This window comes from Rutilus rutilus (assembly GCF_951802725.1).
Source record: "Rutilus rutilus genome assembly, chromosome: 1".
NCBI classification, from domain to species: domain Eukaryota; kingdom Metazoa; phylum Chordata; class Actinopteri; order Cypriniformes; family Leuciscidae; genus Rutilus; species Rutilus rutilus.
The window spans coordinates 26,188,083-26,328,157 of NC_140209.1; the positions used below are offsets into that span (position 1 = coordinate 26,188,083).

General features: G+C 39.1%; 1 protein-coding gene across 1 annotated transcript; it reads left to right on the forward strand.

Annotated features, from left to right (window-relative positions):
* Nucleotides 1–42,326: 42,326 nt before the first annotated feature.
* LOC311277173 (interferon-induced very large GTPase 1-like) lies at nucleotides 42,327–116,718 on the forward strand. The gene is made up of 6 exons (XM_084387360.1): nucleotides 42,327–42,460; nucleotides 72,634–72,741; nucleotides 72,867–74,068; nucleotides 100,249–101,866; nucleotides 107,465–107,553; nucleotides 108,339–116,718. The coding sequence occupies exons 2-6, from the start codon at nucleotides 72,738–72,740 to the stop codon at nucleotides 113,040–113,042; spliced, it is 7,617 nt and encodes a 2,538-aa protein (XP_084243486.1). The 5' UTR covers nucleotides 42,327–42,460; nucleotides 72,634–72,737; the 3' UTR covers nucleotides 113,043–116,718.
* Nucleotides 116,719–140,075: the final 23,357 nt, after the last annotated feature.

Here is a 140,075-nt window from a genome sequence, read left to right on the forward strand (position 1 = left end):
AAACTAGATTAAAGTCGCATCTCTTCAGCCAGGCATTCATATAATATTTTTAATCTTACAGTTCAAATTACAATCCGGCCTCTAGTTAATAAACGCCAGAGGAGAACTGGCCCCCGACTGAGCCTGGGTTCTCCCAAGGTTTTTTTTTCTCCATTGGGTCACCTGATGGAGTTTTAGGACACTATTAGGTCACTTGATGGAGTTTTTCGGTTCCTTGCCACTGTTGCCTTTGGCTTGCTCAGTTGGGGATATTCTGGGGATATCTAATTTGATTTTATCAATAAATTCCGAAACAAACCTTGTTGTATTATTTTAATTTAATACTGTGAAGCTGCTTTGATACAATCTGTATTGTGAAAAGCGCTATACAAATATACTTGACTTGACTTGACACAGTAAATCATGTTATTTATTGAAGAAAATATTACGTAAAATTTGTTGTTTTATCATAAGCAAACGTAGCGGATACTGTAAATTACATAATAGACATAACACATTAAAAGGCAATTATATTTTTTCTACTTCCCCTGCACAATGAACTTCTTAGTAGAACGCCTGACAATTCCCTTCCGTCCGGCGTCGGCGTTCCCTTGGTAAATTCCACGCTCCAGGTACTCCTTCACCTCAGCATGCAACGCAAACTGTAACATAACTTTAATGCAAAGCAAAAGTAATGATATTAGGTTGATTAAACGTATTAATTGTGCAGTCAATCGATCCAAAAAATTAACTCGATTAAATACACTTTTTTTCTGATTAAGCGTGATTGATCACAATCATACACAGCAAAAACTCCAGTGTTAAATTAACACTCCTGGGAGTGTATATGAGTCCACACTCAAGAGTGTAAAGTGTTAAAATATGAGTGTTAAATTAACACTCAAGAGTGTTAAAGTTAATGAGCTAATTAAGTGATTAGTTTAGTGATGATTGATCATTATTGAAGACACCTGATGTTAACTAGCAGAATCACTGAAGGAGAAAATCACAAATTGTAAGTTACCATTATGGTGATCAGTGTTTGCTTTAGTCGGGCTCTTGACCCTTATACATTTACTTTAAATTTTGTTTGGCTGTTGTATCTTATAACTGCCAGATGAACAAAGAAAAAAAGTGATCTGATGATGTTGGTTATATTATGACAATCATCATTTGAAAATGATCACTGAACTCATTAAGATCCTTATTTCTGACTTAGATTTATGTTGTTGATTACAGCATAACTGTGAATCTGCATAAATATCCAGAATTTTAGATATAATACAAAGGATTTCTTAAAAGTTGTTTTGAAAAAAAAAAACCTTTCTTTTAGGCACACACAGATGTCAAGATTCAGTCTATGCATCTCAACAATGGTGACGAGCAGAATATTCAATTAGGAAAAGTAAATTACATAGACAATTCAGATCATAATTTATTCATACCGCAATGCATGATGGGAGCCATTAATGAGTTGTGATTGGTGGCAGACACTGCAACATGCTTTATTATTGTCACCATTGTTGAGATTCACAGGCTGATTATTGATGTCTGTGTTTCTAAATAAATTCATTTAAAAGTCTTTTGATCAGAACAATGATTATGAAATATTTTTGGACTATATGAAAAATACTGAAAATCATGTGCTGTAGAATCACAGAGCTGCTGTAACTAACAAGTTAAGCCATCTCAATAAGTTTTGTTTTACGGATCACAACATGATTATGTCAAAACATAACCAACACCATCAGATCACATTGTTTCTTTGTTCATCTGACTGTTATAAATCAATAACAGCAGACAAGTAAAACTTAAAGTAAACATATAAGGGTCAAGAGCCCAACTAAAGCAAACACCCATCACCTTAATGGTAACTTACAATTAGTGATTTCCTCCTTTAGTGATTCTGCTTGTTAACATCAGGTGTCTTCAATAATGTTCAATCATCACTAAATTAATCACTTACCTATCTCATTAACTTTAACACTCTTGAGTGTTAATTTAACACTCATATTTTAACACTTTACACTTTTGAGTGTGGACTCATATACACTCCCAGGAGTGTTAATTTAACACTGGAGTTTTTGCTGTGTAAACACTCAAGTTTCAGTAACACTGTATAATAACGTTCAGATGTAACTCATTTATAAGTGGTTAGTTAATGATGAACTAATCATTTACAGAACATTCATAAATTATTAGCAAGTGATATACTAACATTTTATGTATGTTTTGTAAATTCCGTTACAAGTCATTTACAAATGATTAGTAAATGATTAACTAATCATTTACTAAACATGAATATGCGTTTCATACATGTTTAATAAATAATGTTATTTTTTCTGTATGTATGTAGTAATTAGAGGGTTCAGAAAGTGTTGTAAATGGCTTGAATACACATACAGATCATGTGTAACAGGTAAGTATCATTTGTAACAGGTAAGTGTAACACATTTACAAGTAATGAATATTTTACACTTTAGATTAGGGGATGCAAAAAGTGTTGTAAATGATTTATTCATGCGTTTACACATCTATAACAGGTGTTGAACACTGTAGTGTGTAGTGTCGTGTGTAGTGTAGTGTGCACTGCAGTGTAAGTGCTGACTGGTGAGGGTATAGACAGCTGTCTTCTCTGAAACACATGGAGTCTTTAACCACTGTGCACCTGATGTGAGCAAAACATACAGAAAAATTTTACATAATGAACATTTATGAAACGCATAGTCATATTTTATAAATGATTAGTTAATCATTAACTAATCATTTGTAAATTACTTGTAACGAAATGTACAAAACATACATAAAATGTTAGTATATTACTTATTAATCATTTATGAACGCATAGTCATGTTTCATAAATAATTAGTTACTCATTTACTAATCACTCAAAAAAAAAAAAATTACAAAGCATACATAAAATGTTAGTATATCACATGCTAATCATTTATGCATGTTTTGTAAATGATTAGTTCATCATTAACTAAGCACTTATTAATGACCTACAACTGAACGTTATTATGAAGTGTTACCCAAGTCTCTATACGTTTTTACTATATTTTATAATTTAATCATTTCACATTTAATCTTCAGATTAATGTAGAAAAACATAAAATAACTAAATAAAGACATTATATTTTAAATACTTGTTTAATAACTTATATATATATAAATGAAGGCCAGTATCACTGATATTATACAGCTACTGATGTCTTGATAAATATGGGAAATAAAAAGAAATTGAATAAAACGTAAAACACTCTGCACTGCATAATTTATAAATTAGATATAAATGAATCCTTATTAAAGCTACAAAAGTTCTTTAGTTAGGAGCAGTGAGTAATTTTCTCTGTTCCCATTGTTATTTGATTGACCTCGTGTGAGACAACTATATTGGGTGCTGTCCCTTTAAGACCTGCAGTTGCCGACTGCCAATTACTGCTGCGCAGTGCGCACCAGTGACTGTCAGGACATGTGTGTGTCTTTTCGCGCTCGAATGTTTTTAAACCATTTGCTTTAAGTGCATGTTAAATGTAAAGCTAGCTAAAGAATGACAGAAAAAAAAAAACGAATGCTGCGTTATTTTTATCGCGTTAAACTGGACTAAAATAATCGCATGCGTTAACTTTGATAGCACGAGTTATTAATATATTCAATGTTACTGTGCCAAGGTGCTCAAACTCGCTTTGATGTATTTATGCAAGTGCCTGCACGAGCTGAGGCCTTTAATTTTTAATTGTTCATTCGGCAAAAAAGACTTTCGTCCAAATTGTATTAGGCCTATAACCAGGGTCCGAAATTAACACCCGCCAAGCGCCAAATGCGGGTAGATTTTCCGTTTGGCGAGTATATCTCAAAAGGCTATCCGCCACAGTGGCGGGTGACTGTTCATACCAAAATAATAAAATTGTCAGCGCGCACGCGCTCTTCTGCCTCCAAGAACGAGCAGAGAGAGAGAGCGAGCGAGAGCGAGTGAGTGAACCCCGGCCGCGCGCGCGCACTCACTATTCAGAGCAGACAAGCGTCAAGCTTCCCCGTACTTTTTGACAAGCGTCCTTGACAGGGCGGCCAGAGCTTCTTTGCAGTTCAAGTCGGCGGCGGTGTGTACGTACAGTTAACGCTCTATCTGTTGACGGTGCTGAGGAAAAAGGATGTGAAGCTCCCGCCACTGGAAGAAGCGGTCGCCGCCCATTTGTGTCCTGCTCATCAAAGCCGTGCAGAGCGTCTTCAGCACTCGCAGATCGTGCATACTCCGCCGCTGGCCAGGCTGCTTCTGCTTTACACACCATGCATGGCCGGTCTTTTCTCGATAAAATTAGTTTTCTCATAGCGTTTGCAACGCAATACTCGTTCCCTTATCTCTCAGGGAACCGAGGTTACGTAAGTAACTTAGCCGAGTACGTTCTGCCTTCCCTTGCACATGAGTCAGGAAACAAAACTGACAAAAAAAAAAAAAATAATAATAATGATTTCACCCCAATGATAGTAATATTTCATATATTTCTCTCATTTTGATATATATATATATATATATATATATATATATATAGCCTATATATATATAGCCTATATATATATATTTAGCCTATATATATATATATATATATATATATAATAATTATTATTTTTAATTTATTATACATTTCAAATTTTGCTCTGGACAATTTTTTATGTTTGTATTCAACATAATATGCCTACCTTATTATCTCAATTAAAAGTACTGAAATGAATGTATGTGACAAAAAAAAGGGCTGTTTATTATTTTGGCCGGTAAAAAATATGCTTGGCTGGTGGATTTTTTCATCTACCAGTCCCCGTGGCAGGTGAGCCAAAAAGTTAATTTCGGACCCTGCCTATAACATTGCAAATATTTTTTTTTTTTCGAAAGAAAAGCATGCTCATGCAATAATGTTGAACTGTGTCTTAAGTATCTATAACGGTAAAAATTATTACAGGCCGATAATTTCGTTTTTATTAAAATATAACTACAATTAAACATTATTAAAATACACCGGGTGATGGATATACTTACTGAAATGTTGGATGATGAGAAAAAAAAATAATTAATGTAAAGTTAAATTGATAATTAAATTATATTTTTGAATTAAGTAAGGTAAATGTATTGGTCGCAGAGATGAAATTGTCCAGAGATATTTGGTCACAGAGATGAAACTGTCCAGAGAGATGCACAGATGTCCAAAGATGAAATTTTCGCAGAGATACTTTGTAGAATTTCTGACGAAAGGGACCTGTGAAACATGGCAATCGTATATATAGTCCCGCATTTAAAAAAAAAAAAGTGATGAGACATTCTCATTGGTCATTTTCAAGTGTCTTTAAAAATGACAATATTTTATTGATGAATTGCGTTACATTGTTTTGTTTTTTTAAACCTGTGTAACATATATATATTATAAATTGCCCTTTCGATGTGTGCAAAAATATTGTATTGGTGAAAAACGTTATCTCTAATACGTTTTTTTTTTCTTTTTTTCTGTCATGTACAACCGGAATGGCAATATCATTACTTTTTGCATTAGAATATACAGAACAGGTGCATAAAAGAAATACAAATAAAACAAGAAAAATAATTATCATAGTATTAAACAAAAAAGATTGAAAGGTTAAAGGGGCTGGTTGTGTTTTTGTTTTGTAAATCATATTCTTCTTTAATGCAAACAATATTTATTGCATTCTTTTTTTTTCATCACTTTAAGGGCTTTTAAGACAAACTCATTAAGAAGTTTTCTCTCATTTACAACTCTTCTCATTTATAACTCATTTACAAGCAAAGTAATACATTACAAGTAACATGCATTACATAATCAGATCACTTTTTGATGTTATGAGTAAATAAATGCAATAAAATCACATACATTATGTAAGCACGTTACATTCTAATAATACAAATACATTTATTTACATGAATGTCACTGCAGATTAAGTATTTTCAAAAACACTATTCACAGTATAAGTATGAATTGTAGCTGAAATATAGCCATTGATGCATGAGGTCCACGACAGTGGACAGATAATTGATCAGATTTTTCTCCCAATCTAAAATCAAAACTTGAAAATTTTAACTGTGATATGACTCATTAGATATTGTTTGATGCTGCAAAAAATTTTTTAACTACAAGAGTCTCCTAGGAAAGAAGGAATGGTTGAATATTCCGGAGCAACTTGGCATTTCTGACTGACCATTGACCATCTTGGTTTGGAGGGGAAAAAAATCGAAACACAACGGCTTGCCACTTGGTTGCAATGTATAGGATGATGCACCCGGGTCCAATAAAGAGGCTGATGTGCAACTATGCCATCAAAACCCGTGCAAATGTAAGCAAATGTTTTTTTAATAGCTGTCCACTGTAGTGACCACTATGCATGAAAGGGTTAATCCATATAAAACAGCGCTTAATCTTGCAAAGTATGTTTTGGTGCTACTGCTATCATTACGTTAGTAATTCATTAAGTTAACTATAAAGTGTCGCTATGTTGTAGATTGTTTTCATAGTTATGTGTGAACTTGTGTGTATGTGTGGTTGCATTAGTTGCAGCCTATAATTTCAGTTTTATTGATCAATAATAGCCATTATAAAAGCAGCCTAAAAGGTATAAGAAGCTATACAAGTCAAGAAATTAATTAAGTAAAACGATTCAGTCAAACATAAGTCAGCAGGCTACAACGGTAAAGATAAATAGCCTAAATAATTTAACGTTATATAAAATTATGAAACTAAAACTTTGCCCTCAGCCAAAACGATTTGCCAGGGAACAAATTATAGATTAATGATATCAAAGATCGTACACGATCGATACACAAGACCAGCGGCAGACTTCAGCATCTCATCAGCCGAGGTATGGTTGTTCCAAGCGGGATACATGAGCGCTGAGCACCCGGTGATCCCTTCGATCTCACATCTCCGAAAACGTCAGATCAAATTTTTAAATAGGCGCTATCTGTATAAACAAACAACATATTTGAGATTGAAACAACTACATTATCGACTGAAAAACTCTTAAAACTACATTTCGTGACACATTAACAGTAGTATTTTTAAATTTCGCGGTCTTTCTCCTGCTATTGACGCAACTTGAGATTTTAAATATTAGCTATAGAATATACACAGTTTACATATACAATATACAATTTAATTTAATCTTACCTTGCATATAGCAGCGGGATTTAGCATTCTACATAAAGCTACCACATAATAACACTAAAACAGCTCACGTTAGCTACAAGTTATCGCGAGAACAGATTTAGATCAGGCATACTACTGGCATACTAATTGGGTCCTCAGGGTTACCGAATACTATACGGTTACTGGATACTATACCACACCGGAAGTCAATGTCCTTATTTGGCAGTTCCACTGCAAATACTGTGACGTATTAGTTCACAAAACGTCATAGATAACAGAAAAATCTGAACCGGTTGAAAAATATGACCAAAACAGAATATAAAGATATCAACGAAGCACCTGAAGAGAATAATTTCATCTTTTCTGTACTTCTAAACACTCCAAATATACAACAAAATGCTTTTAAGGGCTAAAAAAGTGCATTTAGCATGATATGTCCCCTTTAAGTTACACTACGCCATAAAAGTATGTACTCTTTTTGTGCAGAAAATGTATTTACTTTTGAATGTGTAGCAAAAAAGTAGGCAAGCTTTGTATTGGGACATACTACTTCATCATCTTTATAGGACGGATCTGTCGCGTGCATCCTGTCACTTAAACTGCCCCGTCAATCATCTTGTCACAGTTAAAATCCTCTATTAAATCTAATTTAATTTCCTACCGTTTCGGAGAGAAATGTAGTAGCGCGTTCATCTGCCAGTGGGTCTTTCATGGAGACTGTCCTCATGTGTTTGCAATTTGAATATAATAATGCATTTAAAAGTTGGTGTGCTTCACCAACGGACGTCGCTCAAATGCCTCTGGGCGCAATTGGATAGACCCAGTGGCGGCTGGTGCTAAAAAAATTTGTGGGGGGCGCAACAAACTGAATTATTAATTCAGGACTGAATGTAGGCTAATTGTTAAATAGCAATTTAACAGTGATAATGTAGCTACACTCTAAAAAATGCTGGGTTAAAAACAACCCAATTTGGGTTATTTGACAACCCAGCGCTGGGTAAATATTGGACAGAACACATGCTGGGTTATTTTGACCCAGCAGGTTGGGTTTTTATACATTAACCCATCCGCTGGGTTGTTTTTAATCAGTGCTGGGTCAAACAACCCCCATGCTACAGGTTATTCATTTTAGATAATAATAATAAAAAAATGATAAAAAAAAGAAAAAATTAATAACAATAATAACACTACTGTTTATTGATTCAATTAAAGTGTTTATTCCAGGAAATTAATATAATCAAATACATTCATGTTAAAAAAACAGTTAAGACATCTGCAACATAAACGGAGGCCCACAAAAATCATTTGTGCTAAAATGTTGGTATGTTAAAAGATTATAAAATGGTAAGATTCTCAAAATTCAAAACTCATAAACTGTAAAATAGCCTATAGCTAAAGATTCTCTTCACAAAGAATACAATAAAAAACACATAAGTACATACATTGCAATTCACTTAAATAAGCAATCATTTAGTCCTGTGCAGCAAAAATGGGAGGCACATAAAAACTCTGCGTATAAACAGTAAGTACAGTACATACATTACAATTCATTTTAAATAAGCAATCATTTAGTCATGTGTAGCAAAATAAAAACATGAAACTCTATACCTATAAACTGTAAAATAGCCTAGCTAAAAATTATCTTCACAAAAAGATAAAAAACTAAAAAAAACTGAGTCAACTGTTCCAGAGTTTCCCCATTCACCAAAAAACTGTCCAGCCATTCCAAGCTCCAAGACAGGGGAAGGGCTTTGCTTCTCTCTGCCTTTCCAGGTAAAAAGCACCATGTTGGTTCCAGACTAAATGAGGAAAAGACAATATCAGACACAGATAATTATTTAAAAGTGTGTCTTAGGTTTTCATAAGATCAGTCTTAAATTAGTTAAATACCGTCTTAAATTAACTTAAAGAATTAGTTCACCCCAAAATATAAATTTCCTCATCATTTACTCACCCCAATGCCATCCAAGATATCCATGTCTTTCTTTCTTCAGTGGAAAATAAATTAAGTTTTTTTGAGGAAAACATTTTATTTCAATTCTACACAGAATGGACTTAAATGGTAGAGACTCTGAAGCTGCATTGAGACGGACATTTGAACCTTCTTTGAATGTTGGGATAGTTGGTTGTCATTAAAGTCCATTCTGTGTAGAATAATCCTCAAATGTTTTCCTCAAAAACCGTAATTTCTCTTCCACTGAAGAAAGAAAGACATGGATATCTTGTAAGACATTGGGGTGAGTAAATTATTAGGAAATTTTCATTTTGGGGTGAACTAATCCTTTAAAGCAGTGGTTCTCAACTCCAGTCCTCGGGACCCGCTGCTCTGCACATTTTGTATGTCTCTCTTATCTGACACACTCAAATCAGTTCATGGAGTCTCTCCTGACGAGCTGATTCAGGTGTGTTAAATAAGGGAGACATACAAAATGTGCAGAGCAGTGGGTCACGAGGACTGGAGTTGAGGACCACTGCTTTAAAGAGTTGTGAGAAAATGAAATGCGTGTCAGATCCAAGCAGCAATAACCATAAACGATTAAAACGATTTATCGTGCAGCCCTACAAACAGGTGTAAAGAAATGAGCCTGCTCTTTTTGTCCCCTATTGTTTTACTTACCGGTTGTACATCAATGAATGAGGTTCTTGCCTCTTGAATAGTTGGCCGAAAGGTTTTGTGGCCAATCTTGTACAGGCGGGGGAATGACAGGCAGGATTGTAAGTGCTAGTATGCCTTTGGAATCTAAGAATAGAAAAATGGCAAATTAGAATTTGTTCGGTCATCAGCTTTTAAATTAAGCAAAGTGCATTTCTAACTAAGGTCAACTTAGAATGAGTGAAATTAGCTTAAATATATAACAGTTAAATACGTACTCTGGTAATCTGAAAACATTTAGTGTTATTAAAGGTATAGTTCACCTTAAAATGCAAATTTACTCACCCTCATGTCAAATTTACTCGCCTCATTTACTCACCCTCACGTTGTTCCAGACCTGTACAAGTTTCTTTCTTCTGCTGAACACAAAAAGATTTTTTAAAGAATGTCAGTAACAAGATAGTTGACGGTAGCCACTGACTTCCATAATAGGAAAAAAGTACTATAAAAGTCAATGGCTACTGTTAACTGTTTTGTTACCAACATTTTTTCAAATATCTTCTTTTGTGTTCAGGAGAAGAAAGTCATTCAGGTTTGTAATAACATGAGGGTGAGTAAATGACGACAGAATTTTCCTTTTCAGGTGAGCTATCCCTTAAAGCAGTGCTTCTCAAACCCGTCCTGGGGACCCCATACCACTGCATATTTTGTATCTCTCCCTCATTTAACACACCTGATTCAGCTCATTAGTACAGACTGCAAAATTTAAATTGGGTGTGTCTGATGAGGGAGACATCCAAAATTATGGGGGGTCCCAGGACATTTGAGAACCACTGCCTTAAACCAAGAAAGGGGCAAACAAGCAAGGCTATCTATGAAATTACACTGACAACGACTAAGCACAGAAGTGGTAGCCTATGCCAGCCCTACAATATAACTGATTTAAATTCACCCTACATGGTTTGACATTAAGTCTTGTCATGTGCTTGTACTTTGGTACTTGTACATGTAAATTGGCCATTCATGTTTTTGAGCTTATTTATTGTGAATGGTGTAGCAAACTCTGTTAAGGGTTAGGGTTGGCACTGGATGCAACTGTGAAAAAAAGATTACCTACAAAGAAAGAGAATTTGAAATGCAAAATTGTTCATCACATATTTACCAGCAATTTTTCAATGAGGCACTCAAGATTCCAGTTGAGGAGTTTTTGTTGAACAAAAATGTCCATTGCTGTAAAAGAAATGAAGGAAACATCTGATTAGTAATATCTTTACAAAGTTAGCATGTCTTATACAATGCTTTTAAAATTAATTTTTTATGCTGGCTCCAGTTAATTAAAAAAAATATATATAAATCATTTTATTGAATCATTACTTAAAAAATAATTTTTAACAGCTTAATTAACTATTGTTAATTCACAAGACTGTAAACAGAAGAAATGTTAATTTTGTGGATAATTAAAAAAATATTTTATAAAATCACCTGTAGATATTTCATAGAATATTTATTATTCATTCCAATGTATTAGTCTATCGGTATAACAATCGCCTGAGGGCATTGCGCCCATTGACTTATTTGATTGCAGTTTCAAGATAAGTAAAAATAATAAATAAATGTTGTTAATGTTTATTCTTCCTGACAGGTTTTTTTTTTTTATTCATTCACGATTCAATGATCATCATAGTTAGTTATTTTAATGATTGTGAACCAAATTGCATGACAAACCAAAATAATAAATTGTATTAGGCTATTTAATACATAAGCTTGGTTCCTCCTAAGGTTTTTTTTCCTCTCCATTCTGTCACCTGATGGAGTGTGGGTTCCTTGCCACTGTTGTCTCTGGCTTGCTTAGTTAAGGGCACTTAATTTTCAACAATATTATTGATTTAATTGCACTGACAATATCAGAAGATAACTGAACTGAACTGAATGACTTTTTTTCAGAGCCGGTTTAAGACCAAATTGTACTTCAGTAACTACTTTGATTATCTTCACATAGTTTCTGAACGTAACTGAAGCAACACTGAACTGACTTCAAATGAACAAAGACAGTTTTTGATAAGAATTGTACTGAGCTGGACGATGACATCACTGTTTTCTGCAGAAATGCTTAGCCAAATTGAACTAAGGCGCACGCACCCAAACACAGAGAACATACTGCAGCATAAGAAAATATTTTATGTAAAGCTACCTTTCGAAAATGACTAACAAAAACAGTTAAATAATAGGTAACGTTAGACTTACAGCTTCTTTAGCATATTATCCAGCCACTAGCCAGTGACGTATGGGATGATTATAGTCTCAAAAAGATTAACACGTGTAAGCACACTTATCAATGAACTTGATACATGTTGCAGAAATGTTTTATCCATGCCTTTCAACTTGCGTGTGCAAAATTCAAAATTGAATGAATGTGAAGCAATTTGTACAAATAGAGACATTTTTGTGAATACAAATGTTTTCCTTTGTATTAGTGTATCATAATTTGCACATGCAACACAGAAGATGTGCATGTGTGGATCAGGTGACACGCGTGCATTCATTGACGTCTTCTCTGAGTCGATCTCATTTGATTCATTTGGATTTTGAGACTTTCTTTTCGCGGTTTTTAAGCATTTCCCAACCCCACACACAAACAACTACAAATGAATAGGCCTGGTGCTAATTATTAATGTGTGCACAACTATCCATCTATTTGACAAATTCACAAATGTGCGTCGCTACATTTAAACTAATACAATACAACTTGTGTGTGCAAAATCCAAAACCACATGAATGTGCAGCATTTTGTTCAAATAGAGACATATTTGTTAATACAAAACCTCGATTTTGTATTAATGTGGGCCAGAATTTGTGCATGCAACAAGTAAGATGTGCATTTGTGGATCAGGTGACACGCGTGCATTCATTGACTCGTTTCTGAGTCGATCCTATTTGATTCATTTGGATTTTGAGACTTTCATTCCGCAGGTTTCGCCTTGCAAGATCCACACACAGCTGTCTGAGAAAACCTGCTACCACTAGATGGCAGTATTCTGCTAAAACAGACAACGGCAGCATAATAAAGCGTTCTTCACCATTTAAGACGCTTAATGAGAGTGATATTGAAGCACCAAATTTAGTACAGAATATAGGCCTACCTTATTAATAAAGCATACTTTATAGAGGCAAACAGATTACATCAGATTATGAACAACAACCATTGAAAACCATTATAAAACGCTTAACGTGCAATCGCGCGTTGCATGTTCAATAAGGTGTAGGCCTATAGGCTACTGAGTTTAAATATCACCGTCTCACTGCATTGACGTTAAGCTTTTTCTTTATAATATGCTCTATGGGAGGAAAACTATATAGCCTACAGAAGAGCCTATGAACGCGACGCGCGGCGTTTCATGTTAATGGCATTTTCCTTCCTGTAAAAAAAACTACAAAAAAAATGTTTCGCAGTTGCGTTCATATTATATGCTTATTTTTATCTGACTACACATAATATAGGGTAGAGTGGGGGAAAACGCCCCCCTTAAGGAAAATGTGACATTACAGTGAAACAAAACATAAATGTGACTAGAATTGCCATCCCGGTTTTGAGTGACTATGGCAGGAGTTATTCACCAAATATAAAAATTGCTTAGCCTTCATAATTAATTAGCATTTTGACTGAAAATATTTTTGTACAAAGGGGGCGTTTTGCCCCAGCGGTGGGGTAAAACGCCCCCCAAGGTGGGGTAAAATGCCCCCTTTCTTACAAACCAGTTTGCTTGATAGATCAACAGCAAAATTAACAGACAATAGTTTTTAATCTCTAAAAGTAAAAGGCAAGTAATGTATAAACATGTATATATATTAATATTTATTTCAGCAATGTCCAAAATAGCCAAATGTAACTACCTTCCATCAGTGAGCTAACTTTGCTAGCAAGCTAGCTAGTTAATGTTCACTTGAGGTAATTTTTTCATGTTTTGTTCAAATATTTTGATTTTACCACCTAGTTATACTGCATTAAGTGTAAAACAAAGGATTTGATAGACAGAAATATTTTATTATAGTAATTATGATAAAGAGAAACTATGCTCCCAGGGGGGCGTTTTACCCCTCAGCATAGGGGGCGTTTTACCCCACAAGCTATGACTTTTTTAAAAAATGTTTAATTTTTTTTATATAATTATATTCCTTATAAATAACATATGATCTCAAACTACAGACTTCACTATTCATCTATCATACATCACTGCGATATCCTGCAGAACAATATTCTCTTAAACACTTATTTACTAATATCTGAAAATTATAGCATTTACCATGTAATCCTCTTCTCTTCAAATATGTCGCTGGTGTCAGCTTCTCCATAGAGATTTGTATATCCCCGTTATCAACGTAGTGCATAGCAACAGTAAAAACCTATATTGACTACTTTTAGTGGTTATTTTGGGAAAAACAGGTGGGGGGCGTTTTACCCCAGGGGGGCGTTTTCCCCCACTCTACCCTACATATTATACAAGCTTTGGAATTTGAAAATGTCTGTTTTTAAATGTTAAAGACGATTTTCACAGTACATTTGTTTTCCCTTGACCCTTAAGCCATTGTTATAGGCTAGTCTATAGCACGATTAGTTTTAACTATATGCAACCATTGTATATCGACATGAAATATTAATTGAAAATCAACTGGCCCTACGTGTGTATAGCTGCATATTTGTACATGAGAATGCTTTGACGCGCTAACCACGGCTCATGATGCACAAGGGAACGTCTGCCAATTCCACTGAGTTAAAACATATAATTTGTTTTCATTCAAATTACTTTTAATATTTAAAAACAGACATTTTCAAATTCCAAAGCTCGTAGAAGGTTCCTGTAAGACTGATTTACAAGTAAAATTTGGACAATACTTCCCTTAATTGCTATTTTTAAATCTAAATTGAAAACTTATTTTTATTCCCTGGCATTTTAATTATCTCCTGATGCTGTTTCTGCCTGTTCTGTTTGGTTGTTTCTATGTTTTATTCTATTTGTTTTTACTTTGTTCAGCACTTTCAGCACTTTGGATAGCCCTGCTATGTTTAAATGTGCTTTATAAATAAAATGTACTTAATTACTTTCTTACTTTACTTCATGTACTGTATGTAGCCTGTATTCTGCAGAAAAATACTAAAAGAATTCACTAAAAGGGTTTTTTCATGTTCAAAATGGTTGTAGTATGTTCCTAGTGACTAGACTGGCTTACTACAGGTGAAATTGTCCAAATACCTCCCTTGCCTATTTACAGTAAACAATATTTTTTTTAAACAAAAATTACTGTAATTAACCAAACAGGTTTTTGGTGACTTACTACAGGTGAATAATGCAACATTTCACCTGACTATCACTAGGAACGTATACTACAACCTTTGGAACATGAATAGAAAAACAATTTACAGTAGGCTAATTTGAAAAATCGTACTGTTCAATCGGGATATTGGCTGGACATACACTAGGCTAAGTCAGTCTGCACACTAGGTATTTACCACAACCTTGGAAGTATTCATTTGAATGTATGACTGGACGTTTATATTTTTTGACTGTGAGTGGAATTTGCAGATGGTCCCTTTAGAAAATGCGGCGAATATCAAACCTAAAACGTACTTCACTGAGCTCTCGGACGGTTTCTCTCATACACATGCAAAGTTAAAAGCAACTGCATAATTTCATGTTAAGCTTTTTCTTTTTAACAGACTCAGGAAGGGAAATGCCATTAACATGAAACGCCGCGCGTCGCGTTCATAGGCTCTTCTGTAGGCTCTATAGTTTTCCTCCCATAGAGCATATTATAAAGAAAAAGCTTAACGTCAATGCAGTGAGACGGTGATATTTAAACTCAGTAGCCTATAGGCCTACACCTTATTGAACATGCAACGCGCGATTGCACGTTAAGCGTTTTATAATGGTTTTCTATGGGTGTTGTTCATAATCTGATGTAATCTGTTTGCCTCTATAAAGTATGCTTTATTAATAAGGTAGGACTATATTGTGTACTAAATTTGGTGCTTCAATATCACTTTACCCACACACAATATCACATTAAGCGTCTTAAATGGTGAAGAACGCTTTATTATGCTGCCGTTGTCTGTTTTAGCGGAATACTGCCATCTAGTGGTAGCAGGTTTTCTCAGACAGCTGTGTGTGGATCTTGCAAGGCGAAACCTGCGGAATGAAAGTCTCAAAATCCAAATGAATCAAATAGGATCGACTCAGAAACGAGTCAATGAATGCACGCGTGTCACCTGATCCACAAATGCACATCTTACTTGTTGCATGCACAAATTCTGGCCCACATTAATACAAAATCGAGGTTTTGTATTAACAAATATGTCTCTATTTGAACAAAATGCTGCACATTCATGTGGTTTTGGATTTTGCACACACAAGTTGTATTGTATTAGTTTAAATGTAGCGACGCACATTTGTGAATTTGTCAAATAGATGGATAGTTGTGCACACATTAATAATTAGCACCAGGCCTATTCATTTGTAGTTGTTTGTGTGTGGGGTTGGGAAATGCTTAAAAACCGCGAAAAGAAAGTCTCAAAATCCAAATGAATCAAATGAGATCGACTCAGAGAAGACGTCAATGAATGCACGCGTGTCACCTGATCCACACATGCACATCTTCTGTGTTGCATGTGCAAATTATGATACACTAATACAAAGGAAAACATTTGTATTCACAAAAATGTCTCTATTTGTACAAATTGCTTCACATTCATTCAATTTTGAATTTTGCACACGCAAGTTGAAAGGCATGGATAAAACATTTCTGCAACATGTATCAAGTTCATTGATAAGTGTGCTTACACGTGTTAATCTTTTTGAGACTATAATCATCCCATAGTGACGTTACACTGCATCCATCCAACACCGCCGAGTCAAGTAACCCGCAACATTTCTGGAGATAAAACAGACACCAACAACTGTACTCAGACATTGTGACCGTGTTATAATTGGAATAATTGATGACAGACCGTGTAAAAATAATGAATGTTATGTGTAATGTAACGTTAGCATAACGGTCGCTAGTTCGACAGACGCAAAATCTAGACTAGAGCATTTGGTCCGTCGTCAAAAATTCATAGTTCATTTCAGCATAACTTCTTGTTGACTTTCTGACTTCTTTGACTAACGTTACTTAACGTTAGGATAGTTTTAATAAAACAGGGTTGCTCACCTTCATGCTCGCTCCTGCTTGAACCTCTCGTCCTCCTGTTGACGTAGTGAATAGTGATTTGAACAGTGTGGACAAAAGCGGCGCGCGCGACTCGCGAGGAGGTAGGCGCTGGGTCAAAATTTCCAAAACAAACCCAAATGCTGGGTCATTGTCAGCTGATTCCTGAGAAAATAACCCAGCAACATAGTCAAAATGCTCAACCCAGCATTTGGGTTTAAAAAATAACCCAGCATTTTTTAGAGTGTATCATTAGCCTAAAGTTTAGCTAAAACTTCAGCCGGTAGGGTTGGGAAATAGCCAATTGCCAAATAAATCAGAATTTTTGGGCTAAATGGCGATGTATGGTATAATCTGAGTATTTAATTATTATTTTTCTATTTGAATAAAAAAAAAAAAAAAAACTGTATTTAATTTTTTTTTTTTTTATATTTAATATCCTGATCAATATTGTCCTACAAACAATGTTCATATTGAAGGTTATAAAAACAAACATAGTGAAACCTTGCTGTCTATCTGCAGTCTATCCAAAAAAGGGGTCAAATCACATTACATTCTAACATTGCAACATTACAATCTAAAAACAAAATAATGCTTTTTAAAGAAGTAGTTCAATTTACTAAACTTAAAAAAAAAAATTAAATTAAATCAAAGCTAATATCATAAAAATACACATGTAGGTTTGAAATTTTCTAGCACATTTATGTTCACCAACAACAACAAATATTCAACAACAAATATTTTAGCTAAATATAATTTAGTGCTAATGTATATTTTAGTCAGAATAATTGCGCTCCTATTCTATTGCTAGTCTGTTCGGCGCGCATGCACGCGGCGGCGCTCGTTCACGGAAGTTTAGCTCATGACAACAAGCTGGAAATATTGACTTTCTAACATTTACAGATGGAGAATATGTCCGTGAAATGTAAGTTATGCACTGAGGAAATTATTGGATGTCACTTCAGCTTATGGCTAAATATTATTAGAGGTATAATTTGTTTCAACCAATCGCTGCACAAGTGAAGTTTACGTGTGATGACGAAAGCACGTTAGTGCGAGCCCTCCCGGAACCCATAGAGAATGCATTGCAGTGCCTACAGTTCGAAAAAAAAAATCTTTGAATGTAAGTCTATGGGAACAGTCTGGGCGATTTTCGGCCATAGTGACATCGCCCAAAAAGAGGCGGTACTCCACAGAACGTGACTTGGCGCTGATTGGACTATATCCAGAGGCAGAACAACAGTGAGTGACTGCTAGCGTAACTCTGTTGTTGAATGAGATTGTGATTGTGAAGTCCCTTTCACACTTTGGTGGTGCGTCGCCCAATCGCCCTAATGAAGAAACCGCCGCTAGACCTAAAACCAATCAGAGCGATCATCATCGTGTATAAAGCCCGCCTCAACGTTTCTGATTGGTGCCGCGATTTCGACGGCATGGAAATGGGCTTGAATGAGCTCTTTGCCAGACTACTTGCAGAGCAAATCTAAATTTGCCGGAAGTTGTCTGGGTTTTCCCAGGGGGGCAGGGTTTTCTATTATTTTGAAGGTACCCCCGGGCGCCGCCATTGGCTAGCGGACCCCCACCTGCTGTTAGCATCCCATTGACTCCCATTCATTTTGGCGCATAACTTCACATCTGAGGCGTTTAAAGACGCCATTTGTCCATTATTTATTTCTAAAGAAACACGAAAATGTATAAAAGGCTCCATTACCTTGTAGCCTCCGTTATGGCCCCGTAGAAGCAATTTTTGTAAAAATAAGCTAACGATTGCGTCATAACCACGCGACTCTCTGTCGCACAGTAGAGAATTAGCGTATGGACAGGAGGAGAAGCTCGCGCGCAATCAGGGGGACGTGGAGGCAAAGTGACAAAATAATTAATCAGAATACATAGCAAACGTTTCTCTTGCTTCTAGCTCATGGACAGCTCCTACTCACACTCTCCGTCTCTGCAAGTTTCGGAAAGAAATTATTCAGATTTCCATTGACACAGCTACTAGAAGACAGACGGGTTGCTCACGTCACATCTACGTCGTCAAGCTCAGTTTGAGTCTGCGCAGTACGCTGGACCCCCAGGAAGTAAGAGTTTCTAATTGACTTCACTTTGTCTCCGCTGAATCCAATGGGGTCGCTGTGTCCATTTCTTTTACTGTCTATGGGTTTTCCCAGGCTAGCTGCCAGTGACTGTTACTGTGTTACCACACAGAGAGTAGTAGAAACCAGTTCAACCTAGGGTGACCACCATCAAACAAACCAAATGTGGGACGATTACAAGTTTGCGTGGGACAATGTGGGACATGTTACCAACACTAAAACATAACCTCAAACTGTTATAAATGTTTATCTAACTTAATAAAAACATTTGTATTATGCCTTTCAGCTGATAAAAATTATTTGTTCTTTATAGTCCCTTCCAGATAACATAACATGTCTTTATTTTACATGTCATTTAAATTCAACATCACTGAGCCAAAAGGCAGCAGGCAGATAACTATTTTTGAAACAGTCCAACTAAAATCCAACTAAATAAATAATGAACAAATAAAATATAAAACAACATGAAATTAGATCGTTGACAGTCTTATAACCTATATTAAGAATATATGAAACCAAAAACTTTCATATTTTTAGAAAGGATGTGAATTAAAACAACAACAGCAGGCAAGCAAGTTGATAAAATATGTTACATTTTAATTTACCGAATTATCCATTTGTTTTCTGACAGTGAACACATGGAACGAATCACCGCTCCACATTTTGATTGACAGCCGTCACAACCTACTAGTGACCGTGTTTACTCCTTTGCTTTCAACCATTGGATAGGATTTTTAAAAAACGGCTGTTTTATTTGTAGGCCTACTTCTGTTCTGACGAAGCTCTAGTAAAATATAGGTGCAAAACTATGCCGCAAAAAGAATAAATAAAAGGCTTTCTTAAAAAGGCAAAAGAACGCATGCACGTTTTCTTAATATGCTAATTAAAAACCAACAGACTGATGAAAATGCGGGACATTTTCTCAATATGCGACGGGCGGGACAAGGGGTGAAAATGCTGTGCGGTGAAACGCAAAGCGGGACGGGTGGTCACCCTAGTTCAACCACTGAACACTCAAGTGGCACTCCATTAGAACATGTGGAGGACAGTAGTAATGAAACAGTAAGAATTATGCACTTATATTCTCAGAAGGCGAAGCACTGCTACTTGGGCGGAGTGATTAGCGCAACACTCTAAGCGAACTCTCTGCTCCTCACCAAGGGGCTTCTCATGTGCTGCGAGCAAATCACTCCGCCCAAGTAGCAGTGCTTCGCCTTCTGAGAATATAGTTCCCAGTATGTATACGGTTAGAAGACGGCTGTGTCTCATGTGACCTTGTTATTTGTACACGCTGTGACTATAAAAATCACAACATGTAAATAGGAAAATGTTGCCGTTATTTTGTCACTTATCGGGAGCAGTATGCTAGCTGGAGCCGTTTACCAGTCTTTGTGCTAAGCTAGGCTAGCGGTGTGTGCGTCAGACAGAGTTACGGCACGCACGGAGATGAAAAGGGTGTGTATCGACTTATCTAACTCTGGGGGTTACGGTGAATAAGCTAAAGTCCCAAAAATGTGTGATTTTTTCCTTCAGTGATTCTGCTTGTTAATATCAGGTGTCTTCAATAAAATTAATCATCACTCAATTAATCACTTAATTATCTCATTAACTTTAACACAGCTTCAGTGTCACTTATAACACTCTGAGGGGGCTTTCACACTGGGCTCGTTTGCTGTGGCCCGAGCGCGATTGTTCCCGGCGCCCCCCACAGCGTTGGTCTGGTTTCACACTCAACTTGATTCTATCAAACCCTGGTGCGTTTGTGTGCATCTTACGTCATCACAAACGTGCACGGCGCATGATAGAAAACAGAATGCTGCACAGCAAAATCCCCAGTGTTAAATTAACACTGCTCAGTGTTTATATAATCCACACTCTCAGAGTATTATAAGTGACACTGAAGCTGTGTTAAAGTTAATGAGATAATTAAGTGATTCATTGAATGATGATTGAGCATTATTGAAGACACCTGATGATAACAAGCAGAATCACTGAAGGAGAAAATCACAAATTTTAAGTCACCATTATGGAGATGAGTGTTTGCTTTAGTTGAGCTCATGACCTTTAAATTAATAACATTACATCTAGGTTGGCTGTTCTAACTGGGTTATAACAGCCAGATGAACATAAAGAATAGATGATCTGCTGGTGTTTGTTGTGTACTGACAGTCATTATTTCACAATCATTTGACCTGAATCACTGAACTCATTTAGAAACAAATTTCTAAGTTAGATTAACTTTATTGATTATAGCAGTACTGTCCTTGAACAGCATAATTTAACATTTACAATGTAATCCAAATTATTTTCAGACAGAATCAGTCTGTGAATCTCAACATGGGTGACAATTATAAAGCATGTTGCAGTGCATTCTGGGTGTCACCAATCAAAACTCATTCATGGCTCCCATAATGCATTGCTGCATGAATAAAAAAATGAATGAATAATGAGCTTATGTTTAGAGTTGATCTCATCTCTTTATCTGAAAATGCATTTTGTCCCCATTGCTGAGATTAATACACTAATTCTTGATGTCTGTGACTTATAGATTTTATGCAAATCTACATGTCAGCCCATCAGAGGTGATCTGAAAACTACTGCTCTCAGTAAATCACATGACATTAAGGAAACTTCATGTTATGAAACTTCATGTTTTAGTAGAGCACTTGGACCTTGGTTTATGGTCAATTACTATTAGTTCAGCTATTGCAACAGTCTTTTATCAAACACATTTGCTTGTATGAAACTGAGATATGAAGACTTCAGCTGATGTTGGACATGATTTGCTTTTGAGATGCAGCAAATATACTTGTTTTATGCAAATTTCAGGAGTGACTGTCAAGTAATAATGAGGTCAACTGAGGATCTGTTATTTATCCTCTGGGGTCAGAGAGTGTTTTCTGGGCCCTGGGGAAGTGTTGACGCCCTGACATTTGTGCTTTTTTCAGGTGCTTATAAACATTAATGGCTAAAGTCTGACTACACTGTATGCAGCACAAACAGAGTTACAATAATATGTGAGCAACATGTATACATGTTTGTATTTTTGAGAAAATAACATTTATGCATGGTTATTGAAAACACAAGATTTTTAATTAACTGCAGTAAGGCCATATTACACATATGAATCATTTGTTCACAAGACTTTTGAGAACCGAATCTTATAGCCCTAGAGTTTATTCTTCAAAACGATGTGAAAATCATCCTGCCTACTCATTCACATAAAACAAATAATAAAAGCAGTCATGTTGATCTGCTTTATTAATGCAGCAATGTTTTCTGAAAATAACTACAATGGCTGAAAAAGAAGTAACAAAAAAAGTCAAGGGTCAAGAGCCCAACTAAAGTAAACGCTGATAACCATAATGGTGACGTCAAATGAAACAATCATTCATCAACATCTAAACCTCTATTAGTACTCAATAAGAACTTCTGTAGACGTCAGTCAGACAGAAAGTCAGTCTAGGGTGCATTTCCCGAAAGCATCGTTGGCCAACTAGGGTCGCAAGTTCCGTCGTTACCAATAGAGTTCAATGGACATTGCGATGAACTTGTGACCATAGTTGGCTAACGATAACTGGTAATGCTGTTTGTGGAGTTGTTTAATCCTCCTCTGCTGAGATCTTCACAGATTTAATGTCTTCTTTTCTCTTCAGTTGATTTCATCTGCTGTGCCTGACGAAAGTTGTTTGTGTTTTTATTTCTCTTTCTTTCAGTGCTTGTTCACAGCAGGAAATTATTCAGGAACATCATACTAACCTTTAAATAACATTCTATTAACATTCAGAAAACTGGATATTTTATGTTCCTAGAATGTTTTTAAGTTGAAAGAACGTTTGAGGAACATCATACCTTTTAAAACATGTTCCTCTATTGTCAAGAAAACTGGACATTTTTTACATTCCCAGAACTAACACTGAATATTTGGAGAACGTTCTTATAACAAAAATCTGTTAGCTGGAAAAAGCGTTAACACTGGTGACTTTGCTGTGAACTCCTGTGGCTTTGTGAAAGTCACATGACTTTGGGGAAACTGTAGAGCGATATAAGATAAGAACAGGGATGTGCAAAGGGGGTAGAGCCACTGAGTCACAAATGTCTTCAGCTGAGGTGAAGAGAACGTAATTTTATTTGCATGATTCATTATGCATACACTTTAATCAACAGCTACAAAGCCATTTTTATGTTGTTGTTGTTGTTAGTATTAATTTTACAGTTTTTCTAAATGGCTAAAACACATTTCTTGAAACCATCACTCACTTCCTCAAAACCTTACAGACAAAACCAAATTGTCAAACCACATTCAGAGAACCTCTGACTTTTTGGCAAAATCAAACAATTGCCTCAAAACCATTTTATCTGTGCTCAAAATCAAACAATGCTTTCAGATTATATGCACAGCGAGTCAATATTATAAACACTAGGCTACAGATCATTCCTTAGACACTACATAAAAAAATGGAGAACAATGAATTCAAAGCATGCAGTTAGAGAAAAAAAAGTGCTAACAAATTTTGCAATTATGTAAAAAGTATAGTAATGACAACTTACAGTAAGGTGAATAAATTGTATATGCACTGCAAGTATAGTATTGCACTGAATATAGTATTGAATGTCTGTATATTCAGCACTTACATACACTGTAAAAAATAAAATCGTAAAAAAACAGTCATTGACTGTCAGCTACGGCTGCCAAACAAAAACCGTAAAAATAAAGTAAAATATCCTAATTTAAATTAAGTGCAAAAAACTTTTACAGAAATTTACCTTAAATGTTTTACGGAAAAACAGTGTTTTTTTACAGCTATTTCCTGAATTATTACGATCAAACACCTTCATTGTAAAAAAATCCCATAAAAAACTGTCAAATGACTGTCAGCAATGGCTGCCATACAAAAACCGTAAAATTAATGTAAAATATCCTAATTTAAATAAGTGGAAAATACTTTTACAGAAATCTTCATTAATCTTTTTTAACAGAAACACACAGTTAATTCACATTTTTTCTGATTTTTTACTGAAAAACATGCAGTTAATTATATGCATGATTTGCTGTGACTATACGTCACTGCATCAGCAACTACACAGTTACTGTCTGTTAAAAAAAGCAACATGCAGCATTTCATCAGTGTTTCTCTGCTCATCCTGGACTGAAGCTCAGGCTCTACTCTTCAACACAATGGTGACACACAAAACACACCATACAGAAACACTTTAAACCCCAACAGAACATTAAACACTACCAGATCTCTCAGGATCTCAGCATCTTCACTTATTACAATCCAGACTTTATTTCTTTCATACTAACATTCTTATTGAGAATTAACAGAAGTTTAGAAGTTGAAGTCACCATGATGGAGATTAGTGTTTGTTTTAGTTGGGCTCTTGAACTTTTAGTGTTTGACTTTAAAGTTTCTCTGGCTGCTTTAACTGTGTGTCTTTGATGCATATATGTTATGATAGGAATCCAAGAAAAACTCAGATTAAATGACGTTGGTCTCTTTTTAGTGACAATAGTCATCATGTAGTGTCCTGCTTTATTAATACCACCTGAAGTGTAATATCTGATTAAGTAATCAAATATTAGTTGTTAATTTTTGCATGGTAAAACTGCTATATAAGATCCTGCAGTGATCTGATACTCGATTTTATGATGTCATTATACAGAAAATGTTTTGACAGGATTATATAGACTCACTCAGACATCAATAATCAGCGTATGAATCACAACAATGGTGACAACGAAAAAAAAATCTGAACTACTATAAAGTCACAAAAAGGCTTTGTTGGTTGTCACCATTGTTGAGATTCATATGTTGATTCTTGATGTCTATACTACAAAACCAAAAATTAACCAGCTCAAACCTTTTTCCATATAATATATATCTTTTTAAATTTCAGATTATTACAATATTGTTGCCAAGGATCATGTGAGAAATTGTGACATTATAGATTTTGTATAAAGCTAAATACAATCTACATATTATGTAATCTAAACTAATATATTCAGAGATTTGGCTGTCATATCAGTGAATCAGATCATCACGATGACTGTAACATCACTTATGAATGATCAAGATCATCTGATATTTCTCCTGCATTTATTGCTATAACAAATGTGTATTAAACACACAGTTAAAGCAGCCAGAGAAAACTAATGTTAAAATCTCACGGGTCATGACCCCAACTAAAGCAGACACTGATCTCAATCATGGTGACATCAAATTTATTTTAAAGCTGTCAGCTGCGGCTGTCAAACAAAAACCGTAAAAATAAAGTAAAATATCCTATTTTAGAAGTGCAAAAAACTTTTACAGAAATTTTCCTTAAATGTTTTACAGAAAAACACTGTTATTTTACAGCTATTTCCTGAATTATTACGATTTTAAAAAATGATATGCATGTGAGAAATTATGACATTATAGACTTTGTATAAAGCTAAATTCCATCTACATGTAATCTAAGTTAATATACATATTTTTGACTGTCCTATCAGAGAATCAAGCCATCATATGATGACATCATCACTAAAATCATCTGAAATTTTCTCCAGCATTTATTGCTATAAGAAATGTGCATGAAATACACAATTAAAGCAGCCAAAGAAAAACATAAGTTAAAAATTGAAGTCATGAGCCCAACTAAAGCAGACACTGATCTCAATCATGGTGACATCAAATTTATTTTAAAGTTTTTTTACAATTTATTTAAATTAGCATATTTTACTTTAATTTTAGGGTTTTTGTTTGGCAGCCGCAGCTGCCAGTCATTTGACCCTTTTTTTACGATTTTTTTACAATGAAGGTGTTTGATCATAATAATGCAGGAAATACCTGTGAAATAACAGTGCTTTTTCGGTTTATTTAAATTAGCATATTTGACTTTAATTTTAAGGTTTTTGTTTGGCAGCCGCAGCTGCCAGTCATTTGACCCTTTTTTTACGATTTTTTTTACAATGAAGGTGTTTGATCGTGATTATTCAGGAAATACCTGTAAAATAACAGTGTTTTTCAGTTTATTTAATTTAGGATGTTTTACAGTTTTTTGGGGAGCTGACAGTCATTTGACCATTTTATCATTTAACTGTTTTCTTTCTGTTAAATTACAGATTATATTTGTAATTTTACATACATTTTTATGTAATTTAAGAAAACAGAAAAAATACTGTATGAAAAATACAACAAATGTTCTGTATAAAAAGTGTGAATTACTGTAATTTGTCATTAATGTCACAATACCTAAAATAACAGCTGAATTTTTATTTTACAGATATTTTTTGTAATTTTACAGTGTTTTGAGTACAATTTAAAATGAAAGAAAATGATCGTCAAAAAATCACAGTTATTTTCTGTAAAATTAGGATTTTTTTTTACAGTGTACAGTGAAAATGCAGTGACCCAACGGCAGAAGCCAAAAAGGTTACAGTAAAAAACTCTAAATGAAAAGCATGTTACAATACACTCAGAAGAGTTGTGCAACTTCACAATCAAGGTCAGCGAGAAAGATTTTACATGTATTCTGCTTCTGCTTCATGTCCTCATGTTGGCCCAGAGGACATTGTCCACATCACAGACGATGTCATGTCTGCAGAGAAATCCTAAAGCCAGATCCAGCCTTGACAACATTCTCCACACCTTGCTCTTCCTTGTCCTCTTCCTCCTTGTTCACCACATCTTATACATAGCCTTCCTCTTCTCTCTCTTATATTTTTACATCCATTGTTGGTATCAACATTCAGCGCAATATTTCGAGTCAATTTTGGCACTCTGAACTGACTAGTATTTTGTACAGTTGGTTTGGTCACATCATTACTGTACGTTCACACCGCCGCCAACTTGAGCTGCAAAGAAGCTCTGGCCGCCCTGTCAAGGACGCTTGTCAAAAAGTACGGGGAAGCTTGTTGACGCTTTGGCCGCTCTGAAGTCTGTGTCACACCATGAAATGTAAACAGAAAAAAACAAGCAATACACTGACACTAGAAACCTTTTATAATGACAGCATTTTTATAACCGTTTTGGTCACATTTGGTCGGGGGAAAAAAATATTTTGATTAATATGCGCGAGGGAGAGAGAGCAAGACGTGTTGTTTGAAGACAGTGACAGCATTGAGTGCGCGCGCGCGGCCGGGGCTCTCTCTCTTTTGTAACTGGTCTCTATATGAAAATAACGTCATATCATAAATGATAGGAAACCCAGCAACAGCGATTATCAGTTTCTCCTCCATTTTCTCGGAACTAATGTTTTGGTAGGAACGAAAGTTTACATCGTATGTTTCTTCGGAATCAGAAGGACGTCTATTCTGATTGGTTGCTGGCGTTTGCCGCTGCTTGCCGCTGAACCGCGTCATAGCTCATTACCATAAAGTTGAGATACTTTCAACTTTTTGATTGACGCTCAAAACACCCAAAACGTGACACCGATGGATTTGACGCTCCTTGCAGCTGAGAGAAGCCAGCTTCCATTGAAAATGAATGACTTCCGGTAACTTTGGAAGCTTAAGTCGGCGGCGGTGTGAACGTACAGTTAGAAATAAGTGTGAAAAATTGAGTCGTTGTGTGTAAACGATGACAACTGTGTTGTAGTTGTGTTTAACTTTTGCCTGCCTGTGTTTAGCGTTTTGAAATATAAGTGCATCACAGTGCGAAATGTGTTAAGAGTCCAGGAGATTTGCAAACAGTGTTTTAACTACCTGAACTTGTTTAATGTCTTACAGAAAGAGTGATTTATTTTACCAATTGGTTTAGGCTATTGATAATTTGGTTTAGAAAATGGGGTTTAGTGTTTTAGCAATTCAGAAAAAAAATATTATTTATGTAAGCATGTGCTGGTTCCATTCCTAGATAGCAACATTGTGTCGGGCCCACATCCAGAGTTGTATAGTCCAGGGGTCAGAAAGTAGAAGTCCTGCCATAGTTTATTCCACCCATGAACTCAGTCAGCTGATTTCACTAATTAGTTCTCTCTCCTGTCTGAATTAGCAAATCCAGGTGATTGGAACAAAATACTGAGGAGGACTTTTACTTTCTGAACCTGGACTTTACACCTCTGACTACATGTCAGACAAGAGTAAAGAAATAAACCAGAACTGGACCTTATCTGAGCCACAAAATCTGTGTATATTAAATATGGACTCATCTCAGCCTTAATAAGTTAACAAGCAGAATCACTGAAGGAAAGAAGAGAACAGAAAAAGAGACGAGCAGAAAAACAAGAACTACAACTGTCTTCAGACACAGCCTCAGATGAAATCAACTGAAGAGAAAAGAAGACATTAAATCTGTGAAGATCTCAGCAGAGGAGGATTAAACAACTCCACAAACAGCATTACCAGCTTCACTTATTACTAACCAGACTGACTTTATTTCTGTCAGACGTCTACAGAAGTTTTATTGAGAATTAACAGAGGTTTAACTCTAACGTGTTTCATTTGAGGTCACCATAACAGTGATTAGTGCTTCCATTAGTTGGGTTTTTAACTCTGATTATATCTTATGTCTTTTCTGGCAGTTGTGACAGTGTGCTTGTTAAACACATTTGCAGCAGCAAAAAAACCTAAAGTGAAATTATATCAGGTAATGATGATTACCTGATGATGGTTTTATAATCATCACGAAATATCTTGCTCCGCTGACACTTTTCAAATCTAACAATTGTGTTCCATTATTTTTTTCATATTAAAAACCCTGTGTTACTGCAGAATGAGATCCAGAAATATATTATTTACACATCCATATTCTTTTCAAAACACAAACCCTGTATTACTGAAGCATGAAATACAGCAGTACTATAGATATCAGTTAGAAGAATTTTATAAACTTGTAGCAACAATGGCATCTGCTTTTCACATTAAGTGAATCGTGTGATGTCGAACACATCGTCTTTGTCCTTAAGAAGACAGCGCTGGTTAATAATTTTCCCCACGGGGCCATTTACCAACGCCCATGTGTTTGATATCCCCCCGACTTTACAGCCTCGTGACATTCCTCACACACACACACACACACACACACACACACACACACACACACACACACACACACACACACACACGCACACAAACATCCCTTTGTGTTTAAATTAGGATAGAATATACTTTAATTTATGTACAATTACATTAGGCATGTGTGATTTAGTTTGGCTTTATAATAGAGGTGTGGTTTTGAAATGTATTCTTTAATCAATAGTGTTTTAGTTAGAGAATGTTCAACAATATTCTCTGGCAATTGCCTTCCCCCCACTTTGCTGTTTTATTGCCTAATGGAATGTCAACTGGGCAGTGCCGGCCCGAGCCTTTTGGGGGCCCTAAGCAGAATTTGGTTTGGGGGCCCCCTCCCACCACGCAGAGTCACCTGTGCTTGACGATTATTGACACAATGTCACTCTGTAATGTTACATTATAAATTAATACAATGAGGTTATGTATTAATACAAAATAAATACTTAATAAAAAATAGATACTTAAAAATGTTTTAACTTTTTCTTTACTCTTTTACTAACTCTTTGAAACTTCTGAAAACAAATTGTCACAAAACATATAAAAAAAAACTTATTTGAAAAATATCCTCCAACGTTTTTGCAGTTTGAATGATGTCTTGTATGAACATGACGGAGTATGTTTTTATGTTTCCACTGTTCGATCGCGCCCGCGCCTCACACACACACACAACATATTCAAGCATTGCAATCTTGACATCGCAGCCTGTTCGTTAAAGCCGTAATAAAATATAGTAATAAAATAGTCAACCTAACATATAAAAATTGCACTGCTCTGTAGGGCTGGGCGATATATCGCACGATATTGTTATGCGCATCTCATCAGTAAAGCCGGTTCCTTGATTAGTTGTAAATCGCCTTCACCTGATTTCAGATGGAGCGGCATTTACTACACAGCAAAAACTCCAGTGTTAAATTAACACTCAAGAGTGTTAAAGTTAATGAGATAATTAAGTGATTAATTTAGTGACGCTTGAGCATTATTGAAGACACCTGATGTTAACAAGCAGAATCACTGAAGAAGAAAATCACAAATTGTAAGCCACCGTTTTGGCGATCAGTGTTTGCTTTAGTTGGGCTCTTGACCCTTATACATTTACTTTAAAATTTGTTTATCTGCTGTTATTGATTTATAACAAGCAAATGAACAAAGAAAAGTGTGATCTGACAGTGTTGGTTATGTTTTGACATAATCATGCTGTGCTCTGAAAAATGAAACTTATTGAGATAGTTTGTTTTACATTGTTAGCAGCAGCTTTGTGATTCTACAGCATATGATTTTCAGTATATTTCTTATAACCCATAATATTTAATAAACATTGCTCTGATCAAATTACTTTCAATTTTTTTTTTAGAAACACAGACATCAATAATTAGTCTGTGAATCTCAACAATGGTGACAATAATAAAGCATGTTGCAGTGGCTGCCACCAATCACAACTCATTAATGGCTCCCATCATGCATTGCGGTATGAATAAATTATGAACTGAATTGTCTATGTAATTTACTTTTCGTAATTGAATATTCTGCTCGTCACCATTGTTGAGATGCATAGACTGAATTTTAATGTCTGTGTGTGCCTAAAACAAAGATTTTTTTTTTTTTTAAACAACTTTTAAGAAATCCTTTATATTACATCTAAAATTCTGGATATTTATGCAGAATCACAGTTATTCTGTGGTCAACAACATAAATTTAAGTCAGAAATAAGGAGTTCAGTGATCAAGCTCAAAAGATGATTGTCATAATATAACCAACACCATCAGAACACTTTATTTTTAGTTCAACTGGCAGTTATAACTCAGATACAGCAGTCAAACAAAATCTAAAGTAAACATAAAAGGGTCAAGAGCCCAACTAAAGCAAATACCCAACACAATAATGGTAACTTACAATTTGTGATTTTCTCCTTCAGTGATTCTGCTTGTTAACATCAGGTGTCTTCAATAATGTTCAATCATCACTAAATTAATCACTTAATTATCTCATTACATTAAACACTCTTGAGTGTGGACTCATACACTCCCAGGAGTGTTAATTTAACACTGGAGTTTTTGCTGTGTACAAAGAGCCGTAGTTAAGAGCCTGGCGATACGTCCGCGATATTGATGCGATATGGCTCAGCTTGTCAGTTAACTACGGCTCTTTGTAGTAAATGCCGCTCCATCTGAAAGCAGGTGAAGGCGATTTACTACTAATCAAGGAACCGGCTTTACTGATGAGATGCGCATAACAATATCGTGCGATATATCGCCCAGCCCTACTGCTCTGTTTAAATAAGCCAACAATTCGTATTCAGCGCTGCGTAGCCTAAGCACCGCTCCACTGTGATATTTGCAAGCACATTTTTGCGCATGTGAAGAGAATGATTTTTTTCCCCTCGATATTGGATTTCAAGCACATTTTTGCGCATGTGAAGAGAATGATTTTTTTCCCCTCGATATTGGAACGTGGGTGAAGTACAAAGAAGCCTATAATAAAGAATAGTTTACCATCCAAATCCATCGCGAATGTTAAAACATTTTGATTCTAATGAGAGAGATACGTGAGCCCAGCACTTTCGCTTTAAATTATTTCGTTTTGGCTTGTTTTTAGTTATTTTTATTCTTGTTCTGTTCTGAATATCATTAAATTTAAAGGATAAATCATTGATCAAATCAAATTTTTGCGACATGGCTTAACATTACCGTGACTTTGCGCACGAATTGTCTATGCACGCGAGGTTATGCGCATCACTCAAACACTGGCAGACACCGCAGCAGTTGTAGGCAGGTATATTGATCATGAAATCAGAATTTTCTTGTCTTGAATTATTAATCCATTCATTCATTTATGTCACTTGTTTAATTTAATTAATATGTAAAAAAAAAAATAATAATAATAATCGCTTGGGGGCCCCCTGGTGGCGACGGGGCCCCAAGCAGCCGCTTAGTTCGCTTATGCCTCGGGCCGGCCCTGCAACTGGGTTTTTAGGAGTGGAGCAGAATTAAAGTGGTAATCTTTACTCCTACTTAAATCCTACATTTTCTACTTAAATCCTAAATTTTCTATATGCATAACCACTAAAGAAATGTAAACATGGATGTAATTTCCCATCTCATAATTTTTCTTTTACGTGGTGTAGTTTGTGTATTCTGGTAAACTTTGGTAATAAGGTTAGACAAATCAGGTGTGTACCGTGTTTAGTTCCTCAAGCTTCATATCCATTTGTACCCTATAGGGCAGTGGTTCTCAAACCTGTCCTGGCGTACCCCCAACACTGCACGTTTTCTTTCTCTCCCTAATCAAACACACCTGATTCAACTCATCAGCTCATTAACGCATGTAATAATGAGCTGATGAGTTGAATCAGGTGTGTTTGATTAGGGAGAGAAAGAAAACGTGCAGTGTTGGGGGTACGCCAGGACAGGTTTGAGAACCACTGCTATAGGGTACAACACATTTTGGGTAAATCTTATTTCTAGACATGTAACGAACTTTAAAATGCTTGTAAATATGCATATCTTATGTAACTTGATTTTCTTAATCTTCATATGACGTGTGTGATATCGTTGAAATTCTCTCAATCTAACAGAGTCGAATTTCGATAGCAGAATGAAGTAATATGCATTATTTTACACTTTTTCATATTTCGGGAGCCGAACAGCTCAAAGCTCATCTCCTCATGACTCATCCGAGTGGGCGTGGCCCCAGAGACAAAGACATTTTTCCCGCTTCAGACCTTTGGACGTTCATTGGTTGTTCGCGCGAACAGAGGCGTCAACCCGTATTGTCCATAAAAGACCGACTCAGAAAATCCTCTCTCTCTCTCTCTCTCTCTCGCTTTTACGAACCCTCTTCTTAAGAAGACCCATGGCTCCCTTTTAGGGAGCATTCTTTCGTATTCGGACTCAGCGAAGCAAACGCAGCAAGCAACTTCAACTCAAAGAAAATACTCTTTTGAAAATCCCGCGGCCGCGCTCACCTGAAGACGCATGAGAGAACAAAAGGCCCATGCGCGCGCGCCTGCCTCAGCACCACAACAGACCACATGCAAGTCTCGAAATCTAAATGCTGTTTAAGGTTGTATCTTCCCTTTTTCAAGGTGATCTGATTCCTTGTTGTCTGTCAAAAGTTTGCTGTCTGTGAGTCTACCTAAAACTGTGCTTTCTCTGATCGCACAGGTTGCTTTCACTTTCGCTCGCTCATCCTCTCCATCTCTCGCATCTTCCGATCTCTATCTATCTATCTATCTCTCTCTCTCTCTCTCATTTTCGTTATTCGTTTAGTCTTGTGTTACGTGTTCTGTACATATATTCTGTGTGAATCGATGTAGTAATTAGTCCAATTTAGGGCTGGGCGATTTAAATCGCGATATTGTTATGCGCATCTCGTCAGTAAAGCCGGTTCCTTGATTTAGTAGTAAATCACCATCACCTGCTTTCAGATGAAGCGGCATTTAGGGCTGAGAAGATAATTAAGTGATTCATTTAGTGATGATTGAGCATTATTGAAGACACCTGATGTTAACAAGCAGAATCACTGAAGAAGAAAATCACAAATTGTAAGTTACCATTAAGGTGATGGGAGTTTGCTTAAGTTGGGCTCTAGACCATTATATGTTTACTTTAATAATTACTGTTGTTTGTCTGCTGTTATTGATTTATAACAGTTAAATGAACAAAGTAAAATGTTATCTTATAGTGTTGGTTATGTTTTGACATAATCATACTGTGATCTGAAAAGTGAAACATATTAAGATAGTTTGGTTTAACTTGTTAGCAGCAGTTTTGTAATTCTTCAGCCTATAATTATCAGGACTTTATTTATAATTCAAAATACTTAATAAACATTGCTCTGATCAAAAAGACGTTCAGACATCAATAATCAGCCTGTGAATCTCAACAATGGTGACAATAATAAAGCATGTTGCAGTGGCTGCCACCAATCACAACTCATTAATGGCTCCCATCATGCATTGCGGTATGAATAAATTATGATCTGAATTGTCTATGTAATTTACTTTTCCTCATTGAATATTCTGCTCCTCACCATTGTTGAGATGCATAGACTGAATCTTGACATCTGTGTGTGCCTAAAATAAAGATTTTTTTTTTAAACAAGTTTTAAGAAATCCTTTATATTATATAAAAAATTCTGGCCATTTATTGAGATTCACAGTTATGCTGTAACCAACAACATAAATCGAAGTCAGAAAGAAGGATCTTAATGAGCTCAGTGATCAAGTTCAAATGATTATTGTCATAATATAACCAACAAAGATCACTTTTTTTCTTTGTTCAACTGGCAGTTTTACCTCAGATACAACCGCCAAACAAAATCTAAAGTACACGTGAAAGGGTCAGAGACCAACTAAAGCAACTACCCATCACAATAATGGTAACTTACAATTTGCGATTTTCTCCTTCAGCGATTCTACTTGTTAACATCAGGTGTCTTCAATAATGCTCAATCATCACTAAATTAATCACTTAGTTATCTCATTAACTTAAACACTCTTGAGTGTGGACTCATACACTCCCAGGGGTGTTAATTTAACACTGGAGGTTTTGCTGTGTACAAAGAGCCGTAGTTAACTGACAAGCGGAGCCATATCGCATTAAATATCGCTGGCGATCCGTCCGCGATATTGATGTGATTTGGCTCAGCTTGTCAGTTAACTACGGCTCTTTGTAGTAAATGCCGCTTCATCTGAAAGCAGGTGATGGCGATTTACTACTAATCAAGGAACCGGCATTACTGATGAGATGTGCATAACAATATCGCGATTTAAATCGCCCAGCCCTAGTCCAATTATTAAAACCATTATATTCTGGATTGTCTCTAAGTGTTCATGTTACAAGTCAATGAAACTCCGATCAAGTTACGCTTTACAATGCGTTACTGTTAAGTAACCTACATTTTATAAGAACAAGAAAGTAATTTTCATGGCCAGAAAATATAGCTTTCTTCGAATTATAAGAAAGATAATTTGTCGAGAAGTTAATGGCATTAATTTTACGACCAGTTTGCGGGACAAACAACTGTTTAATTAATACATTAATTTCCCTTAAAAAATTATTTTGATTAATTGATCTGAAAGAGGGACCTTTTGGGTATATTAATGATTCAATTATAACTCATTGTAATTGATTATTGATGTATACAAATGGGTCCAAATTTCAGCTTCAATAATTGATTAATATTGTAAGAATATAGATGAATCAACCCGATTCATAATTTTGATTCCCTATAATCATTTGAGCTAAGTCATATTCCTTATAAACTTAAGCATCAAACGTTAATCTACTATGACAAACATCAACAATCAGCGTATTAATCTCAACAATGGTGACAATCAAAAGTACCCTGCTGCAATGCATGCTGGGTACCAGCATAGTACAAAACTCCCAGCATGCATTGCAACATGAATAAATTATGCAGCTGAATTGTCCTATAATTTTGTTTAATTCTAAATATTTGCTTTTATTTTTTGCTGTTGTTTTTTTAGTGACATTAAGTAGCTTTTTTGTAATGTTCAGAATTGATCAGTTTATCTGAATATTTTTGATAGTCACCATTGTTGAGACACATACGCTGATTGTTGATAAGTGTGTGTGTCACATGATAGGTAAAAAAAATGTTTCTCATGTTTGTTATAATATTTCAACTGATAGGTATAATTCTGCTTGATCTCATGTTGCAGTAGCACAGGGTTTATGATATTAATTGAACAAAACAATTTTATTATATAAATTACATCAGTGATTCAGGCATTATGATTACAAAGCCATCAACAGGTTACCAACATCACCTGCCCAGATTAAATTTTGCTTTCTTTGCTGCTGCAAATGTGTTTAACAAACACACTGTCACAACAGCCAAAAAAGACAAAAAAACATAATTGTTAACATAAGAGTTAAGAGCCCAACTAATGGAAACGCTTGTAACAACAATGGCATCTGCTTTTCAGATTAAGTGAATCATGTGATGGCAAAACACATCGTCTTTGTCCTTGCTGGTTAATAATTGCCCCACAAGGACCAATTTACCAGCATCCATGTGACTCGTATCCCCCAACTTTACAGCCTCATGACATTCCGCACACACACACAAACAAACACCCTTTTGTGTATAACTGAGAATAAGAGAAATATCGTTTATTTTATTTCCCAATGTATGTACATTCCTATATGCATGTGTGTGATTAGTTTTACCTTATAATAGAGGTTTGGTTTTCTAAATGTGTAATTTGAATTCTAAGTGTTTATCGAAAGGATGTTTCTCCCAATTTAAGGTCTCAAATAGAACCATGGTTTCGTAACCCTACCCCAGACCATAAAACTTTACGACCCAGGAAAAGGCAAACATTCCAAGCAAGTCACATCCCAAACGCACCACACACACACAGATTTTTCATTGACTTTCCCACATAAGACATTACCCAAAATGTTGATATATTTCTGAGGTGCCTTTTGTTATGACCATGTCATATTGGGGTGTCTATGATTTTGTCATGTGGTAATCACAACTTTAAATGTGTGTAATTCTGCATATCTCCTGTAACGTTGCATTTCTACAACCTTCATGTGATGCGTTTGATATCTCTGAAATTCTCTCAATCTAACAGAGTCGAATTCCAATAGCAGAATGCAGTAATATATATTGTTTACACACTTCATATTTCTGGAACCGAAAGGTTTAAGTCAATCGACACTGTAACCCGAGCCAGGACACTGTTTCAGACAAACAAAGGGATCTTCCCGCTAGGAAAAACCTCGACATCTGATTTGTCTTCCACGAAGAAGGGGGCGGTACCTGGGACACTGATAAAAGTCCAAACCTTCAGTTTCCTCTCTCTCTTCTCTCTGATCCCTGCTCTTCTCTCATCGATCTCCTCTTCTCCCCGGCTTTAAGAAACATCTGAAAGGCTCAGGCCTTCTCCTCGGACCTAGAGTCGTAGCTGCCGTTCTTTGCAACTAAGTTCCTATTGCCTTTCCCCTCGACAAGGGAAACGACTGAACTTTCTCGGTAACGTTAAATTCAAGTGAGCCTTTACATCGTTTTGCGAAACGACCCAAAAGACGAAGCTAGACGCAAACCAGCCGGACACGCGCACGCGCACGTCCCCTTTTCAGCATCACACTGAAAGAGTACCACATCTCGCAAGTATCTTTCTCTCTAACAGCTGATTCCTGGTGTTTAGCTTGTAGGTCTGTGAATTAAGTTACCCTCTATCTCTTAACTCTATATTTCTTTCTTGCTTTCTTTCTTTCATTTCATTTTATTCTGATCACATATTTTCTTGTTTGTTTAAATGTTTGTTTGTTCTATTGTTTGCATTTTACGTACGTTTATATTTGTAGCTTATATAATCTCTTAGTGTGTGCCATTTTATTAATAAACCCATTTATACTTTCAACTGTCCCTGTGTTTGAAAAACCACTTTTTATGAAGTCAATGAAATCAAAGATCTTATTTAAGCTACACGCTCTATATTATAGGCTAGCCTACTTTGAGTAGGCCTAGTTTTAATTTATAAACCCAAAAAGGCTTTATCTTCGTGGCCAGAAGATAAACTTTCTTGGAGTTTTGTAAACAGGAATACTTCTTCTTAACTGTGATAGTCTTACATTTATTCGCTGGACGAATAACGGATGACAAGACCAGTTACAGAACGAGGCATTTCCTATAATTGATAAAGTAAATGCATATGCGATTTATGAATTATGACCATGAGTTATGATTATTAATATTTCTAAAATTCCCTATATCCTTGAGCTAATTCGCATTAACCCAGAGGCATTTACCCTACACGCTAATCACTGTTATGGTAACTTCAAATTAAACATCTCAATAAGGAGTTCTAACAGAAATAAAGTCAGTCTGGTTAGTAATAAGTGAAGCTGGTAATGCTGTTTGTGGAGTTGTTTAATCCTCCTCTGCTGAGATCTTCACAGATATAATGTCTTCTTTTCTCTTCAGTTGATTTCATCTAAGGCTGTGCCTGAAGTCAGTTGTAGTTCTTGTGTTTCTGCTCATCTCTTTTTCTGTTCTCTTCAGAGGTGTAAAGTCCAGGTTCAGAAAGTAAAAGTCCTGCTCAGAATTTTGTTCCAATCACCTGGATTTGCTAATTAGCAGTTTTTCAGCCAGGAGATAGAAATCAGCTGACTGAGTTCATGGGTGGAATAAACATATGGCAGGACTTATACTTTCTGACCCCTGGACTATACAACTCTGCCCACATCAGGCACTTGTGGAATGATGATCTGGCCCACATGCAGCGTGGAATGACGGCACTTGGGTGGCCCACTCCTGTTTGCCAGATCTGGGCCACAAGCAGGCCATAGCAATGCCACATGTCAGCCAAGAGCAAAGAAATAAACCAGAACTGGACCTTATCTGAGCCACAAAGTCTGTGTATATTAAAAATGGAGTCATTTCTACTTCAGCACTGCTACTTCTGCGGAGTGATTTACTCCAACTCTGAGCGAACTCTCTGATCCTCACCACAGGGCTTCTCAGGTGCTGCGAGCAAATCCCTCCGCAGAAATAGCAGTGCTTCGCCTTCTGAGAATATAGTTCCGAGTATGTATACGGTTAGAAGACGGCTGTGTCTCATGATGTGACCATGTTATTTGTACACGCTGTGACTATACAAATCACAACATGTAAATAGGAAAAAAGGTTATTTTGTCACTTATCGGGAGTAGTCGAGTCAATTTTTATTCTTTTCTTTATACAGATCAGACTTTGGTCGGACTCGGGCTCATTTAGCTTCTCTCCTTTCATCGTGCTCATAATATACGTGCAGAGCGCAGGCTACTGTATGAAATATTGTTATATTGATAATATTATAAATATGCAACGCAATATGCGATTACGCGAGTAACGCAACGCGCGTGCAATGCATTAGGTGACAGTTTACCATGCAGAGCATCAGGGAGAAGTTGGAGCGTGGGGAATTACTAAAAGTTCCCAATACTTCAGGAAAAGCTGCATTTTGAAAGAGTTTTGATTTGATTACCACAACAAACAATGAGCCTGAAGCCTTCAACAGTGGATGCTATTCTTTTTCTTCACAACACTCGCGAGTAAACAGTGAATGAGCCTACTCAGTTCAACGGATTTTTATTTATTTATTTATTATATTTTTATTATTATTTAACATTAGCCAGTTGGCGAAGAGTTCTTTGAAAAGTTGTTCTTCAGTAAAGTTACTAAACATCAAAAAAAGGTAGGCTGTAAATCTTTATTTAGATCACATTTTGCTATTTAACATTCTCTACTGCATGCTTCTGCTTCTCTGTAATGGACAGTCTGTATTAATATTTGTGGGCATAATTGTAAAAAGTTGGCGTGTATATAAACACAGAGATGTGTTAAGAAACGACACAGGTTGTGTGTTAAATATGACACAACATGTGCTGTCCCTGAGCACACACACGTGTTAAAATCTACACAACATGTGTTGTCCCTGAGCACACACACACTACATGTGTTGTCCCTGAGCACACACACTACATGTGTTAAAATCTACATAACATGTGTTGTCCCTGAGCACACACTACATGTGTTAAAATCGACATGTGTTGTCCCTGAGCACACACACTACACGTGTTAAAATCTACACAACATGTGATGTCCCTGAGCACACACACTACATGTGTTAAAATCTACACAACATGTGATGTCCCTGAGCACACACACTACACGTGTTAAAGGGGTCATATAATGCCATTTTTGTACAAGCTAATATGATTCTTTAGAGTATAAATTAAAAGTTTGTAATATACTTTAATTAAAAATTCTCATTAGTATTGTAAGAAAACACTCATTTTACCTGGTCAAAAACAGCTTTGTTTTCAGCACGCCGTTTAAGTGCATGTGTCTTTAAATGATAATGAGCTTTGCTCACCCCGCCCCTCTGTTCTGTGCATACACCCTTTGTAACACAATAACCATAACGAGGTGTTCATTATAAATGTGGGATTATGAATTATATTGATAACGTCGTACATAGAAAACATGCTGTAATGTACCCTGAGTGTAAACAGCCGCATTCATCGTAAAGCGTGCAGCAAGCGATTTGCAAAGATTAATATAAATATTAATACACTCACTTCTTCTTCTGGAGGTGCAGCAGGAACATGAATAGTTGGTACAGATACTTTTTTCAGGAGCAGCTTCTTAGCAAAACCAGCTTTATACTGACACTGGTTTGTAAAGCAGTCTGGTGTGAAATTATTCAGCAAACATGAAAGCATGTTGATCGTGGGGAATCCCTGCGAGGGAATCCCCGCATCAATGCTTTGGGAATATTCCATCAAAACATCAAAATGACTGCTGTGTTCCTTATTACACCCAAGAACAGAACCATTCTTCTCTAGCATAGGGGAGACCGGGGATGGTTGTAACAGTTTTGACCTTTCTGTCTATATCTTGTAGTACTTTGAAGTCAGTGTGTTCAAAATGTGATCCAAACTAGTTACAAGTGTCTGCTATTAAATGACATAGCTATTATCTTTGCAACACAAACAGAAAATGCATGGTTTAGTTTCAAACACGAGGAGTGAAATGTTACAATTCACCCCATAGTCTGGGTTAGTTGTAACATACCCTGGGGTGAGATGTAACATTATGATATCCACCGGGGTGATATGTAACATAATGAAATAAGGATTTTGACAAAAAAATTATTTTGAAAGGTTTTTATTCAACACTGACTTTTCAATATAACTGATGTGTGTGTGTCACTCTTCGATATAACTGATGTGTGTGTGTCACTCTTAGTCTCAGTGTGTTTGTCACTCTCAGTCATAGTAATTGACCATTATAAATTGATACAATTATAATAAATAATAAATAAAATAATAATAATAAATTGAATTGAAATTTTAAATAATAATAATTAATTAAAAAAATTGAACACTTGAACAGTGTGTGTGTGTGTGTGTGCGCGCGCATGTGTGTGTGTGTGTGTGTGTGTGTGTGTGTGTGTGTGTGTGTATGTGTGTGTGTGTGTGTATGTGTGTGTGTGTGTGTGTGTGTGTGTGTGACTCTGTTGTTACTCTGTCATAGTAATTGACCATAATAAATTGAATTTGAACACTTGAACATTCTATTTGTGTAAGCATAGTTGTTACTGTCAGTCTATAGTATTGGCCATAATAAAATTTAATGTTTCATTGTTGTTACAACTAACCCAGAGTATTGTTGTTACAACTAACCCAGAGTCATGTAGCCATGAACTAGCTCACCTTACAGCTAACAGGCAAAACATTAGCACTAACAACTTGCATGGAAAATATCTACACAGACACACAATAAACATAATAAAAGTTTGATGAGTTTAACTACAAAGCAGAAATTCCCATAACAAAAACAAAAAAAGTTAAAAAAGTAACTTTCTTATCTCAAAATTGTTTTTTCCACTCTAACATGTGCTGTGTCAGCCACAGGGCTCTACTTTATCACATGTGGAATACGAACTAAACTGAGCGTGTGCGAAGTGAATCAGGTGATTTGTAACTAGTTCCTGATTGGACAGATTGGAATTGTTACAACTGACCCGTGTTACAACCATCCCCGGTCTCCCCAAAGCACTATAATGACAGACAGCTCAATCACGAGCGAGGGCGGGTCTATGTTGAAACGCTGCTGTCAATCACAATCGTGGAAGGGGCGTCCGACGTCACAAAATCGAACGGCTTGATTAGAGAGTGTAGAACATATAAGGAGATTTTAAAAAAAAAACACTGGATGGATTTTTATCATTTTATGATGGTTGTGTACAGGCACTGCCAACACACATTTCAGTACAATCAACTTGTAAAAGTGCATGTACCATTATATGACCCCTTTAAAATCTACACAACATGTGATGTCCCTGAGCACACACACTGCATGTGTTAAAATCTACACAACATGTGTCAGTCAGTACAGTGAGTCTGTCCAGAGCTTGAAACATTGTCTTGTACTTTGTGTGCACATTAATTCTGTATTCGACTATTGATTAAATGGTTAATATTTTTACATCTGCCCCTTTTGCTTTTTTTTTTTTGCTTTCAACAAAACGTGTCATTTTTAACATCTCTTTTTAGAGTTCTCGTACAAGCAAATGATAAAACACTGTTGCAATAGCTGAACTACCGGTAATAATAATTGACCATAAACCAAGGTCCAAGTTCCCTACTAAAACATTAAGTTTCATAACATGAAGTTTCTTTAATGTCATGTGATTTACTGGAAGGCAGTAGCCTACAGATCACCTCTGATTGGCTGACATGTAGATTCGCATAAATTAATTAAAGTATTTAAGACAGACTTACACAGTTTACCATAGACTGTAGCAGAGTAACACATGCAGATACAATGGCTTACATCACTCAGGTGATTTAAGGATTCAAGACATTACTGTTGTATGATATTCAGCAGAGAACCTTCGTTTGCTGTTTGGAATCCAGATTCACTTCAGGTAAGTCAAATTTGACTTAATCTCAGTTAGAGTGTTAGCCAGTTACAAATGTGATAAAGGAGTGAAATCACAAACATGATCCCCACCCCGAGGTGACTGTAGATGTCTCTTGTAAAATCTAAAAGATTTAAGATTTAATAATAATAAAAAATAAATAATCAGATCACAATTTTCACATTAAGTTGACAAATTGACTTGTTTCCTTTTTAAGGATTTAAATGTAAATAGGTCACTTGAATGCTAGGGTTTCCTTTTTAATGTAATATAACTATATGTGTATCAAGCAAACATTTTTTAAAGTGACAAACATCTTTTTTTAGGTTGTTTTATATTGTATATATGTTCAAGAGAGGGGGGAGGGGGGGAGATTTAATATTGAAAGTAGTTTTTCCAAAAAAAAAAAGAAGAAAAAAAAGAAAGAAATGAAAAACAAGAATTCAGCTTGACTTTTCATTTTCCGTTCTGGGGTAGAAAAATTAATAAACATTAGGCTATATAGGCCTAAGTCACTTAGGAATAAATCACAGCGTGCTTCATGATAAAAAAAAAAAACAACAAAAAAAAAACAACGAAAAGCCAGTCTAGTGTGACGTGTTGCCTGGGCAGTCTGCACAATGGAGATATAAACGTGGAAATAGGGGTTTCACTTCACAGAGAATAAATCAGTTCCACACCATATCTCGTTATCTCTGCTATTTATTTAAAACAGTACTCTTTCTTTTTAATCTTTTCCTTTTTTTTCTTTGATCGTATGAGTACAATTTTGCAGATTGACAATTCTAAAACAGTTTCAGTGAATTAATCACAAATCAACTCAATGAAAAAGAACAATTAAATTAAATTCAATAGAAAGGGAAACATCACCACCTAGTGGTGAACATGCACAATTCTACATGAATAAAGCAATTAATCCATAAAACACATTATAACATTATATTTTATACACATTTCCTTCACAATGGAGATATAAACGTGTAAATAGGGGTTTCACTTCACATAGAATAAATCAGTTCTACATAAAACACAAAACGATGCACAAATTCATTACGATTGTGTCTCGTAATACAAAGTCAAAATAACTCGATATAACAGAACACACTCGACGCCAAACACACATCAAAATAGGGCTGTGCGATATATATCGTGAGATTGTTATGCGCATCTCGTCAGTAAAGCCGGTTCCTTGATTAGTAGTAAATCACCATCACCTGCTTTCAGATGAAGCGGCATTTAGGGCTGAGTAGATAATTAAGTGATTAATTAAGTGACTATTGAGCATTATTGAAGACACCTGATGTTAACAAGCAGAATCACTGATGGAGAAAATCACAAATTGTAAGTTACCATTAAGGTGATGGGTGTTTGCTTTAGTTGGGCTCTAGACCATTAAATGTTTACTTTAATATTTACTGTTGTTTGTCTGTTGTTATTGATTTATAGCAGTTAAATGAACAAAGTAAAATGTTATGTTATAGTATTGGTTATGTTTTGACATAATCATGCTGTGATCTGAAAAAGGAAACTTATTGAGATAGTTTGGTTTAACTTTTTAGCAGCAGCTTAGTGATTCTTCAGACTATGATTATCAGTATTTTACTTATAATTCAAAATATTTAGTAAACATTGTTCTGATCAAAAGACATTCAAATAAATTAATTTAAAACACAGACATCAATAATCAGCCTGTGAATCTCAACAATGGTGACAATAATAAAGCATGTTACAGTGGCTGCCACCAATCACAACTCATTAATGGCTCCCATCATGCATTGCGGTATGAATAAATTATGATCTGAATTGTCTATGTAATTTACTTTTCCTATTTGAATATTCTGCTCCTCACCATTGTTGAGATGCATAGACTGAATCTTGACATCTGTGTGTGCCTAAAAGAATGTTTTTTTTTTAAACAACTTTAAAGAAATCCTTAATATATCAAAAATTCTGGGCATTTATGCAGATTCATTAACCAACAACATAAATCGAAGTCAGAAAGAAGGATTTTAATGAGTTCAGTGATCAAGTTCAAATGATAATTGTCATAATATAACCAACACCATCAGATCACTTTTTCTTTGTTCAACTGGTGATTAAAGTTCAGAAACAGCAGACAAATAAAATCTAAAGCTAATAATATAAGGGTCAAGAGTCCAACTAAAGCAACCATTGATCGTCATAACGGTAACTTACAATTTGTGATTTTCTCCTTCAGTGATTCTGCTTGTTAACATCAGGTGCCTTAAATAATGTTCAATCATCACTAAATTAATCACTTAATTATCTTATTAACTTTAACACTCTTGAGTGTGGACTCATACACTCCCAGGAGTGTTAATTTAACACTGGAGTTTTTGCTGCGTACAAAGAGCCGTAGTTAACTGACAAGCTGAGCCATATCGCATTAATTATCGCTGGCGATACGTCCGCGATATTAATGCGATATGGCTCAGCTTGTCAGTTAACTACGGCTCTTTGTAGTAAATGCCGCTCCATCTGAAAGCAGGTGATGGCGATTTACTACTAATCAAGGAACCGGCAGAGCCCGTCTACGGAGAGCCTGTCCACTCCCTATTAAGCCCTATTGTACCGAATTTTGGTTGTAGTACCACCAGAGTTCCACTGGGGGCGCTCGCCATGAGTGCAAAATGAATGGGAGTCAATGGGGCTAGATGGCTAAATTTGTCTCTTTCACCCGATTGCCGTTGAGAAATCTCAGATGTGATTGTAGATTTTGCAAGTTCAACATGGGTTTTAGGTCGAAAGTTGAATGAACGAGTACTTTTGTCGTTTTGATTTCTTACAGGTTGAGTTGTTGTTGCCCATAACACGCTAGCATTCTGCTAATGACGTCAGCATTCTGACGTCATTGACATTTTGAAAGACTTTTTTAAAGCAAATAAGTGACTCTAAAAAATCTAACACCCAGCAATGTGTAATTTCTTTGCATCTCCTTTCGAATACAACATTCAAATTACTAGACAAAAAATTATATCCTGAGAAAAGTGGATTTTGAGGGGTATACCGCCATTGACCTCCATTCATTCTGCACTCGTCCTGTGAGCGCCCTCATATGGAATCAGAGTGGAACTGCAACCAGTTCAGAAGCCGGAAGTGTAGTGAGAGTGAAACTTCTCGCCATATTAGACATTCTCTGGAACCGGCTTTACTGATGAGATGCGCATAACAATCTCACGATATATATCGCCCAGCCCTACATCAAAATATGCCTTACAAGTTCATTGCAGGATAAATCCACAATAAAGGAGTTATTTATGTGTTTTGAACAATTTTAACTGATAATTCTCTGACCGCTCAAAACGTGCACCTTACCCACAGCATATCTCGTTATCTCTGCTGTGGGCGGTCCCTATTCCGTACACTAAATGCCATCACGCATCAGACAGATGGCGCTGTCCCCATTTGTTGCATCTCTGTCTTAACCAAATAAACACACGGACACAAAGGCAAGAAACCGCATACTCAATGAGTAGGTACTTAATTTCAATAAGTACTTACTTAACGCGCGCTGAGTAGGTACTTTATAGCCAGATCTCGAACCGGACATCTGCCATGTTGACGTTATCATGTGACGATATTTATTTTTATTACGAAATCCCAAAATTGTCATCTCTTGAATATGTTGTTAATTTCTTTATTTTATATCCAAACATTTTCATCCATAAGCAAAAGTGGCTTACTGCTTTATGTTTTCCTCTTTTTCTTGTTGAATTTAACTCTCGTTTCATCCCTCAGGCCTAGGCCTATAAATAACAAAAAATTCATTTTTAAAATGTATTATAATTAATTATTTAAGAAAATATATATTAGGATATTCAACGGTTCTTTTTTCCTGTGTATAAAATCTCATATTATGTATGCAAACCCATATATATATATATATATATATATATATATATATATATATATATATATATATATATATATATATATATATACATATATATACATACATATATATACATACATATATATACATACATATATATACATACATACATACATACATATACATATATACCTCATAACATCAGTAACTCGACAGCCCTACCTAGAATGTTGTAATGTCTGCTCAAAGGGCAGCTGTGTAAAGATTCGCCTTTGGAGAAAACTGTTGATTTTATACTCGAAAAATGTAAGTATCATTATAAAAAAATAATATTACCCCAGAATGAATTGCATTGCTATCCCACCCCACAATAATAACAACGATAATAACACCAATTAATTATATTACTTTTTACTGAAAATGATATAATTCAATAAAACAAACAAAATGTAATGTATGTCATATGACATAGCTATGCATGATTGAATACACTCTAGATGTGTATATAGTGAACATATCTACATTTTCATTCAAACAATAAATAAAGCATTAATTAAATAATTGTATTTTATTTACTGACAACAATGAGAAATATGAATAAATTAGTAAAAGAATGAATCAAAGTCACCATCACACAATAAACAAATGCATATACAAGTCAACACATGAAACAAAGCTTTATTCAAACTACAATCATGCATGTAGGCTACAGGCGCTGAACCCCACATCCTTCTGCCATCTCAACACAGCGGTTCCCATTCTGCGGCTTTATTCTGATTAATCAGCTGACCGCCAGAGGTGAGCCGTGCCTTCGTGCCTGAGGTTGTTGCGTGTTGTGTTGAGGCAATAAGAGCAGGTGGAGTGATGGAGGGTTTTGTAAGGGCTGGTGGAGTGATGGAGGGTCTCGTAAGGGCTGGTGGAGAGATGGAGGTTCTCGTAAGGGCTGGTGGAGAGATGGAGGTTCTCGTAAGGGCTGGTGGAGTGATGGAGGGTCTCTTAAGGGCTGGTGGAGTGATGAAGGGTCTCGTAAGGGCTGGTGGAGTGATGGAGGGTCTCGTAAGGGCTGGTGGAGAGATGGAGGTTCTCGTAAGGGCTGGTGGAGAGATGGAGGTTCTCGTAAGGGCTGGTGGAGTGATGGAGGGTCTCTTAAGGGCTGGTGGAGTGATGAAGGGTCTCGTAAGGGCTGGTGGAGTGATGGAGGGTCTCGTAAGGGCTGGTGGAGTGATGGAGGGTCTCTTAAGGGCAGATGGAGTGATGGAGGGTCTCGTAAGGGCAGGTGGAGTGATGGAGGGTCTCTTAAGGGCTGGTGGAGTGATGGAGGGTCTCTTAAGGGCTGGTGGAGTGATGGAGGGTCTCTTAAGGGCTGGTGGAGTGATTGAGGGTCTCTTAAGGGCTGGTGGAGTGATGGAGGGTCTTTTAAGGGCTGGTGGAGTGATGGAGGGTCTCTTAAGGGCAGATGGAGAGATGGAGGGTCTCGTAAGGGCAGAAAGAGTGATGGAGGGTCTCGTAAGGGCAGGTGGAGTGATGGAGGCATAGGCGTAATTTGCGGGTGGGACGGGTGGGACATGTCCCCACCACTTTTTGCTAAGGTCGATATTGTCCCCACCACTTTTGAAACATCTCACGGCACGAATGTACCAAAAAAAAAAAAAAAAACATCTCCAGTTAACTAGCAGAGCATTCATTTAGTTTGTTTGTAAGAGGCGATCTAGCGCTGAAATGTGTTGTTTTTGAAATCAAGTGATCCAAGTGCTCGTTGCCGCTGCGATCAGTGGCGCGGATACTGTGTTCTCTTGTGGATCGCGCAGTCTTCACTCGGACGCGCGCTTCAATCCGTTGTGGCGACTCTCTATTCGTTCCGGTGAAATTACAAAACAAAATGCTTACAAACGTATGCTTGCCTGATATACAACCACTGATAAACATAATCGGTTTTAATGAGAAAAAAAAAACTATACGAGTGTGGATCAGAACCCACAACCTCTGACACGCTTGGCAAAAGTTCTACCACTGGACCATTTCAATACACGTATAAATAATAGATTTACCCACACCAACATATATCAAACCTCATTAAACGACAAATTAAACCCATCCACTATTTCAATCGATTGCTGGACATCGTAATGTTGTACATACATCGATTCGATTTATGATTTAGGGTTCATAACCCCCCCTATGGGTGGGTTAACCCCCGCCTTTGATGGCAGCATTCAGCTTCATGAGCCACTCTCCACCGGATAAACACACACATGTTCATCTGTCCCTGTAACATCCAGACCAGATTAACGTTACCTCAGTGATTTATGAGCTCAACACTACATTTACATGTTGAGGTTGTTTTAACTTTTTATCCAACATAAATGTTTCTCAATTTATCAACTACTAATGGACAAATAAAATAGATAACTTATGTTTAGTTACTTTATAGATTTATTCTACATAATAGCACACATACATCACTCAGATGTCTATTTCATATCTATTAGACGTAGTAATCTGCAATTCTTATAGAAGATTTTCTTGCCAGATATTAAATAGACATTTAGAAATTGTATTTAAGATGTATACGGTTTAAAATGTAAGCAAATCCACTTTGGAGACGTATGTGTCCTTACTGGAGCTCCTCTGTTAGCTATACATAATAAAATGTGATTTACAGCAAAATCACAAATATATAGCGTCTTTACACCTTCAACAATTCAACAGTTTACTGTACAGTAGTTCAACACATGCGATCATTTAATTTGTAATACTCACATTTTTAAACACTCTCGTCCGTCATCCTTTCCGTCACGTTCGAGAATGACCTATCCTTCTTCTTCTTTTTTATGACGTATCCTCTCGCGTGGCCTCCTGGGATAGAAGAGTATCCATCGGTTGAGCACTCAAAAATCTGGGCGAAAGCAGTAAGCCATCCGGGAACCTTTACGTACTGTTTTCGCCTACTATATAGTAGGAAAGTAGGCATATTCGAACGCACTTAAGTCCGAATCTCGCGATAATTAGTACGTCACCCAGGTAATTCTCGCCTACTCTTTTGGATTCGTACATACTTTTTCACTCACCTACTCTTTTTCCCATACTAAATAGTAGGGAAGTATGCGGTTTCGAACGCAGCCAAACTTTTGATTCTCAACCTCCTCAACTCTCCTTCTTTTACTGAATGTTTTACACTACCTTTACTTTTTAGGCAACAGCGCCTTCTAGTGACAACTGCTTGAAACAACACCAGTAATACTGATACATTACATCCCCCCTTTTCTTGGATATAAAATCATATCACTTAACTGAACATGTTTAAGACTAAATTCTATACTAACTCACTGAACATATCTTGAACCCCTTCTTTTTTCTTTTTTTTTTTAAACAATTCTCAACATATTTATATACTTCACTTGCCATTTTCCCCAGGTTTCTGGGATTAGATAAAACACTCTAACATCTATGGCACTTATTCCTTTCAGTCTACGACATAATCAGACAACTTCTCAGGCAATCGTCTGGTCCTTTGGGGTCTATCCGGTTTTGGTGTGTTTGGGAAATCAGCCTTGGGACTTTGATCATGAGAATTAGAGTCAGGACAATAGCTGTTTGTGTTCTGATCTGTCTGTTCACGTCCAGTTCCTACGTCGGCCGTTTTGTCGGTGTTGAATCTTTTAACATGAGTGGTGTTTCGCGTGTATCTCGCCCCAGTGGGTGATTCCACAGTCACCTGATTTCCAGTTTTGCTCACGACCTGGTGTGGGATTGGATTGAATGGGGTTGTGAATTTATCCTTCTTCTCTTGTTGCACAAGCACTGTGTCGCCGACATTTACTTTTGAGTACTGTGCCCCTCGACGATCATCTGCATACTTCTTTGCTTTTGCTTTTTGTTCTGCATCCCTATCGCATACTTGCTGATCTTTGAATGCCTCTGAAAGGTTGGGCAACTTTCCTCGAATCTTTCTGTTAAAAAGCAATTCGGCTGGGCTTTTTCCTGTCGTGGTATGTTCTATACTCCTATACACAGTGACATATTTCCTCAGCTCTTTTTTCCAATCAAGTCCCTCAGCCTGTGCAATTCGAATTATTTTCATTAAAGAGGAGTTTTGGCGTTCCACCTCCCCATTAGCCTGAGCCCATTTGGGAGTAGTTTTCACATGTTCAATGCCATTGTTCTCACAAACGCACCAAACTGTTCAGATTTGAACTGAGGTCCTTGATCTGACCTACATGTAACAGGTAAGCCATGTCTACTAAATATAGACTCCAGGCTGTCTATAATTTTTTTCTGATATTGTTGACATCAACACATCATATTCGTAGTAGCGACTATAATAATCCACCACGACAAGTATGGAGTGACCAGTTGGGAGTGGTCCTAACAGATCTATGGCCACATCTTGCCAGGGTCCATCTGGTAGTGGCGTTGGTCTTAGTGGTTCAGGTGCGTCCGGCCTGGATACCACCTGGCACCCGTGACATGATTTGCAGTACTTCTCTGCGGCTTTATCCATACCCGGCCACCACACTTTGGACCGGAGATGCTGTTTAGTGCCCACAATTCCTAAATGTCCTCCGTGCGCTAGAGCTAATGCCCTGAGTTGTAACGCTTTTGGTACCACTATCCGTGTTCCACGGAGGACCAAATGGCCAATAGAGCACAACTCATTGGCTATTGGAACATATGCTTTACAGTTCTCAAAATGTCCACTGTTAACTGCAAAACACACCTCTTTTAACTCCATGTCGCTCTCAGAGGCTCTCTCGACTTCTCTGGTGGTTAAAGCATTAGGAGTTGCACTCACTGCAATGAATCTGACGTATTCCTCCGAATTATGGAAGTGTCTCTCAGTTTTAGCTGTTTCCCCCAGCAGTCTTGACAGCGGATCTGCAATGTTCTGCCTGCCAGGTAAGTACGTGACCCTGAAATTGTATGGCTGTAATCGGAGTACCCATCGTTCTATACGTGCACAGGGTTTAGAGCGGGGGCTGTATATGGCCTCTAGCGGTTTGTGGTCAGTGACCAGCTCAAATTCTCGGCCATAAATGTAAGCGTGTAGTCTCTCACATGCCCACACGAGAGCCAGTGCCTCCTTTTCTGTCTGTGAATATCTACGTTCACAGTCCGTTAAGCAGCGACTCGCATAGCATATTGGCACCGCCTCCCCTTTTTGGATCTGAACTAAGACAGCTCCCAGCCCCACTGGGCTCGCATCCGCGATCACTTTGGTTGGTGCGCATTTATCAAAATAGGCTAACGTGCTTGCTCTGGCCAGTTCTTCTTTTAGCGCCTTGAACGATTGTCTTTGTTCTGGCCCAAACTCAAAGCATGTCCCCTTTTTGGTCAAGCGTCTTAGTGGTTCTGACAGTGTTGCAAACTGCGGGATGAATCTGCTGCTGTAACCCACCAGACCTAGGAAACTCCTAACCTCTGAAGACGTCTTTGGTTCTCTTGCCTCCCTTACAGCTCGCACTCTTTCTTCTGTTGGACCGATTCCTTTCTCACACAAAAGAATTCCCATTAATATCAGTTTGCTCATGTTAAACTGGCACTTCTCAGCGTTTAATGTCAACCCCCGTTCGCTCAACCTTTTAATGACCGCATGTAAACGTTGATCGTGCGTTTCTTTGTCACAAGCATGAACAATGACATCATCTGAGATATTTTCTACACCCTCAATTCCTGCTAAGGCTTTGGCAATCTCGTGTTGATACTGTTCGCTGGCGGAGGATACACCAAAGATCAGCCTTTTATAACGATATACGCCATTATGCACCTCAAATGTAGTGATCTCTCTTGATTCAGGGCTGAGCTCCAGCTGGTGGTAACCCCACTTTAAATCCAGCTTGCTGAATATAGTTGAGCCATTAACACCTTGGAGAATTTCATCCACTGTCGGGATGGGGTAACGCTCCCTCACTATAGCACGGTTAGCCTGCCTCATGTCCAGACACAATCTTATCTCTGAGTTAGCCTTTGGCACAATGACCACAGGATTCACCCATGGTGTGGGACCGCTGAAGGGTTCAATGATGTCCATGTCCATTAGCTCCTTTATTCTCTGCTCTACTGCTCTTCTGAGATTAAATGGAATGCGTCTGAGAGGCTGTGCTACTGGTTTTACACTCTGGTCTATGTGTAAGGTAACTTGGTTGGTGTTTAACTTGCCAACCCCACTGAACACTTCTGGATATTTTTGTTGCAGTGCTTGCTTTATTTCCATCACAGCAGAGATGTCAGCTCCTATTTTCAACACTCCCAGCTTAATAGCAGTCTCTCTTCCCAAAAGTGGCTCTCCTTTCCTTCTTATCACAATGAATTCAGCCTGCTCCATTTTATTGGATATATTCACCTCACATTTGAATGCACCCTTGACTGTTAGAGGTTGGTTGGAAGAGTATGTGTATAGCTTTCTTTCAGCTTCAGGTACATATGACTTGCATTTCATTTTACTCTGTTTGAGATCCTCCCAGGTATCTTCATCAGTTACATTATTTGTGGCACCTGAGTCAATTAACAGTGTTAGTTTTACTCCGCCCACAAGGAAAGTCAACCTCTCTGACATTGTATTCTCTTGGACAGCAAATGCATAATCAGCTTCCTCCACATTATTTACACGATTCTTGCGGCGTCATAGTCAGTTACCTCCCCCGTGTTTTCCAGAGTTGAAAAGACATCTTGTACATCTGGTCCCGCGAGGTGTAGCATTAAAGCTCTCCTCCGTTGTTTAGTCGCGTCCGTCACATCCCCTGTGATGAGTCCTTTCCCATCTGCATACAATTCAAAAGACTTTAGCCATCGCGTCCATCTCGGTCCTAGCGTGGCTGGGTCTGAAAAACATTCAAAGTTCTGGATCCCGCTTTTCTCTGTCATTGTTTTGGTTCACAATTTTAGATGTACTGGTTTTTATAGTTTATCCTCGTCGCCAGTGTTGCATCTCTGTCTTAATCAAATAAACACACGGACACAAACTTTTGATTCTCAACCTCCTCAACTCTCCTTCTTTTACTGAATGTTTTACACTATCTTTTCTTTTTAGGCAACAGCGCCTTCTAGTGACAACTGCTTGAAACAACGCCAGTAATACTGATACATTACACCAGTGGTTCTCAATTCCAGTCCTCGGGACCCATTGCTCTGCACATTTTGTATGTCTCTCTTATCTAACACACTCAGTTCAGTTCATGGAGTCTCTCCTAATGAGCTGATGATCTGGTTCAGGTGTGTTAAATAAGGGAGACATACAAAATGTGCAGAGCAGCGGGTCCCGAGGACTGGAATTAAGAACCACTGCATTACACCATTTATGCAGTAATTTAACATTTTACACTCCTTTACACTAGGCTCTTCTCCGGTACGGGTTGTGTCGAGCCATTTGTTAGTCTGGTTGTTTGATGAGAAAAAGATGTAAGCTGTGTCCCAATGTGAAGACTGCATCCTTCGAAGGCCGCGGACTTCAAATGATGCAGCCTATGCGTCCTCCGAAGGACGCACCATGTAGCCTTCATGGGATTTCCTAATTGCGCAGCCAGGTGTTCCCACCACCGATCTTTAGCCTCGGCCGCCTTTAAAAAAATAAAAAATAAAAAAATAAACGCTGTCGTCACCGGCACGCAATAGGCTTGTTTGAGATGCGCCTTGCCTCGCCTGAAATGTATGCGAGAGTAGGCGGCTGCAGTGAGGGGAGGAGTGAAAAAAGTGCAGGCAAGCCGGACAGTTCTCTCTTCTCGCAGTGGATCTGACACCTACGAGATCAAAGGCGGATATCGCGGGATTCACGCTCGTGCACGGTGTTGCTAATAAACTGTAATGTAATTTAAGTTCTGTTGCTTTTTATGAAAATAATTACAAGACACCCAAAGTACTTGTTATTTAATTCCATTCAAAATACGTGTTTATCAATCATTTTTACTTTAATACAGACATATATATATATATATATATATTATTATTATTTTTTTTTTTATAAAATGACATCACATAGGCTAACCCATATAGAGATCAAACTGTCAGAAAGTTTGGGAATATTCGCTCATAATTTATTCATGATATCAGTTTTAAAATCAAACATTTTAAAAGAGAACAATACATCACGGTTGTTTAAACCAATAGGCATTAAGCTGTGGCGTTAGCAAGTCGTTTCCCATCATGCTTTTGATCAGTGCAGTCGGTGGAGAGCAACTGCGCTCGACTGCATAATTCGACACGTCCGCCTTGCGCTCGCGAGAGTTTTTTGACATACGTCAGCATGACATCAGAGCCAGGCGGACCCGGGCGGACCGCACTCGGACACATTTCTAACCGGCATGCATCTCGCGCTGATCACCGGTGATCGGTTCTGCGCAGATTTTGCTCATCTCAAACAAAATCTGCGCAGAATCGATCACCGGTGATCAGCGCGAGATGCATGCCGGTTAGAAATGTGTCCGAGTGCGGTCCGCCTTGCTCTGATGTCATGCTGACGTATGTCAAAAAACACTCGTGACCGCAAGGCGCACGTTTCGGATTCTGCAGTCGAGCGCAGTTGCTCTCCACCGACTGCGCTGATCAAAAGCATGATGGGAAACGACTTACTGACGACACAGCTTAATGCTCATTGGTTTAAACAACTGTGATGTATTGTTCTCTTTTAAAATGTTTGATTTTAAAACTCTGATATCATGTTTTATGTGTATACGTTATGTGTGAATATTCCCAAACTATCTGACAGTGCGATCTCTATGGGTTATGCAATGTAATTTTTATAACAAAAAAAAAAAAAAAAAAAAAAAAGTCTGTATTAAAGAAAAAAAGATTGATAAACATGTATTTGGAATGGAATTAAATAAGTAGGCTACTTTGGGTGTCTTGTTCATTATATAAAAACAACAGAACTTAAATTCCATCCAGTTTATTAGCAACACTGTGCACGAGCGTGAATCCCGTGAATCCCGCCATATCCATCTTTGATCTCACACGTGTCAGATCCACTGCGAGAAGAGAGAACTGTCAGTCTTGCCTGCGCTTTTTTCACTCCTCCTCTCACTGCAGCCGCCTACTCTCGACTACATTTCAGGCGAGGCAAGGCGCATCTCAAACAAGCCTTATGTATCCTTCCTTTCACAGGGAAATGAAGGACGCATTTGGCGTCGCTTTTGAATCAGGGTAGCCTTCGTCGCGGCGCAATGACGCAACCGTCCTAAGAATACGGCCTTACAAGGATGCAGAATTGAATTGGGACAGCCTTCATCGCGTGCGGTGACGCAATCGGCCTTCAAATGCGACCTTCCAAGGATGCAGCCTTTGAACTGGGACGTCCTTCGTCGCGCCGCTGTGACGCAATCGGCCTTCAAATATGGCCAATCGGTCTTCAAATACAGCCTTCGAAGGATGCAGCCTTCACTTTGGGACACAGCTCTGGTTGCAATAAACGAGATAAGAATCTGCACATCAGCTGAGGACTCTTATTCTGCCGTGCGGAACTGAGGAAGAACTGGGGCACGTTCAAGTTCAAAACGGTGCGCAACGTTTTGCTACGGTTTCCGGGTTGAACGTCATGTTTCCTGGAAACGGCGTGCACCGGTGTGCAACGGGGTTTGAGATACGTTAGGCTTGTTCGACTTGAACCGGCGCTGCACAGACCGATCGGTTTATGACATCAAAGTACCGCGAGAGCAATTCAAAAGCATAAGGAGCCATCTACTTTCTATTCGCTCTCGCGGTACTTTGATGTCATTCACCGATCGGTCTGTGCAGCGCCGGTTCAAGTCGAACAAGCCTGTTTTCTCTTGTTTGGTGGGTGTGTCAGAACTGCAGTCCAATCAGCAGCAACATGTATTTAAAGCACGCGGTATTAAAGTGAACTCGCACAATGGGTTCAAGGAAAGTAATTTACAAATGTGTTCGATGCAGCTCGGTATACGCAACAACTGAGTATATTAGAAGACATGTTTGTCGTAAGTTTTATTGTAAAAATATAGGATATCAACATGATGTAGTTGTTTATATTTTTAGCTTCATTGCAAGTGTAATGATATTTGGTATAGAAATAAACAATGGCAATTAAGTCCTTTTCCTAAAAATGAGAAAGAAAATACAGGGTATTAAAACAGTATGAACTACAAATAAAGTCAGTATGTGAGGCTAAATAGATGTGTTTTAGTCTGAATTAGGTAAGATGTGTCCATCCACTCACTCGATTGGGATGTTCTCTTTTGTTCTGGGCGGCAAGTGCAGTAACTGTAACATCGGGCATATTTTAAACACATATTTGTACCGACTTCATCAGGCTCAGAAAATTCTTCACAAAGAACACAAAGAATGGCCTTCTCAGCTGCCATAGTTGCAACTCTTGCGTCATCAGAACAGTGTGTTCAACGCATCACCGTTTCTGTTTAAAAAATGTTGTGCAACGTTTTGTCGGGGCTGAACGCAGCCCAGATGACGTAACAGTTTGATCTTCAGCTGACAAAACAGAGGAAAGGGGTATTTCATTCCTGCCCACATGTAGAAATCGAATATTCAAGCTGTTTATTCATTTTTCTACCTCAGAACGAAAAATCAAGCTGAATTCTTGTTTTTCTTTTTCTTTTCTTTTTCTTTTTCTTTTTTAACTGTTTTCTCAATTTTTCTACTTTCAATATTAAATAAAAAAACGATTGAACGAATGATACACTAATTGTTCAGAACCAAATTTCTCAAAAATCCAACTTGAAACTGTTTCTCGTTGTGGAGATAAGTCAGTGTCTTCCTGGCATGTGTTGTATGAGGGTAGTTCTCCATTGTAATCTTGCCTGATTATGTGTGTTGTGTTCTTTGACCCTTTGCTGCCTTAATTCTTTTTTTTTTTTTTTTTTTTTTTTTTTTGTTAGTGTTATTTTGTTATTGTTGTTTTTTTCCCAGATGTTTAAAGAAATATATACAACATGTTGTACAATATTTGTTGTACAATCAACAAATATTAGAATACAATAACTCATGGGGTTAGCATAAAATGAAAATAAATATCATAAGATAGGATTAAATAACAAGAAATTAGATAAGTAAACATGGGATGAAAAGAGCATGAATATACAATGATCAGATAGCAACATTGTTTCGGCCCAGAGCTGGCACTTGTGGAATGTGGAACTGGCCCACATGCAGCGTGGAATGACGGCACTTGGGCGGACCGCTCCTGTTTGCCAGATCTGGGCCACAAGCAGGCCATAGCAATGCCACATGTCAGCCAAGAGCAAAGAAATAAACCAGAACTGGACCTTATCTGAGCCACACAGTCTGTGTATATTAAATATGGAGTCATTTCAGCCTTAATAAGGCTGCTAACAAGCAGAATCAATGAAGGAAAGAAGAGAACAGAAAAAGAGACGAGCAGAAACACAAGACCAACTGACTCCAGACACAGCGTTAGATGAAATTAACTGAAGAGAAAAGAAGACATTAAATCTGTGAAGATTCTGTCAGATTAAGTCTGACAGAAATAATAAATTGCTAGATCTCAATTTTAAAAACTTTTTTATATAAATGTATATTTATCTGCAACAGTTACAGTGAGGAAAATAAAAAATCCAGAATCACAATATATGATTTCTTAACTATTTATTTGTATGATACAGCTGCAAATAAGTATTTGAACACCTGTCTATCAGCTAGAATTCTGACCCTCAAAAACCTGTTAGTCTGCCTTTAAAATGTCCACCTCCACTCCATTTATTATCCTAAATTAGATGCACCTGTTTGAGGTCGTTAGCTGCATAAAGACACCTGTCCACCCCATACAATCAGTAAGAATCCAACTACTAACATGGCCAAGACCAAAGAGCTGTCCAAAGACACTAGAGACAAAATTGTACACCTCCACAAGGCTGGAAAGGGCTACGGGGAAATTGCCAAGCAGCTTGGTGAAAAAAAGGTCCACTGTTGGAGCAATCATTAGAAAATGGAAGAAGCTAAACATGACTGTCAATCTCCCTCGGACTGGGGCTCCATGCAAGATCTCACCTCGTGGGGTCTCAATGATCCTAAGAAAGGTGAGAAATCAGCTCAGAACTACATGGGAGGAGCTGGTCAATTACCTGAAAAGAGCTGGGACCACCGTTTCCAAGGTTACTGTTGGTAATACACTAAGACGTCATGGTTTGAAATCATGCATGGCACGGAAGGTTCCCCTGCTTAAACCAGCACATGTCAAGGCCCGTCTTAAGTTTGCCAATGACCATTTGGATGATCCAGAGGAGTCATGGGAGAAAGTCATGTGGTCAGATGAGACCAAAATAGAACTTTTTGGTCATAATTCCACTAAACGTGTTTGGAGGAAGAAGAATGATGAGTACCATCCCAAGAACACCATCCCTACTGTGAAGCATGGGGGTGGTAGCATCATGCTTTGGGGGTGTTTTTCTGCACATGGGACAGGGCGACTGCACTGTATTAAGGAGAGGATGACCGGGGCCATGTATTGCGAGATTTTGGGGAACAACCTCCTTCCCTAAGTTAGAGCATTGAAGATGGGTCGAGGCTGGGTCTTCCAACATGACAATGACCCGAAGCACACAGCCAGGATAACCAAGGAGTGGCTCTGTAAGAAGCATATCAAGGTTCTGGCGTGGCCTAGCCAGTCTCCAGACCTAAACCCAATAGAGAATCTTTGGAGGGAGCTCAAACTCTGTGTTTCTCAGCGACAGCCCAGAAACCTGACTGATCTAGAGAAGATCTGTGTGGAGGAGTGGGCCAAAATCCCTCCTGCAGTGTGTGCAAACCTGGTGAAAAACTACAGGAAACGTTTGACCTCTGTAATTGCAAACAAAGGCTACTGTACCAAATATTAACATTGATTTTCTCAGGTGTTCAAATACTTATTTGCAGCTGTATCATACAAATAAATAGTTAAAAAATCATACATTGTGATTTCTGGATTTTTTTTTCAGATTATGTCTCTCACAGTGGACATGCACCTACGATGACAATTTCAGACCCCTCCATGATTTCTAAGTGGGAGAACTTGCAAAATAGCAGGGTGTTCAAATACTTATTTTCCTCACTGTATGTTAACAGCAATAATATGACATTTCTCTCGTAAGAACAGCTATTCATCTGACGGACTCGTGGTGAAAATAATGAGGAAATTATATTGTCTTTCATTGCTCCTTTCGCCAAGAGCATTCCAAACTGCTACATAACATGCAATTGCACTGCCCTGCCTTACTGTTGAAGGACGCAATAGAGCTGGCGGTGGGTTACGACCGATCTTGGACCTGTGAGTTTTGAATCGGAGTCTCCACAAGCTACCATTCAAAATGCTCCTGCAGAGACATTGCGTACATCAACCGGCAAGGTGATCTACGCTCCCGTCGCATGTCACAACTCGCCCGCCATCTCCTCCTCTGGAATCGGAAGCATCTTAGGTAGCTTCGGGCCATGTATGTCCCTGGTGTGCTCAACCGTGTGGCTGACAAGCTATCATGAGCTGTGCTCCTGGGAGAATGGCGACTCCACCCCCAGGCGGTTCAGCTTTTCTGGAGAGAGTTTGTGGAGGCTCAGGTAGACCTATTTGCCTCCTCAGAGACCTCCCACTGCCAGCTGTTTTACCTCCTGACTGAGGGAACACTCGGCATGGACACACTGGCACACAGCTGGTCCCGGGGCCTCCGCAAATATGCGTTTCCCCTAGTGAGCCTACTTATACAGATCCTGTTCAAAGAGGACAAGGAGCAGGTCCTTCTGGTGGCTCCTTATTGCCCCACCCGGACCTGGCTCCCAGAACTCATGCTCCTCGTGACAGTCCCTCCCTGGCCCATTCCTGACCTTCTGACTCAGAGACGGGGCACCCTATGGCACCCGCATCCGGACCTCAGGAAACTCCATGTCCTTAGGGGGGCGAGACGGTTAAATCCTCCTCGACCCCCCTCCATACCCTCTTGGGACCTTTCCCTGGTGCTTTGAGCACTCCAGGATGCTCTCTTTGAGCCTTTGCAGTCAGCAGACTTAAAGCTTCTGTCCATGAAGACTTTGCTACTGGTTGCACTGGCCTCCATCAAGAGGGTAAGGGACCTGCAGGCATTTTCGGTCGATGAATCGTGCCTAGAGTTCGGGCCGGGTGACAACTATGTTGTACTGAGACCCCGGCCTGGCTATGTACCCAAGATTCCTACCACTCCCTTCAGGGACCAGGTGGTGAACCTGCAAGCACTGCCCCTGGAGGAGGCAGACCCAGCCCTGGCTTTCCACTGTCCCGTCTGCATTCTGCGACTGTACGTGGACAGAAACCAAAGCACCAGGACCTCAGACCAGCTCTTTGTCTGTTAAGGAGACCAACAGAAGAGAAAGGCTGTCTCCAAGCAGAGGCTGGCCCACTAGATAGTTTTACCACTAGATAGGCTTACCAAGCACAAGGCGTGCCCTGCCCGCTCAGGTTGCATGCTCACTCCACGAGAGGTGTTGCATACTTGTTATGTTGTAATCGATGTGGCTCGGGTTAACCTTCTGGGGACCAAAAACGCACCCGCGCGTTTAGCTCGTTTTTTATTTTTAGCAATGAAAATAAACACTAAATGCTCTGTTAATTTTGATCTTTCATTTTCGTGTAATACATCAATCGATCCTGTTCAGTTTCTTTTTTTTTTTTTCTGTATACTCACAATAAAAATAAAGTGTTTTGCTTTTTGACAAATAAAGAAAAATTAAGATGATGCGATTTCTGCCTTCTCTCTGTCAGTAAACTCCCGTTTGAAACGCGTTCGAAAATGATCTATAACTCCGCGAAAATTCAGTCAAACAGGCAAACAGACCCACGGGCATAAAGCTTGAGATCGCAGCTTTTAAATGAAGTAATTTATATAAAAAACAAATATTATCAGCTTCTGTAATCTGTACACAAAGAGAGCGACTCCAGTCGACCTCATTATGAGATGATTCACAGTAATTTGACCACGCCCCGGAGAGCGCGTGCTTTTCAAATGCAAATTCCGAGAACCATTTCAGATCTGTGAAACGCCCACATCAGCTGTAAACAAAGCGCGTCGCGAGTGAGACATTATAGCCTTTATGGAGAAAAGTTTCCACAGTGCTGATGAGGAGAAATATCTCCTGATATGAGCAGCAGATCACGCTGAGGAGTGAGGTAGGCTGTTTTCTTTTCTCAAGTGTGGAATAACGTTATGGAATAACGTTAGTGTAGGCCTATAAACCGCAAAAAGATGAATTGCATTTCTATAATGACTCGCGTTTCTGTGAGATGAATGAAGGGTACATATTTGTAAAGAGTGTTTAGCCTAAATATGAATCGCGCGTCTGTGTGTGAAAGAATAAACTGCTTTGCCATAGCCTACTGAGATGAGTAAAAATCGACTGAAATATGTTGAAATAAAATGTATTTGTATAAGCAACGTAAATTAACATTTATATGCCCTGATATTTCAATAAAACAACGTTAGTCAGGCGTTAGTCACACTATTTTTGTCAAAAATAAAGTCATAGACTAAGATGTTAGATGTTCCAATGTTGGCTATATTCAAACTAATGAATACATATGATAAAATGTAGGCCTATAATCTTTTTTTTCTTTCTTTTTTTTTTTTACAAAGAAAGAGTACACTTGAAATATTGTTGAAATTGTAATTATTGTTGTAATTGTAACATTTTTAATAAAATAGCTAAACATATTTACAAGATAGATGTAAGCGAAATCTTAAATGGTCAATATAAGTATTCTTCTAAATACATTGTCCTTGCATTGTGGCTCAGTCAGTGTCACACCTGAATGAATGACTATTCAGAGTCATTATGCAGAGTGGGTGGGACATCCCAGGTGTAAACTACTCCTTCACGCCCCCCTCGCATATTGGCTTTCCAAGCAAAACCTGTTTTACACCATTTAAATCAATGTATTTTTTTTTGTGAACGATAAAGCAAGACTATTTTCACATAATTTTGAAGCCAGTACTCAAAGGTACAACATCAATTAGACAAAAGTCTTGTGGACACATATTTAATATGTGTTTTGTGGTCTTAATTCAGCCACTTTCATTTTTATTTTTTCCAATAACCACGCATAAACATTATTCTCTTAAAAATACAAACATCTACATACACGTTGCCCGCATATTTTGGTAGCCCTGTTTGTGCTAGAGTGATTTTACACCTTTGCCATTAACATGTTTATAAATAACTGAAAAAAGCACAAATTTCAAGGCATGTCAGAACATCTCAAGGGCTCCAAAAACACCTTGGTCCCCAGAGGGTTAAATGAATCACTGTGGTACGTCTGGTCAGGACGCAATGAAGATGCACTTAGGTTTCGTTGAGTATTTATTGGGTGTACTTGTATGTGTGTGTGGTTCTATAAGACAAATAGAAACCAATATATCAATACTTAACATTCATAAAATAATTGTTAATCAATAACAAAGACATTTCAATAGTTAGAAAGCATTTGAACATATCCAGAAGTCATATTATTCACTTTTGTTATCTTATCTGACTTTAGTCAGACTGGGGATTGAACCCCTGGCCGTTGCGTTAATGACGTCACATCGACAGCGCGTGCAAACAGAATGACGAAGCACTTTTCTTAGCATACTCGGCAATATCAACAAATAATATAAATATACCCAAATGAAAGGCTATTAAAATAATGCTTGATATAAACAACAAGAACGTACTGTGTAAACAATTATTAACATGCAATAAGATAATATGCAGATCGATCGGCCGTACAGACTACTTTAATTAGGCCTATTTAACCTAACAAACAGAACTATGTTGATAACTTATAAACCACAAAATGAAATACGATCTATAAACATAGAAACTTACTTTTAGATGCACGCACACGATTAATAACACCACTTTCTGATATGAGGCAATCTCTCGTGAGCTCCGCAGTCCACACTCTACGGATTCATAACAACAACTAACGCACTTCCTTTCCAGCATATTCCAATTACTCCGTTATTCCACAGGGGGGCGTTCACAGTCCATAGTCATTGAATCTGCCAACTCTCAATATGAAAACCCTACTAATATAAATCTATTACCTGAAGTGCTAAATACAAACCCTTTGTAACAGCCGCCCCCAAATTTGCATAGTCAAATTTGCTTATTTAGAAGGGCTTGAAACTACATCTGTGTCTGGGAGTGCCGGTAGTTTGATGAGGCGCGCTACAGGTCTGATATATGTTCTGTCTTTAATTTTCACCTCAGCTGTTCTGATTCGTCCATCAGTCCCGGGGAAAACATTAGTGATTCTTCCTACCGGCCAGAGTGCTCTGGGTAACTGTGGATCCACAATCATAACAATCATGTCCAACTGCAACTGGTCTTTGTCCCTCTGCCATTTTGCATGGGTTTGTAGGTTGGGCAGGTAGTACTTTTTGAAGTGTGTCCAGAACTGATCGGCAAGTACTTGAGAGTGTCTCCATCTACGGCGGCTTAAGAGTTCTGTTTCATGATAAACGGTCTGTGGGAGTGATGGATCCAGCCGCCCCATGAGAAGAAGGTTTGGAGTCACCGGGTTGGGGTCAGCAATATCTGTGGAAATGTAACCCAGAGGTTTAGAATTCAGAATTCCTTCTATTTCAGTGAGAACCGTGTTCAGTACCTCCTCAGTCTTACTTTGCCCTTGTAAAGTGGCATACAGTGCAGACTTAATGGATCTTATCTCACGTTCCCAAACTCCTCCAAAATGGGGACTACTGGGAGGATTAAATCTGAATTGTATTTGCTGTTTGGCCAACTCTGTCTGCAGGGTATGACCCAATGATTTGAATGACTCTTGGAGCTCTCTTCCGCCACCTTTAAAGTTTGTGCCTTGATCTGATAGCAATTCTGAAGGTTTTCCTCGGCGTGATGTAAAGCGTCTTAGAGCCATCAGGAATGAGTCAGTATCAAGGCTGCTTAAAAGGTCGATGTGGACAGCATGAGTAGTCAGGCATTTAAACAAGATGCCACAACGTTTCTCACATCGTCTACCTATTTTAACTGTAAATGGTCCAAAACAGTCCATTCCAGTAGAGAAGAATGGGGGTTTGAATATTTGCAGTCTGGCCTGAGGGAGATCTGCCATTCGAGGCACTGTCGGTTTAGCTCGCCACCTTTGACAGTCTGGGCAGGAGTATTGCTGCCGTTTAATGGCTTCTCTACCACGTAAAATCCAATATTTACGGCGGATCTCTGCAAAGACCCGTTCAGAACCAGGGTGATGAAGCTCTTTATCAATGTCCTGAATGAGTAGTTGAGTTATTTTGTGGGATGGATCTAGGACAACTGGGTGGATAACATCTGCATCCAGTTGTTGACTGCGGCGAAGTCGCACACCATCTCGAATGAGGCCCACTGCGTGGTCATACTCAGGTGCCAAAGTTATTAGGCGGCTAGAATACGGTACTGGTTTACCTTCCACTGGAGGTCCTCAGGGAAGCTATCATATTGAACTTTCTTCAGAATGTCTCTTTCTGCTAATTGATGATCCTCAGTTGAGGGATCCCCTTCTTTACCTGCCACTTCCTGGCGTAGAAGTGCTGCAGCTTCCACTAAAGCTTTAAAACTGCTGAACTGTTGTGGGTCAGGCAAGGACTGAACATCAGCAACTGTTACGTGACTACAGAAAGTAGTCTTCTTCAGTTCAGCAGGATTGTCAGATGTACTTATGTTGGGAATCATCGGCCAGCAGCTGGGTGAGTGCAGGAGAAATTCTGGTCCTTGACTCCATAATTTGTCTGTAGATGGCTCTTTTAGAGTCTTCCCATGAGTGATGTAGTCAGCTTGATTGTTGGTGGATTCCACATACCGCCATGTGTGAGCACTTGTGAGTTCTTGTATTTCAGCAATTCTGGTTCCCACAAATACTTTATAGCGACAGGATTCTGACTGAAGCCATGTCAGGACTGTAGTGGAGTCGGTCCAGAGTACGAAGGATTCAATGTTCAGGGTGAGCTCTTTAGCTAATAATGAAGCTAACTGCGCACCCGTAAGAGCTGCACACAGTCCATCTGGGAGCTCACATAGCAGCGAGGTAATTTGATTTGAGTTAGATGTGGCAGTTCTCTTTGCCAATCATACCATGTTTCAAGAATGTCATTTGGCAGTAGTGGGTCATCCCACTCTCTCTGTTTTGCCCACAGACTCTGTATAAGTATCTTGGCCCGAGTGATATAGGGAACAAGGAACCCAAGGGGGTCATACTGGCTCGCTACTACCTTGTATATATTTCTCATTGTGGGGGTTGAACAGTTAGCAAGGCGGCTTTGGTATCCAAGAGTATCAGATTGACACATCCAACGCAATCCTAATGCAAGTTCTTGAGGATCTGATTCGGTTTGGTTAAGCCAAAGCTCACTGCTTTCAGATCTGGCTTCCTTTGGCAGATGATTGATGACATTAGGTGAATTGCATGCCCATTGTCGTAGTTCAAATCCTCCTTCTGCTAACAGATTCCACAGTGTGTTCACTAGCCCTTTAGCCTCCTCAAATGTAGCGACACTCTGTAGACAGTTATCTACATAGAAACATCTTTCGATGGAGTGTCGGACATTGTCTCCTGGCTCACTGTGGTCAATTACGTGCTTCTGTAGTGCGTATGTGGCACAACACGGACTACACGTTGTTCCAAATGGGAGCACTTGCCACTCGTAGATGCTTGGGAGTTCCTCTCTGTTCTGATCACGCCATAGGAATCGGAGGAGGGGCTTGTCCTCTGGTAGTAGTCTCACTTGATGGAACATGCCCTTTATATCACTACTAAAGGCTACTGCATGCTCCCAGAATCGTAGCAGTATCCCGAGCAAGGAGGACCCCAGAGTCAGTCCAGGCAGAAGCAGATCATTCAGGTTTTCACCTCTGTATGAGAAAGAACAATTGAAAACAACTCTGTTTTTTTCATTATGCCTCACCATGTGGTGGGGGGGGGGGATGAACCATGATTCTTCTTCCCCAGTAAGTTTCTGCTCTGGTATCGCAACCACATAGCCTGCCTGTACCAGTCTCTGAATTTCAGCTCTGTAAGCCTCTGACTTCACAGGATCCCTAGCCAGGCGATTCTCTGTGCTGTGAAAATTAGGCATTACAGATTGCTTTGTGGCATGTAATTTTGGCATATTCTTAACTCTTAAAAGGGGCGTAGCATAGCGTTGGGTCCCATTTATATCAACTCGGGTTGTCTTTGCCTCTAGTAGGTCGATGGCAGCTTGATCTTGTTTGGATCTGGTGGCAAGTTTCTCGCTCCTGTAGGGGAGTACATCGAGTTGCCACAGTTTCTCAACATGTCTGAACAGCTCATTCGAAGGGGAGCGAAATGATATATTAAGACATTGTTGGGTGAGAAGTGGATGTTGCACAAGCTTAGCAGGGCCTTGGACTGTCCAGCCTAGTCTCGTCTTCACTGCTGCTGGTCCACCAGGAGGACCCAAGCGTACAGGCTCAATCGGGGTAACTAAGTGGGGATAGTCAGAGCCGATTAATAAGAGGGGCCGAACACAGTCATAGGAAGGGATTGGCAACCTTCTGAGGTGTCTGTATTTATTCTGTAAGGTTGCAGCTGGACACGTGTGTTCGGCTAGCCCCAATTGGTCTGCAGTAAACGCCTTGTGTATCTTAAACACTCTTTGAGGCTGACAGGCTGGAGAGATGGTGAAAGACACTGAAGTACCATGTATGACTCTCATGTCCTGTCTAACAGTTCTAAGAGTAAGGTCTTCTGGTTTGCCATATAGCTTCATTTTCTGAGCAGCTGCTTGCAAAAGGATGGTGCGTTCTGAACCATCGTCCAAAATGGCAAATGTCTCAAGGGCATGTTCTCCATTCCGAAGGATACCTTTGTGACCTTTAACAGGACCTGACTGCAGCCTAATGTTCGGTCTAGGTACAGGACCTCATTGGTGTTGTTAACAAGACAAGTGTTTTCATTGACTGGTCTCTCATTCAACTCATGAAGTGCCTCAAGATGTTTGCCCTTACATACCTTGCAGATGGTTTTCAAACGGCACTGCGCTGCCTGATGGGATCGACCACAACGCCAGCATCTCTTATTGGTTTTCACCCAGTTTGTTTTCTGTTCTTTGGTGAGCTGGCTGAAATTATGACACTGATTCAAATAATGCTGGGTATTTGTGCAGTAGGGGCAGAACATTTTTGGTTTGTCCTGAGTTTTAGCCACACTCGAACTGGATCCTTCTGCAGATGTGGTATTGAGAGCAGGCTCTGCACTGTGGAATATAGCCGTTGTCTTGGTGGGCTTAAAGTCTCTGCGTCTATCCCTTTTCTGGGTAGTTTGCTCCTTTCTGTCCCCGCCATGCAACTTGAAACCACTTTCCTGTATGTTTAGCTCATATTCAAGCCAGTCCGCAAAGTGTAAAAGAGTAGGAATGCGAACATTTAAGGGGTACATGTACCTTTTGAACTCAGCTCGCAATTCGTGGGGCAGCTTTGACATCAGTCTGGTTACGTGTGAACCGCACTGGAGCTCAACACTGCCGCTATCCCCCAGTTGGTCCAGCATGCCTACTAATGCTCTGACTTTCAATGCAAACCTTTTGAATCCACTAGCATCATAACTATGGATAGTGGGGTCATCCATTAAATCAGCAATCCGCCGCAAGGCTAATTGGTGAGGTTGCCCATATTGCTCAGCAAGAGTTGCCATGGTATCTGAATAGGGCCTACTGGAATTGATATAAGAGTCTGCAATGAGAAGAGCGTCCTCAAACTTCAAGTGTTCTAAGAGAATTTGATATTTAAATCTCTCTGTCACATCCTCAGGTAGAAGATTGTCTAATGAGACCTTCAGTCGTGCAAATTCCCGTGGGTCTCCCTTGGTGAAGTCAGGGATTCTAGGTGTAGGGCCTCGGTATACCTTCTCTTGCTGAGTGTGGTTAGGATGCTGTCCTGTGTCTCTATAGAATGGCATGCTGGCAGTAGGTGCTGTTTGGGGATGCCTGGGCTGTGAATAGTAACGCGCCCTCTGGTACACCATAGGGTACCTCTCGGGTTCATAGTACTCAGGTGTTGATGCGCAGGAGGGATATTGCCCTCTATTCCCTAATTTCTGCATGCTAGTGGATATTTCCTCCACCAAATCTGATATGTTGTGTCTAGGAGGTGGTGGTGGTGGTATATCCACTGTGGAGAGAAAGATGTCATCATCCACTACTGGAGGAGGTGGCAGTGGCCAGTCTTCATATTCTGTTAAAGGGGCTTGCCTTGATGATAACCGGGCTCTGTCATGTGGCAAAGGCACTGCTCTTTGGTGGGTTGAGGAGGCTCTGTTAATAACCATTTGATGTTGCTTATCTAGAACTGTAGATTGAAGTTGTTGATTTTCTTGTTTAAGCTGCTGCATCATTTTCAGAATCTTCGATACATCCTCCGTTGTAACTGGTTGCAATACAGATGTGCTTTCATATCTTGTCCCAGTGGGTGGTGAACGACTTATGGCTCTCCGGTCTGCCCACATGGTCTCGTCGCTCGATGACTGATACGTGAGAGGGGTCATCTCGGCTACCCTTTCAGTCTGACTTGCCTGTAACTCTCTGGGATGAAGGAATGTAGCAGCAGCTAGGGTCTGTTGGTCGTAATGTGGGAGAGAAACCTCATAATCCTCCAACCAGGCTGGAGGCTGTGTTCGCCGCTTAGGACGCACGTCAGCAGGCCGTCCTTCTCTGGTCGTCTTGTCTGAAAACATCTTCGACACATCCACAGCAATTACCGTAATTTGGACCAATTTGTTATGTTGTAACCGATGTGGCTCGGGTTAAATGAATCACTGTGGTACGTCTGGTCAGGACGCAATGAAGATGCACTTAGGTTTCGTTGAGTATTTATTGGGTGTACTTGTATGTGTGTGTGGTTCTATAAGACAAATAGAAACCAATATATCAATACTTAACATTCATAAAATAATTGTTAATCAATAACAAAGACATTTCAATAGTTAGAAAGCATTCGAACATATCCAGAAGTCATATTATTCACTTTTGTTATCTTATCTGACTTTAGTCAGACTGGGGATCGAACCCCTGGCCGTTGCGTTAATGATGTCACATCGACAGCGCGTGCATACAGAATGACGAAGCACTTTTCTTAGCATACTCGGCAATATCAACAAATAATATAAATATACCCAAATGAAAGGCTATTAAAATAATGCTTGATATAAACAACAAGAACGTACTGTGTAAACAATTATTAACATGCAATAAGATAATATGCAGATCGATCGGCCGTACAGACTACTTTAATTAGGCTTATTTAACCTAACAAACAGAACTATGTTGATAACTTATAAACCACAAAATGAAATACAATCTATAAACATAGAAACTTACTTTTAGATGCACGCACACGATTAATAACACCACTTTCTGATATGAGGCAATCTCTCGTGAGCTCCGCAGTCCACACTCTACGGATTCATAACAACAACTAACGCACTTCCTTTCCAGCATATTCCAATTACTCCGTTATTCCACAGGGGGGCGTTCACAGTCCATAGTCATTGAATCTGCCAACTCTCAATATGAAAACCCTACTAATATAAATCTATTACCTGAAGTGCTAAATACAAACCCTTTGTAACAATACTCCTGGGCGCTGGCACGTGGCGATTTGATAACAGAAATCTGTAAAGCTGTGGGCTGGGTGAAACCTAACACGTTAGCTAGATATTATATATGTGTAAAGCCGGTCTCCTCCGGTGTTCTCACCCTAAACGGGTAGAAGCACTGAGAGGCCCGTCTCTGTCGGCTTGCTGCACCCTACTGTACCCTAATTGCTACACCCCCTATTGCTTCAGAGTGAAAAACCTGTGAGTCCTCCAACACCCTCGGGCCAGACATGGCGGAGCGTATGGCGCCAGGCCTTTATCCGTTGAATCCTTGAGAACCGGGTCTAGGCTGGGTCCCATATGTGTGACCCTGCGGGGATCCCATAAGTGTATTCTTCCAAGGCTGCTCCTAAACGGAAGCCTGTGCCTTTCCCCTAGGCTAAGTCGCCCAGTATTTCATATGCAGTACAACCTCCGGGTTAGTCCATATGTATATCTCCACATAACTCCTTTGGGGAAGAATGTGGGTTCTGCAGCATTCCCCTTCCTAACAGAAAGTAAGGTTTCCCAGTGTTATCCAATAATCTCACTGTATGGGTTATCACGGGACAACAGTGACAGATACTCTCTGTGTAAGCCCTCTCCTGTCGTCCTTCCAGGCAAGAAGGAGCAAACAGCTTGCACAGGTCACTGGATTGGGTCAGCAGCTGTGGCCCTTTGGTAGGGATTCCTATTCCACTGTCTCAACGTGGCGTCGACTGACCGATTGAAGAGGAACGTCTCGGTTACATATGGTAACTCTCGTCCCTGAAAGAGGGAACGGAGACCCCACATCCCGTCACCACATCTGCTGCAGCCCCCCGGGGCAGCCAGCTCATCGGCTTGGCTCCTCAGCATAAAACTGAAGTGAAATCGCACCTGTTGCTCATTATATACCCGTGCTGCGTGGCAGAGAGGCTGTTGCAAATGCAAATGGTCCCAACGTGGTATCTCCGTTCCCTCCTTCAGAGAACGAGGGTTACCATATGTAACCGAGATGTTACGTCGCTTTTATGATTCCTCGTTATATACATAGGTGACCACCCGTCCCGCGTAGCGCGTGCGCGCACAGCGTTTGAAGCCCAATTCACGCGTCACGCAAATTGAGACCGTGTCACGCATAATCTATGCTTGCTCAAAAAAAAGTTGGTCGCTCTATATACTCGAGCCCCAAGCAGACAAACGAACATTACTTGACATTTCAGCACGCTATTGTTGCCACACAAACCCCTCGGTTGAACTGCTGACTAGGTTGTTGTCAACTTTTTCGTTGTTGTCATGACAGCGCACGCACGCGCATACCAGACACACTGGGAAGGAAGGAACTTTTAGATGCGCGCTTTCCAATTCGAAAAATTCGAGAAAGAGACTGTCTGAGAGGCAACGCCATCATCAATTAAAAAGAGAAGGTGTGAGTACAAGAAACAAGAATGGGGAAATTAATATTTGTGGCTGAAAGGTGTTGAGGGGGATACCGAGAGGGCTTTTTGTGACCTTTGCAAAACGTCCTTCTCAATCGGACATGGAGGGAGGGGGATACGAGGTCAATCGTATTTTTTTTTTAAATACTTTTTTTTAATTGTTCCTGTGGTGTTGAGCAACTACAATTCCTGTTAATCCTATACATTTATATTATAATTTATTAATTTATTTAAAGTAAATAAATTGTAATGAAAAATAAATAAAATTAAATAGTAAATCTTAAGTGGAAGTACATCTGTCAATTCATTGAATGTTCAAAATATTATGAGTCTTTATTTAGAAAAAACACACACATTGGTTGGCCTATGCATGAGCATACATCAAAAATTACACGTTTAGGAGAATAGGGCATTACTATGCAAGGTGGTATGTGCTAGAAATGGGTAAACCACTATCAGTGAGTCTGCCAGTGGGGCACCGCCGTGCCAGGCAGTGTCCCACATTGTCCCTCAGAAACATACCCATTGTCCCCCCTTGGGCTTATTAGCAGGTGGTCACCCTATATATACATAATGAAGAAAAATAAATAAATAAATAAATAAATAAATAAATAGAAAAACAAAGTCAAAACACAATGAACAAGACAGACAAAACAGTTCCCATATTACCCACCCCACCCTACCCCAGGGACTTATGTCATGTCACTTTAATGGGACAGTCAATGCTACACACTTACTTAAACTATGCTATCAAGGTCATGGAGAAGGGGAAACCAAATCTTATCAAAATGATCCAATTTGTTTAACTAAGAAAAATGTCCAGTTTTCTTGACGTTAGATGAACGTGTTTTAAAAGGTATAATGTTCCTCAAACGTTCTTTCAACTTAATTTTGATTAACAATTTAACGTTCTAGGAACATTAAAAATGTCTAGTTTCCTTAATGTTAATAGAAGAATATTTAAAGGTTAATATCATGTTCCTAAAACATTTTTCAATCATTCAAACACCTGCTGTGAACAAGCACTGAAAGAAAGAGAAATAACACAAACTACAAATTTATTTAGCCACATTCTTAAATGAAATCAATTGAAGATAAAATATGTTAAATCTCTGAAGATCTCAGCAGAGGAGGATTAAACAACTCCACAAACAGCATTACCAGCTTCACTTATTACTAACCACTGACTTTATTTCAGTCAACAAAAAAATCTTATAACAAAAATCTGTTAGCTGGGCTGTCCCTCATCAGCTCTGCACTGTATACCTGCTTACATGACAAGCACATAACTTTCAGAAACTCTTTATCTGCTGCATGTCAAAAAATAAATAAAAACAAATGAACATGAACATTTGTTTCTTTAAAGGAGGGCAAATGGCTTGGGAATAAAGAGGTGGAAATGAGCTGTAAACCTGACAAGGGTGCTTATGGGAAGATCTGTGTCATCCTGGCTAACTAAAATCAAGCACCATGGGTAAGAAATGTAAATTATTACTGGATAACATCCATATCCTATACACATTAGTGAGCATATTTTAAGGTGTTTATATTTCTGTGATGATGACATTTCATGAAGACAATTATTCTTTAATATTGCAGTGCCAGGAGAAGCAGCAGAAGAAGAACAAAGGGCAACTCTACAGTCACCACTGAAAATAACAATAGCACTGACAGTTGCCACAATTGCAGTAGTATTAGGTAATGCAGTAACATCAACAATAGCTGAAGCAGTAGTAGGGGCAGCAGCAGGAGCAGCAGCTGGAATAAGCATTTTACAATCACTATGGGAAGCAGAAGCAAGAACAGGAACAGTAGCAGTAGCAATAGCAGCAGTAGCAGGAGGCCTAGCAGGAACAACAGCAACATTATTGCTCTCATTGTTAGGAACACAATCACTAACAGGATCAGCAGTAACTGGAGCACTGGCAGGAGCTGCAATGGTTGCAGTAGGAAGAATACAGTGGGCAATAAATACAATACAGTGGGTGATAGATAACTTACAATGGGCGAAATTAATTGGAGGATTAGCAATAACAGCAACCATATTTAATATAGTGTCACTGGCAAGAGCAGCAGGATCACTAGCATCAGGAGCAGGATCAGCAGCCTTAAGATCACTAGCATCAGGGTCAGTAGCAGCAGCATCAGGAGTAGCAGCATCTGAAGCAGCAGGAGTAGCAGCATCAGGCATTGCAGCATCTGAAGCAGCAGGAGTAGCAGCAACAGGAGTAGCAGCATCTGAAGCAGCAGGAGTAGCAGCATCAGGAGTAGCAGCATCTGAAGCAGCAGGAGTAGCAGCAACAGGAGTAGCAGCATCTGAAGCAGCAGGAGTAGCAGCAACAGGAGTAGCAGCATCTGAAGCAGCAGTAATAACAGCAACAGAAGTAGCAGCATCTGAAGCAGCAGGAGTAGGAGCAGCAGGAGGAGCAGGAGCAGGAGTAGCAGCATCTGGAGCAGCAGGAGTAGGAGCAGCAGGAGTAGCAGTATCTGAAGCAGCAGGAGTAGCAGCAGCAGGAGTAGCAGCATCTGGAGCAGCAGGAGTAGCAGCAGCAGGAGTAGCAGTATCTGAAGCAGCAGGAGTAGCAGCAGCAGGAGTAGCAGCATCTGGAGCAGCAGGATTAGCAGCAGCAGGAGTAGCAGCATCTGGAGCAGCAGGATTAGCAGTAGCAGGAGTCTCTGGAGCAGCAGTAGCAGCAGCAGTAACAGCAGGAGTATTCGGAGGATCACTGGGATTTGCGGCAGGAACAGGAATTAATGGATCACAACAGAATGGAATATCACAGACACAATCAGCTGTGAAGGTAAGAGTGCAGATTGGTGTGGCAGCCTGTGCAATTTAGGGTTTGAGAGCAAGTACAGAAGAAGAAAATGTATATAAATTTTTTTTTTTTTTTTCAAGAACAGGATGCTCCAAACTCCAGGCCAAACATTCAACACCACAACAACCAAATTTAATTGCAAAGAAGTAACTTTTAAATAAAAGTAATAATCCCAAATAATAACACAGAATAATAACTTCAGGGGCCTTTATCATAAAGACGATTTATGTGACTTGCACATAAATATTCTGTTTAGTTGGTGCCAACCCTGGTTATAGGCACTATGAAAGTGGCTCAGGTTTTTAGTGTTAATTGTGAATTACACTACTCAATTACACAGCAAATACTATCATACACAACAAATAGCAGCATGTAACCAGCTGAAAAACATCTTTCAACGGCATGAATCTGAGCAATATATTCTCTTATGGCGTAAATGAGACTTTTATAAAAAAAATCTTTATAGTGTAAGGACCACCCATTGGCCCAAATACGGAGTCCGCAGCCTGGGCGAAGGGATAATGCATGTATGTCTTTTCAGCGCTCCAGTGAAGTTCACTTAATTTATTGGAATTTAGTTTCAATATTACTTTAGCTCTACGCTTAATCTGACACCAATTTCAATTGCTAATTAAATTTAGATTGTGTTTCTGATTAGAAAATAGTCATAAATATTGATTATGAATTAATTAGGGCTGTTGCGGTGAAGGATTTTCCCTTGCGGCAATTTTGAGGGGCTCAATAGCGCGATATGCGGTTTTATCGCCATTTATTTATTTATTTATTTATGTTTGATTTATTTATATGTATTTGTTGCTATATAAATAAGTGTTACGATGTGGTCAGCATGCACAACAACGAGTACATTTTCAGTAACCAATGTAACCGAAACTAAACAGCGTCTCTGCGCATTGAAAGACTGTCACTCTGTCAACAGACTGTCTTTGAATGAGTCATTATAACCGTTCATTCAACGAACACGTTCAAAAACACTGATTCATTAAAAGATAGTAATGAAACAAGGTGTTAATTATTTTTAACTTTGAGCTCCACTTCAAGGCAGCTGACCAGCAATGCGTCGCATATGGGTAACACTGAAGCTGATGCGATTCAATGCGTGACTCTCTGATTTTTGTTTGCCGCGGCTTCCTCGCGCAGTGTAATGCTGACCAGCGCTGTCACCATTCATGGTAAATGCCCTTAAACATTAAAAGGATGACACGACATATTTCGCTTTCCTTGGACATGGCAACCTTTTCACGAATCTATTTGACTTGACCTCAAAGACAGACGCAGGTAATCGCACGCGCTCAGTCGATCACTCACATTCACTGAGCCACGAAGCCTCTGTACAAATCACCATGATAAAAACAGTCTCGTTATCATTATTAACCTATTTAACATCCAATACACATGCACGAAGTTCAAAACAATAAGGTTATTGCCTCATGAAAAAAGAAAACACTGAATATCACGGTTGCTGCGGTTACTTGCCAGTAGCGCGGTACTGCAATATTGCGGTTATCGCGACAGCTCTAGAATTAATTTAGATCTTTGATTATTCTGAGTATCCCATACTTTCAATTAATAATTCACTAAGGGACCAGATGCCGCACAGACTCACACGCCCCGGGTTTATGTGGATTTCATGGACACATCCTCGCCAGTCTGATCTTGGTCAGAGGGTGCAGGGTTTGCTAATACCTCTTAAGTTGGTTGCCTACTGCTCATTCGTACAAAAAATTGTAGTTTATTAAGCCACTTCCGTACAACTTGCTAAATCAGTGATAGACAGAAATCAAAAGGTCTTCAGATGACGTGCCTATGCTCCGTTCATATGCGCCTTTAGTTTGACCTATCCTGGACACAGAGCTGTGGTAGCACCAGCCTCCTCATAGTCTACTAAAATAATGATTTCAGTAAACTTAAAGCTGCATTTGGTAACTTTTGTAAAAATGTATTTTTTACATATTTGTTAAAACTGTCATTATGTCCTGACAGTAGAATATGAGACAGATAATCTGTGAAAAAATCAAGCTCCTCTGGCTCCTCCCAGTGGTCCTATTGCCATTTGCAGAAATAAACCGCTCCCGGTCAGAAACAACCAATCAGAGCCAGGAGGAATGTCTTAGCAGTGTCAATCAAGCTCGTGTACGCGCTGATCACACCCCTCTCTCGCACAGCGCGTACCGTCTTCAAAATCAAGATTGCCAGTGTGCCGCAGCTGTGTTAATGGCGGACAAACAACCAAACCTGACAATTTCTCGAGTGGCACCTGCTCATACAACAAAGTAGGGCTGGGCGATATATCGAACGATATTGTTAGGCACTAGAGGTGGGCGATACTCCAAATTTTGGTATCGATCCGATACCAAGTAAATACAGGGCCAGTATCGCCGATATCGATACCGATACCAATACTTTTTAATTTTAAAAGCATGCACTTGAACTTGTATGCACTTTCCTGTGCTAGAGCAGTGTGTCATGATTTATGAGGTGAATGCATCATTAATATGCTAAATCTGAAAACGTTTTCATGACTACTAAATATTTTGTGATTTGTGCTCTCAACTCGCCTGTAATTATTAGTCAGTGACTTTTACAAAACTACCCTAATTATAGTAAAAGTACTATTGTACACTAGCCTACTGTTCAAAAGTTTGGGGTCTGTAAGATTTTTAATTCTCTTCTGCATTTATTTGATCAAAAATACAGTAAAAACTGTAATATTACAATTTAACATAGGCTATCTGTTTTCTATGTCATACTAAACTGTAATTTATTCAATTGATCAAAGCGTAATTTTCGGCATCATTACTCCAGTTATGATGATAATTATGATATATGATAACAAATATAACATTTTTTTTTTTTTGTCATCTACTGAATTTTTCGTCAATGATACCAGGGACACCGAAACACCGGGGAACATGAAATTTGGTGGGCATGTAGCCCCACTAGACTTTTACGGAAAAATTTCGTTTGGTCCCCGGGGGCCACTCTCCCCCCGCACTGGGCCCCCCCCAAACCCAAAAAATGCAGTTTTTCCTAAATAACTACCTGAACCGTGGCACCGAGGATGAAGAAATTTTTATGGTATGTTGCTCTTAACCCCTTCCCAGTCACCCCCAATTTTGGCAAGTGCTGCATACATGAAATGCCCAAAATAAAAAGGTTACTGCTCATAAGTAATTCTGAATAGAAACATAACACACATACATTTAGAAAGCCAACACTTGAGAGTTTATAGTTCAAGACTCAAAATTAACCAGACTGTTATTAATATTGAGATATATAAGCTCAAACTTATTTTGAACTAAAATAATCTGGGATCACCAGTGATCCCTGACTGGTAAGGGCCCACATCAACCTAGCCCATAATCACTCATTTGTGATTTGTGCCCCTCCCATAAAAAATGAAAATGCAATATTATTCTGCTTTAATCGCCCCTATCTTCAGTTGAGATGTTCAGAACTGCACCATATTTCATGTGTATGATTAACTTGACATCCTCTGGGGGTATGCTAAGTTTCGTAGAATTTCATCCATGGGGGGGTATAAAATAAATTCATTTATGTGCACATTAATGATGTTCAGTTGTTGCTGGTTTAGGATGATACTGTCACTAAGGTTGCCAACTGTCCCGAATTAGGCGGGACGTCCCGTATTTTGGGCCTAATTTATTTGTCCCGTGCGTGACCTCCCGTGTCCCGTTTTTTGACAAGCTGATAAACCACTGACTGATACAACAGCAACAGCAGCAGTGCTGACCACGACACTTGAGAATGATCACCGACACCTGTCATCATCCAATCACAGCTTTTTTTAATCAATGTTTTGAGACAAATCATTGTTTGATTTGCGAACATCCTCTGCCATCTGGTTGCTTCCGCTTCAAGCCGGACTCGTCTCGCGCTAACGGTAATTTCCTTTCACTGTCCACGTTTTGATTTCGGCTAATCAATTTTGGCGAATGCAAACAACGTGATTATTGTTCATGAGTCTAACATCCAGCCACGCAAGAAAACATGTAATCTACCTGAGGGAATAATATGCTCAAAAAACATTTCTGATTATTATTAATGTTTTAAAGCTTTTAGAAAGTACATAGAAAGCTTTTGTAACATTATCTTAACTGTCACTTTTGATTAATGTAATGCATCCTTGCTGAATAAAAGTAGGCAATTACTTTCTTTATTTTTTTTCCCAAAAAATAATCTTACTAACCCCAAACTTTTGAACTGTAAGCCTAGTGTATAATGTTAAAAAAGCTTTCTATTTTAGATAAATACTGTTATTTTGAACTATGGTTTGTTTGTAATGTGACTTTTTTCATGTATGACATTAAAATTATTTTTAGAATTAAATACATAAATAGGTTAAGCAATACAAATGTGTTTATGTCTGATAACCTTTTACACACAAACTTAACTGCAGACACTGAAATGACGTACACTGTGTGATACAGTACAAATATTTTGAGTGTCCCTCATTTTCCTATAAATAACCACGATTGTCCCGCATTTTCCTTTTCTGAAGTTGGCAACCCTAACTGTCACACACACACATGCAGGAATACAAACAAACGCAAGCATGCACACACACTGACATCCACACGCACAGACACACACCCATACACACACATACAAATCCACATGCACAGACACACACACACACACAGACACACACATACACACAGACAGACATGCACATACTACTACTTTTTTTAGGTATATACATAAACACGCAATACAGCCATATTGCTCCACGTCATTTATTTTTGTGGAAAGCCAGTGCAGGCCTGAGCGGCGGTCATATTTTGTACCGCCATGCGGTACATCTAGTTCATTTTAATATGCTGATTTACAGCTCAGAAAGCCATTAATGAGTTGTGATTGGTGGCAGCCACTGCAACATGCTTTATTATTGTCACCATTGTTGAGATTCACAGGCTGATTATTGATGTCTGTGTTTCTAAATGAATTTATTTAAAAGTCTTTAGATCAGAACAAAGTTTATTAAATATTTTGGATTATAAGAAAAGTATTGATAATCATATGCTGTAGAATCACAAAGCTGCTGCTAACAAGTTAAACCAAGCTATCTCAATAAGTTTCATTTTTTAGATCACAGCATGATTATGTCAAAACATAACCAACACCATCAGATCACACTTCACTTTGTTCATTTTACTGTTATAAATCAATAACAACAGACAAACAACAGTACAATTTAAAGAAATCATATAAGGGTCAAGAGCCCAACTAAAGCAAACATCCATCACCATAACGGTGGCTTACAATTTGTGATTTTCTCCTTCAGTGATTCTGCTTGTTAACATCAGGTGTCTTCAATAATGCTCAATCATCACTAAATTAATCAATTAATTATCTCATTAACTTTAACACTCTTGAGTGTTAATTTAACACTCATATTTTAACACTTTACACTCTTGAGTGTGGACTCATATTAGGGCTGGGCGATTTAAATCGCGATATTGTTATGCGCATCTCGTCAGTAAAGCCGGTTCCTTGATTTAGTAGTAAATCACCATCACCTGCTTTCAGATGGAGCGGCATTTAGGGCTGAGAAGATAATTAAGTGATTCATTTAGTGATGATTGAGCATTATTGAAGACACCTGATGTTAACAAGCAGAATCACTGAAGAAGAAAAGCACAAATTGTAAGTTACCATTAAGGTGATGGGTGTTTGCTTTAGTTGGGCTCTAGACCATTATATGTGTACTTTAATATTTACTGTTGTTTGTCTGCTGTTATTGATTTATAACAGTTAAATGAACAAAGTAAAATGTTATCTTATAGTGTTGGTTATGTTTTGACATAATCATACTGTGATCTGAAAAGTGAAACATATTAAGATAGTTTGGTTTAACTTGTTAGCAGCAGTTTTGTGATTCTTCAGCCTATGATTATCAGGACTTTACTTATAATTCAAAATATTTAATAAACATTGCTCTAATCAAAAAGACGTTCAGACATCAATAATCAGCCTGTGAATCTCAACAATGGTGGTGACAATAATAAAGCATGTTGCAGTGGCTGCCACCAATCACAACTCATTTATGGCTCCCATCATGCATTGCGGTATGAATAAATTATGATCTGAATTGTCTATGTAATTTACTTTTCCTCATTGAATATTCTGCTCCTCACCATTGTTGAGATGCATAGATTGAATCTTGACATCTGTGTGTGCCTAAAAGAATGATTTTTTTTTTTTAAACAAGTTTTAAGAAATCCTTTATATCAAAAATTCTGGCCATTTATTCAGATTCACAGTTATGCTGTAACCAACAACATAAATCGAAGTCAGAAAGAAGGATCTTAATGAGCTCAGTGATCAAGTTCAAATGATGATTGTCATAATATAATCAACAAAGATCACTTTTTTTTTTTCTTTGTTCAACTGGCAGTTTTAACTCAGACACAACCGCCAAACAAAATCTAAAGTACATATGAAAGGGTCAGAGCCCAACTAAAGCAACTACCCATCACAATAATGGTAACTTACAATTTGCGATTTTCTCCTTCAGCGATTCTACTTGTTAACATCAGGTGTCTTCAATAATGCTCAATCATCACTAAATTAATCACTTAGTTATCTCATTAACGTAAACACTCTTGAGTGTGGACTCATACACTCCCAGGGGTGTTAATTTAACACTGGAGGTTTTGCTGTATACAAAGAGCCGTAGTTAACTGACAAGCTGAGCCATATCGCATTAAATATCGCTGGCGATACGTCCGCGATATTGATGTGATTTGGCTCAGCTTGTCAGTTAACTACGGCTCTTTGTAGTAAATGCCGCTTCATCTGAAAGCAGGTGATGGCGATTTACTACTAATCAAGGAACCGGCATTACTGATGAGATGCGCATAACAATATCGCGATTTAAATCGCCCAGCCCTAACTCATATACACTCCCAGCCCCAGGAGTGTTAATTTAACACCGCTCCATCTAAAAGCAGGTGATGGCGATTTACTACTAATCAAGGAACCGGCTTTACTGATGAGATGCGCATAACAATATCGTGCGATATATCACCCAGCCCTACAACAAAGACAGGTAAACGGAAAAAGACCGATGACGATAAACAAGCGTGTAGGAGCCCATTGACTCAGTGTCAAAACTCTAGCCGCATAACATACAGATAAAATGTCACGCACTGTGCAAAGCAACAATTGAAACCTGCTAATTCACTGGCTTGTCATGTTGCTGAAATAATGTACTAGCAAACCTTATTTAGCATTACACATCGCTAGAATAATTACTTAGATACTGTAACGTTACCATTATATTATCTTACTAGCTATTATAACTTATAGAAAGAGTGCAACCGACGTTATGAAGTTACATTACATGTATTGCAAAATACGTAATGATTTGAGGACCAAGTTTGTAGTCAAAGTATGGGCAGGCCATAGTCAATGTAAAGCATATTGTTGATGTTTCGTCCCTACCAGTGAATGTGCGATAACTGTTAAATCCGCCGTCATCAGTGGCATGTTTACTAGCCTGCGCGTTCACGGCAGGCTCCGTTGTGGTGGGGGAGGAGCTGTGGAGGGAGGGCTGTAGTGCAGCAGAGAGCTGCTTGTTCAAATTTTCAGGCTAAGTCAGTGTTTTCTAAAAGTTCCCTACTGCAGCTTTAAGAATAAATCAAGATGTAACATTTATTTGTCAGGTAAAAATGTATCATGCCAATTACACAAGTAAATGATTAAAAGTCAATTCAGAAAAATACATGACATCATTTACTCAAAGATGACTCTAGTAGTAAGTAAAAAGTAAGTAATGTTTTCCTGACAGAGACATACAGTGGTGTGTCAGGGCTTTCCAAAGGGGAACACTGAAACAGTGTTCGATTTGATTTTAACATGGCGTCAAGTGCGGCTGTGCGTGCTGGAGGAGCTGGATGCTCAAGAACAAAAACTGAGATTTGTGTGTATAAAACTACTGATGGTAAAGTGATCATTGAGGATGAACTTTTAAACTTTATTGTCGTTAAAATGAGAACACTGGCCCATGACGAAATTGTTTTACTGGTGATAAACAATTTCTCCTCTGAATGGATTGAAGAGTCCAAGCGGCTGCTGTTTGAAATGTGCCCTTCTTCAATGCGCTGCGTAAAGCACAAAGGGTCTCAGAAAGACATCAATAACATAAAAGACTGCCTGAGAGTACTTAATGAGTGCGGAGAAAATATTCCCAGATTTGTATCGCACAATCTGGATGAGCTCCCTCCTGTTGGATTCAAGCATGTGGACGCATCTGCGTTGCTCAGCAGAGTACAACATCTGAGTCGGGAGGTAGCTGGTCTGAGAGTGACTCTGGGAACTCAGACAATTGAGAATGAGAACGCGAGGGCGGCCGCGGCGGCTGTGGAGCATCGAGTGTCTGCTTTGGAAAGGCTGTGTGTAACACCTGGCTAAGCCTACGGAGACGCTGGCCAACAAGCCTACGAAGCGGCCCCAGTACCATTGATGGAGACGGAGACTGAAACGGCATCGGCGCGCTTATTGCTGAGAGAGACGTGCCGCGTGGGTGAGAACATGAACGCCATACCACGGCCCCCGGAGTGGAGTACGGTGGTAAAGAAAGGGAAACATAAGCAGCCAAGCATCGGGACGCAGCCCAATGCAGTTGTGCAACCCCGTCCAAGAAGGGAGCAGCGGAAGAAAATGGGAATAATCGGCACTGGAACCGAGAGTAATATCCCCGTGGTCAAAACCAAATTGGTGAGTGTCTTTGCCACTAGGTTTTCCCCTGAGCTAGACGCTGATACTTTGTGCACTTATTTGTCTGGGAAACTGGGCAAAGCGGTGACTTGTAAGAAAATAGCGTCCACTAGTAATCGATTTGGTTCGTTTCAAGTACCGTGGTAGCGGAGTGTAAAGAAGTAGCCGAATTGTATGATACGCAACTCTGGCCTGCGGGGATCTATGTGCGCCGGTACTATGAGGCTCGCAAATCGAGAGAGCGTGGTAGCTTAGCCCAAATGGCCGGTGAGGCTGAATACAGCTTTGTACCTGGTGTTACACCTGGGGCTGCGGCTATCGAAGCGATCCGCGAGGAAAGTGCTCGTGATCTCACTTAATAGACAATGAATCTTACAATTGGATCATATAATGTTCGAGGATTACGTGTTGGGCACGACAAAGCCGACAAAGCTCGCCGCCTTGTTGTAAACAAGCTTTTAGAAAATTACGATATGTGTGCAGGAGACTTTCTTATTGTTGTGAGATCTGATATTATCTCATCTCCTGATTAGCCTCATAGTAACCAAAGTTATGTAGAATAGCCTTGTGCTGTCAGGTCAGATTTCTAGGATTAGTCTCCCTTGGCTTGTCTAACATATATCAGCAAATCTAGGAATATCATAACCCTATTGTGTAACAATACATGTCTACTAGTTCAAGCCTATGGAACAAAGTTTATGCTTACTTTCCAGCAGAATCTTGTCCAAGGGTGTTCTTGAAGAATAATAGTAGTATAAGCTACTCTTATAATGCTTTGTTATTATATTTATAGAACTGTCTTGTGTTGAGCTGAAAATATGAATAAATAGTACTTGTCTTTATAAAGTAACATTTATTTATACAAAATATAAAAAAACTGGTTATACAACAAAAGGTTTGTAGCAAATCAACAAAAGATTACAGGTTATAATACTTTCAGCTCTATCCTATTCCAGGGCAGTCCTGTGAATGGATTCACAAAGGCTAAATACCTTATATGCAGTTCAAGCAATATATGGCTAACTTGTTCTCGTCCGAGTTTAACAAGTTGAGTAATACAGCAGAGCAATATCAATCAAAGAGTCTAAATAAACTGAAGATGGGCTATATTCTCTTCAGGGCTGCAACGGCATCAAAATCAAAAAAGCAACGACACTCATGCAAAGGCACCCATATATATAGAAATGTTTGGTTACATCAGTTCCTGTGCCTACGCTAGGGTTTTTCCCATAAGAAGTAAAACCATGTGACTAGTAAATCATATGACAATGTAAAACGTGACATATATAAATCATGAAACAATGTGACTTTTAGTACTACAGTACATTGTATTAACTCCTGGGAATTGTGTTCAAATTTTGTTTACCACAAGTGTGCATTCATTTCAGCATTCTTTCTTCCTTTCCTTCCTTTCCATCTTGGGAACCTATGTGTGTGTGTTCTAGAGTACAAGTCCGGAAATGGAGATGTATTTGTTAGTGCATTATACATTTCAGTGCTTAAAGAATCTTCCATTGCATTATCTAAACAGGACTTAGAAAAGCTGAACTCTATACATAAAGACTTTTATGGGGCAGGGGAATCTACCACAGACTGTAGTACCAGGATAATTCGTGGCAGAATTCCTGGAGGTGTTGCGGTGTTGTGGCGAAAAGAGTATGACCATCTGATCAAAGTGGTCAGGCTGAACGTTGATTGGGCTATAGGGCTTGAATTCTGCTGTGACGATAAAAAGTTAACAATACTGAACATATGAAGAGTTCAGATGCAAAAGCCTCTAAGTGCCATCTGAAATTTTCTTCTAGAATGATAATTTTTATCAAGCTTGTATATTTAAGTTCAGTAATTTCACTTAAATTACAATTAATAGGTAATTTTCATTGCCATTTAAGTGAAATTACTGAACTTAAATATACGAGCTTGATAAAAATTATCATTCTAGAAGAAAATTTCAGATGGCACTTAGAGGCTTTTGCATCTGAACTCTTCATATATACACCATATGAATGCTCTGATAATGAATTTGAGTACCTTAATAGGCTGGCCTATATTATGGCTTATATACAAGACAATGCTTCTAGCAGCATCTTCATTGTGGGGGATTTCAATGCGGATCTCTCAGAGAACAGGTCCTTGTTTGCTAATCATTTAAAGTAACACTAAGTAGTTTTTCAACCTTCATAATATATTTCCAAAACCCTTGTGATGGTACATCGACTTAAAATAGGTTGAATGACACGTCTGCCATAGCCTGATGGGGTCTGTATCGCTTTTACTCGTACTTTTAAACTTCGGGGTTCGGGTAGTTACCCAAGCACAAAAAGAACTACAAAATTCGACTGCTTTACGGCATAGGCTACCTCACTTCCTCCCAACACGTCCTCACATGCTGTTGGACTTGTAAGTATATTGCTTATATTGTATATCATCCAAGTGGATGCTGCACACTGGTGGTGGTTGAGGAGAGATCCCCTGACATGATTGTAAAGCACTTTGGGTGTACAGTAGTACATATGAAAGCGCTATATAAATCCCCGATTCTATTCTATTCTATATCACTCGGACAAGCTTTTACTCGTTAGTGTGAGCTAAAAAGCACCTGGCGTTCTTGTTGATGGATTAGTAGACATCTTCGGAGGCTAGCTGTGCTTGCTCGATGTCCGACGATTTGTAACGCGTTGTGTTATTCCCCAATCGAACTCGTGTAACTGTCTGTCACACGTTCTACCGTCCACAGCATTACATGATAGACAAAAATAGGACAAGAATGAGCATCAAACAGAAACAACCCGCTTACGGGGTGTTCGAGGCGCACATACAATACAGACTGCCGACAGTTAAACAGGGCACGCGCAGCTCTTAAAGGGGCCACACCTTATTTCCACTCGTTACAGCTTCTATCTGACTGAACAGGGACCGGTATACAGGGGGGAGGGGATCAGGCCGTGAGTGAAGAGACTGCTCTGGGTGAGTGGTATTTACGACAGTAACGTTAAATACAAGTCCACAGCGACTCTAGGGGTCGTTGTTTGACCAAAACGGAAATCCTACATAGTGGGGCTTTAAAGCATTTCTGCTCAGAAAATAGCCTCTCTCTCCAGTGAAGTACTTTTACCTAATGACAGGCAGCTACACTTACATTAGTGAGGCGTGGCACACCACTTCCTGGTTAGATCATTGCATATGTACCAGTGATGCTCATGATTCTATTGTATCCATCTGGATCAACTATGAATTTGCTATTTCGGATCATGTGCCCTTCTCTTTGTCGGTGAATGTGGGCAAAGTGCCATCTCTTAAGTGTGTGAGCAATGAGATGCAAGTTGGAAAAATGAAGTGGTCCACCTTAACGCAAGAGGACATTTGTACATATCTTACCCAGTCTGAAACCAGGCTGAGTAACATTGAGCTGCCTAAGAGTGCTGTAACCTGTAATGATATTAACTGTCAGAATCTGCAACACAGAGCTGAACTGTGCTTATTGTATGATAAGATTGTAGATTATCTCCTTGTCTCAAGTCAATCTCTGTATAAGATGAAGACATATAAAGCTAGACCAGGCTGGAATGAATATGTGGAGCAGTCCCATGATGAGGCTAGAAGGGCCTTTAAAGCTTGGGTTGAATCAGGCAGACCCAAGTGTGGTCATGTGCTTGAGAATATGAAGAAAGCAAAGGCAAATTTTAAATATGCCTTACAGTTTATTAAAAGTAATGAGAACACACTCAAGGCTGATTTACTGGCAAGGAAACTGCAATAGCCCTACAGATTTCAGGAAAGAAATAAAAAGAATGAACAGCAATAAACTGTTTCTACCAACACATATTGATGGTGTAAATGGACCAGAACAGATTACACAGATGTGGCAGAAACTTTGACATTTTCAATGCTGTTAAGAGTAATCCTTTTATTGTTGACAAAATTGAGAAGAGTGAAGATGTGATTGTCGCCCCACAAGAAGTTTTTGAGATAATGATGAAGCTGGATTACAATAAGGCATGTGGTGCAGATGGGGTATCTGCTGAGCATTTAAAATATGCTAGCAGGAAACTGTATCCCTTGCTCGCCATTTGTTTTACCGGCTTTCTAATACATGGAGTATTACCCGACCGATTATTGTCTGTCATTTTGGTTCCAATTGTAAAAGATAAAACTGGCAAAATTAACAGTAAAGAAAATTATAGACCTATAGCTCTGGCCAGCACTCTGTCTAAGGTACTGGAAAAGTCCATTCTGAATAAGTTGGAAGAGTTTTTGCTGACCTCTGATAACCAGTTTGGCTTTAAATCCAAACATGGAACAGACATGTGCATTTTTGCTTTGAAAGAAATCTTGGATCTGTACAATAGACATAATACAACAATTTTTATGTGTTTTATTGATGCTTCAAAGGCCTTTGACTATGTAAACCATGAAAAATTATTTTCTAAGTTGTACAAGAAAGGTGCTCCAAAATGTCTTGTGAGAATTCTGGTTTTCTGGTATGACCATCAGTAATGTCTGTAAAATGGGGAAATTGCTTATCTGCATCTTTTTGTGTGTCAAATGGAGTAAGACAGGGCAGCATTCTGTCTCCGTTTTTATTTAATGTATATATGGACGACTTGTCAAGGTTTTTAAATGATTGTGGAACGGGCTGTAGGGTTGGCAACAGTACCATTAACCACCTAATGTACGCTGATGATCTTGTTATTTTCTGTCCATATAGCACTGGGTTACAAGAGCTGTTGCATGTGTGCTCTCAGTATGGAACAGACTTTGATATAAAATATAACTCAAAGAAAAGTATTATCATGATAGCCCGGAGCAGAGAGGACTCCAAATTGACATTCCCTGATTTCTTTTTGTCAGGCAATAGACTTAAGGTTACTAATGAATGTAAATATTTGGGGCACTATGTGACTGCAGACTTGTCTGATGACAGAGAAATATACAGACAGTGTGGCATGCTTTATGGACAGGCTAACATGCTGATCCGCAGGTTTGGAATGTGCTCAATACTTGTTAAAATCAGACTCTTTAAGGTGTATTGCACTACCATGTATACTGCCCACCTGTGGAGGCGCTACAAAAAGAGTAGTATGCAAAAGCTAATTGTAGCGTATAATGATGCCATGCGGATGCTTCTGAGGGTCCCACGATGGAGTAGTGCAAGCCAAATGTCTGTAAATGTGGGTTTGCCAAACTGCCCTGCTGTACTGCGAAATCTTATGTACAGGTGCATGTGTATAGGCTTTCGAGCTCTGTGAACAGTATCATCACTGCACTGACCAACCCTGCAAGCTCGGTGCGATATTCTTCTAGTATTTGGACTCACTGGCTTATGAGCCTATACAGGAGATAAATTGATTGTTCTTTTTCTCTTTTTTCTTTTTGTATTATGGACCATTATTCACGTGTCTAAAAAAAAAAAAAAAAAAAAAAACAGCACTGTATGGGGGTTCCTGGTAAAGAGTCCAAAAGACTGCTCTGTCACCTAGCCTTAAAGGTGGTATCAGTGATTTCAGGCCCAAAAATATATATATTTTTTTTCCTAACGATCCGCTAGCTGCCCGCCCCATAAACATGCCGTCAAAAAATGCGTCTCTGTTGGCAGCCTAGGCTCTGAGATCTGCACACAAAAACAATTGGTTTCACCAACCACTCAAAACAAAAACAAATAGTGTTACAACCAATCACTGACAGGGGGAGGGTGTTGTGAGGTTTTGAGCCAGCTTCTTCTTCAGCTCCGACTTCGCGTGCACGAGCACAAAACCTCACAACACCCACCCCCTGTCGGTGATTGGTCTTAAAGTGACAGCAGCCACTAATTCTGTCTGTCAGAAAAATTACTCACTGCTCCTGACTAAATAACTTTTGTAGCTTTAAAAAGGATTAATCTACATTATTTATCTAATTATTAATTTATAATTTATGCAATGCAGACTGTTTGATAACTTTATCCAATTTCAGTATATTTCCTACTGGTCTACAGGTAAATAGGGCAAAGGTAAAATATGACATTTATTATGCGTTTGTGTGAGGATTGTTTTAAGTTCACTTAAATTAAAAGTTGTTACATTTTTTTAACCCTAATACGTTTAAAATGTGATATCTTTCATTCAGTTACACTGTAGAATAGCTTTAAACAAATTACTGTTAAATTTACAGACACTTAAGCCTGTACATTTACAAGATTACCATAAATCATCAATTACAATTAAACTGTAAAAATACAGCACACCTGTAAAAGCAGCAAAACAAGAGCAGCTGTGAATTTACGGTTCTTTACAGTAATCTTTACAGTAATGAATTTAAAACCTGTGTAAACTCATTTCATTTGAGGAAACCGATTATCTTAAACTGGTCAATTGCCATTTCACATTTATACTGTGATCTTATTTCATTTGAGTCCACTAAAAAAATGTTTTTTCTTAAAATAAAATTAATTTAAATGAGTTAATTAGCCTTTGGCTAAGCCACACCCTAGAATGTAGATTGACCAATCACAGCGCAGCCAAGACCGAGCTCCGACAGAGGTCCGACACTTTTTCACAGCGCTCCATTGACTTTAACGCAGGCGTCTCATATTTTTGGTCTCCGCAGGCTATTACCGTCGTAGTTTTATCAAAAATATGGTTAAACGTTGTGCGTGGGGCATTTGTAACACAGATACGCGTTTCCCAGAGAGGTTGGAAGGGGGTGTCCGTTTTTTTCCCTTCCCAAAACCGAAGTCAAATCCTGACAAGTGTCGTTTTTGTATTAAACTGTGTGTGTGGACGTCCGCACAGTCAGCTAACGTTAAACCCCTCAAGGATCAACAAGCACACTTTTGTGTGCTCTAAGGTAAATTTTGCTTTTAACCTTACTGTGAAGTTATACTAGTTAGACAGTTTTATGCTGTTTGTTTTAGCTAACTTTGTTATTCAAGATACTTTGTTATTCAAGATAGGATAACGTTAACGTTGTGTGTTTGTATCTTGAATAACAAAGTTAGCTAACATCCAGCCGCTAGTCAAAACATACAATCCTGACTTAACTTACGTGATAACTAAACTATCGCTAAGCTTGCTTGCTAGCACCTTGATTCTTCATTAATTAGGGTAGAGAACCGAAATCATAACCTAAAACTGTCTAACTAGTATAACTTCACAGTAAGGTTAAAAGCAAAATTTACCTTAGAGCACACAAAAGTGTGCTTGTTGATCCTTGAGGGGTTTAGCTGACTGTGAGGACGTCCACACACACAGTTTAATACAAAAACGACACTTGTCAGGATTTGACTTCGGTTTTGGGAAGGGAAAAAAACGGACACCCCCTTCCAACCTCTCTGGGAAACGCGTATCTGTGTTACAAATGCCCCAGGCACAACGTTTAACCATATTTTTGATAAAACTACGACGGTAATAGCCTGCCGAGACCAAAAATATGAGACGCCTGCGTTAAAGTCAATGGAGCGCTGTGAAAAAGTGTCGGACCTCTGTCGGAGCTCGTTCTTGGCTGCGCTGTGATTGGTCAATCTACATTCTAGGGTGTGGCTTAGCCAAAGGCGAATTAAACATCAATTTAACTCAATCCTCTTGCAGATAATGGTCAGTTAACATCAGCACACAAGCATGAGACAAAGAACTTAACAAAAAGATCATCAATGCATCAGCAACTACATAGTCACTGCCTTTAAAAGTCACTGCAACATGCTTTATTATTGTCACCATTGTTGAGATTCACAGGCTGATTATTGATGTCAGTGTGTCTAAAGTCTATCGATCAGAACATCATTAAAGAAATATATTGGATTATATTGAAAATGCTGAAAATGATTTGCTGTAGAATCACAGAGCTGCTGTAATCAACAAGGTAGACATAACACTCTAAATGAGATACACAACATTTTTTAGAGTGTGGTGGACTCAAATGAAATAAGCTCAGTATATATATTTAATGGCAATTGACTAATCAATTTCCTCAAATAAAATGAGTTATCTCAGGTTTTAATTCAGTGCATTATTAATAACAGTAACATACTGTAAATATTACAGCTGCTCTTATTTTGCTGCTTTTACAGGTGTGCGATGGTGTATAATTTTACGGTATAATTGTAGTTTATGATGTACAGTACTCTTGTAAATTGACAGGCTTACTGGCAACCAAAATTGCCAGTAAGGTGCTGTAAATTTTACAGCAATGTTAGCCTGAGGGTTGTTCCATAAAACAAGATTAGAATACAAGCCAGGCTTATTTTGGTTAGTCAGACTTATTGTCGGTGGATTCTGTTTCATAAAGCAAACTTAAAATAGTTCAAACTCAGTTACCCTGGCAACTTATGCTGGGAAACTGGCCTGGTCCAGGGCAGGCTAACTGTCAGGCTAAGCCTCAGCTGTTACACAGATCCTCTAACACTGACCGACAAGAACACAATGATATTACCACTGACACTCTCTCATACCATTATTGGACTTTATTAACCACTATTTGTCCAAAAATAAATACACAGTATACAGAAAATCAACCTAAATAAGGCTACAATGATAAATTAGACAATATATATATAGATATAGATATATAGATAGATAAATACAATATATATACTACAGGGTTTCTTTTTTTGGCTGAATGTTTGTGCCCAATATTTAATTAGATAGTTTTAAAGATTTATGAATACATTTCTCTCTGGTTTTGTTTGGCAGCTGTAGTACATGTTTATGATTATTAGAAGAACATTAGAACACAATCTAAAAAAAAGCTTTTTAAAGCAGAAGTTAAAATCACAAAATTAAAAATAAATATTACAAAAGCACAGTATAATTTTAACTGGTAAGATGAATCTGAGCGTAGTAATTGACAGTATATTAGCCTACATTTGATTTACCCCATTACAATAGTCCCTTTACAGTTATTGCTATTATAAAAATACACTTGTAGGTTTAAAATTCTAAATAAGGCACATCTAATGTCCAAATAACAAATATTTTAGCATATATATATATTTTATGTACTTTATTGTGGCTTTCAATTCAAACACATTTAACACAATTATACAAATGGACAGTTCCTTTAAAGACATCATATTTTCCCCCAATAAATATTCATTATTTTTCCTTCTACTTTTTTTTTCTTTTGTGATAATACCCACCAAAAACCTAAAAAACACATGATTAGAACAATAACCAAAAAGTACATAGTTAGACACTTTTACATATGATTTAAGGGGAAAAAGAAAAAAAACAATAAATAAATATTAATAAGAATTTAACATTCACATATTTATATCAAACTATTATAATGACACATAATTCCTAATAGTTATTCAAGTAATATTATTTGAATATTAGGGGTGTAACGATTCATCAACTACATCGATGTATCGATTTATATTCCTACGATCCAACTACATCGATCTGTGCTCGGCAAGTTGGTCTTCCGGACGACATATATCGATCTAACATCGTTTTAAAAGGTAATGAATCGATTGTATCGATACTAGGAAATAACGCATTGGATTTAAGCACGTCAGACTTTATATGGATGTTTTTTCTTAGCACTTTTACCCCTGGTTTCACAGACAGGGCTTAAGACTAGTCCTAGACTAAAATATAAGTCTGAGCTGTTTCCACTGAAATAAACTTGCACTGACTGATCTTAAAAATATATCAGTGCCTTTTTAGTTTCAAGATGCACATCGGTAATGTTTTTTTTCTAAGCATGTTTATAAAAATTACTTAAATGTCCTAATTGATCTATGGTCTAATCCTGGCTTAGTCTAAGCCCTGTCTGTGAAACCGGGCCTTAATGATAAAGGCGCTAAACGTTACTCGATTTAAGCCTGTTTTATGCTTCTGCGTCGAACTGCCGCCGTAGCTACGTCGTAGGCTGTGTGTAGCGCGCGTACCCTACGGCGTACCCTGACGTGCACCTCTCCAAAAATGTAACAACGCGTCAATTCTACGCGGACACAAGCGCTGTGATTGGTCTGCCAGAACCCCTCCCTCGGGGTATAATTAAAGGCCAATTTATACTTCTGCGTCGAGTGTACGCCGTAGTGTACGTCGTAGGCTACGCACGTAGGTGACTCCGTCGTGAGCATTTATACTTCTGCGTTATGTCTGTGTTGCTCTACAGTTACACCACCGAGACGCTAGTTGACGGGGGCGGGTTTTAATTTTCCACTGTGTTTAGATTCCTCGCGGCTGTTTTGAGTTAGCTACTAGCGTCTGAAAGAGAGTGGATCATGTTGGAGTTGGAGCTTATCGAGGTGGAAAAACAGTTTTTGTGCAATCACTAAAACTAAAAGGCAGAAACGAGAGAAGGCGTCGGAGGACAAGGTACGTGCGACCTGTGAACCTGTTGACGGTTGAACCGAATTTAAAAATGACAGGCGGTGCAGAAGAACACGCCGGAAATGTGTAGGAGGAAATGCGATGCTACCAAGCCGACCAATCACAGATCTTGCGTTCCGCGTCGCCGCGACGCGTAGTTACATTTTTGAGGAGGTGCGCGTCAGGGTACGGCGAAGGGTACGACGTATGATACGCGTCTATGCGTATGCTACGCCGTACCTACTACGCGCACCCGACGCAGAAGTATAAATTGGCCTTAAGGCCTCATTATACTTCTGCGTCGGACCTACGCCGGAGCCTATACGCCGTAGGCAACGTGTTGGTTTTAATTTATACTTCTGTGTCGTTGTCCGCGTTGACGCGTACCTAGGGAGCGTGTGAAACCCCGAGGGAGGGGTTCTGGCAGACCAATCACAGCGCTTGTGTCCGCGTAGAATTGACGCGTAAGCCTATCTGTGACGTCGTCGCCATGCGTGACGCGCCAGCAGCAGCGCAAAGACAACAAGCAGCGCAAAGTCTCTCACCTCAGAAGAACAGACTTTCCTGTCTCTCAGCCGCTATACTGCAGTAGCGCGCACTCTTCAATTGCACGCGCAAATGCGCCGGAGCGCGCTGTATCACTTCACTAAAGTGCAATAGACATACGAGAATGCAACGTTGTAAATTAGTAAGTTAAGAAATAAAAGTAAAATACCAATAAATTACGTTATTGGTACATCATGTGTGTTACCATTTATCAGGAGCAGTTTCCATGTTTCTTTACCAGTTCATCTAAGTATTGTGTATCACCATGGTAGCCTAATTGTTGTTTGTTTCCATAACAAAATGCAACTTACTGGTTATGTTGTATATTTTTATATGACTGTGGTGGCTCATACCAAGATTGTATTAACAAAAACTAGTTTGGGACTACTATTTAATAGCTTAACCTCGCAGTGCCTACTGTTTATCAGTATTTGTCATATTCTTAAAAAAAAATTTGTATGTTAAGTAAAGGGGGACAGAACTTGTGTGTCAACCATTTTTGTGTAAACAAATGTATTTTAATAGGCCTATATAATTCCTAAAAAGGTGGGTCGCTGCTTGATGACCATGGGGAAATGTGGGTCCCATGGCCAAACTATTCAAAACATCATTCAATGTTGTGATAATCGTAATTAATAATCGCAATTACAATTTCAAGGGAATAATCAACAATTATAATTTTTGTCATAATCGTTCAGTCCTACTTTATTCAAATAAAATGTGAATGCATTTGACATTAATTGTTGTTTACTTGTTTGTTTATATCCATAATTAATTGATACCTGATTCCCTTACAAGAATTTTTGTCTAAAAAGTCACTGAATCGATTTCAGGTCACTGAATTGTTTCGGATCGTATCGTTCTAAATGAACCAATATCGTCCTTGAATCGTATCGACAACCACGAATCGCGATACGAATCGAATCGTTGTTAAAACGAATCGTTACACCCCTATTGAATATCAAATATTCAATATTAAATAAGTCAATAAATAAAATAACAAATAACTAGAAATAAAGGGAGGGAGGGTTATATAAAAATGTAGTTAATGTAGGCTAATATATATTCCTTTATTTTATGGAATATTCTTTGATTTTAGAGTTGTACATATCTTTTCAAAATGTATACATTTGCTCTTAATTTCATGTTATCCTCTCCATAATGTACTTTAGAAACTAAATCTACTCATTTAAAACTGGGGATTCTTGCTTTCTCCAAAAAATTATTGCATTAAAAGCTGTAATTCTCAGCATTCTAAATAAGTATACATCATCTTTATTAAGTAGCATAGGTCCTATACCCGAAACTATATTTTGTATCTTTATATATTTAGTTTCTTAAAATAAACTTCCCTGAATTAGGCTACTTCTGTTCACTGCATACTTTTGTTCACTAGAAGTTCACTGCAACTTATCCAACATCCTAAAGATAAATTATTATAATTAGAAGATATTTCTAGTGTTATAAAATATCGCATATTAATTTTCCAAGCAAAATGTATATTTTAGTCAGAATTATTGCGCTCCTATTTGGCGCGCATGCGCGCAGCAGCGCTCGTTCAATATGAAGATTAGCAGCAAAATGGATACATTTGCATGACTTTCTAACATTTACAGATGGAGAATATAACTGTAAAATGTATGTTTTGCACTGAGGGGAAAAAAAACATCACAAACGCATAAAACAGCACAAATGCTGTTTGATGGTGGATCGATTTGATCCACGATCGACCTCTAGGACTGCTTCAAAAACGCGTGCACACGCAATTATCTAGACTTGATAAACCTGGATCAAATTAGTGAGATTGCGTGAACTTCAATTACCTTTTATGGAACCACTTTAGCCCCAACTTATTTGTTAGGCTCATTCAAGTTCGGTTTCGGAGTTTAATCCCCGCTTTTCTAAGCGTCTTTTATGGAACAACCCTCTGGATGCCAGCCGAACTTAGCCCTTCCAACAACATTTGAGGTCGGGAAGTTCAGTCTGTACTTGATCCGTTGTGGGGCAACTATGTTCGAACCAGAGCTGTTCGGACCAATCAAATTGTCAGGGCGGGCTTTATACGATGAAGGACAGATTATCAACAGTAACGTAATCATCCACATAACCAAAGAGCGCTTGGGTTGAATTCGTTTACAACAACGATGACTGCCGCTGGAGAATTGAGATGTGTAGAATCCGCCATCGTGTCTGTTATAGAAGATATCGACAGCGCATTAATTTTAAAAGAGGAACAGAGAAACGCTATCAAGGCATTTGTCGATCGGAAAGATAATGAAGAACATACGTCACTTACTCCGTTGCTCTGAATGGTTGGAGGCCTATCCAATTGAGTGCAGCGGCATTTTCTTTCCTGGTTCGGTTGAAACACGCCCCTTAATCACAGCCCAATGGAGCAGTATCAGACTCATATTCTGACTAGAATCTGAGTATGACAACATCAGACTACAGCAATGTTTAAAATTAAGGGGAAAATCATTTTAATGAAACATCATCATAATGAAACACCTTCATTCATAAAAAGATGGCATTAAACAAGTATTTAAAATATACTGTTTTTATGTTGTTGTTTCTACTTTAATTTGGATATTAACTGTGAAATTATTACAAGTGTTTTTAATTGCGATTAATCACAATTAATCACAGAAGTAAAAAAAAAAGTGTGATTAATCTAGTTATTTTTTTTAATCGATTGACCACACTATTAAAAATATTCAAAAACAACTATAAAAGGTTCACAAAATAAAATAAAGATATTGGCAATACAGTTTCACCTCCATATCATTATAAAATAATATAAATATTCTTTTTTTTAAAAACAACTATAAGAGAGAAGGTAAAATAAAACGTAAAACAGACTTACATACAACTTCACACCATATTGTTATACTGATAAGCAACTTTAAAAAGATATGTCTTAACTCGCCTTTTAAAAATGTGAAAGCTAGCCTCTTTCACTAGCCTAGAAATCTAGAAGCACCCTAGCGGCAGCAAAATGTATTTTGCAGCCAGGGTAGTCTAGCAACTCTCCATTGACTTTCGAGCTGGAAAAACCTAAATTGGGTCAGGCCAATCACATCATGTATAGAGTAGGCGGGGCGGGCTTAACATAATGATGACAGAGTTGCGACGGTTCCCTGCTACTTGAAAACAAAGAATGGCTGCTGCTGCTGGAGAACAGTCTTTCGAATCGGCTTTGGCCGCGACTCTGGAGGACTTGGAGTTAAGTTTTTCTTTGAGAAAAGAGCAAAGAACGGCACTTAAGTAATTCTTAAAAAAAGGAAGATGTGTTCAGAGTTTTGCCGGCCAGATTCAAAAGTTGAATCTATCAACTAACGTTAGCTCCGCTGTTGGAAAAACGCTCTGGTTGGTTGAAACGCTGTCCTATTGCGTGCAGAGGGAATTTGAAAGACAGCCGTTTATCCCGCCCCTCGGATTGAGCCGTGTCTATGGTGAGTTGCCAGACCTAACATCTTGATGTAGGTCTGGCCAGGCTGCTCTTTCACTTCATTTGATAGACAATTCCAAATATTTGGATCATAGTGGTTAAGAGAAGTACCATCAGATTGTTTATGATTTACTGTAATGTGCCAGAAGATTAGAGGATCTTAAACTACGATTGGGAATGTATTCCGACAGACAGTCTGCAATGTATAAATGTGCCAGATATGCAGAGCTTTATAGACCAATAAAAGAACCTTAAAAACAATCCTTTGATGAACTGGTAACCAATGTAATTCCATTAAAATCAATGCAATATGCTCTCTCCTTTTTAATTTAATTGGTATTCTGGCTGTTGCATTTTGTATCAATTGCCCACATAGCAACATTGTAATGGCCCAGATCTGGCCCAATGTGGCGTGGAATGACGGCCCTTGGGTGGCCAACTCCTGTTTGCCAGATCTGGGCCACAAGCAGGCCATAGCAATGCCACATGTCAGTCAAGAGCAAAGAAAAAATATATAACTGGGCCGTATCTGAGCCACAGAATCTGAGTATATTAAATATAGAGTCATCTCAGCCTTAATAAGCCTGTTAACAAGCAGAATCACTGAAGGAATGAAGAGAACAGAAAAAGAGACGAGCAGAAACACAAGAACTACAACTGACTTCAGACACAGCCTTAGATGAAATCAACTGAAGAGAAAAGAAGACATTAAATCTGTGAAGATCTCAGCAGAGGAGGATTAAACAACTCCACAAACAGCATTACCAGCTTCACTTATTACTAACCAGATTTACTTTATTTCTGTCTGACGTCTACAGAAGTTTTTATTGCGAATTAAAGTTTTACTGAAGCTTGCTTAAGTTATTTAAATACTTCATATTATGGATATTTGAAAATATTTACAGATGGTTCTAAAGAGCCCAAAGGTCATTGTGGTATTGGTATTTATATACCAGAATTTGAGAAAAGATATGGGTATAGAGTGAGTGACCATTTATCAGTGTATTCAATAGAGATGACTGCAATAATAACCGCCCTTGGGTGGGTTGAAGAGACTAAACCTCTTAGATCAGTTATATGTACTGACTCTATGGCAGTATTACAAAGTTTTATAACAGATAATGCAATACGTGAAGATTTGGTATTAGAGGTAAAGCACCTTCTTTTAAATCTTATAAGTCTTGGACTAGCGGTGCAGTTCTGTTGGATTCCAGGCCATTATGGAATTGATGGTAATGAAATTGCTGATAAATTAGCTAAAAAAGCTCTGGAATTTGACCAAGTAGAAATTCACATTCCATTGGGTAAAGGGGATGCTAAAGCTTTAATTAAATCACAGATTATGCTAAGGTGGCAAGATGAATGGGAGTCAGAGAGTAATGCCAGACACTACCATAGGAACCAGAACTGTGTTGGAGGGAAAAGAATCTCCTCATTGGGTCTTAATAGACATGAAGAAGGTATTATAACCAGATTGAGGTTGGGACACACAGGCCTTAATTCTACTTTATCCTTAATAGGTAAAAGTAATGGCATATGCTCTGAATGTAAAGTATTGGAGGATGTTACCCATGTTTTATTTAGATGTAAGAAATTTGATCAATTCAGACAGAAATGGAAAGACTCTGACACAGGAAATGATATTCATAATATTTTACAGGAGCAAGAAATGCAGGGACAAAGAAGCAAGTATTTTATTATGTATCTTAATAATACAGGTTTATTTAGTGGGTTTTTTTTTTGGGGGGGGGGGGGGGGGGTTGATATAGTTTTATGATTTTATGATTTAAGATGTCATTTGTCAACGTCCTTTTTACACACTCCTGTGTAGTATTCCAGTAGGTGGCGGTATATATCGTAAAGATATGATCTGCCAATAATCAGAAGAAGAAGAAGAAGATATCTTTTGTTTTTATTGTCAGCGTAGATTTTCTTTTATGTTCATGTTTGTTAAAATCTTCTAACTGATTGGTTAGGGTTAGCTTAAAGATAACTTAAACCCTAACTGACTGGCTGTCTTTCAGTAGCTGGTTATTTTAGTTGATAAAGTTATAAATATGGATATTTTTCTTACACAAACATATCCCTTCGCTTCGGAAGGCTTTTATTAGCCCCCCAGAGCCGTGTGTGGCTTACATTTATGATGGATGGATGGATGCACTTTTGCAATTTGGGCTCCGATTCACTGCCAATATAAAGCGTGGTAGAGTCAGGACGTTTTTTTTTTTTTTCATATAACTCCAATTGTATTCGTCTGAAAGAAGAATGTCATATACACCTAGGAAGGCTTGAGGGTGAGTAAGTCATGGGGTAATTTTCATATTTGGATTAACTATCCCTTTAATGAGAAACTGCACATTACATTTATATTTTGGGTTCATCTTGCCTTTACATAATTTATGCATCATCAATACGGTGTATATTGATTTTTTTTTTTTTTTTATCACTCATTAACTCACTTATTGCATTAAACTATGAATAGGCCTTTTTTACAAGAATTGGAAATTATGTCAGTGCAGAGTAAAGCTAGTTCGACTACAGGTCTGTTCCTATTATATTAGTATGTTATTTGTTTTACATCATCAGATATTACAATGCATATTTACAGATATGTCCAAAAATACAAGTGCCCAGGTTATACGTTTAAGTTTTCACTTAGTGTTATAATGCACAGCCAGCACAAAACAGATACATAGAATGACAGAACTAACTTAATTATAAGCGGCATCGTTTAAAATGAGATGAAATAGCATTTGTGATAGCCCAAAGCTGATTCACAAGGCTAATATATTGCTGGGTCTTCATCATAGTTGTGAAATGTTCTAGCTTTGTAGAGTAAAAGCACTGGCAGTACATACATTTTCATTGTAATGAATTTGTAAAAAGACTGATTCCTAATTACTATTTTTTTTAAGGCACTTGTTCTTGTTAGGCTTTGTTGTTACCAGAAAAAAAGCTTACCCCGTTAATCTAAAAAGCCAACTTTTAGCATCAAAGACATTAAAAAAAATCATCAGATCTTCAGAAGGCGTCATCAGAAGGCGATTTTAGGCAGAATATCAGTCTTATAGGCATATAGTTTGTAACTCACACCCTCATTCTCATCTCTGCAGACAGAGGAATCTCTGAAGACAGATGAACCAATGAAGACAGAGAAACCTCCAAAGACAGAGGAATCTCCAAAGACAGAGGAATCTCTGAAGACAGATGAACTTTCAAAGACAGAAGATTCTCTGAAGACAGAGGATTCTCTGAAGACAGATGAACTTTCAAAGACAGAGGAATCTCTGAAGACAGAGGATTCTCTGAAGACAGAAGAACCTACAAAGACAGAAGAACCTCCGAAGACAGAGGAATCTCTGAAGACAGAAGAATCTCTGAAGACAGAAGAATCTCTGAAGACAGATGAACTTTCAAAGACAGAGGAATCTCTGAAGACAGAAGAATCTCTGAAGACAGAAGAATCTCTGAAGACAGATGAACTTTCAAAGACAGAGGAATCTCTGAAGACAGAAGAACCTACAAAGACAGAAGAACCTCCGAAGACAGAGGAATCTCTGAAGACAGAAGAATCTCTGAAGACAGAGGATTCTCTGAAGACAGATGAACTTTCAAAGACAGAGGAATCTCTGAAGACAGAAGAACCTACAAAGACAGAAGAACCTCCGAAGACAGAGGAATCTCTGAAGACAGAAGAATCTCTGAAGACAGAGGAATCTCTGAAGACAGATGAACTTTCAAAGACCGATGAATCTCTGATGACAGGCGAACTTTCAAAGACAGAAGATTCTCTGAAGACAGATGAACTTTCAAAGACAGAGGAATCTCTGAAGACAGAAGATTCTTTGAAGACAGATGAACTTTCAAAGACAGAGGAACCTCCGCAGACAGAGGAATCTCTGAAGACAGAAGAATCTCTGAAGACAGATGAACTTTCAAAGACCGATGAATCTCTGATGACAGGAGAACTTTCAAAGACAGAAGATTCTCTGAAGACAGATGAACTTTCAAAGACAGAGGAATCTCTGAAGACAGAAGATTCTCTGAAGACAGATGAACCTCCAAAGACAGAAGAACCTCCGAAGACAGAGGAATCTCTGAAGACAGAAGAATCTCTGAAGACAGAAGAATCTCTGAAGACAGATGAACTTTCAAAGACAGAGGAATCTCTGAAGACAGAAGAACCTACAAAGACAGAAGAACCTCCGAAGACAGAGGAATCTCTGAAGACAGAAGAATCTCTGAAGACAGAGGATTCTCTGAAGACAGATGAACTTTCAAAGACAGAGGAATCTCTGAAGACAGAAGAACCTACAAAGACAGAAGAACCTCCGAAGACAGAGGAATCTCTGAAGACAGAAGAATCTCTGAAGACAGAGGAATCTCTGAAGACAGATGAACTTTCAAAGACAGATGAATCTCTGATGACAGGCGAACTTTCAAAGACAGAAGATTCTCTGAAGACAGATGAACTTTCAAAGACAGAGGAATCTCTGAAGACAGAAGATTCTTTGAAGACAGATGAACTTTCAAAGACAGAGGAACCTCCGCAGACAGAGGAATCTCTGAAGACAGAAGAATCTCTGAAGACAGATGAACTTTCAAAGACCGATGAATCTCTGATGACAGGAGAACTTTCAAAGACAGAGGAATCTCTGAAGACAGAAGAATCTCTGAAGACAGACGAACCTCCAAAGACAGAAGAATATTTGCAGAAATCTTTAATGCCAGGTAAAGACAATATTTTACATAATTTAAGTATACACCCTGAGAGCAGACCAACATCGAAACAACATTGAAACAATAACAAATCAATCTTGCTTTATGTACAACAGGATCTTAAATATATTGAATAAATCATACTTTATTTCTATGCCGTGAATCATGTCCTTTTGACATATTTTAAGCAGAGACTGTGTAGAGCTGAAATTAACATGGAACTGAACCACAAATTCATTAACTCCAAAATCATTGATTAAACAACTCAGAAACAAACAGCATTGCCTTTTTTTATTTTTACCTTTAACCAGTTTAATTTAATTTATGTCAGACGACTACAAAACTTCTTACTGAGAATTAACAGAAGTTTAGATGTTGATGTTTTATTGTTTCGTTACCATTCGTTACCATTATGGTGATCAGTGTTTGCTTTAGTTGGGCTCTTGACCCCTGACTTTATAACATTAGTTTTTTTTATGGCTTCTGTAACTGTGTCTTCATAAAGCACATTTGTTAGACAAAAAAAGAGAAAATATGATCAGGGGATGTTGGCTTTATATTCTAATGATAACATAATTATGATAATAGTTTTGAATTAAGCCAGACTCACTGTTCTCATGCAGTTTAAAGGAGAACTCGGTAACTCTAGCGAACTCTACTCACTTCTTCGCTGATTTTCCCTTTTGTTGTCGCATGTTTTCCCCACGAGCTCCCCCTACAGCTGTGGGAGGGTGTATATTTCACAACACGGTCGTAAAAAACTCACTTGCGGCGGCCTCCTCCCCCTCTCTACCGCTGCTCATGTGCGTTTGTTTTGATCAGAGCAAGCCAACTGTATCACGTGGAGCTTTGTCTACCGAGGTGGGTAATCTGGTAATACATCATACATGCGTGTTTGTTTATGTCGAATTGCTGTAAAGCAATTTGTGTTTCGCGCTCATTCTCGTTCTCGCTTTTCACGAGACTTCCAATTTCTATCTTGCTGGGACGGTAGTCCCCAAGTTGCAAGGTTGGTTTTCCGCCTGGGAACGCTGGGGGGAGCGGGGAAAGTCACCAATATCACCAGAACAGGTTGTTTAACCATCCAAATGATTTCTAGACAGTTTTATTACGTTAAAAAAGTTACCAAGTTCTCCTTTAATTCCATTTAGAATGTGTGTTACATTATTAATACGTACAATAGCAAACAGTTATGAATGATTTGAGTGATGCCCAATAAAAAGCATTACATCATAACTTAGACATAAAAATCAGCATATGAATCTCAACAATGGTGACAACAAAATTAAATATTCAGATAAACAGATCAACTACCCAAAACAGGCTACTAAAAATCACAACAAAAGCACATATAAAAGCAAATAAAGAAAATAGTAAGACCATTCAGCTGCATAATTTATTCATGCCACAATGCATGCTTGTGTAGACAGTGTAGTTCTAACAGTGTAGATTGTAAGCAGACAGTCTACTTGTAAGTGGACGTTACTTTGCTTGTGTCGTTAGTATGAGTTAGTCACGTCCGGGTAACCGAGGTAGGTGTTTGATTTTATTTGTTGTTGATGTTGTGGAAAAATCGATTGTGTAATGCTTATTTAATAGAAGATGTGTTTTGAAGTGTGTATTGTAAGATTTATTGTGGCTTTGTTTGTTTTAGTTTCACGGTGTGTGAAAGAAACAATAAAGATATTTGCACCGGTCGAACTCTACGCAGGTTTATTGATGCCAAGGGCTGCTACACTACTAATACTCTAAAAAGAGTTAGTTGACATATAGTTACAAAATTACTTATAGTTAATGTCCAAAGTGGACCATCAAAATAAAGTGTTACCCATATGTGCCTTATTAACACAGTTACAGCAGCCAGAGAAAAGTTAATGTTGAAAAGTCAGGTCAAGTGCCCAAATAAAGCAAACACTGATCACCCTCATTTTATGTTCAGGGTGCAAACCTGATGAAAAATCAATGTTAAGTTTCAACCTTGATTCACTGTTGATTTAATGTTGGTCTGCTATCAGGGCACTCTCCTTAAAAGGTTCTGTCAGGCGCTTCATACATACTGCTTGTTTAAAGCAGGTGTTCATCACTAATACTCAATCATCACTTAATTAACTTTAACACTGCTTCAGTGTTACATTAACACTCCCTAGAGTGGGACCTTGTGAGTAAGTAACATGCAAATGAAGAACATAAAGCAATTAATCCTAAGTGTTATAAAAATAAATAAACATTAGGCTTGTTCGACTTCATACAGCGCTGCACAGACCGATCGGCGGCTGTCCTGAAGCAGTGCATGCCAGTTAGAAATTGTCACCGACTGTGACGTAAGCCATCAAAGTACTGTGAAAGCGATTCGAGAGCAGCCGGCTGACTCATTCTGCGCTGTTTCTCCAGAGCGGCTGCACGAGCTCTGATGAGGACACAGCAGTTCCACGATTGACCAAATCCACTGCATGATAACGATCACATGTGTTTTGTGTTTATTTGAACACCTTCAGTTCCACTAATGCTCACAAATCTTCATTTTTATATTCAGAAAATTTGGAGTATTTAATATAAAAAACAACAATAACTATGCACAATAAGTTATTATCCCCTGCATTGAGACAAACACAAACCTCAAGATTCAGCGCATGAATCTCAACAACGGCGACATGCTTCATACCGCAATGCATTCTGGGTGCATCATACAAAACTCAGTGGCTCCCCGAATGCAGAGTACAGGAGTACAGTCTAGAATAAGTAGAATGTAATGGCTCGTTTACACTGAGCGGTACGGTACGGTACGGTACAGTACGCAATTATTTCCATTTCCACTGTCAAAAGTTGTGAATGGTACCAAAATGCAGAACCGCACCATACCACTTTTTGGGTACCCTTCCGTTGGGGTACCTAGCACAGTGGTATGGTACTAAAGGGTGGAGCTAGACTCACTGCAGAACGTTGATTGGTTGACAGAGTATCGTCACTTGCGAGTGCTACAAGGGGAATGACAACATAAGCAGCGCCATTTTTTTATATACAGTTGAAATATAATACTACTGTTTTTGTGTGACGAAATGAAGTTTTAAGAGTTTTTTTAAAAACTTTTAAAAAACTTCAGTTATTTAAAGCTCAAATCTGGGGTTTATTTATAAATCTTTATGAAAATTTTATCCAGGTTGTGAGATCCAGGCGATCAGCGGGCGCTCGGCGCTCATGTACCCCGCCTGGAACAGCCTTTCCTCGGCTAGTCCTTCTGACGTTTGCCGCTGACTCTGACGTCTCTGTAGTGGTTAAACATGAGATATAATTCGTCTTGTATATCTAACGGGCGATATTTGGTCTTGTGAATCTATCATTTGTTCCATGGCCAATCGTTTTGGCTGAGGGATAAGTGAAGTTTCATAACTTTATATATTTAAGCTATTTAACTTTACCGTTGTAAGGTTAGACTAGAGCGCTGACTTTGTATGTTTGCCTGAATTGTTTGCTTTATTTCTTATTGTATAGCTTCTTGTACCTTTTACTTATACTTTTATAATGGGCTAATATTGATAAAACTGAAATTTAACAAAAAGAGACTGGGTTGAGTTTTGTCTTTTTAAATTTGAATACAGTAAAGATGATCACTGTAATGTTGTTTACTTCAATATCTGTTGTTTAGTACAAATGTACATATTGCCTGGACCATATTAAAATGTTTAATATTTTTATATTATATTTAAACGAAAAGAGGCAGGGTTGTGTTTTATATTTAGTTTTGTTATAAATAGACTAACGTTACATGCAGTGAATTTAATCAATACGCGTTGCCTGAACCACATTTATGTGGCTATAATGTTTAAGATTTTTTAAATGAAAACGAATAGAGGCAGAGTGGTGTTTTATAACATATTTTGTTTTATTGTTGCCTAAAATATACATACAGAGATAAGTAGCAGAGCGAGCTGAGTAACACTTTCAAGAACGCGCTGTTCCATTTGCAGAATTACCGGACTCGCGTCCTCTGGAGTCATTCTCCTGAGTCGGACTTGGCAAGTCCGAACTTTGCGTACTTGCTATTGAGAAACGCCTAATGTCGGCGCTTGGTTTCCTGTGACAAACACGCCGAGAAGCAAGAACAAGATCTGCTGTATGTCATCCATTGTTGTTCATTTCGCATTCTTCTTCGCTCAAAAATGACGTCGATCGCTTCTTTCCGGCATAGGCTACACCACGCCTATTAAGTAAGGGTACTGTTGGCAGTGGAAACGGTAGCCGATTCATGGTTTACCGACCCGAACCGTACTGTACTGTACCGTACCGCTTAGTGGAAACGAGCCATAAGTGATAAGGAAAGCATGGTCATGCAGGTTTCCATTGCACAGCATCAGGAACATCAGGCCCTTCCAAAATGAGCATGCAACATAGCTTCTCGTTCAGGCCCTTGTCATTTATAGACTGAAATATTGCAGTGCTTCCAACATTGCTGCACTTCCAACTCATAGGTGCATATTAACCTCTACAATTGATCCAGAATGCGAGCAGCATGACTGGTCTTCAACAAGCCCAAAAGAGCCCATGTCACACCTCTGTTCATCTCTCTGCACTGGTTACCGGTTGCTGCTCAGGTCACGTTCAAAACATTGTCTGCGTTTACATGCAAACAAATAGTTTTATTGAAAGTACATTTTGCTAGAAAAAAAAAAGCTTTCACTAATCCTTAGATTAGTGGAAAAGATGTGGAAAAGATAATACTACATTTCACCAGGCCCGATGCCAACAGCGCACAATGTAATATTTGCGACAAGATAACTTCTGCCAAGACCGTCAAACACAACAAATCTGATCTACCTATTCTGATCAGAATAAATTTAAGAGCAGAAAGTTGCTCCGTCTTTGACTGCAAGAAGAACTGGAGCGTGTCACAAATGAATTGAAACTTAGCGTTATAGGCAGATAGCAACATTGTTTCGGCCCAGATCTGGCCCACATCTGGCACTTGTGGAATACTGATCTAGCCCACATGCAGAGTGGAATGATGGTTAGGTTTGAATATCGTTACACCACTATATATATATTATGACATGAAGTGTCACGTTTGTGATTTGTATTCATCATGTAGGCTATAGCTTCTAATCAATAAATGAAATCAGACTTGTGATTTTTATAACATCAAATTGCTGCTTTATTTATTCAGAAACAAGAATTTTACTTTTCATTTTATTAGTCTAACAAAAACATTGGTCCCTAAATAAATAAAACATTCTGGGTGGGCCAGGACCATGGGAGGTTGTTGCTGCCGGCTAGTGACTGTTGACTGGAATCACACACCAGATGAGTCATTCTGTACTCACGTTCAAAAGTTCAAGGTGGCAATCCAAAACAGTGAATATAATAACCATACAGACAATAGTTCACCTAAAAAATGAGGTGACACTATCGCTGGCATTCAGTGCACATACGTGAGTCATCAAAAGTGCATAATCAAGTGCATAGCTTACTAATTCTGCCTTTTATGTTCCACAAATTAAAGTAAATATTTTAAGTTTGCAACAAAGGTGAGCAAATGACACAATTTTTGTTTTTAGTTGAACCCTAAAATCTTCAGTGGTAAAATTTTACAAACTAGTGCCGTTTTCTCTCTTTCAGATTCACCTGAAAACACAGAGAAGGGTGTAACAGGAAACAGCCTCTGTGAGCAGTCGACTGACGGTTTTGAATTAAATGATCCAATACAGGTGAACATTCACAGAAGTTTTAGTCTTTTTTATATTAATGCCATTTTCTTCCATTATCTGTGTCACTGTATGTAGACATCACGCATACTGAAGTTCTGTCTTGTGCATGTATATTTTCAGAAAGAAAAGCTTCAGGATTTTTTTAAGTAAACCAAACAAACCTGATATTATGGTTAATTGTGAGGTATGCAGCTTCTGTGATGCCAGTGGCAACTAGTGGAATTACAAAAACAAAGCATATTGTCTCAACAGTTAAGAGTGAACAGTAAAAGTTCAGCTATATTAGACATATTTTAGAGTTGTCACCATGTGTTAAAAGTAAGCAGTTGAGTAGGCTAAGTAATGTTTGACCATAAATAAAATGTAGAGCTGAAACCTGATGATCAAACATTAATTAATCCATCACAAACTTGTTTATTTGATCATATGACCCAACTGAAGGTCTACTTGCAATGAACTTAGACATGCACTTCTGTAATAGTGGAAGGGGGGAAGGGGAGCACAATAACTTGTTTGGGACAGATCTGAGAGGACAGCTCTTAATGTTTTATTGTGCCTGGGAGATAAACCCATGAATGTCATATTAATTGAACTCAATGAACAATAAACTTGGTTTAAGAGAATGTATTTTACTTTTTAATCTTACTTCACCTTCAAGTTTAAAATAACTTTTAAAAGTATGGACACAATCACACCATGGCCTTTCACATTATCAATACTGAATATGATTGCATGTGAATGAAACAAAATTAAATGAATCTATTATTATTGTGTCTATTAAACAGAGAGAGAACATCAGTTCCTGCCAAACGCAGGAAAAGACTGAAAGTGAAGAAATACAGCACCTGTTTCACAGACTTCATCTTCACAGGAACAATAAACTGAGAGCTGCAGATGTTCTTCAGATAACTGAACATTCATTACAGTCTCATGAGTACTGTGCTGAAGAGGAACTGATTCAGACTTTCATACAAAAACTACTGATGATGGACTACAAAGCAAGATACATTAATGTCAATAAGGCCAATGAACATGATAAAACACAACAAAGAGACACTGACACATCTGAAGACATTGGTGATATATTCCAAGCAATGTCATTGTCTAACAAAGGAAAAAGTGAATCTGATCGCATTCACCCGATGGATGTTCAGATGGCCGTGTTTCATTGTGCTGATGGTTTCCTGAAGCAGATGCTGGTGTCTAAACTGTCCCAGTGTCAGTACGCTCTGCCTTTGCTTGTTCCTGATCCATTCACACAACAGATTGAGTTTCCTCTCTGGACATTCAGACAAATCAACAAGAGCTGGAAGACGAGAAGCACCAACAATGAAATCTTCAGTCAAACCCAGACGGTCTACAAGGCAAAAACATCAATGGTGTCTTTCTTCAGGTTTGGCTCTGTGTCTTCATCGAAGTCTCATCTGATGAACAGTCTGATCAATGAGAAACACAACACGTTCTTCCACAGAAACTGCCCAGGCAGCAGCAGAACCAGAGTCCTGATGGATGGAGTGGTGGAGATCGCCTGGTTCTGCCCCTCTGGATCATATGATGATAAATTCACTGACTGTGTTGCGTTCTGTAATCTACACGGTGATGCAGGAGACCATGAGAAACAGCTGCAGATCCTCACTGAAATGGCCTCTGTCAATGTTGTTCTTCTACCAGGACTTCAGAAAGATGACAGAAGTGCAGAAAAGATCCAGAACCTGTTCAGAATCACAACGCCGCTTATTTGTCTTTTTACAGAGGATGGATCTACTTTAATGAAGATGAAGAAAGGGAAATTTAAGATTGGTCTGAAAGACAGAAATCAGTCAGATGTATCTGAAGAACTCAGAAGAGCTATAAATAATTGTCTCTCAGAATCATCTTCCACTTTCAGACTTGAAGATGTGTCCAAACACTCAGACATCAGAGTAGATGAGGAAGATGATGATGACTGCAGGAGAGGAAGAGAAGCAGCACAGCAGATGATGAGTTTACTGGAGAAGAAAGATCTGACAGAAATCAAAAAATCATTTCTGCCCTGTCAGGGAGAACTGTGGCATCAGTGGAGTCAGAAGAACAAAGAACTATATCGACCTCAAGGAGAAAATATAGAAATGGAAACAAGTGGAAAAAAAACAGAAATGAAGAAAATCCGTGAACAACAGCACGAATCTGGCATCAACAAGTTTATGATGTTCTTTATTAAAGAAATTAACTTACATGCTGAGAATAAGATGCATTTCCTTAAATGGCTCAGAATCCTCTTGGATGAACACTCATCTGCTGACCTTTCTGCTCTTCATCACAAGTATGATGAAAAGTGGTCAGCAGTTTTAAAACTGAAAGAGAACAATAAAAAGCCTGAACAATTCAAAGCTGAACAAACTGAACTTGAGAGAATATCAGAAGAACTTCAAGCTGCAACCTTTGGTCTGGAGCACATCATGAGGGAGATCGGTCAGATCTATGAATCATGTTCATCTGTGAAGAAGAACAAGAAAGACCTGCAGTTTCACTTCTCTTCTCTCCCGAGTCTTGCAGCAGAGATGATGATCTCTGGATTCCCACTGGAGCTGATGGATGGAGATGCTGCTCATGTTCCACTGATCTGGATCTCTGCTGTTATAGATGAACTCATCCAGAAACTGGGAGACCAGAGAGTCTTTGTGCTGTCGGTTTTAGGGATTCAGAGCTCTGGTAAATCCACCATGCTGAACGCCATGTTTGGACTCCAGTTTGCCGTCAGTGCTGGCAGGTGCACCAGAGGAGCTTTCATGCAGCTGGTCAAAGTCTCAGACGAGCTGAAAATACAAATGAACTTAGACTATATTCTGGTTGTTGATACTGAAGGTCTTCGTGCTCTAGAACTGACTGGGAGATCAACAAGACATCATGACAATGAACTGGCCACATTTGTTGTTGGTCTTGGAAATCTGACCTTGATCAACATCTTTGGAGAAAACCCATCTGAGATGCAGGACGTTCTTCAGATTGTTGTTCAGGCCTTCCTGAGGATGAAGAAGGTCAGACTAAATCCCAGTTGCATGTTTGTGCATCAGAACGTTTCAGACGTCACAGCTGGAGAGAAAAACATGGAGGGAAGGAGACGACTGCAGAAGACACTGGATGAGATGACAAAACTCGCTGCTAAAGAGGAAGTCTGTGGTGAAGAATGTTTTAGCGATGTTATTAAATTTGATGTTCAGAATGATGTGAAGTATTTTGCTCAGCTCTGGGAAGGAAGCCCACCCATGGCACCACCAAACCCAAACTACTGCAAGGACATTCAAGAGCTAAAGAAAACTATTATTTTTCATGCCTCAAAATCACATAGACTGATACACTTAAAAGGTCGTATTAACGATCTCTGGGAGGCTTTACTGAATGAACAGTTTGTCTTCAGCTTCAGAAATTCTCTGGAGATTTCAGCCTACAGAAAACTGGAGACTGAATACAGCAAGTGGTCCTGGAGTCTTCGCAGAGCCATGATGGAAACTGAGAACAAACTACACAACCAAATAGAAAATGAAGCAATTCATAAGGTTGAGGAAACTGATCTTCAAAGAGAACTGAAGAAGACAAGTGAAGATGTGAAAACATCAATGTCTGGATTCTTTGAGAAAGACAAAGATAAAGATATACTGATTCAGTGGAAAACATCATTTGAAATCAAAATCAAGGAGCTTCAGGAAAACATTGTGAGAGAAACAAAGAGGAAATTAAATGAGATTCTTCAGCAGCGAGACCTGAAGAAAAAGATTGATGCTCAGAGGAATCATCACGAAAACACTCTATTTGAAAAGAGCAAAGAACTTGCCTTAAAACTGAAAGATAAACCAAATGATGAAGAAACAATGAAGAAAGAGTTTGATTCCTTTTGGAAAGAGAGTGTAAAGAAGATCATCTCAGACACTCCTCCAGTCAAAGACATTGATGTAATGAGAGATGTGAGAGAGATCCTTAGTGATGCCTATGGAAGATTTTCTGTAGATCAAAGGATGGAGAGCAGTGATATTTTCTCTGTGCCCAGTTTTTCAGATTATGTAAAAGTAAAAAAAAGTGGATTTTTCAGATCAGCTGCGAAGTTTGTTAAAAAGGATGACGTTCAAATAAGATCATTGGTCAAAGACGTTGCTCAGCATACAGACAAAGAGATTCAATCATTTAACATTTCAAAGATGGGCTACAACAAGAGCTGCATTCAACAAATCACAGATTACATCAAGGCAACCATAGAAAAACATGAGGAAGGACCAGTGAAATATCTGTTCAAGAATGAATTCTTCAGGGATTTGGTTCTTTCCAACTGTAAGAGAGCAAACAAGATGATCACTGACCAACACAAGATGTTCAGGGAAGCCAATGATCCAGTAATATATGTTGAAAAGAAGAGAGAAGAGTACTATAGTATTTTCCAGAAATACTGTAATGGAGCAACATCAGCTGCCATTATTGGTGAGATCATCTGTCTGAAACTTCAAGAGCCCATTGAGCAGAGTGTCATCAAGAAGACGGCGAGAGATTTGTCAGATGAAATGAGATCAAACTGTGAATCACTGAATGGAAACAGATCAAACCTGGAGAAACACATCCTGAAGACACTGGCAGAAGAGGAGGATTTTGACAAATACATGAACTACATTCATAATACCAGAGATCACTTCAATAGATTCATTAGTGATGAAGTCAGTCGGTACATCACTGATAAGTTCAGTGTCAGTGTTTTACCCAAGATGAAGAAGAACATTGAACTCCTGCAGCAGAAGATCATGAAAGCAGCACATGAATCTACTGAACATGTTCAAGAGAACAGTGTAGATGTTGGTTTGTGGTTGAAGAGTTTCACACAGCAGCTCTCAGATGTGCTGATCTTCTCTGGAAAAGACCTCACTGGAGTAAATCATGTTGATGTAGATGTGAAACTCCTAGAAGATGTGATAACGAAAGAACTTCCTGTTATAATATCTGACATCAGCCGTGACATAGACATAGACACATTTAATGAAAAACTGGACCTTAAGGAGAGACCAGATGAGCTTCTGATTGATCACCTCTGTCAGTGCTGTTGGGTTCAGTGTCCGTTCTGTGGAGCCACCTGCACCAACACCATAGAAAACCATGATGGAGATCACAGTGTTCCTTTCCACAGAGTGGATGGAATTAATGGATGGCAGTACAGTACCACAAAGAATCTCAGTGCTGATTTTTGCACAACTTTAGTAACAAGTGGTAGAAGATTTCGTGTATCTGGTGTGAGTTTTCCATATAAAGAATACAAAAGCGCAGGAGGAGTTTATGCGAAGTGGAGCATCCCCTCCGATCTCTCTGAACTGCCCTACTGGAGATGGTTTGTGTGCAGATTCCAGAAAGATCTGGAAAATTATTATAATGAAAGATTCCAGGGTAATGGTGAGATTCCAGCTGAATGGAGAAAGCACGAAAAACAAGATGCTATTCAGAGTTTGGATAAATGTTTTGGAGCTTATAAAAAATAAACTAATAGACAAAGAAGACATAAACCCCCTTTTAAATCACTTATGTAAACTGTAAAAACAAAACAAAAAAAAAACAATAAATTACTGTCAGCTATGGCTGCCAATTTGTGCCAAACAAAAAACGTAATTTAAATACAGTGCAAAAGACTCTTACAGAAATTTTGATTAACCTCTTTAACAGAAAAACAGTTGTTTTACAGATATTTCCTGAATTTTTACTAACAAACACATAAACTGTAAAATGCGAATCTCTTGCAGTTGACGACATAGATGAATTAATGTGACCATATCACTGCATCAGCAACTACACAATTACAACAATCTGTTAAGTAAAGCAACATGCAGCATAACATCCATGTTTCTCTGCTCATCCTGAACTGAAGCACAGGCTCTCTTCAGCACAATGGTGACACACAAAACAGACCCAACAGAACATTAACTCTCAATATCTCAGTATCTTCACCTTTTTGAGAATTTTTTTTTATTATTATTGAGAAATAACAGATTGAAAATAATAAAGTTTGATTGACAGTGTATGATTCAATTGAGCTCTTGATCCTCGTCTTTTTAACATAAGTGTTTCTCTGGCCGCTTTAACTGTGTGTTTCTGATGCACATTTGTTATTAAAAAATGCAATAGAAACTCACATCAGATGATGCTGGTTGCTTTTTAATAATCGTATAGTCATCATGTAGTGGCCTGATACTGATACTAGCTGGAGTCTAATATCTGATTAAATCAATTAATATTAGATTTTAATTTTGCATGCCAATACTGCTGTTGAACATCCTGCAAGTGCTGTGATACTCTGATAGATTTTAATATATAATACAGAAACTGTTTTGACAGGATCATGTAGACTCACACAGACATCAAGAATCAGTGTATGAATCTCAACAATGGTTACAATAAAAAAATTCAGATCAACTCTGAACGTCAAAACAATCTACAAAAGTCACAAAAAACTTTGTTGATTGTCACCATTGTTGAGATTCATATGTTGATTCTTGATGTCTGTGTGCATTAATTAAAAGAAAGTCACAGCTCAAGACATTTTCTGTTAAATGGATTTTTTTTTTTTTTTTCAGAATACCAATTGTCATAATACTGATGCCACAATATCACAAGGGTCATGTGAAAAATCATGTGAAATTATAGTCTCTATATAAGTTATATCTAAAATTCTATTCTCTATATATGTTATATAAACTAAGCTAATATACTCAGAGGATTGACTCAAAGTCATATCAGTGAATCACATAACAAACGTGTATCAGAAACACAGATAAAGCAGAGAAAAGATTATGCTAGAAAGTCTAACATAAAGAAAAAAAAAATCCGACTTTATTTATCATAAAGCCATCAACATCTAAACTTCTGTTCATAAAAAAAAAAAAAAAAAAACACATTTGTATGAAAGAAATAAAGTCAAACTCCCTTTTAAAAAGTGAAGATTCTGAGATATTGAGAGATCTGTTAGCGTTTAATGTTCTGTTGCTGCCAGTCATTTGAATTAATTCAGGAAATACCTGCAAAATAACAGTGTATTTCTGTAAAACATTTAAGGAACATTTCTGTTAAAGTTTTTTGCACTTTATTTAAATTAGGATATTTTACTTAACTCATCTCAATGTTTATTAATTAAAAAAACAAAGGGTTTACCAAAAGTGCTGTACAAACAATAACATAAAAAAACTAAAAACATTAAAACACAACAAGATCATAGAAACTTAAAAATAACAGCTCTCATTCTGAATAAAACGCCAAATTATAAAAAAAAGTTTTAAGACTGGATTTAAAGGCTGAAAGTGATTGGGCCTGCCTAACATAGGGGCAAGTTATTCCAGAGCTTCGGGGCCGGAACCGCAAAAGCACAGTCACCTCTACTTTTCAGCCGTGCCCGAGGGACCACCAAGAGTAGATACTCAGACGATCTGAGTGCTTTTGATGGAGCATACAGCTGTATTAAATCTGTTATTAAATTAAATTTATTTTTATTTTTTTGCTGCCAGTCATTTGAATATTTTATTATGTAATTGTTTTGTAACTGTTTTTTTTTTTACATGTGCATCTGCTTACATATGATATCACCTGTTTCTGCTTCTTCTTCTCCTGTGTTTTGATCAGGAGATTCAGTTCTCTTTCAGAAGATGCGTAATAGCACCCCCTACTAAGATTATTATTATTATTATTTTTTTTACATAGGCCTACATTTGTTTGTAATTTAAGAAAACAGAAAAACACTATATAAAATACAGTAATTTTTCAGTATAAAAATATGAATTGCGATAATTTGGCAATAATATCATAACACTTAAAATAACAGCCAAATTGTTAATTAGCTCATATTCTTTGTAATTTTACAGAGTTTTGAGTACAATTTAAAATAAAAGAAAATGAGCGTACAAAAATCAGTTATTTTCCATAAAATTTTGATTTTTCTTTTTACAGTGTACAGAACAATCTGAAATATAAACATACAGTACATGTAGTTAGTTTCTGGGAAAGAAGGATTGGAGCAGCGAGCCAGTTCACAATATGTTTATTGTCTTTTCAAAAATAATCAAACAAAAATAAAACTCAACACAAAATCCAGCTTTTCAGCAGTATTCTCTAATTTAAGTTCAAAATTAATTCCAGTTTCTGCTTTTGCCCCTATCTGCTCAATCACACTCTAGTTGCTGGCTTTATTCACTCTCTCCCCGCCTACTGAAAGATGAAACAGCTGTTACTATTTATCAGTTGACTCTCTCCTTACAGCTTGTCCCAGAGTTGCATTCTCCCCATTGCTGACTTTGCTCGACCATCCATGCCAATATATTTACACACTCAATTATTTAATCTCTAAATGTATCACTTGTTGAAACATTTATTATTTTCTTTATGGTGGAACATAAACATATGGACATAGTGCGATATAAAAAGGATAGTGAACAATTCAGTAAAAATGCTTTCTTGGGGTGAATTATTTTTAATTCAGGGTCACGTGAAGCACCATAGTGTGCATACCAGTGTTTGCATCTGAAAGTGCATACTTCCCAAATATTTATTATACGAAAAACAGTGTGATAAGTAACGTACTCAAGAGAGTATGCGATTACAGATGCAGCCAGTGTTTGCAGTCCTAAGATATATGTGCGAGTCAGCACAGATGAGTGCCAGTCAATTTGTTGGGCTGTGACAAAACAAAATGTAAACAAAAAATAATGCTGGCTATTTAAAAAAAGGGATGAGCTCTTTGATATGTCCTGTTCTGACTTCCTGTTTCAATCAGAATAAATATCAAATGAATTGAGTAAAAATGCTTATCAAGCCATTTCACAGGGATTTTAAGAAATTGTAAAAATCTGTAGTAGACTTAACTTGTGCAAGTTTAATCACACTATATGAAACAAAATATGTTTATAACAAAACAGCAAAGCATTTTACTGATTTAGCAAAACTATTAAACCAATGAGCAACTTTTATAAAATACCTTGTTGTCTATTATGTATAATAAACATAACATCAACATGCACTGTTATTACACGGCTCTCTGAAATATTTAATTCTGCTTGGTTAATTGTGCAATCTCCGGTCTGATATTTCTGAATAACAAACCGCAGTAAGTGCAGCTTTTGATTAATAATTTCTGCATGTATCACTGTTCTACAAGTAAGATAATAAAATAAATGTTAACTCAAATGTTTCATGTCCATTTATTTACTTTGCAAGCAGTCTTGTATTTTAGTGTGATAATGCACTCTATAAACTTTTACTATTATTTGCACTTAAAAATATTGAGCAAATTTTAAAGCAGTGAAATCAGTTGCATACACCGAATGCACTGAGCAAATAAAAAATTAAGTAGATCTAACTTTCTAGATCTAAGATCTAGTAACTGCATTTGGTACATTAACAAATAAAATTGAGTAGAAATAATTGGGGGAAAACATTTAAAAAAACAATATTTATGAGTAATATTAACCGTTTTTATGTATGAGTAATATTAACTTTTATAGTATGATTAATATTAACTTTTAATATCCAATAAACCTTTGTAAAATACTCCACACAACCATCGGTATAAATGACATTGGCTTTTAATGTCCATGAGTACAGCAATGCAGCATATTTTAAACTGTCTTAACATGTATACAATGCATGCCTACATTTAAAGGGGTGCTTTGTTTTAAAGTCCGCGTGAACCAGAAGTTGCAAAAGACTTTTCTCCAGTGTTGTGTATTTCCAAGTGAAAGGGAATATTGAACAGAAGGCAGGGTTTTACTCGCTCCTCCTCTTCATCTCTGCTCATAGCAGACTAACGGTTTGATGGGAGTGGTTAAGCGTTTTCAACCCAAGCCATCAAACTGACGTCATCAGAAAAGGAACGTCATTTCAGACCGGAAGTAACTTCTCAGATTTTGATTACCGCGGCAAACAATTTTGTTTTTAACTTGCACGGATTAATTGTTCACAACAAGACTATATACACTAACAAAGTAAATAGGGTCAATTTTGATTTCAGGTGGACTTTAATTGGGTTAACTTACTCAATTTCATGTGTTAAATATTAATAATATTGATTTGAATTAAGTATATTTGTGGTTCCTGAAACAGTTTAATTCTCCATTCTCAAAAATTTTGATAGAAATTTCACAAATATATTAAAGGATAACTCTCGCCAAAATGGGTCTTTTTGTTAATCTACCCAAAGCAAACTATCATATAAAAGCATAATTACCACGGAAACTCCACTTTTAAGTTTGACTGTATTTTCGTTTTCGATCAAGTTGCCTTTTGAATGTGAGTGCTTGGGGCACGACTATAACATCAAAGTCACTATTTTTAATAAGGCAAAGGAGGTAACTAAAAAGAAGGTAACGTTTTAACTTCTTAGGTTCTTTTTTGGTGGGGTCTTATTTAAGGCAGTCACCAACCAGGTGTTAGCTCACCAGGGGCCACACAAAACAAATATAAGCAAAAAGTTCCTTACCTTATTTTATGGCGAGCCATTGTTTTGTGAGGCCTCTGTCAGCACGCCCCACCGTGGCCACTCCTCGACCCCTCGTCCACTTCTGGCTGAAGCTTGCCAATTTTGTTGTGACAAATTCAAAGTCTTTTTGGTTCAGGTCTCAAAGGAAGCTCTCAGAGTCGAAGTTCCAGGTCTCAGAAGAATTAACTTTATTGAACAAACAACAAAGTGAGATGCCAGCTGGCCATCTAAAGTTACCATTGCCAGACTTCATGTCTTATACCTTTTTCTTATCGCTAGGTACCCAATGGGCATCCTCATATCTCTCTTATTTTTTTGCGCCTCCTCGTGTTATCGCCACCATTAAAAACATGTCCCCCTAGACCTTCTTCTATTGGTGGAACATCTCAAACATCTTATATAACATGTTTATCTTTCAGTACTTCCCAACAACTGCATCCCTCCTACAGGGTTTTGGGTACTTTTAAATTCTCCTCTCCCTGTGACCAAGTTTCTGCTTGGCATTACAGCATTCAGACTTTTACATGAGACAAAGGAAATTATCCAACAAGCGCTAAACGCAGCACAGCACCCATAATACATCATACATACTGTGAAGCATAGTGGTGGCAGCATGATGTTGTGGAGGTGCTTCTCTTCAGAGGGGACTGGGCAATTGGTCAGGATTTAAGGGAAAATGGATGCTGCCAAGTACATCAAAATTCTTGAGGAAAACCTGCATCCAAGACAGCTGAAGATGTGCAGGTCATTCGCCTTCCAACACTACAATGATCCTAAACATACCGCCAAAAGCAACGCAATGGCTTAGGATAGGTAGGTGAGTGGCCAAGTCAGAGCCCACCAGGAATTTTACTGAACATGAGCAATTCTGCAAGGAAAAATCTATGTGTTCAAAGCTAGAACAGACTAATTATGCAACACAAAAGCATAAATGTTGAATGTAATATAATAAACAATATTTCATATGACTGCTGGAAAATTAAAGCATCTTATGGGGGATTTTTTTAAGGGGGGTGTCATTTTTTTATTCAGATTAAAATAAAATAAAAACCTCACTTAAATGTTTGCTCAGGCGTGTATTTGTTTTACAATGGTATAATTTTGTTGCACAATAGCTTACACAATGCACAAGTTTGAACAAATTTATGTAATTTACTAGCCTGGCAAGCCAGACCTACATCAAGATGTTAGGTCTGGCAACTCACCATAGACACGCTCAATCTGAGGGGCGGGATAAACGGCTGTCTTTCAAATTCCCTCTGCACGCAATAGGACAGCGCTTCAACCAACCAGAGCGTTTTCCCACCAGCGGAGCTAGTTGATAGATTAAACTTTTGCCACATCTGTCAGGCAAAACTACGAACACATCTTCCTTTTTTTAAAAATGACTTAAGTGCCGTTCTTTGCTCTTTTCTCAAAGAAAAACTTAACTCCCAAGTCCTCCAGAATCGCGGCCAAAGCCGATGAGCAGCCGTCATTCTTTGTTTTCAAGTAGCAGCCAGGGAACCGTCGCAACTCTATCGTCATATGTTAAGCCCGCCCCGCATACTCTATACGCGACGTGATTGGCCTGACCCAATTTAGATTTTTGCCGCTCGAAAGTCTATGGAGTTGCTAGACTGCCCTGGCTGCAAAATACATTTTGCTGCCACTAGGGTGCGTCTAGATTTCTAGGCTAGTAATTTACATGAATACTCGTGAAGAAACACATTTTGACATTATTTTGTGTGCAGGATTCAAGAAATTATCTGTGCATGGAATGGAGGAAAGCATAATGCATGCAGGGGGTGTGGCTTTAATAGCCCTGACGTAAGTAGTGTTGCTGTGCATGTGATTGAGGGTAGAAGGCTGAGAAATTCATGGCTGAGGGCAGGGTAGAAATTCAACTGAAATTGCATTACATCTGGTTGTTTTAAGATTAAGATTATGCTGCAAGATCATTTTTTTCAACTACATTCAAGTTAGTTATACTACTAGATATACTAGACAAAATACTATTGGGTAAACTGGCAGTAGGCGGGGTCACAGAGACCAAAACAAAAGCATTCTGACACGAAAGCGCATTTCAAAGTAGAATAGCAATGTTTTTCAGGGGGAAAAAAAGTTTTTTTGTTTTTGTTTTTTTTACTTAGCATGTTTCTTAAATCTCTGCAAACATATAGTATTTTTATGCTTTAGTACAGTCCAAAAACATTACATACAGCATCTTCAAATTCCACTCTAGAAATAAACAATGAATATATGAACAACAAGTTCTCTCACACCACAGAAATAACAAAGAAAGTTCATTTTAAAACAACCGTTTAAAGTTCTGAAATATGATTCAACATAAAAGGCCATTTTAATAGCTTGTCGAGACATTATTATACACGCGATGGAAAGAGACAGTTCTGGTGTTTCAGTTCTGTGTGAATACACTCAAGTCTCAAATTTAAAGTTAATGACAGAATTAGAGAATATTTGAACCGTCCACTTGCTTCTGACCAAAATAACACAACAAAATAACACAAAAGCAGAGACATGCTTTTGAAGCATTTCCTTCAACTGGAAAACAGTGAATATTTCTGTGCAATAAAAAACATTAGTGCTTCATTTGAGACTACCATGGTAAAGGGATACGATGAACCCCACCACCACATTTAATTTCTCCCTTGACTATAGGTGTCACTAAATCCCATTTACTTTAGACTGGTATTAAATTTCACACATTTATTTACACATTTGCACCAGATGTGAGCATCAGAAACAAATACTCATCTCAAATACTCACCTATTATAACATTTTTTACAAATAAAGAAACTGATAAAGGAAGTGAACACTGCAGGCTCATCACCAATGGGGGTTTTGTGTGGCGTTTTTTTGTGTGTGTGCATTTTTAGAATTTATGCGCATCTTGCTGTTTCCATCCACCTATTTTCATTCACATTTTGGGACATCGCATAAAAAACCCACTGGATGGAAACAGCAAAATGCGCATAAATTCTAAAAATGCACATAAAAAAACGTATGCTTTTAATTGAGTCAGATAATTTTTCTATATGATAAGAAAACATGCACATAAACTACGATGGAAATTCATTTACAGAATAAATTCCTCGATGAGAATCAAAAAAGTAATGGTGACTGGCCCAACCAGCAGACCGAAACGCCTGAGCAAAGTCTGTCGTCAAAGTGGTTATGTTTGCACGAGCTCTGCAATTCGACACTCTAGTAAAGTCACGTCACGTTTATTTATACAGCACTTTATACAATAGATTGCTTAAAATCAAGCAGCTTTACAGTATTAAACATGAAAACAGTGTCAGTGTTGTTTCATCAGAATTACAACTTCATTTTCTACTATAAAGCATCTCTCCAGTGTGTTCATGTTTTCACTCGCGAGTGTCTGACCTCGACGGACTGAACAAGAGAAATTAACTGGAGAAGATTTCTACATCAAAGAAGGCGGAGCCTCAGAGCCACACCCACCTATTACATCATCGCCACAGACCAATGGGAGCACAAAGGTGTTCACCAGCCGTAGCAAACTTTTCCTGAAAGTGCTTCGAACTAGGGCTGCACGATTAATCGCATGAGATTGTTATGCGCATCTCGTCAGTAAAGCCGGTTCCTTGATTAGTAGTAAATCGCCATCACCTGCTTTCAGATGGAGCGGCATTTACTACAAAGAGCCGTAGTTAACTGACAAGCTGAGCCATATCGCATTAATATCGCGGACGTATCGCCAGCGATATTTAATGCGATATGGCTCAGCTTGTCAGTTAACTACGGCTCTTTGTATACAGCAAAACCTCCAGTGTTAACTCCAAACGAAGTTCGTTTTGGCCTGATTTTGTTCGAAATTACATCACATGTTTCGCTACGATTTCACTTGAAGTATATCAGGGCCTTTACATGACTGCATTCCAAAACAGCAGGCATCCGCCTCCGAAAGCAAGATAACAGGACCGCGTTTAGGCACAAGTAATTTATTACATACGAAAATTATTATATACAGTGGCTTCTCCTACTTTTCTTGGTGATATTTAGCGCCAGTTTATCAGAAAGTGACGGTTTTGTTTTCTTCGACTCACTGGATGGAAATGGTGCTTTATTTGCAAATGTTTTATGCGATATTTCAATTTTGCGCACAAGTTAAATTCGCAACTTTAGATGGAAACGGCTATTGAAGTATTCTAGTGCAGTGGTTCTCAAACCTGTCCTGGCGTACCCCCAACACTGCACGTTTTCTTTCTCTCCCTAATCAAACACACCTGATTCAACTCATCAGCTCATTATTACATGCGTTAATGAGCTGATGAGTTGAATCAGGTGTGTTTGATTAGGGAGAGAAAGAAAACGTGCAGTGTTGGGGGTACGCCAGGACAGGTTTGAGAACCACTGTTCTAGTGGAATCCAACACAGGAAACGACTCTGTTGCTGTGTCAAAAATCACTCACATTTTATCCTACTTGTAACTTACTTTAGAAATAAATAAGTCATAGTAACTTTAGTTTGGAATTATACCTCCGTGCCACATTTGTAGTTTAATTGATGTCATATTAATGCAAAAAAAAAAAAAATGGTTTTCCATGATTAACCTAATTTGAGTACATAATCATTAAACTAATTATAAACCATTAAAAACTCGCATCAAGAATAAACACATCAATGTACATTTTTGCATTTATTTTTGTATGTATTGTATTGTCTTTGTAGTATCTTTAACTCTCCTCTTCAAGCAGCTTTTTAAGACAGTGACTACGTTTACATGCAGCCAATATCCGGGTTATGGTCGGGTTAGGGTCACTATTTGGGTTTCTGAAACATTCGGAATAACCCGTTTACATGCGTGAGCAGAGAGAGTTACTCCTGTATACATGGAATTTGTAATCAGTTGGGAATATCCCGATGTAAACGGCGACGCACGGTTAGCGTCAGGACGTACGGACAACCTTAAGACGCAATATGCGTCATTTCCAATTCTTCTTCCTGTATCCAAAGACAACAACAACAGCAGCAGCACCCGGATAATGAATAGTTCGGGGCAGATAGCGATCACCTTTGTTTGCGCTTTCCTTCTCGCTCCAAAAGTGTGTTGCTGTGCTGCGTCTCGCCATGTTTACCTCTACTTCTTGTTTACTTCCGGTATACTGCACGCGGGTTTCTGTATGCGCCGTCTCTACTCAAAAGACCAAGATTCCTTGCGAATAGAACATGCGCAGAACACAAATCAAGGTTCCTTTTGATGGGGATATGCCGATACGCGTTTACATGACCAAATATTCGGGTTAGAAAAGGGGTACCCCAGGGGTAATATCCGGGTTTTTAAAAACCGGGATATGAGCATATCCGGGTTTTTGCCGGTGTTTACATGGACGTGCGCGACCGGGTTATTGCTAATATCCCGGTTTTGAACGGGTTATTGGCTGCATGTAAACGTAGTCAATGATCATGGCCTTTAGCACCATCACCCGATCATTATAATGAGATGAATTCATAAAATAATAGACCTAACTTCTTTCTTATTTAATTCTGATATAATATTCGACCATGGCTGATTCTCGTGACATTTTCCCCTGTAAAAATAGGCATCGCAACAGCTAGGAAACGATGTTGATCGCTACTCAGTTTTTTGAAGGTAATGTACTCGCTAAACAGGTCTAAATTGAACAGTCAAGCTAAAAATTTGTTATTTTAATTTAAGGCTCAGTGTCAAAAAATACAAAATAAAAAAATGGTAACAACAACTATAATATTATAATATTGCTGATTCTGCTTTGATGTAAAGTAAGTCAATTCAGTTCAAGGAGTTTGAATCAATATCCCTCTATCTAAAATGAGATTCATCAGCCTTTATCTCACAGGAACACTAATCTCTACAACGGTATATTTAAATTATTTTTTATATTAAATTACCGTTTAAATTATATTTAAAACACATAATCTTTTAACAGAAAAATCATATTTAATGCTTTAATGCATTCATTACACAAAACGGAACTTAAAACAAATATATTTATAAATGACTATTAAAACATCCCCAAAACAGCACCTCTTGCATAGACCTGCCTCATTAACTATTCAAATACAACAGCCAATTGCAAGTCTCCAGCAGGCAGACATTTCATTATTTACATTTTTGTGTTAGAAGTAGTTGTGTTTATTAAAATTACATACAGTACCGTAGGTTTATGTCATACGTAATTCCTTTGCACATCTGCGCATTGCACACAATCTCAAAATCAAATTTTTGGCGGTGATATGCAATAACGTTTATCAAGCAAAACGCCACGCATATAAGAAAGTGGTTTAAAGAGTCAGTTGACAAAAGGAGTATGTATTGTTTTTAGTAGGTTTTTGTTGGTGGAACTGAAGAGCTTTTGTGACTGGTTAAAAAAATGTGCTTGGTTCAGACACATTGGATGGGTTAATAATGAGAATAGCTCGCGTTCGCTCTAGACAGTGTTAGCTACTCAATTGCTGACTCTCGTGACACATAGCAACACAGCTTAAGTATTCCTAATATGTTGGATCTTTTATTGAAATAGCCGACATTTACCTGAGACATGCCTTCACAAGCACCGTAAGAGCTGTGATTGAGATGGTTGTGTTGGGGAGGCGTGACGCAAAAAAGGAGCGTTAGCAAAATATGCTGTATTTTTGTATTTCCGGTAGGTGCCATTAGCATCGCAGAAACCATTAAACGGCATCGGCTTAGGCCAGTTGTCAATTTAAATGTATGCCAGACACATTTTTTTTAAATTGAGAATTAATAATAATAAGTATAATATAGTAAATACAAGAAGCCTATTATAAATAATATGAGAATAATAAATAAAAATAAGTATTCATTAAAAAATAAGTTGAAATGATGCAAATTGATGACTCTAACAAACGCACATACTATCGATTAACAACCTCGGATAGTTACGGTAGAGGTCTGTCTTTAACGGTTTATACGTTTTCGTAAAAAAATTATGTCCCTATGGAGAAAATGAAATGCTATGAAAATAGTTTCAGTTATGACTTTTTTCATTTGATTTAGTCTAGTTAGTTTTGTATCAAATATAATGTGATTTTCATTGATGGAGATCTGGCAGGAGCAGCACATTTCTTCTCTTAGGCGAGCGATTCGCGGACAGCTTTCCCTGCGCATATGCCAGAAAACCAGTGAGAACGCGGGACAACGGTGACGATACATATCAACAGTGTAGGCGCCAAAACTGCTGTGGATCCGCTTACCCAACAGTTACATATGTATTACCAAAATTCTATCATGTAAGTTTTATGGTACACCTCAAACAAGGGAATTTACAGACATTTATAGTGTTAATATTAACTAGATGTACCGCATGGCGGTACAAAATATGACCGCCGCTCAGGCCTGCACTGGCTTTCCACAAAAATAAATGACGTGGAGCAATTTGGCTGTATTGCGTGTTTATGTATATACCTAAAAAAAGTAGTAGTATGTGCATGTCTGTCTGTGTGTGTGTGTATGTGTGTGTGTTTGTGTGTGCGCATGTGTGTTTGTGTGTGTGTGTCTGTGCATGTGGATTTGTATGTGTGTGTATGGGTGTGTGTCTGTGCGTGTGGATGTCAGTGTGTGTGCATGCTTGCGTTTGTTTGTATTCCTGCATGTGTGTGTGTGACAGTATCATCCTAAACCAGCAACCCTTCGCTCAACAGCACCATCTACAGGCCGATGAGTGTACAGTCACTAAATGTGCACATAAATGAATTTATTTTATACCCCCCCCATGGATGAAATTCTACGAAACTTAGCATACCCCCAGAGGAGTTAATCATACACATGAAATATGGTGCAGTTCTGAACATCTCCACTGAAGATAGGGGCGATTAAAGCAGAATAATATTGCATTTTCATTTTTTATGGGAGGGGCGCAAATCACAAATGAGTGATTATGGGCTAGGTTGATGTGGGCCCTTAAGACCAACATACCATAAAAATTTCTTCATCCTCGGTTCCACGGTTCAAGTAGTTATTTAGGAAAAACTGCATTTTTTGGGTTTGGGGGGGCCCAGCGCGGGGGGGGAGTGGCCCCCGGGGACCAAACGAAATTTTTCCGTAAAAGTCTAGTGGGGCTACATGCCCACCAAATTTCATGTTCCCCGGTGTTTCGGTGTCCCTGGTATCGTTGACGGAAAATTCAGTAGATTGACAAAAAAAAAAAAAAAAAAACTTTGACAATCCCTATATGACCGCTTTCGCTAGCTACGCTAGCGGCGGTCATAATTAGCAAGTCCAAGAATGGCTTTGGTATGCAGAGCATTCGCAGCTTATATGGACTGCATGCCCTGATGCGAATTGGTTTTGGTGTATTTAATTCATTCATCTCAGTTGTTGTAGGCAGGACTCATGTTTTGTTCTCTTACGAGAGGTTCTCTCGTATTGCGTAAGTTTAGCTTACACTACGGGTAAAGTCATCTTTTCTCGAGATATGAAGCCAAAAATTATCCTTAATTTTTATATCTTGTCAATTCAGTGCAGCAGCAAGCAGACCTAGAGCAGGCATTCTAGCGTGCTCATTGGCTGCCCTGCGGCAACTGCAGCAGCCTATCGCAGAGCCCTTGGCGTGACGTCACGCCCAATGAGCGCGATCAGCGCGCTTACGCGTCACGGCCCGTCAGAAGGGGCGTGGCTGAGTGCATAAATATGGGCTGAAAGGCTGCTTTCACTGATTTTTGTCTCTTCAGCGAAGCTCTTCGCATCGCTGGACTCTGAGGAAGCTGCCGTTGAATCAAGCGACTTGCAAGCCGAGGATTCTGCCTGAGGAAGCCGGCCGTCTTCGCCGCCTTCAGCCATCCCTGCCTGCTTCGCTATCCGGCGATTATATCCTTTACTGCTCTGTATTGATGTGTTGTGTGCCGCCCCGCGACACACTTTGTCTAAAAGAGCGCGAGGCGTTTGTTGCAAAATGCCTCGCAATTCCTCCGCGCAGCCCTCGCCCTCGGGCGGCTGCGAGCTCGGCGAAGAACTGCCGATGTCGACCCTGCGGGCTCGACTCGTCACGTTCGACGCTTCCGCTGTCTCTCCGTCCGCCTCCACCGAGCCGCGTAAGAAGAAACGCCGCTCCCAGAGGCCACCGGAGCCGGATGCAGCAGCCGAGCGCTCGCCGGAGCCCCTCCCGCGAGCCTCGCTATCTCCTTCTCCCCCCCTTACCGATGCGCAGCGGCCGGCTTCGCCCGCACTGCCGTCGCCTCAGGGGATGAAGCAGACGACGCTGCTATCATAGACAGCTGTTTTTCCCCCCTCTGTCAAGCCGCGCAAACGGCGCCGCTCACAAGGGATGTCAGAAACGGACGGTCACGGGCTATAGCTTCCTTTACGTTACAAGAAAGCTACCCCCCGTCACTGGCGAAAGGAGAGAAGAGTGTTTAGCCCCACCCAGGTCGGACTAACCTCCATTCTCACATATTTCTCAGTCCCCTCCTAAGCTCAGGCGACTGGAAATACATATATTGCAGTAAACGAGCCTGTTTTTATACACGCACGCCTACAAACAAACGCTGACGCAAACCATGATGACGCTCGCCCCTTCCCCCTCTGTTTGAGCCGCACAAACGCGCCGCTCACAAGGCTCATAAGTGGACGGTCACGGGCTAGCTTCCTTTACGTTATAAGAAAGCTACCCCGCGTCTCGATCATGCGCATCACTCACCGGCGAAAGGAGAAAGAGTGTCTAGTCCCGCGAGACCGGACCCACCTCCATTCTCACACATTTCTCAGTCCCCTCCTAAGCTCAGGCGACTGGAAATATCAATAGTGCAGTAAACGAGCCTGTTTTAATACACACACGCCTGCAAACAAACGATGTCACAGCACATGATGACATCTTCCCGCTCTCTCTCCCTTTGTTCGAGCCGCGCAACTGCGCCGTTCTCAAGGGATATCAGAGCAGACGTCACGAGCACCGGCAAAAAGAGGAAGAGAGTGTTTCGTCCCGCCTAGGCCGGACTAACCTCCAATTCTCAAATATTTCTCAGTCCCCTCTAAGTTCAGGCGGCTGGAAATACTATACTGCAGTAAACGAGCCTGTTTTATTACACGCACGCCTGCAAACGAACGCCGAAACAAAACTTAACGCTCTGTCATATGCTCGCGCTAACCGAAAGGTTATGTGTGCCCCTGTGGTTCAGTGGCAGAATATTAGGCTTTCGCGCCAGAGACCTGTGTTCGAATCCGGCTCTGGCGGCAGATAAATATTTTTTCTGTTTGCTTCTCCGAGCTCGTGGACAGCTTTCTTACATACAGAAAGCGAACCCGCATCTCGCACCCTCCCGCTCACAGGATGGTGCTTGAGTATTTATGAGCGTCTAAACATATGACCCATCAAGCATTCGCTCTGTCAGTTCCTTGAAGGCATCTGCAGATGGGTATTTTGCAGCCAACGAGTGCGTGGTACAACCCGTTCGCCTGCACCCAAACACCGTCTTTATGGCGACCAGAGAAATCTCAGGAGTATAATGTCTGGTTATCCGGCTCACGCCGATGGTGTTATGAGTGTAGAAAATGTGCCCACATCCCTGTGTTCACCACTACACACAAACACGGTCTCCCCGGTAACGCTCACAGAGCGCACTCTCATAAAGCGGGCACGCGCCGCTCGAGTGCTAAAGGTAGAGAATGTGCCCACCATTCCGTGCCCACACCTACCCACTACCCGCTCTGTCACACAGTTATCCCGGGATGCAGATCCTCTAAGCTCCCAAACACTGGCCGTGTTGCATATGTAAGCCCCGTGTCCGCTCACGAGCGCGCCCACTTACTAACAAACACGTTAACCCCCATGCCGCTCTCGCGCCACGGGTTTCTAGCATCAAAATGTGCTCCGTCCACAGTGACCGAGCCGTTATGTGCTGTACAGCCAGTCACCATTGTCTGCGAGCCCCCGTATTCGAGCACCGGCAGCGCACGCGCCGCCCCGTCCTCTCTGATAGAGGTTCCCCATCCCGCGCAGCGCGGCGATCCGAACCCAGAGACCATTCGACCCCTAGCAATGTGTGCGAAAGCATGGCAAGCTATCCAGGGCGTGTCAGAATGGGGGCTGAATACTATAATGCACGGCTATTCGCTTCAATTCGCTCGCCGTCCCCCGCGCTTTCTAGCACGGACCGAGACGAGAGTGAATACAGAAGTGGCGCATCTGCTTCAGGCAGAAATAGCAAAGCTGCTGCACAAGGGGGCTATAGAACAGGTGCATCCTTCTCTGAGCGAGTCGGGCTTTTACAGCCGTTATTCCTCGTACCCAAGAAGGACGGAGCGCTAAGACCTATTTTAGATCTGAGACATTTGAACAAAGCTCTCATGAGACGGCCGTTCAAAATGATCACAACCAGACAAATCCTCGCGCAAATTCGCCCGGGAGACTGGTTCATCTCTCTCGATCTGAAAGACGCATATTTTCAGATCCAGATAACACCCCGTCACAGGCCATTCTTGAGATTCGCCTTCGACGGTCGGGTATATCAGTACACCGTCCTGCCGTTCGGTCTATCTTTGGCACCCCGTACATTTACGAAGTGCATGGACGCGGCTCTCGCTCCCCTGAGAAGACAGGGGATGCGGATACTGAACTATCTGGACGACTGGCTAGTTCTCGCGCAGTCAGAGGCAGAGCTTTTGTCTCACAGAACAGCGCTTCTCAGCCATCTGGAATGCTTGGGTCTCTCGGTCAACTGGACCAAGAGCTCATTACTGCCCTGCCAGTCAACTTCCTTTCTCGGAATAGAACTGGACTCGGTGGCTGTCAGGGTGAATCATGGCTGTGTTTCAGCCCTGCAGCCCTGGCTGGCAGCCGAATGGTATCGCACAGGAGTGACGATGGGAGTTGTCTCGCACCGGAAGGTTGTCTCGACAGACGCGTCCAACCTAGGTTGGGGAGCGCTATTAGAGGGCAGACCGGTCTATGGCCTTTGGTCAGACCAGGAGAGTCACCTTCATATAAACTGTCTAGAGATGCTGGCGGTCGAGAAAGCGCTCAAGCACTTCCTCCCATACCTACAGGGCCACCATGTACTAGTCCGCACGGACAATATGTCAGTGGTGGCTTATGTGAACCGTCAAGGCGGTGTCAGATCCAAAACGCTCTGCACCCTGGCGGAACGCCTCTTTGTGTGGGCTCAGCACTCACTGCGCTCGCTGAGAGCCGCACATGTGCCGGGTCGCCTGAACGAAGGTCCAGACAGACTGTCCAGGGACAATGTTCCCCTGGGGGAGTGGTCTTTGCATCCCCAAACAGTCCAGTCACTGTGGCGCCGTTTCGGCAGAGCGAAAGTCGACCTCTTTGCGTCAAAAGACAACGCGCACTGCCCACGGTTCTTTTCCAAGAGCGAGGACGCGCTGGCCCAAGCCTGGCCCAGCGGCCCGCTTTACGCTTTTCCCCCGGTCTCTCTGTTGCCACAAGTCATCGGGAGAATCAGGGAAGCGCGCCACACGGTGCTCCTCATAGCCCCGTATTGGGAGAATCAGACGTGGTTCCCAGATCTAATACGGCTGGCAGACACCCCCCCCTGGCCGATACCGGTGAGAAGACACCTTCTCTCTCAAGCCCGCGGCTCGATCTGGCATCCTCATCCAGAGCGCTGATCTCTGCATGTATGGATAATCAACGGATACCCGTTGACTTGCCAATAGGGGTTGTGAACACGATCACACAGTCTAGAGCTCCCTCTACGAGACGGCTCTACACATCTAAATGGTCTGTGTTTAATAAATGGTGCACCGCCCAAGGGCTGGATCCACAAACATGTGAGGTGTCGCGTGTGCTTTGTTTCCTCCTCAGCATACAGCCGGTGAGTCCCATGAAACTAGTGCTCCTCGACAGGTAGAGAAACAAGCCAATCGACTTACAAATCGATGGCACAAACAGGGAGCGAGACCCAAAGGCACTCGAGACATCAGATTGTCACGAGCATCACATATTGCCGCAGTAGCATCCTCTACCCCAGATACAGCTCTGACAAGGATTGCAAACACTGGTCTGCTACCACCGCCTATACATCTTGAGAACAGATTTGAAGTACTAATGAATGTAAATGAGGAATCCCCAAATGTGATGAATGTGATCGAAAACAGACTGAATGGGCCAGTAGCTAACACTGATGTTAACTGGCGCTCAAGGTCGAGCAGACAGCGGCACTCAGCTCAGAGCGCAGCCGGGCCCAGGACTCTGATAGTGGGGGACTCCATAATCAGAAACATTAGCAGCAGGGATACAACTACGTGCTGCCTTCCACAAGCAACAACTTCTGATATAAACAGGGAACTTCAGAACATTCTGATGAAACATAAGACTGCAAATCGACTCATCATTCATGTGGGGAAGAATGATATTCATAAAGAGCAGTCAGAACTCCTTAAGAAGGATTTCAATGAACTTTTTGAAACACTTAAAAGACTGAAAGTTCAAACATTCATCAGTGGACTACTCCCAGTAAGAGGAACAAACAGGTTTTCACGGTTGCTTGGGCTAAATACATGGCTGCAAAAAACCTGCAATATAAAAGGAGTAAACTTCATTGACAATTTCAATCTTTTCTGGAGTCAGAGACAACTTTTTCATCGGGATGGCCATCACCCAAACAAACTTGGTTCAAGAGTGTTAAAGGACAATTTCTACTTCTCCCTCAATCATCCTTCTGCAATGTGTGCCAATCCACTCAATCTGAATGGCACACACACACCTGGACACAGTATGAATGACCACAGGACTTCACTTCAGCAGCAAAATGGACATGCGGTTGACATATCACACAAGGACAATGATAACACCACTCCGCCACAACAACCTCTGCTCACGGACTCAATCTCAGCTGAGCCCTGCCCACAGAGCTCACCACAGACAGACATATTAGAGCTGCTCCAAGATTCAGCACCCAAGGACGAATTCCTGGTAAACAGCCAGGGAAGCCAGGACAGCATATCACAGCCTCCTTTAACACCAGAGGAACAGCCCCTTTCACCAGACACCTTTTCCCTCTCCCCAGCATCGCCACTTCTGTGCTTCTCACAGAAAATGGAAGAACTGGTGTATGCTGGAACCAAACTATCCCACTCTTTTGCTGCAAGCCCCCAGATAACAACCAAAAAACGACAGGCACCGCTGCCACCAAAGCCTGCGGGCCCAGCTCGCCCTCCCCCTCCTCCTGTGAGAGCTCTTCGGCCTCTGCCACAACGCCAGGGCCCACACCCTCCTCCATCTGCTCGAGGTGAACCAAAAACAACTGATACCAGCTCTCAGTGATATGTGTCGGGTCCCCGCTCTGATAACAGTAACTTTCTCAAATGTTTACAAAACAAGCGGGAACCCAGTGTGCCTGTATCTTTCTCTATTGCTGTTCTATTACAAGATAGAAAGTCTAAGGCCTTCAATAGCCGTACAGCAAACCCATCTAATCTGGTGCCTATTACATGTGAAAGTAAGATTGATGTGGGGACAAAAAGTACGACTGTTAAGTTAGCACTTTTAAACATCCGTTCACTTAAAAATAAATCACTTCTAGTTAACGACTTAATAACCACAAACAACCTAGATTTTATGCTTCTAAATGAAACCTGGCTAGAAGACAGCTACAGTGCAACAATCCTCAATGAAACAGCCCCTCCTAACTTTACTTTTATGAGTGTCTGCAGAGCTGTTAAGAGAGGTGGGGGTCTAGCTGCTCTTTTTAAAGATATCTATCAATGTAAGCAAATATCATTTGGGAATTACCCTTCTTTCGAATATCTGGGTATTGTGTTAAAAGGTGCTCCACGCATTTTACTTATCATTATTTACAGGCCTCCAAAATACTCTCCAGCCTTCTCTGAGGACTTTACAGAACTGTTATCAACAATTACCTCAGAGTTTGACTGTTTTGCCATTGCTGGAGATTTTAACATTCACATAGATAATGCAGAAAACAATATGGCAAAAGAAATCAAAACTGTTTTAAAAACTTTTGATCTGACTCAGCATGTACATGGACCCACACACAATCGTGGACACACTCTAGATTTACTTATCAGTAAGGGTCTAAACATTTCATTGATTGTTATTAAGGATGTAGCACTGTCTGATCATTTCTGTATTTTCTTTGATATATTAATCTCTCCTGCCACTGAAGCGAGATCTGTGTCTGTCAAGAAGAGATGCTTAAATGAGAACACTAGTGTACTATTTATGAAGGCTATATCCTTAACACCAAGCATATCTGCAGACTCTGTTGATTTTCTCCTTGATTCTTTTAACTCAAAAGTTAAAGGTGTAATTGATGATATTGCTCCTGTTAAAGTCAGGAAGAAGAGTGGCAGACAAAAAGCACCTTGGAGAAACTCAACAGCAGTGCAAAATATGAAAAGACAATGCAGAAAAGCAGAGCGCATGTGGCGGAAGACAAAACTTGTAGTCCATTATAACATCTACAAAGACAGCCTTCATGCTTTCAATATGGAACTAGGCAAAGCTAGACAGACTTTCTTCTCAAATATTATAAACAGCAATTTAAACAACACACGCACTCTTTTTGCTACTGTAGAGAGACTGACAAACCCCCCAAGCCAGATTCCCAGTGAAATGCTCTCAGACAACAAGTGCAGTGAGTTTGCTTCTTTCTTCTCTGAGAAAATCAATAATATCAGAAAGGTGATCAGAACATCCTTGAGTTGCACTGGGGTCAGACAGACCAGACCACCTGAGAAAGTAGTTACTATGTCTGATTTCAAAGAAATGAATGGCAACATTTTGGAAGAAACCGTACAGCACCTTAAAACATCAACCTGCGCTCTTGACACACTTCCCACATCTTTTTTCAAAAGTGTGTTAAACAGTCTAGAAGCAGATCTTCTAGAAGTGGTAAATGCTTCACTTCTCTCTGGTAGTTTTCCAAACTCCCTGAAAACTGCAGTTGTCAAGCCCCTCCTGAAAAAGAGCAATCTGGATAAGACCATATTAAGCAACTATAGACCGATCTCAAATCTTCCTTTCATAGGCAAGATCATTGAAAAAGTTGTCTTCAATCAGCTGAACAAATTCTTGAGCTTGAATGGATCCTTTGACCATTTTCAATCTGGTTTCCGACCGCACCACAGCACAGAGACAGCGCTCATAAAGATAATAAACGATATTCGCTTAAATACTGTTTCAGGCAAATTATCAGTGCTGGTGCTACTCGACCTCAGTGCTGCATTTGACACTGTCGATCACAACATACTTCTTGACAGGCTGGAAAACTGGGTGGGGCTTTCTGGGATAGTCCTAAAATGGTTCAGGTCATACTTAGATGGGAGAGGTTATTATGTGAGTATAGGAGACCATAAGTCTGAGTGGACATCCATGACATGCGGAGTCCCTCAAGGCTCAATTCTTGCACCACTCCTGTTCAACCTGTATATGCTCCCAATGAGCCAAATAATGAGAAAGAACCAAATCTCTTACCACAGCTATGCAGACGACACACAGATTTACTTAGCCCTATCGCCTAACGACTACAGCCCCATTGACTCCCTGTGCCAATGCATTGATGAAGTCAACAGTTGGATGTGTCAAAACTTTCTTCAGTTAAACACAGACAAAACTGAAGTCATTGCGTTTGGAAACAAAGATGAAGTTCTCAAGGTGAACGCATACCTTCACTCTAGGGGTCAAACAACTAAAAATCAAGTCAGGAATCTTGGTGTGACACTAGAGTCAGACCTTAGTTTCAGTAGTCATGTCAAAGCAATAACTAAATCAGCATACTATCATCTGAAAAATATTGCAAGAATAAGATGCTTTGTTTCCAGACAAGACTTAGAGAAACTTGTGCATGCTTTCATCACCAGCAGGGTGGATTATTGTAATGGACTCCTCACTGGCCTTCCCAAAAAGACCATAAGACAGTTGCAGCTCATACAGAACGCTGCCGCCAGGATTCTGAGCAGAACCAGAAAATATGAACATATCACACCAGTCCTCAGGTCTTTACACTGGCTCCCAGTTAAATTTAGGATTGATTTTAAAGTATTATTACTGGTATATAAATCATTCAATGGCCTAGGACCTCAATACATTGCAGATATGCTCACTGAATATAAACCCAACAGATCACTCAGATCATTAGGATCATATCAGCTAGAAATACCAAGGGTTCACTCTAAGCATGGCGAATCTGCTTTTAGCTATTTTGCCAGCCGCAGCTGGAACCATCTTCCAGAGGAGATCAGATATGCTCCTACAGTAATCACATTCAAATCCAGACTCAAAACACTTCTGTTTAGCTATGCATTTACTGAATGAGCACTGTGCCAATGCTCGTCCGACTGTTTGTACTGTACTGTATTTTATTTTATTTTTCTAAACTGTTTTAATTATTCTTATTTCTTTTATTATTTTAATTTCTTCTATGTAAAGCACTTTGAATTGCCATTGTGTATGAAATGTGCTATATAAATAAACTTGCCTTGCCTGCCTTGCCTTGCCTCCAAGAGCTGTTGGACATGGGCAGGTCCCCCTCCACGCTCAAAGTATATGTTGCGGCCATCTCAGCTTTTGCCGACTCGGCGCTGGGCCGCGCATTAGGGAGGAACGAGTTCATTATCCGCTTCCTTAGAGGAGCTAGGAGGATGAACCCCCCGCGATCCCCTTCGGTTCCTATTTGGGATCTTTCCCTGGTCTTAGAGGCCATGAAAGCGCATCCCTTCGAACCCATGGAAACTGTGGATATTAAATACCTCACGCTCAAAACCGTCTTTCTGATAGCCCTGTCTTCAGTCAAACGTGTGGGTGACCGGCACGCGTTATCAGTTAACGCTGCATGTCTCGAGTTCGGACCTAATGACTCTAATGTCATTCTCAAACCGAGACACGGCTATGTCCCCAAAGTGTTGGGCACACCCTTCAGAGCACAGGTCATTTCTCTCTCAGCTTTGCCGGCAACCGGCAGCGAGGTTGACAGTAATCTCCTTTGCCCTGTCAGAGCGCTGAGAAATTACATTACGCGCTCCACCGCCGTGAGGCGCTCGGAGCAGCTTTTTGTTTCGTTTGGTGGGCGCACCAAGGGTCTCGCCGCCTCGAAACACAGTCTGTCCAGATGGATAGTGGACGCTATTGCAGCTGCTTACGCGTCTAAAGACCTGCAGTGCCCTCTGGGCATCAGAGCCCACTCCACAAGAGGCATGGCCTCGTCATGGGCTTGGTCTAGCGGAATTTCTATTCATGACATTTGTACGGCGGCGGGCTGGGCCTCCCCGTCTACATTTGTTAGATTTTACAATCTAGAAGTTCCCGCCCTGCAGGCTAAACTTTTATCAGTCTAAATCTTGCGTAGGCCGGCCCACTTCTGTGCGCGGGCTACTGCTGTTTGATTTAGCTCTCCTGGTTGAGCTGTACAATATAAGGGTTGGTTAGTCAGACCGGCCGTGCCGCTCTGTACCCCCTACTATGTGCTTATGTACTTGCGCTAGCCATACCATTGGCCGCCTGGCTCACACTCTTGTGTTCCCCGGGCTTTCACTGGGACTCATTCAGTGGATGATGGGCGCGCACGGCGTTGACAAGGGAGTTCCCGTAGCGTAAGCTAAACTTACGCAATACGAGAGAACCTCTCGTAAGAGAACGTACTCGGTTACCTAACGTAACCTCTGTTCTCTCTAGAGAGGGAATGAGTATTGCGTAACCCGCCGTGCTCGCGCCACGAGCTCACTCGCTTCAGCGACAAAAACCAGTGAAAGCAGCCTTTCAGCCCATATTTATGCACTCAGCCACGCCCCTTCTGACGGGCCGTGACGCGTAAGCGCGCTGATCGCGCTCATTGGGCGTGACGTCACGCCAAGGGCTCTGCGATAGGCTGCTGCAGTTGCCGCAGGGCAGCCAATGAGCACGCTAGAATGCCTGCTCTAGGTCTGCTTGCTGCTGCACTGCGTTGACAAGATATACAAATTAAGGATAATTTTTGGCTTCATATCTCGAGAAAAGATGACTTTACCCGTAGCGTAAGCTAAACTTACGCAATACTCGTTCCCTCTCTAGAGAGAACAGAGGTTACGTTAGGTAACCGAGTACGTTTTATCCTGCTTTATTTAGAACTAAATATTTGGTCATATTCTGTCAGAAAAAGTAACTTGATACTAACTTCTTGTTTATTGATCTATTGTAAAAAAGCAATATGACATTGTCAGTGTTGCTGTAGTGCAGGATATCAGTCATGTGATCCCCTGCGGCCCAATCACAGCCGTACTGATATTCAGATCAACAGCACTCTTACTCATGTTATATGGATTAAATACTGGAAACATGATGACTGTAAAAGATAAAAGCAGGTCGATCCAAACCTACAGCCAGAGGTGACGTTTACTGACTATCTGACGATAAGATCCTCAGAGGGAAAAAACTATAAAAGAACGGATAGACTGTGTCATTGTAGGTGTGTCACACCACAGTGTGTCCCTGTCAGGAATGCATTGCTTACTTTTAGAGTCATCTTTGATTAAATGATGTCATGTATTTATTATTTCTGAATTGGCTTTTAATCATTTACTTGTGTAATTGGCATGATACATTTTTACCTGACAAATAAATGTTACATCTTGATTCATTCTGCATTTTTCAGAAATCATTATTTCCAGTAGATTAAAGTGCAGTCTGGTGTTTCCGCAAATCTCTGTCCAGGATAGATCAAACTGAAGGCACTATGAATGGAGCAAGGGGCACATCTTAGACCTTCCGATTTCTGACTATCCCTGACTTAGCATGTTGTACGCTGCAACTATTACAAAAAATTACACCTTTGTTATGAGTCAGCAGTGCTTTAGCAGTGTTTTACCGCTTAGGTTAAAATAGTTGCACTGCACCCTCTGACTATTTCAGGACTGGCTAGTTTGTGATCGTGACCCAGCCAACAAACCCATGTGGGGCCCAACTTGGGCTGATATCTGGGGCCCACCTGGGCTACCCAACTGGGACCCAAATCATTTTGTCCCATTTCCATGGAGGCCCCACATGGGTTAGCCCAGATGGGTTGATGATGGGCTCTTGATGGGCTCCATATCGGGCCCATATGGGTAACCTACACTGTTAGACCTTACCAGGTTTTTTACAGTAATATACTGGCAACACTGTTGCCAGTGATATACTGTTAATTGTACAGTTCTTTACTGTAATCTACAGTATGTTACTGTAAAAATGCACTAAATTAAAACTCGAGTCAAACTAATTTTACTTGGAGAAACTGCCTTAAATTGATCAACTGTCATTTAAATGTATTAACTAAAATTTATAACGCATAAATAACGTAAGCAAAGTTTTACTGTAAACTTATTTCATTTGAGACCACTTAAAAACTATTGTACATAAAAAGATTTCCAGTGGACCAGCAACTACACAGTCTCGGCCTGTTAAATAAAGCAACATGCAACATCTCATCAATGTTTCTAGATCTTCTCCTTAGCACATGCTCTACTCTTCAGCACAACGGTGACCCAAAAAAACACAATTTTACAGTAAACTACAGGCAACAGTGTTGCCAGTATAAACCTGTTTTATAACTTACAATTTATTACTGTTAAAATACATTTTGTGGGTGTGTCTTTTTATCTTACACTGTTAACCCTTTCAACCCCACAGGAAAATCCACACTACAAAGAATAAAAAGTAACAATGACGCAGTGTTGCCGTGAGATAATTAAGTGAATATGTAAGTGATTGTTGAGCATTAGTGATGAACATCTGCTGTTAACAAGCAGAATCAGTGAAGGAAAGAGGAACACACGAACAGAAAATAGAGAAACACAAGAACAACAACTGCCTTCCAGACATTACACATTATTACACTTATTATTACCCAGTATGACTTTATTTCTGTCATACATCTACATAAGTTGTTATTGAGATGTTTCATTGAAAATGTTTGTTTTGAAGTTACCACTATAGAGATCAGTGTTTGCTTTAGTTGGGTTCTGGACTTTTTAACATAAATTTCACTCTTGCTGCTTGAACTGTATTTTTGCAGATCATCATACTTGTGCATATATGCATGGTTTGTGAATGATTGCAGTTATATTGATTATGATGCCAAAATCATCATATAACCTGTTCAATCACCTGTTCAGAGTTTAATCCTGTATAAAAGTGTTATATTATCACCACTGTGAAACTACAATGAATTACAATGATGATTTTTTTTTAACAGATCATGCACACCCAAAGAAACAGAACTACAATGGTCAATAATAATGGTCAATATTTTTTTTCTTTTTAATTCATTCAGGAGTGCATGCTGGGAGTTTTATACTATCCTGGAACCCAGCATGCATTGTGACATGAAAGTTTTTATTGTCACCATTGTTGAGATTCATATGCTGATTGTTGATGTCTGTCTGTGTCTAAGACAAGTGGGAGTTCAAAATGTTTTAATGCACTATATGATTTCAATGCCCTTCAGAATAACTGGGTACAGATATATAGCTGTAGCTCATGTTGTAGATTAACAGATGTACGATAACTATTAAATAAACATAAATTCAGAGCTTATATGTGATAAGAGATTCAGACATGTCTAGGATGACTGTGGCATCAGGGCCGGCCCGCGGCATAGGCGGTATAGGCAAATGCTAAGGGCGCCACTCATCCATAGGGGCGCCAGAATGAGTGAACGAGTGATTTTTTTATTTATTTTTTACTTTTTTTTTTTTTATAATAGGCTACTATTTTAAAACCATTAATTCGAAATACTACCAAATAAAGCAAAAAAAAAAATAAAAAAAAATTCCGGCTCTTCAATCTTCCCCCGCCCATCGAGTGCTTGAAGTGCGTCAGAAACAGAGCGCGCGCGCGATCAGTTGTTGGTAATTTGTTGTGTAGCGTGCCCGACGCCGCATCCAATGTAGACAGCACTGCTACACACACAGCTCGTAGAAACGGGCCTGGCAGCTCGCGCCAGTTCTAGACACGGTGAAAGTTTCCTGATTGTGACGGAAGGCCGAATTTACATGACACATTATAAATGAGCATAGTCTGCGATAGATACAGTGCCAAAAAGAAGAGAAGAGGATAAAGACAGAGGTAAAGAGATGTAGTGAATGAACAATTTATTGCA

Excerpts from the sequence above, each read along its gene's own strand:
- LOC311277173 (XM_084387360.1), top strand. Across the intron at positions 74,069-100,248 it reads AGACACAATCAGCTGTGAAG|ACAGAGGAATCTCTGAAGAC; the intron begins GTAAGAGTGCAG and ends TCATCTCTGCAG. Across the intron at positions 107,554-108,338 it reads AATTAAATGATCCAATACAG|AGAGAGAACATCAGTTCCTG; the intron begins GTGAACATTCAC and ends TCTATTAAACAG.